The following is a 140,613-nucleotide window of genomic DNA, read 5'->3' as shown; positions in this document are numbered from 1 at the left end:
GAGCATCCTTGTATAGCTTGTATTGGTTTAATATTTTTGGCCCTAGGGCTGCTTTTAGTTTGGATGCTTTCCACCTCTTTCCTAAGTGTGTGCTGGCCATTATCCCCTTGATAGGGGGTGTGCAGGTATGGCAGCCAGCACAGGTTCCTGCGGGGGGGTGGGGGGGCAGAGGCAGTGATTGTCGCCTGCTCCCAAAATATATTCCAATGACAAAAAACTGCAATGAAAATTTGAAGTTTTATGTAAGAAAGGAGAGGAAATAAATATGGATAAATAAACAGTCGATTCTCATTATTCAAGGTGATTACGTTCTAGACAGTCACCACCAGCACTGAATTAGCAAATAATCATTGCTCCTAGGGTAAGGGGTAAGGCTCCTCTGAGCCTCTGGTCACAGCATTTTCATCAACTTATCAACACATAACCTTGCTTTATGTGTGTTTCTGTTTAAAGACATCTTTAATATATATTGTTGATTCATTAACATTGAACTCAAAGTCAGCAGCACTATAATTCATGCCTGAAGGAAGCTTATCTAACACATGTGTTTTCTTCCTAAGGCAAATGACAGCCTTCTTATGCCTTGGAACACTAGAAAGCACTTCATCACTAGGCTTGGAGTCCATTTTAAACAGCAAAATCACCCAAGATTCTCTTGGAGGAAACCAGCTGCCCTCAAGCAGCTCTTGGAAAGGTCCATGTGTTAAGAAATCAAGGCCTCCTGCAACAGCCAGCACCAACTTGCCATCCACATGCCAGCAACTGTGAACAATTTCAGAAGCAGATCTTCCAGCCCTAGTGAAGCCTTCAGATGACTACAACTCTCTCCAGTATCTTGACTGCAACCTCAGAGAGACGAGGCTGAATCACCCAGCCAGGCTGTTCCTAAATTCCCAACCTACAAAAACTGTGTGAGGTGATAAATGTTGGTGTTTTTTTTTGCGGTACGCGGGCCTCTCACTGCTGTGGCCTCTCCCGTTGCGGAGCACAGTCTCCGGACGCGCAGGCTCAGCAGTCATGGTTCACGGGCCCAGCCGCTCCACGGCATGTGGGATCCTCCCAGACCGGGGCACGAACCCACGTCCCCTACATCGGCAGGCGGACTCTCAACCACTGCGCCACCAGGGAAGCCCAGCCCCATGTTTTTTATTTATTCCCAATGAAATTTGGGAATCTTGAATATGGATTGGATATTAAATTATATTAAGTAATAACTGTTAATTACTTAAGTGTGATAATGATATTGTGGTTATATATATGAATGCCCCTATTTTTAAGAAATGAATGCTGAAGTGTAACTTTCAAATAATTCAGCAAAACGAAAAATGTAGACACACACATATAAACAAATATAAAGCTATTATGGAAATAGTAACAATTATTAAACTTAAGTGGAGAGTACACAGGTATTCCTTGAACTATTTTTTTCAACTTTTCTTTATGTTTGATATTTTTCATGTTAAGAAATTGAAGATAAAAGAATCTATCCCAATTTCCCAGCTTCCTCTCATAATCTGACAATGATTCCTTTTTCTCTCATAAATTTTCAATTTCTTTTCCCTATGACTCCTTCACCTGGCCGTAAAGTCCTAATATTTCAATGAAAACTAAATGCTGATGACTCCAAAATCCATATTTTCTCAAGCTTCAAATTCAACTCAATATGTGCCCAAATGAACTTACCATCATCCCTCCAAAATCTGCTCCTCCTCCCAAGTTCACTACCCTGGTGAAGGACACTACCCCTTCCACCCAGTGACTATGCTAGTAAACTAGGCAGCATCCTTGACCCCTCCCTCTCCTTCATTCTCCATAAACCAATCAGCCAAGTCCCTTTGGTTCTACCTTTTAAGTATCTCTCAGACCTGAGCATTTCTTTTTTTTCTTTCTTTCTTTTTTTTATTTAGCACAGGCTCCGGACGCGCAGGCTCAGTGGCCATGGCTCACGGGCCCAGCTGCTCCACGGCATGTGGGATCTTCCCGGACCGGGGCACGAACCCATGTCCCCTGCATCGGCAGGCGGACTCTCAACCACTGCGCCACCAGGGAAGCCCATGACCTGACCATTTCTATCGCTATGGCTAGGGGCCTTACTAGGTTATCAGCCTCTCTAGTAGCAGGGACTGACCTGCCAACGGGTCTCTTTGTCTCCAACCTTGCCATCGGAATAAGCTTTCTAAAACATAATTCTTATTATGTCACCCCCCTACTTAAAACGTTTCCAAATCTCATATTAGGATAAAGTGAACAAGCCATCTCTTTCTTCCTCTCTTGTTCCATCTGCCAGGAACACTCCCCTTCCTCTTCCCCTACATTTGCCTAAACAACTTCCATTCATCCTTCACTTCTTAGCTTAGACTTTACTTTCTCTTGGGAACCTTCCCTGACTCTCCCAGATCTGAGTTAGGGACCCTCTTATGAAGCCCCAAGGTGCCCTGGACTTTTGCTGTCATTACACTTACTGCAGAGCACGGTAGTTGTCTGTTTGCTGGTCTATAGCCCCAAACATACTTTAAGGTCCAGGAGGACAAGTAGGTCGTTTCAAAAATACAGTGCCAGTGTTACTAGTAACAAGCAAATGATACAGTGATAACTTTAAATATATGTATTTTTTTATTGAGGCATAATTTACATTGCACATACATAAAGAATACATATGAGTTTCAATAAATGTATAAACCTACGTAATTACCACCCTAATCATGATATAGGAAATTTCCATCACCCAGAATATATCCTTGTACTCAATTACATAAATCCCCTCTCCCTACCCCAAACAACTACTCTTCTGCTTTCTATTACCATAAATTAATTTTGTATATCTTGAATTTCATATAAATGAAATTATATAGCAGGTATTCTTTTGTGTCTAGTTTCTTTTTCTTTTAATATTTATTTATTTGGTTGTGCTGGGTCTTAGTTTTGGTGGGCGGGCTCCTTAGTTGTGGCAGGGGGACTCCTTAGTTGTAGCATGTGAACTCTTAGTTGTGGCATGCATATGGGATCTAGTTCCCTGACCAGGGATTAAACCCGGGCCCCCTGCATTGGAGTGTGGAGTCTTAACCACTGTGCCACCAGGGAAGTCCCTCACCTGGTTTCTTTTTTTTCCAACATTATGAAGAACGATTGTCAAATAAAAATTGTAAGTATTTAAGGTGCACATGTGATGTTTTGATATATGTTTACATTGTGAAATGATTACCACAATCAAACTAATTAGCATATTCATCACCTCACATAGTTACCATTTTGTGTGTGTGTGGTGAAAACACTTCAGATCTATTCTCTTAGAAATATTCAAGTATACAATACATTATTATTAGCTATAGTCACTTGTAATACATTGCGTCTCTAGTATTTATTCATTCTATTACTGAAAGTTTGTACCCTTGACCAACATCTCCACATTTCTCCCAACCCTCAGCCACTGATAACCACCATTCTACTCTCTGTTTCTATGAATTGGACATTTTTAGATCCCACATTTAAGTCAGATCATGCAGGGACTTCCCTGGTGGTCCAGCAGTTAAGCCTCCACACTTCCACTACAGAGGGTGTGGGTTCAATCCCTGGTTGGGGAACTAAGATCCTACATGCCATGCAGCATGTCCAATAAATAAATAAATAAAATAAGTGAGATCATGCAACATGTGCCTTTCTCTATCTGGCTTATTTCAATTAGCATAATGTCCTTCAGGTTCATTCATGTTGACACAAGTGTCAGGAATTCCTTCTTTTTGAAGGCTGAATAATATTCCATTGTATATGTATACCACATTTTCTTTATCCATCCATCCACTGACAGTTTGTTTCCATGTATTAACTATTGTGAATAATGCTGCAATGAACATGGGAGTACAGATATCTCTTGGAGAGAGTGATTTTTTTCCTTTGGATATATACCCAGAAGTGGGATTGCTAGATTATATGGTAGTTCGATTTTTAATTTTTTAAAGAACATCTATATTGTTTTCCATAGTGGCTGCACCAGTTTACATTCCCACCAACAGTGTACAGTGTTCCCTTTTCTCCACATCCTTGCCAGCACTTATTATATTTTACTTTTTGACAACAGCCATCCTACTAGGTGTGACACAATATCTCATTGTAGTTTTGATTTGCATTTCCCTGATGATTAGTGAGGTACATGTTGGTATTATACATTATGTACCTGTTGGCCATTTGTATGTCTTTTTAGGGAAAATGTCTGTTCAGGTCCTTTGCTCATTTTTTAATCTTTTCTTTTCTCTACTGAGTTTTATGAATTCCTTATATATTTAAGATATTAACCTTCACTGGATATATTATTGGGAAATATTTTCTACCATTCTGTAGGTTGCCTTTTCATTTTGTTGATTGTTTCCTTTGCTGTGCAGAAGCTTTTTAGTTTGAGGTAGTCCCATGTGCTTATTTTTGCTTCTGTGGCCTATGCTTTTGGTGTCATCTCCAAAAAAAAATCACTGCCAAGACCAATGTCAAGGAGCTTTCCCCCTGTTTTCTTCTAGGAGTTTTAGGGCTTCAGGTCTTATGTTTAAGTCTTTAATGCATTTTGAGCTTATTTTTGCATATGTTAAAAGGAATGCTACTCCTGGGGGACAGTCTTGGAGGGGAGAATGTAGAGAGGCGTCAGCAGAATGTCCTGAGGCTACGGCCTAAGGAGAGAAGGCCAGCGGAAAGGTGATCAAGACTCTCTTCTTGACCAAACTCTAGTCAAGCTCCTCTGAGCCCTATTCTCAACTAAGCCTCAACCTTAACTTGTAAAATCTGCAGACTCTTGGCACAAACGATTTCGTCCAGACCCCGCGCCCCTGCCATACTAAGAGACTTGAACAAGCACCAGTATAGTTTCTAACAGCTCAAGGCCACACCCCTAGAATGACTCCAGTGCCCCTTAGAGTGCCTGCCTGCCTGAAAAAGCTCAAGGCTGCCAAGAGAATTTACTGTTTGTTCCGGCCCCAAACCTGGTGATAGGCAGATAGGCCCCTGAACCCTCCCTCCCACGCCCCCTTATAGCAGTTACTTTATTTTGTTTTTGTTTTTGCGGTACGCGGGCTTCTCTCTGCTGTGGCCTCTCCCGTTGCGGAGCACAGGCTCTAGACGCACAGGCTCAGCGGCCATGGCTCACGGGCCCAGCCGCTCCGCGGCATGTGGGATCCTCCCGGACCGGGGCACGAACCCATGTGCCCTGCATCGGCAGGCGGACTCTCAACCACCGCGCCACCAGGGAAGCCCGGCAGTTACTTTAGAAAGCTTGCAATTATACATCATTTCTCTGCCTCTGAGGTGTAAATTTACCAAACAAAACTGTTTCTCCAAGTATCTGAGAGCTCTTTGAAATGCAAACATATAGGGAGATAATTCTTACTCTTGCTCCCCAGCCCTGTGGGAAGATAAAGGCCTAATTTTAGTGGGTGCCTTGCCTTAACTTGCATCACTGCCTCTAGTCATAAAGATAGAAGACGTTTGTTTCTTCTCTGGATATGCTCCAATTAACAAGCCCAAATGGCCTAGCCACAGGGATCAACCCTCTTCAGCGCCCCTCAGTGCCTTCCCTCGGTACACTGAAAGCTTTAAAAAGTCTCCTGCCTTCAATTTCCACAAAGTTCAGTTCAGTTCACAGTGCGTCCTCTTCCCCATGACAATAGTTTGTTACTGAACAAAATCTATCCTTGCTTTTTTAACTAGTGTCCGACCTGGTTTGTCTCTGACAAGGCCAAAATGGTGGCATGGCTGATGAGGTTTTAAGAATGAGGGTAATCGTGTTCTGTTTGAAACTATTTTCTTTCTGTGATATAAACCCCTTCTCTGTCATCTTTTTACTTTTACCTTTTACTTCAGTGAAATTTAGTAGAAATACAAATGACCTTTAAGAGTGGGTTTTGGGGCTTCCCTGGTGGCGCAGTGGTTGAGAGTCTGCCTGCCAATACAGGGGACACGGGTTCGTGCCCCAGTCCAGGAGAATCCCACATGCCACGGAGCAGCTGGGCCCGTGAGCCATGGCCACTGAGCCTGTGCGTCCGGAGCCTGTGCTCCGCAACGGGAGAGGCCGCAACAGTGAGAGGCCCGCGTACCACACACACACACAAAAAGAGTGGGTTTTGAAAGAAAATACAATGTGCTTCTATGTTTTTCATGTCTGGGGTGATGTGAAATAACATGCTCCATGGGGAGAAGATCCATAAGCCTGTAAATGGAATTATTCCAGTAGCAGTAGGAGTTTAAAGCCAGAGGTGACTATGAGATTATAGCCCTAAGAATTCACAGAAGTCTTGGAGAGGGCTTTGGCATTCCACTGCAGGTGGAAAGGGAGTTTCCGGGACAAAGGACCACCAGGTTCCATACGTTAATAACAACAATGAGAGCTGGTCTCAGCACCCCCAGAGCTAACGTGTCATTGCTAGGGACACAGGGTGCCATCTGGAGACGGACCCCACCCCACCCCTGGAAATGGAGGTCAAGGCCAGTGCTCAGGAGGGGTTATTACTACTGCTACTACCATTTATGAGCACCCACGTTACACCAGAGCTGTCCTATGGGCCATCTGCCTTTATGCCTTCAGTCCTGATCGCCTCCACGCCCCCACCGCCAATCCAAAGCAAAAGTTCTAATAATCAAGTTACATTATTTACTCCCCTGCTTAAGACCCTTTGGCCTTACAGTTAAAGTTCAGACTCTTTAACCTGACAAGGCTGCAAGATGGACTATTCCAGCTTTGTCCTTGGCTGCTCCCTGCAAGCATTCTACACTCATAGGGAACCATTCATACAACTTGTATGAAAAACTTGTGTCTCCCTTTGTGCGCCCCCGCCGCCCAATAGATCGTGTATTTCCTTTCCGCTTTTCGGCTGTATTTTGTTCACGTTTCTACTATGCCACTTTTCATCCCACACTGCATGCATTTCTTTACATCTCTTTCCCTCTAACTGGAATTTGAAGTCCCTGTGGTAGAACTACGTCTTATTCATCTTAAAATTCATTTTGTTTATTCATTCAGTCAACAGATATTTATTATCTACATATTTAGTATTTCTTTGGTATCTGCTACTACAAGGCTCTGAGGAATCAATCATACTTGATTCCTTCAGCGTTTGTGTTTAACAGGGCCTCAATACCAACTATCTACAGCAAGCAGGCACTTAATAAATATATACCGAATAAATGAATAAATGAACTTGTTCTGAGTGGTGGGCAGCCACGTTCTCTTCAAAGGGTAACTCTGGACAAGTGCATTTTTAGACGGTGGTATAATTATTTTCTTCCCTCCTGGCCCTAGTTTTACTTCAGTACATCATTTTATAGCAAGGGTTAACCAGCTTTTTCTGGAAGGGGCCAGACAGTAAATATGTTTGGCAGTGGGAGATTTCTGGTCTTTGTTGCAGCTACTCAGCTCTGTCTACTCAACTCTGTGGCTTACATCAGCGGCCATGGACAATACTTAAACGAATGAGGGTGGTTGTGTGGCAATAAAACTTTATGTACAGATGCTGAAATTTGGATTTCTATCATGTTCATGAGTAAAATCATTCTTCTTTGAATTTTTTTCAACCATTCAAAAATGTTGAACTGTTCTTAGCTTGTGGGAGCTACAAAAGCGGGCAGCAGAAAGATTTGGCCTGCAGGGCCGTAGTTTGCTGGCATACGTTTTAGAAATTTCTTAATTGTATATATATATATATATATATATATATATATATATATGTGTGTGTGTGTGTGTGTGTGTGTGTGTGTTATAGTTTCTTATGTCAGGGCTGAAAGTAAGCTCATCACATGAGATGAATTGTGCAGAAACACAACAGTAGAGGGCTGCTGCTCTCTCAGGCAATAACAGCGCCGTCTCGTCCTGCTGTGGTGACTTTTATTTAAGCATTATCTAAGTTTACATCTTAAGACTTGTTTTCTTAATATTCCAGAAATACCAAAGCAGCCAGATATGCTTTTACTGATTATACAATAAACAATGGGCTTTCTTAAGAACATGCCGTGCTTCGTCCTTGAACCGCAAAAGCAGCACAAGGACGTTTCCTTGTGTTCCCATTATTCTGATTATACTGAGGACATTTCATGGATCAGTGCCCAAAGCACTCAGGACTGCTTGCAGTTCTGGCTTTTTCGCACGCACCCAGCTTGCCGGGGGGACTCATGGGTCACGTCTCCTTCCACGTCCTCAGTTATTTCTCTACATTTCCCCCTTTTTGTTTTGCAGCTTGTGCAGCATCAAGGAGAACACGGCAGCTTGTTGCGATGTTACATGGCGGGTGGCTTGCAATCGTCGTCGGACTACAATTAAACATATGATTATTATTATAATAATCATTAACAATCCTGCGGTAGCACCAAATAAAGCATGTAATTTAGACATAGGAGTTAAATTATTAAGTCCTTGAATAATTCCAGTCCATACTTTTTGCGAATTAAGTCGTTGTAATCTCTTCTGAAAAGTTTGTTGAATTTCCCCTTGTAAGTTCACAATTTCTTCTGTCAAATTTTTGTGATGTAATAGATGTTTTTTTATTTTTTCCCAGGGGAATGCAGACTGATTATACGGAACCGAAGTGACACAAAAGGCACTTTGATTCCAGTCACAACGTAGCTTCATTTGTCTTTGTAAATTCACAAGTTGTTCTCCCAACATAACCACAGCTTGTTGTAAGTCTGCTATTTCCGGCTGTATTTCCGAATCAATTTGTCGTTGAGAGGACCAAAGCATTTCAGAATTTTTATGCCAATCAACGGTCTGAATAGATTGTTCTAAAGCAACTCCAGCTACTGCAGCAGTAGCTGTTATGGCTATAATACCTATGACAGCTGCAATCAACATTCCTACGAATCTTTTACTTGTGTTTAATGCATCAGCTAAATATTGCAAAACAGCCATAGGGAGAGATTCTTGCCATTCCCTTCCAAGATTAACAGGAAGCCAAAGACCTGTCCGAGCTCGTAAAATATACAGACTTTCAGTAGATATGTTAAAAGATATACTAGAGTTAATGCAAGTATACAGAGAGCAGTTTTTACATATTATAATACCTAGAGTCTTATTCCATTCAGCTGGTCCTTTTAACAATATATAAGGTAATTTCACACAACCACGAGTATACCGAGTAACATTTTTATGAAAAGTCAAACTATAATGTCCAGATTTGTTAGCCATACGTCCTACCCAAGCATTAATCTTTTCCAAAGCTGCCATAAGCTTCCACAAATCCTTTTGGATAGGAAATCCATTTAAATGAGGACCAGGAGGAGAAAACCCTCCAGCACGCCATACTATGGTATCATTAATAGTATTGCTATTAATAGTGTTATTCTCTCTATGCCAGTGTAAATCCTTCAGACCCCTTTTTCCTCGGGCAGAGCCAAAAGGGTTCCAATCAATGACGCTTCCACCTTTTCTAAAGGCCAATATGAAGGCCATTCAGACTGTTTTATTATAGACACATCAGCTCCCGTATCAAAAAGGCCCGTAAATTTCACATTATTATTAAAGGTAATCGTTAATTGGGAACGTTGATCATTGATAAAGGATTGCCAAAAAACATTTTTTCCCGTGCTGCCGAACCCCCCAGCACGCTTTACCGGGGCGGCTGCTTGTTTTATATATGGTAACAGTAACAATTGAGCAATTCTTTGTCCCTTATTAAATTCTATAGGTTTTGTAACAGAAATCATAAAAGAAATTTCTCCATTATAATCCTCATCAATAACTCCAGTATGAACTGTTATACCCTGCAGAGTCAAACTACTTCGTCCTAATAACAGTCCCACGGTTCCTGCAAGTATAGGCCCATAAACTCCTGTAGCTAATTTATGAACTCCTCCTGCTGGCGTAAGGATACACTCTCGAGGAGCAATTAAGTCAACGGCAGCACTGCCGCTGGTAGCATGCATGAGATCAGTAACTAAGAGCCGATGTTGAGATTGTCCTGTAGTGTCTGATGAAAGCTGCCATTGCTTACTGGATACTGTTGAGAATTTACTGTCGCTTTTCCCGTATTGTTGTTGCGGCCCCGGGTTGGGCCTAACTTCCCGTTTCCTGAGACATTATCTCGTGGAGGCAAAAGATTTCCGAACTTATCCTTTTTGGAACGGCATTCATTAGTCCAGTGTCGTCCTTTACCACACCGGCGACATACCAGGTGGCTGTTCATTCTTAACCTGTTTTGATATTTGGCCTTGCCCTTTTCGATAATCTCGCCTCATATGTCCGTACTTTCCACAATTGTAACATTTAGTACGATTATATTTCAATCCTCCAGTTATGGCAGCTGCAAGTAAATTGGCATGATAAGTAGGAGATCCAATATCATGGCAAGCTTTTATATACTCTTCAAGTGGAGCGTTCACAGCTCGTAAAGGCCGCAATGCCTTCTGGCATTCAGGATTTGCCTTCTCAAAGGCCAAGGATCGTAATAATAAATCTTGCACATCTATTTGTGCTACATCTCTTTGAGTGGCTGCACTCAATCTAGACAAGAAATCAGTGTAAGGCTCACCAGGCCCTTGCAGTAACTTAGTAAAAGATTGTGCTGTTTTTCCAGGGGGTTCCACTCGTAGCCATGCTCGCAGACAACACATACGTATTTGAATGATTCGTAAATCGTCAAATTGAGCTTGAGCTTGTAGATTACTAAATGCGCCTGCTCCTATTAATTCATCTAAAAGTGGCCCTGGAGGATTACGGGCCGCATTAGTCCTTGCCATGTTTTCAGCTTCTTTTTTTCACCAAGTCTTAAACTGCATATATCGTCCAGGTTCAAGAACAGTCTTGGCAAGCGCCTCCCAATCCTGAGGAATTAATATGTTTTCGGAAGCATACCCAGACAAAAGACCTTGAAGATAATTAGAATGCATCCCATATGCATTAATGGCTTCTTTTAGCATTTAAAAAAATTTTAAATCATGAGGGTTATACTCAACGTTCATATATCCATTCGGAAATTGATTATTAGCCGGCATAGCTTGTCTAACAATAGGGAAAGCAAAAAATGGTTCAGAATATTGCTTTTCTTCCTTATTCATCTCTTCTTCCAATAAAAGTTTATTAAATTCAGGTTTTAGAGGAAATCGAAACTGACAAGAGGCTCCAACAGGATAAGCTGCTAATTCTAAAGGAGGAGCCGAAGGAATAGTAGGACATGTCTCCTGATATGAAGGGGTGGTAGCATTGTTTTTATTTTCTTCCAATTTAGTCATCAAATCTTTCAAATTTGAAAGTATATCAGAAATCTCATTCTGTTGAGAAAGTGGCATCTCATTTTGTTTGCTAGCTTTCTCCCGATCTTTATCATCATCAGAAAAAGCCCCTTCATCACTGGAACCCGAAAAATCCTCTCCTGTCTCAGACATAAGAGGAGGAGGCGGAGGAAGGTCCTCTATAGGAGACTCACGGAACAGAGTACGAAAAGGAGCAGAGTGATCGGGAGCAGAATTCGAACGCTGAGGGCGCGCCCCATTTTCACTTTCAGTCTCAGATTGTAATGATTCCAGGGCAAGGGAAATTAGATTACAGAGAGACCAGACACGAACAGATATAGGGTCTCTATACTGATGAGCTCTTCTTAATGCTCGCATAACCTGTTTCCAAACTTTTAAATTCAACTGGTTATGACCAGTAGGTTGAAACCAGTAACAATGTTTACGAATCCCCGCAAAAAATTCATCAAAAGATTCTTGTTTCACTTTCACTCCAGCACTCCGTAATAACTGTTTTAGGAGTCTAATGTATTGACATTCCACCGAGGGAGAATTCCCCATGACTCTACTCTTCCCGGAGGTTTCGCTTTTCTCTTTTAGCGTACAAAAATCCCCTTCGGTCCCGCGTGACCTCGATGCTTACCTTCAGGTCCCTGTTCAGGCGCCAAATGTTGTAGTTTCTTATGTCAGGGCTGAAAGTAAGCTCATAACACGAGATGAATTGTGCAGGAACACAACAGTAGAGGGCTGCTGCTCTCTCAGGCAATAACAGCGCCGTCTCGTCCTGCTGTGGTGACTTTTATTTAAGCATTATCTAAGTTTACATCTTAAGACTTGTTTTCTTAACATTCCAGAAATACCAAAGCAGCCAGATATGCTTTTACTGATTATACAATAAACAATGGGCTTTCTTAAGAACATGCCGTGCTTCGTCCTTTAACCGCAAAAGCAGCACAAGGACATTTCCTTGTGTTCCCATTATTCTGATTATACTGAAGACATTTCATGGATCAGTGCCCAAAGCACTCAGGACTGCTTGCAGTTCTGGCTTTTTCGCATGCACCCAGCTTGCCGGGGGGACTCATGGGTCACGTCTCCTTCCATGTCCTCAGTTATTTCTCTACATGTATATACATGTATATATACATATATATTTAAAGTCCTCTCTCTCTCTCTCTCTCTCTCTCTCTCTCTCTCTCTCTCTGGATAACTATCTCTGCTAGAGGTTGAATGGAAAAGCAAACCCTCACAAAGCATTAATGTATTAACATATTGATTTAAGTCACAGCAGCATCAAGCCCATGGACCAGAAGTCCACTGAGCCACTGGATAAGGTACACAGGTTGTTCCGCCCACACAACACAATCGCAAGTGACACGAAATCAGCGGGTGGCAGGGTTGCGGAGAAGCCAAGGCACCTCCCTGCCCACTCAGACCTCAAGCATCCCTAACTGGCGACGCCGCCCCAGGCTCGGCTTCCCGGGCGGGCTTCGGCACGGCGCAGCCGCACTGGTGCCGCCTTCCCACCAATCTCGACCCTCGACGCGTTCCGTTCGTGCGTGGAGGAGCCGGGCGGGAGGAAAGGCCGCTCCGTGGGCAGGGGGCTGCATCGCGCAGAGCGGCTGGACCCAGCGACGGCGCGGATGGCGGACTCCCAGCTGTTCTGCGTGGCCGAGGAGCGCAGCGGCCACTGCGCAGTGGTGGACGGAAACTTCCTCTACGTGTGGGGGGGCTACGTGGTAAGGGGAAGAGGCGGGACGGGGCGGACTCGCGCCGGGAGCCCGCCCGGCTTCTCGGCCAGAGTGGCCGCCGAGCACCCGCCCACACCCGGCCCCTACGCGGGGGCCGGTCCGCGGACCAGGCCGGCGCGCCCGGTGCCCCCCGCGCCCCGCCCGGCCCTCCGCCATCGGCCGCTCTCCCGCCGCGCCAGGGCTTGACGCCGCGCCGCCGTTGCTTCCACTAGGAAACTAGCCTTCAAACCCCAGTCCGGGGCTCTTCCCACTCTCCAGTTCCCCCGGTCCTCGCAGCTGGCCGATAACCCGGCTTACCTAGCACTCAGTCAGTTACTGCGCGATTGATGATCTTTTTAACTGCTTGCGCAGACTCAAAAAAGCCCACCAAGGATGCCGTGCTATATTATTTTGTAAATATTTACTTATGCCCGCGGCGCGATCCGAAATATCGAAATCACTGAAGCATTTAAGTGTTTCTAAGTAATTTTTAGTGGCATTCCTTTACCAAGGGGTAATTACCAAATTTTTTCGAGTCTCAAAACAGACTTGTATTAGCAACAATATACTTAAGAGTATTATGCTTTAAAATTCTCACTACAGTGGAGGTTTGAATATGTGTATTTGTTTTGTCTCTATAATTGTAGGATAATAGAATCAAGGATTCTAGAGATGGAAAACAACCCCTTTAGTTTACAGATTAAAAAAAAAGAAAAGCGAGCCATCTGGAGTTCTACTGGATGTAGAACCTACATTTTTCTGACTGACTCGATGCTATTATGTGACAGATGTAACATGACTGAATCGCTCACTGAAATAAAGAACATACTGTATATGTTAAATGATTCTCAGATCCAAGTTGGTTTTTGTTGTTGTTTTGTTTGTGTGTTTATTTTTAATTTGATTCAGTATCAGGATGAGAAAATCAGAACTCACATTTGAGTGCCTACTATACGTGGCATGTGCTAGGAAATCTCATATCCCTAATCTTGTATAATCCTTACCGTATCTTGTAAGGTAAGTAATGTCCCCATTTTAAAAATAAGGAAGATGAATCAGTAAGAGTAAATAATTTGAATGACCGTTTGACCTCAAGGGCAGCAGATTCCAACATAGGTATATTGGATTTCCAAAGGCTATTTTTTCTATGATAAACATAAATTAGGTGACTATGCTCTCTTAAGGTCTAATATTTCCACCATTTGTTCTTGATGAAAAAGTAGTCTATACATAATGATGGTTTTTGCAGAAGAAATATTTTGATTGATTTTGAGCTCTGCCACTTGAAGATGTACAGGTGTCAAACTTCATCTGCTATATTGGTTCTTAATATTGTAAAAGTTAAATGAAAAAAAATCTCACTTAAAATAGTAATCTGTAATATCTTATATCTTGTGACAGTATAGATTTCTGTTAAGCCCATAACTGAAATGTCTGAATTTTTTATATCTCATTTTAATCTTGAAAATTGTGTAATTGATAAGATTTCAGGTCTTCAGGTGGAAGTCAGTGAATACAAATACTTCCTACTACTGATTGATCCAATGAGTAAATGCTGTATGAGCCACCCTGGAAAGTACCACACAGATTTAGATCAAGTCTACTACTTTTTAAATTCCAGGGATTGTCAGCGCTTAAAATATGTCTAAGGCATAAGCGGAAGGAAAGGGAGAGTAGGAGGCAGAAAAGAAGACATGGCATATTGTGAGAAAAAATAGAATCCTTCCCATAATTGTTTTATTCAGATCCTTCTGAACAGCGCAAAGACCCTGGAATCTGGAGGTAATCCAGTAGTCAGCAGTTAAGAATAATGGTCAGATGATTCCAGATTGTATGTTCCAAGCACAATTTTCCTCCTCATTAACACAATGTGTGTTAAAATTGACAAATGTATATCCTAAAACTTGAATGGCCAATATATATCTGTCTAAATTACTTATTACTCTATCGTTGAGCATTTTCTAAAGGACTTTGTATCTGAAAACAGCCCTACCTCTAGAGGTAAGAGCAGCAAAGCTGAAAAAAGTAAGTAGTAAATTATAATTGGTGCCAGAATATTCTCTTGCTCCTAGTTCTTCCATATCCTTTCCACATTACTGAAATTCATACAAACTTTAGTATTGCAACTAGGAGCATTTAAAAGTTGTGAGTAGTTTTTTCCAAATTTTGGAGGAGAAGCACAGGGTTTTAGCATCCTTACAGATGATATGCTTTCTTCTTACTGTTTAATCGTATGAACAGTTTTATTTCCCTAACACAATTGATATTAATACATTTTGCCCTAAACTTTTCCTTATAGAAGCTAGCAGCTGAATCTGTTTAACTATATATTTCTGTTTTGAATAGGACTTAAAGGGAAGAAGAATCAATTTAGAAAATGTCTGAAAAGAATGAAGGTTTATACTACCAGATATTAAAACATATTATGATACTTTTAAATCAGTGGTCCTGATGCATGCTGAGAAAGCATGATGGAATGGAGAAGAAATAACATAAACAGCCAAGCATATAAGAGTATTTTGTATATAAAAGGTAGCATTTCAATTCTGGAAAAACAATTGCTTATTCAATAAATGGTCCTGGGACAGCTGGAGGAAAATGATAGTGGAGTTTTAGGATTGACAAATGTAGAGAAGTTAAGCTATATGATACCAAAGAAAATATGTGACTCTTGTAAAATCTTGAGTTGGGAAAAGAAAAACTGAATTGGGAAAAAACTATAAGGGAAAAGGATTGGTAGACCAGAAATTTTTTTAATGTAAGTGAAAATTGTTTAATCATCTTAGAGCAGTCAAGATCAAAGTTTTAAAAAATTAAAATCTGTGCTTTTTAAACACCATAAAGTAAGAAGGCAAATGACAAACTGGGGGAGGTATTTGCAACATTTATGATAGCCAAAGGTCCTGTAAAATTAAAAATGTATATTTCCCTTGAAAAATGAGCAATGGATATGCACAGCAGTTTACAAAAGAAGAAATCAAAATAGAGTATGAATCAAAGAAACCCAGCTGAAAATAATGAATTTTTTCTTTTCCAATTTGCAAATATTAAAAAGAATTTTTGAGAAGAGCATGGGGAAATGAATTACTCATGCACTGGTAACCTTTTCTGAAGAGAAATTTAGCAATGTGTATGAAAATCCTTAAGTGTGTATTTCTTTAACTTAATAGTTCATTTTATATATTCATAGATGGTGACACAGACCATCCATATTATGTGGGAGACATTTATTCTTTTTAGATGCCCAGCATTTGAACCCCCTTCCTCTTGTAGTGTCCCCCACTAAGCGAGTCTTGTTGGAGTATTTATTTTAGTTGTCTGAGTACCTCCTACCTACCTTCATAGAATGTATATTCTATAAAGAAGGGGGTTTTGTTCCCTGTTGTGTCTCCAGTGTCCAGAATTGGGCATAGCTCATGGTAGGTGCCCAATATAAAAGAACCTGAGTGCCAGGTATTTTTCAGCTTCCCTTGCAGCTAGGTTGTGAGCAAGTAACTTGGATGCTGTTTGTTAGATGTATGTGTGCTAGATTTGGGCTCAGGAATAAACCTGTAAAAGTCAGGACCTGAAGAGGATTCTTAGCAAGCAGTAGAAGTTGTAGGAAGATAAGGTCCCTGGCAAAAGGCAGTGCGACAAGCTGCAGTGTGATGCTCACCAGTGGCTGGGGCAGTTCGTGCATCAGACTGGTTCTCTGGAAGGGTTTCAGGCCTTGCTCCTCTCTACATAGATCAGAGGCTGGTTCTCCAGCTTCCCTGATGATTCCGTGAGCTACCTAATATTAATTTCTTAAAGTTTTATTCTTTAATTTAAAAATTTGAAACGTATGTACAAAAGAGTATGTAAAATAACTGTCGTGTTTAACTTCCAGATTAAAAAATCAGCTAGAATCAGTACCTTAGAAGCCTCCTGTTTATCCTTCACTGATTATATTTTTCCTCCCACCCTCACAGGGTACCACTATCTTGATTTCTTATTAATTACTATTTTCTTTATAGTTTTATCACACATGCATCTGTCTCTAAACAATATATTATTTGGTTTTTGAATCAGAGCATGTGTTTTCTTTCATGACTTAATTCTTTTAGTTAACATTATGTTTTTTAGATTCACACATTACTTGTATTCAGCTGGTGTGCACTTGCATGGCTGTACCTGTGTTTACTTGGTGTTTATTCTGTTTGGTTAGTTTCTGTGCTGCCCAGTTATTAAATATTTTGAAAATCATCCCTGGATGCATTCATCTGATGTGTGTCCTGTATAATATTCTATTGTGTGAATCTACGGCAATTTCCGTATCTATTCCACTATGGATGAATACTTGAATGCTTCAGGGTTTTTGGGGGTTGTAAGCAATGCTACATTGAGCATTCTTGGTAACATATCTCCTGTTATACACGCAGCAGAACATGTACACTCCCTAGGGCATATACCAAGGAATGGAATGCTGGGTTGCCTGGTGCACACATCTCCACATTTACTTGGGAATGTCCGTGTTGCCAAAATACTTGTATCAATCTACACTACCACCAGCCCCCTCCTTGCTCCACATCCTTGACAACATTTGATGCCATCTGGCCTTCAAGTTTTTGCCAGTCCAGTGAGTGTGACATGATATTTCATTGTGGTTTTTGTTTACTTTCCATGATTACAGTGGAATGTATTTTCATAGCCTTATGAACTATTTGTGTTTTCTCTTCTGTAAAAATGCTGGTTCCTGTCTTTTGCTCATTTGTCTATTGAGTTGTCTTTTACTGATTTATAGGAATACTTTAATTATATAGTTGTATGAGTTGAATATGCCTTCTTAGTTTGTAGCTTATCTTTGCACTTTCTTGATGATTATCCTTTGTTTAACAGAAGGTTTTAATTTTAATATAATTTCAGTCTTTTCCTTAACGCTTTGTGCTTTCTGCATCTTAAGAGATCTTTCCCATTATGGAGGTCATAAAGTCTCCTGTATTGTCTTCTAAATGATTTTTGGTTTTGCCTTCCATGTTTAAATCTTTTTTTCTTAAATCTGAATTTTTTATTTGGTTGGTTTAAGGTAGGGATCCAATTTCATTATATTTTCAGTGTGGATAACCAGTTGTTCTTGTGTCATCTATTAAATAGTCCCCTCTTTCCCTACTAACATGCAAACTCAGTCTGTTACACATCAAGTTTCCATGTATGTGTGGTCTGTTTCTAAGTTCTTTATTCTGTGCAGTTTGTCTGTTCATTTATTCTTGTGACAGAACCTCAGTATCTAAGTTACAGTGGCTTTACTAGAAGGCTAAATGTTGGGTGGTAAAAGCCCCATCCCCACCCTATCTTGTTCTTGTTCTTCAGGAATAGTTTGGTTATTTAGGGCCTTTTGTTCTTTTGTATGAATTTTCTTTACTCTTTTTTAATAATAGTAAAATATATAAAACATTTAATTTGCCATTTTAACCAGGTGACTGTACAGTTGGGTGGCATTAATTACATTCACAATGTTGTGCAGTGTTACCACTATCTAGTTCCAAAACTCTTCATTACTCCAAACAGAAACTCTCCCTCCTTCCTTACCCCAGTCCCTGCTAACTTCTAATCATTCTGTCTTTATGTATTTGCATTTTCCTAGATATTTCATATAAATGGAATCATACAATATTTGTCTTTTTGAGTCTGGCTTATTTTATTTAGCATAATATTTTCAAGGTTCGCTGTGTTGCAGTATGTACTTCCTTCCTTTTTATGGTGAATACGATTACACTGTATGCATATACCACATTTTGTTTATCCGTTCATCTGTTGTTGGGACACTTGGGTTGTTGCCATCTTTTGTGTATTGTGCATAGTCCTGATATGAATATTGGCATACAAGTATCTGAGCCCCTATTTTTTATTCTTTTGGGTACCTAGGAGTGGAATTCCTGGGTCAAATGGTTATTCTACATTCAACTTTTAGAACTGCTAAATTGTTTTCCACAGTGCTTCCTCATTTGTATAAACTTTAGAATCAGATTGTCAAATAAAGTACCATATTGAGATTTTATGTTACTGTACTCAATCTTAGATCATTTGAGGGTGATAAACATGTTATGAAATTGAGACTTCAAATCCAGGTGTATAGTATGTCTCTCTATGCCGGACTTTTTGATGTCTTTCAATAGAGTTTTATAGTATCTTCATAGGGATCTTGTATATCTTTTGTTGGGTTTATTCTTGGCTTCTTCGTATTTTTTATTGTTTTTTAAAAACTAAATTTCTTTTAAAAAATTAAATTTCTTGATTGTTGCTGGTGTTTTGAAATGCAGTTGACTTGAATATTTTTGATTCTGGCAAGCTTTCTTATATTAATTTTCAAAATTCATCGTTAATTATATTTTTATTTTCTATATAGAGTCATGTAATCTACAGATGATGACAGTTTTGTTTCTTGCATCCCAATCTTTATTCCTTTTTATTTCCTTTTCTTTACTACACTGGTGGACCTGAAGTACAGTGTTAAATAGAAGCCAATTTTTCTTGGTCCTAATCTCAGAGTGATTGTTTTCAACTATTAACCATTAAGTTTGATGATTGCTTTAGGGTTTTGCTTGTTTGTTTGTTTGTAGATGGCCTTTTTCAAATTAATGACATGCCCTTTTACCCGATTTTCAATTTATGAATGTTGAGTTTTCAAGAGTGATTTTTTTGTATCATACTGAGATAATTGTTTTTTCTTCTTTGATCTCTTAATATGATGACTTATACAAAAAATAGGTAATATTTGTAATATTAAACCAATGTTCCATTCCTTGGATTAAGTACAAGTTAGTGTAATATATTACCCTTTTTATACATCACTGGACTCTAGTTACTAATTACTTTTTTTAGCAATTTTACATCTATGTTCAAAAGTGGATTGGGTAGTGTTCCTTCTTTTATATTCTGGAATAGATTTTTTGGCAGATTGAATTACTTGTTCTTTGAGTGTTTGTAAGAACTCATCTTTAAAGCCATCTGGGTTTGGAACTTTGTGGAGGAGGTTTTAAATCTCTGATTCAATCTATTTAAAGCTGTGGGATTATTCACATTTTCCATTTTTTCTTGAGTCAAGTTTCCTCACTCCCACCTCCAGCCCCAGGAGTCTATCCATTTCATTTAGGTTTTAAAATTTATTGGCATAAACTCAAGTTGTTCATAATACTATTTATTCTTTGTAGTAGCTATAGATATGGCCCGTTTTTCATTCCTAGAATTGTCAAGTGGTGCCTTCCTTTCCTCCCCGCCATCCACCTTGAATAGTCTTGCCACATGTTTATCAGCCTTCAGAAACACCAATTTTTGGTCTACTTGATCCTCTCTGTTGTGTTTTTAAATTTTTCATTAATATCTGCTCCTTCTTATTTCTTCCTACTTTCTATGGGTTTATTATGCTGTTATTTCTTGAATTTCTGACATTGGATGCTCAACTCATTCTTTTTGAGCCTTTTTAATTCTTTAATGTAAGTATATAAAGGTATACATTCTCTTCTAAGTACCTCTTTAGCTGTATTCCTCAAGTTTTGATAAGCAGTATTTTGTCATTTTAGTTCTAATATTTTATACTTTTCCATCATTATTTATTATTTGACCCATAAGTTGTTTAGGAAAATAATTTAAATTTCTAACAATATGCTATTTTTATAGTTACCTTTCTGTTATTAATGTCTAACTTAATTGTGTTAATATTCAGAGAGTGTGGTCTCTACTTATCTAATACCAGTCCTTTGGAATATGTTGAGGCTTGCTTTAAGGACTAGCATGTAATCAGTTTTCATAAATATACTCTTTGTTCTCATTAAGAATATATATTCTAATTATATATGTGCATATACATCCATGTATATGTATATATATACACAAACACTTCACGGGAGTGTTTTATATGTGTGCATTTTATTAATCTTGCTAGTTGTGTTCAAATCTCCTGTATCCTTTTTTTATTATTTTACTTCCTGTTCTATCAATTACTGTAACAGGTATTAAAATTTAAAAACTCCCACTCTAACTGTAGATTTGTTAGTTTCCGCTTATGATCCTGTCAGATTTTACTTTATATATATATCTTTAGGCTACCTTTTTGGGTGTATATGAATTCAGAATTGTCATAGCTTTCTGGTTAATAGAACATTTTATAATTTTGTAATGCTCCTCTATCTGTAGTAATGTTATTTGCCTTAAAATCTATTTTGCTGGTGTTAATATGGCTACACTAGTTTTCTTTTGGATAGTATTTGCATGGCATATCTTCTGATGGATATCTTTATATCTTTATATTTTAGATATATTTTATATCTTTATATTTTAGATATGTCTTATAACCTGAAAATAGCTGGATTTTATTTTTATCTAGTCTGACATATCTAGAGAGTTTAGCCTATTTCTACTGAAAGTAATTCTGATACACTTTTTTCATCAGATGTGTTTTATATTTGCCCCCCTTCATTTCTCCTCCTCCTCCTTCTTTAACTTTGTCATTTTGAAAATGTTTTGGGTTTTTTGTTATCTTTCCATTTTTTTCTCTTTGCTTGTGTAGAAATTAGGTGATTTATTTCTAGTCATCTAGTAGATACTCTATTTCAGCACGAATGTTTCACAAAGTTCCAAGTTAATAATTTTACTTCTTTCCACAGGGTTCAAATACTTCACAAGCTTTTAAATCTGAGCACCCTCTTCTCTAGTTAGTCCTATCCTGTTCCCCGCAGCCCCCGCCTTAAATTAGGCATCAGAAAAAGCTTAACGTTTTTTATGTTTAACTCTACCCACACACTTTACCAGTATCTTGTCACACTATTGCTTGTTGCATTTCAGATGTTTAATTTTGATCATTTGTCTTTTGCCAGAAGTACAACATCTATTAGAATTTCTTAAAGTGAGGGTCTGTTATTGGCCAGCTGTCTCAGTTTTTGTTTGAAAATGTCTTTATTTTACCTCGGTTCTTAAAAGATATTTTTACTGAGTATAGAATTCTAGGTGGACCGTTACTTTCATTAAGCACATTGGCTAATATGATTTATTCTTGAGTTGTTGCTAATGAGAAGTCAGTCATTAGTTGCCATTCATTTGGAGATGATCTTTCTTTTCTCTGGCAGCTTTTAAGAGTGTATCTTTTTCTTTGATACACAGTTTTACTATGATGTATCTAGGTATGGATTTCTGTTTATTTACCCTGCTTGGAACTTGTTAGGACTTCCTAGATCTCAGGATTGATGACTTTCAACAATTTTGCAAAACTCTCAGGCTTTGTCTCTTCAAATATTGCCTCTTCCTCATTCTCTCTATTACATCCTAATGTAATTCTGATTAGACTTAGTTCTTCTCTCTCTTCCTCCATATCTCTTCTTTTTTATATATTCCATCTCTCTGGGCTATGTTTCTGGATGAATCAGTTCACTAGTTCTCTTTTTTTAGGGTGACCTTGACAAAAGCAGTTTTAGTGGAATGAGTCTGGATTGATTAGTCTGGACTGATGAAATAATGAGAGGTGAAGCAATGGAGACTTCTACTATAGTTAACTCAGTATGGAAATTTTGTTGTGAAGGGAGCAGAGAAATAAGAGAAAGAGTTATGGGAGAGTTGGGTTTTTTTTTTTTTAAAGATGAGTTATACTAAGGCATGTTTAGGTATTGATAGGAGTGATCTGGTAGAGAAGGAAACTTGATGATGTAGAAGAGAAGGGATAATTTAGGAGTGAAATTGCTGAGAAAGTAAGAAGGAAACTGAAAGAAGACTGGAGCACGATGACTAAAGGCAAGAAGAACTTTGGAGGGATAGCAGGTACCATATAGCACAGAATCATAAGGATTTTAGACTATCCTGAGAGCAACAGGGAAGCATTGAAGGGACTTAAGCAGAATAGTAACAGGATCCATTTTCATACTATTTCTGTTGTAATGGTGTATGCGTGAGACTTCTAGAGCCTGATGCCATTAAACTTTAGAATCAAGCAATTATAATCTCCATTTCTTAACAGTTATTTACTTAGCCATGTAATATGGTTTCCTCAGTCAGACATGAGTGGAAATTTCCTTGGAATTAATATGATGGTTTTCTGCTGTGTGTGTGTGAGAGAGAGAGAGAGTGTGCATGTGAGACAGAGAGTGTGTTTGAGAGAGAGAGAGAGAGACAGAGGCGTAGACAGACCTGGTAGCCAAGATAGTATTTTAAAAATTTAACTAACATAGCAATGAGGAAATTAGCTAACTCTGTTTAGCATGTTAATAATTTATGCATCATATGGTCTTAGAAATTCTTAAACTGACATCTTTTACAACTAGCTATTTTTGAGTTATTTTATAGATTCTAAGTAATCATGATAGATTTATGTAAGGATTTGTTTTAAACCCTAAGTTTTAAAACTTAACATAAAGAAAATTATTATTCTAATTTTTCTTTTCATCATAAATATCAGAATGTACTATTCTGTTTATGTTATCAGCTTCTTTAGAGATTATTCAGATTCTGAGTTGTCATTTTGACTAGCTAAATTTATCTTGATCCTTAGATTCTATATTGAATGAATATCTAACACTATGCTTGCACATAGTAGGCACTCAAAAAATATGTTTAGTGAATCAAGGTATGTGATACAGTGCTCTTAATTATACTTTAAGTTTCCTTTCTTAACTCCTTCCCTTCACCCAAAGTATATTGCCCTTTTTTGATACTCCTTTTCTTCCTGGCTTCACATTCTTCAGTATTCTGCTGTAGTGTTATTGTTTTGCTATTTTCTCTTACTTGAAATTCCTTGTAAGGTTTAACTACCCTGAGTCTTTTCTTGAGACTCACGTACTTGCTATTTTGTATTCTAACCCTTATTGTTTGCCCACTTTCTCTTAGAAAATGTCTCTCTTCCCCTTCTCTCTCTTTTTTTTTTTTTTGCGGTACGCGGGCCTCTCACTGTTGTGGCCTCTCCCGTTGCGGAGCACAGGCTCTGGACGCGCAGGCTCAGTGGCTATGGCTCACGGGCCCAGCCGCTCCGCGGCATGTGGGACCTTCCCGGACCGGGGCACGAACCCGTGTCCCCTGCATCGGCAGGCGGACTCTCAACCACTGCGCCACCAGGGAAGCCCCTCCCCTTCTCTTTTGATCTATCTTTATTTCTGTTGAAAAAGTCATCTTTGAGGCTGTTTATGGTTTTGTGTTTTGTACTATTTCCATTGCAGTTTTCCCATCCTGAGGAACTATTTAGCTGTTACTTTGTAATTAATAAACATAATTTTATGTATTCTGTGTTTTTAGTCTATTGAAGACAATGAAGTATATTTGCCTAATGATGAGATTTGGACCTATGAGATTGATAGTGGGTTGTGGTAAGTAACTTTAAATTGCAGAATGTCCAGTCTTAATATCTGTTATAACTGCTGTCATAGCCCACAGGGAGTCTGAGACCGTACTTAGAACGTGCTGCAACATTATATTGTCTCCCTTTCCTTTTCTTTCAATGCTTTATTCTCTCTGGCTGTTTCTTTCCCCAACTTGCTTCCTCTCTCCATTCTTTGTCCTCTACTATTCCTCTCAAGACTAAGGCTGTTTCTGAAGACTTTGCTTTGTTCTACTAACTAATTCCCAATTCTGGTGACATGTGAAGATTTTGTAACTTTTTTTTCCCCAGTAGGTTGAAAAATCTTTACCATGGATCTTCTTACAGGTTTTACAGTATTGGCTACCATTACATCTTAATTGTAATTGTCAGTGACAGTTTTCATTGAAAAAGTACTCATGGAATTCAAAGGGAATTTTAATTTGCTTTTCTGGAAAGTTATGGAATTACACGTTATTCTTGCTGCAGGACGATGCACCTCATGGAAGGAGAACTCCCTACCTCCATGTCAGGAAGTTGCGGTGCTTGCCTTAATGGAAAGCTATACGTTTTTGGAGGATATGATGACAAAGGATACAGCAATCGAGTAATTTCTTTTTTCAATTCAGGAGCGCAGAAAAATGTAATGTTTAATGTGTCACTTCATCTCACAAGTTTACGAATGTATTTTACAAAGAAGACATATGTAGAAAAGCTTGAGCTTATGATGATAAGGTTTTAAAGACAGGGTGAAAATGCAGCATCGTGCCCCTCTCTTCTGCCATGTCTTTCTGCTTCAGAATTAACTACGTACTTAGTTGATATTCATAGGGCAAGAGCATGATGGGAAAAGATCCATTTCAGTATTTTTCATATTATCATTTTTGCTTCTAAAACATAGTCCCATTTTCATTAATTCTACAATTCAAATTTTTACCTTTTAAAAATCAGAAAGTAATATTATTAATTTTGGATCACATATCCCTGTGACATATGTTTAATTTTCCAATGTCCTGTCTGCTAATGGTGTTCTCCTCTTTTAAAAGCTTTATTTTGTTAATTTGCGAACAAGAGATGGAACCTATGTTTGGGAAAAAATCACCAACTTTGAAGGTCAACCACCCACACCACGTGATAAACTTTCCTGCTGGGTATATAAAGACAGGTAATGCAGCAAGGCCATCTCATTAACTGCACTCAAGTAAGGATTACAGCTTGTGACCAAAATAGAGAAGACTTGAAAGTCTGAAATTTTTTTCAAGATAGTTACAAACTTGTTTTGACACTGATGTTAAAGGCAGTTTTGAACCCTGGATAAGAGCCAGGTCATAAGAGTAAACATGGTGGAAGCAGCTATTTGGTTTTTAAAAATTCGTTACTTTTTAAATTTTCTGAATCGTTAATACAGTTACATGGTTCAAAAACCAAAACCATATTTAAAAGGATACAATGAAAAGTCTGGCTCCCACTCCTGTCCCCATCCATCCTGTTCCCACCCTCCACATGCACAATTAGCTACTTTTATTAATATCTTTTGTATTTTTATAGCAGTGGTTCTCAAACTTGTCTGCCATAGAAATAATCTGGGGATCTTTTAAAAGCTCTGAAGCCCAGATGATACCCCAGAACTAATCAAATTACAATCACTGGGGGTATGATTTTTTTAAGCTCCTCAGGTGATTCCAAGTGCAGGCAAGTTTGGGAACAACTGCGATCCCTGTGACTTTATGCAGATAGAAACAAATACATAGGTACTTGCTCTTCTCTTCCTCCTCCTTACACAAATATCGGTGTACTCCGTACACTATTCTGCACCCTGCTGCTTCCTTTTTTTTTTGAGGGGGCCATGCCACACGGAATGTGGGAATTGTAGTTCCCCGACCAGGGATCTAACCCACACGCCCTGCATTGGAAGTGCGGTGTCTTAACCACTGGACTTCTTTTAGTCAACAGTATACCATGGGGAACTTTTATCTTTCTGTATCTCTAGTTAGAAAGCTTGATTTTGTTTTTGTTTTTACAGCTGCATAGTATTCTCCTGTGTGGATATACCAAGTTTATTTAACCTTTCCCATATAGATGGCACAACACTTAGATTAAATGAATATCTTTGTGTATATATACATATGATTGCAGATCTATTTGTTGGATAAAATTCCAGAATTTGATTTCTGGTCAAAGGGTAATACATTTGTAATTGTGATAAATGTTTATTTTGCTAGGGTTGCTGTAACAGAGTTCTATAAACTGAATAAACAACAGAAATGTATTGTCTCATAGTTCTGGAGGCTAGAAGTCTGAGATCAAGGTGTCAGCAGGGTTGGTTCATTCTCTTGGTTTTGAGAAAGAATCTGGTTTATGCCTGTCCCCAGCTTCTGGTGATTTGTTGGCAACCTTTGGTGTGTTGAAGCAACACTCTGATCTCTGCCTTCATAGTCACATAGCATTCTCTCTGTGTGCTTGTCTGTCTCCAAATTTTCCCTTTTTGTAAGAATACCAGTCATATTGGATTAGGACCTACCCTCATGACTTCATTTTAACTTGATTGCCTCTATAAGGACCCTGTCTCTAAATAAGGTCACATTCTTTTTTAATTATTCTTATGTTTTTATTTCTAGAAAATATAATTGTTTTGCCTTCTTAATTGCAGTAATTCCTACTCTGCTTTATTCAATATTCAGTTTATTTTAAAAAATCTCTTTAAACTGCAGGGGGCACTTATAATAATTAAGATGGAGGGTGTTAAGTTTTAAAAGACAATCAGTTTAAATAATACACATTTATATTTTGAATACAAAAGGCAGACATTAAAATTTGACAAAATATTTTATAATTCTCAAAAAGCATATCAGAATTCCACAGGGTAAGAAATAAGATTATCTTGGTCATGAAAAGGTACATAGATCAAAATACTCTCTAGAATATGAGAATTTGGAAAGGAAAATCTTAAACCTTTGAATTGTGGATTAATCAGATTTAAATAGAAACCAACTGTGATTATGCTGTTGTTGATTTCTCTGACCCTACAAATTGATAACCATTAGTACTCTGCTTTGAGTAGCCAATAATGTCACATTCTAAATACAGGGGATTAGGACTTCTATATATGAATTTTGTGGGGGACACAATTCAATCCATAACACTGGATTTTGCCAGCTTTTTCTCCAATAAAGTTGTGCTGTTTTGTGTTGTCAGTAATGGAGTGCCTCTTTGTCCACAGCCTTGCCAAGAATTTGCAGGCAAACTTAGATGTTTTGGGCCAAATTGATAGGTGAGATGTGATGCCTCAGTCTTATTTTAATTTTCATATGTTTAAGGGCAATTTTTATTTCTTTTTCTCTGAACTGAAAAATAAATCCTTTGCTAATTATTTTTTATTTGATTGTTGGCATTTATAATCTTGACTTCTAGGAGTTATTTATTTATAAAGAGATTAGTGTTTGACTATGACATATGAAAATATTTTTTCCAGGTTGTCATTTATCTTTTGACTTTGCATAAAGTGTGTTTTGCATGTATTAAACAGCTTCTTAAAGCTGTTATTTAGGTAAATTTATCAATAATTTCTTTTCTGGCTTCTTGACTTTGAGTCAATGCAAAGGTTTTTTTCTACTCCAAGATTATAAACTAATTCTCACATATTTTCCTCTAGTACTTTTGTTATTTCTAAAAACATGGGAGGGATTCCCTGGAGGTCCAGTGGTTAGGACTCCACACTTTCACTGCTGAGGGCATGGGTTTGATCCCTGGTCGGGGAACTAAGATCCTGCAACCGTGTGGCACAGCCAAAAAAAAAGAACCAGTAAAAACCTGTGAATGGTATGAGATATGAATCCAAGTTTATCTTTTATTATTTAGTTTTTAAATTTTATAACTGGTGGTTTGTACCTCTTCATCCCTTCACTATTTCACCCATCCCCCACCCTTCCCCTCTAGCAACCACTAGTTCGTTCTCTGTATCTGTTTTTTCATATTTGTTCTTTGTTTTGATTTTTACATTCTACACATAAGTGAAAACATGCAGTATTTGTTTTTCTCTGATTTATTTCACTTAGCATAATATCCTCTGAGTCCATCCATGTTATCACAAATGGCAAAATTTCATTCCTTTTTATGGCTGAGTAATATTTCTTTGTGTGTGTGTGTGTGTGTGTGTTTGTGTGTGTGTGTGTGTGTGTACATACATACACACCACATCTTCTTTATCCATTCATCTGTTGATGGACACAGGTTGCTTCCATATCTTGGCTATTGTAAATAATGCTGCAGTGAACATTGGGTGTATATATCTTTTTGAATAAGTGTTTTCATTTTATTTGGTTAAATAGGAGTGGCATTGCTGGATAGTCTGGTAGTTCTATTTTAATTTTTTGAGGAACCTCCATACTGTTTTCTATAGTGATTGTATCAATTTACATTCCCACCAACAATGCATGAAGGTTTCCTTTTCTCCACATCTGTGCCAACACATGTTATTTCTTGTCCTTTTGATAATAGCCATTCTGACAGGTATAAGGTGACATCTCATTGTGGTTTGGGTTTGCATTTCCCTGACAATTAGTGATACTGAGCATCTTTTCATGTGCCTGTTGGACATCTGTATGTGTTCTTTGGAAAAATGGCTATTTAGGTCTTTTCCCCATTTTTTAACTGGGTTGTTTTTTTTTTTAACTGATGCTGAGTTGTTTGAGTTCTTTATATATTTTATATTTTAGCCCCTAGTGGACATATCATTTGCAAATATCTTCTCCCATTCAGTAGGTTGCCTTTTTGTTTTATTGATGGTTTCTTTTGCTGTGCAAAAGCTTTTTAGTTTGTTGTGGTCCCATTTGCTTATTTTTGCTTTTGTTGCCCTTGCCAGAGGAGACAGATCCAAAAAAATATTGCTAAGGCTGATTTCAAAGAGTGTACTGCCTAAGTTTTCTTCTAAGGGTTTTGTAGTATCAAGTCTTATGCTTAAGTCTTTAATGCATTTTGAGTTTATTTTTGTATATAGTATGAGAAAATGGTCTACTTTCATTCTTTTATAAGTAGCTGTAAGTTTTCCCAACATCACTTATTGAAGAGACTGTCTTTTCTCTGTTGTATATTCTTATATTGTAGATTAACCGAGCATACGTGCGTGGGTTTACTTCTGGGCTCTCTTCTGTTTCATTGATCTATGTGTCTATTTTTGTACCAGTACCTTACTGTTTTTATTACTGTAGCTTTGTAGTATAGTTTGAAACCAGGGACCATGATACATTTAGCTTTGTTCTTCTTTCTCAAGATTATTTTGGCTATTTGGAGTCTTTTGTGGTTCCATAAAAATTTTAGGATTATTTGTTCTAGCTCTGTGAAAAAAATGCCATCAGTATTTTGATAAGGATTGCATTGAATCTGTAGATTGCTTTGGGTAGTATGAACATTTTAACAATATTAATTCTTCCAATCCATGAACATGAAATATCTTTCCACTTATTCATGTCATCGTCAATATCTTTCATCAGTGCCTTATAGTTTTCAGAGTACAGGTCTTTCACCTTTTTGGTTAAATTTATTCCTAGGTATTTTATTCGTTTTGATGCAATTGTAAATGGAATTATTTTCTTGATTTCTGTCTCTGATAGTTCATTATTAGTGTATAGAAATGCAACTGATTTATGTCTATTAATTTTGTGTCCTGTAACTTTATTGAATTCATTTATTAGTTTTTATAGTTTTTTGGTGGACTCTTTAGAGTATGCTATATATACAATCATGTCATCTGCAAATAGTGACAGTTTTATTCCTTCCCTTCCAATTTGGATGCTTTTTATTTCTTTTTCTTCTCTGATTGCTGTGGCTAGGATTTCCAATATTATGTTAAGTAAAAAAGGAGGCATCCTTGTATTGTTCCTGATCTTAGAGGAAATGCTTTCAGCTTTTCACCATTGACTATGATGTTTGCTGTGTGTTTGTCAAAAATGGCCTTTACTGTTGATGTGTGTTCCTTCTCTACCCACTTTGTTGAGAATTTTTGTCATGAATTGATGTTGGATTTTGTCAAATGCTTTTTCTGTAGCTATTGAGTTGATTGCGTGATTTTTATCCTTCATTTTGTTAATGTGGTGTGTCATGTTGATTGATTTGTGGATACTGAACCATTCTTGCATTCCTGGGATAAATCCCACTTGATCATTGTTTATGATCCTTTTAACGTATTGTTGAATTCAGTTTGCTAGTGTTTTGTTGAAGATTTGTGTATCTATGTTCACCAGGGATATTAGCCTGTAAGTTTCTTTTTTTGTAGTATCTTTTTCTGATTTTGGTATCAAGGTAATGCTGGCCTTGTAGAATGGGTTTGGAAACTTTCTCTCCTCTTCAATTTTTTGGAATAGTTTGAGAAGGATAGGTGTTAAATCTTCTTTGAAGGTATGATAGAATTCATTTGTGAAGCTATCTGGTCCTGGACTTTTGTTTCTTGGGAGTATTTTTGATTACTGATCAATTTTATTGCTAGTAGTCAGTCTGTTCAGTTTTTCTATTTCTTCCTCATTCAGTCTTGGGAGATTGTATGTTTGTAGGAGTTTATCCAGTTCTAGGTTGTTCATTTTTTTGGCTTATAATTGTTCATAGTAATCTCTTATGATTTGTATTTCTGTGGTATTGGTTGTAACTTCTCTTTTATTTCTGATTTTATTTATTTGGGTCTTCTCTCTTTCTTTATTGATGAGTCTGACTAAAAATTTTTCAATTTTGTGTATCTTTACAAAGAACCAGCTCTTATTTTCATTGATCTTTTCTATTAGTTTTTTAAATCTCTATTTTATTTATTTCTTCTCTGATCTTTGTTATTTCTTTCCTTCTGCTGACTTTGGGCCTTGTTTGTTCTTCTTTTTCTAATTCTTTTAGGTGGATCATATGGTAATTCTATGGTCAACATTTTTTTTAAGTTAATTTAATTTATTTTTTATTTATTTATTTTTGGCTGTGTTGGGTCTTCATTGCTGCGTGCGGGCTTTCTCTAGTTGTGGCGAGTGGGGGCTACTCTTCGTTGTGGTGCACGGGGTTCTTGTGGTGGCTTCTCTTGTTGTGGAGCACAGGCTCTAGGCACGTGGGCTTCAGTAGTTGTGGCTCATGGGCTCTAAAGCGCAGGCTCAGTAGTTGTGGCGCATGGGCTTAGTTGCTCTGATGCATGTGGGATCTTCCTGGACCAGGGCTTGAGCCTGTGTCCCCGCATTGGCAGGTAGATTCTTAACCACTGCGCCACCAGGGAAGCCCCTACGTTCAACATTTTGAGGAGAACCAAACTGTTTTCCACAGTAACAATGCCATGTTATATTCCCACTATAAAGGTTCCAATTTTCTACATTCTCACCAACTCTTGCTATTTTCTTTTGTTTTTTGTTTGTTTGTTTTATAATTGCCATTGTAATGGGTGTGAAGTGATATCCATTGTGGGTTTTTTTTTTTTTTTTCCCACCACGAGGGAGTCCTTTAATAGAGACGGGCGGACAGGGGACACAGCTCGGCCCTGCACCTGCAGTGCGGCAGCTCCTCCCCCACCTGGCGTGGCCCCAGGGTGGACACGGGAGAGGTGTGGTTTTAAAAAACACAGCGAGACCAATTCTTCACTTTCACAGAGAAGGGGAACTTGGGGGAGCCGAGTCCGAGCCCCGCTTCCAGCAGGAGGGAGCTTGCTGCCCACCCCCCCACCCCCCCCCATCTGCACACGGCCAGGGCAGGAGCCCCCGGCTGCAGAGGCCCAGCCACCCTACATCTGTCAGCGTTTCTACGCTACGTACACTGTTGTGCTGTAGAGGCCCCACCCCCAGCGTCAGCCTGAAGCCTCAGGTGGGAGGAGGGACGCCCCCAGCCCCTGCCACCATTGTGGTTTTGATTTGTGTTTCCCCAGTGACTAATGATGTTGACCATCTTTTCCTGGGCTTGTTGGCCATTTGTATATCTTCTTTGGAGAAATATCTATTCTAGTCCTTTGCCCATTTTTTAAAAATTGGATTGTTTTATCTTTTTGTTATTGAGTTGTAGGAATTCTTTACATATTCTGGATAGTAAACCCTTATCAGATATATGCAGTTTTCTTGTTGTGTTTTTGTCTGGCTTCAGTTTCAGGATAATGCTGGCCTCATTGAATGAGTTAGGAAGTGTTCCCTCCTTCTCAGTATTTTTAAATGTTTGAGAAGGGTTGGTATTAATTCTTCTTGAAATATTTGATAGAATTCACCACTGAAGCCATCTGGTCCTGGGCTTTTCTTTGTTGGGAGGTTTTAGGATTACTGATTCAGTCTCTTTACTTATTATATGTTTATTCAGATTTTTTATTTCTTCATGAGCCCCTTTTGGAAGTGTGTGTCTTTCCAGGAATTTTTCTATTTCATCTAGTTTATACAGTCTGTTGGTATGCAGTTTTTTGGTATTCTCTTATGATACTTTTTATTTCTGTCTGTTATTTTTGGCTGTGTTGGGTCTTCGTTGCTGCATGCGGGCTTTCTCTAGTTGAAACTAGTCTCTAGTTTCAATGTCCCCTCTGTCACTCCTAATTTTAGTAATTTGAGTTTTCTCTACTTTTGTTTTAGTCAACCTAGCTAAAGGTTTGTCAATTTTGTTGATATTTTCAAAGACCCAACTTTTGGTTTTGTTGTTTCTCTCTATTGTTTTTCTATTCACCATTTTGCTTATTTCCCCTTTAATTTTTATTATTTCCTTCTGTTATCTCTGGGTTTAGTTTGCTTCTCTTTCTAGTTCCTTGATGTGTATGGTTATATTATTGATGCGAGATCTTTCTTTTTAAATTTGTGGGCATTTATAGCTATAAGATTCCCTCTGAGCACCACCTTCACAGTATTCCATAAGTTTTGTTTTATTCTGTTTGCATTTTCAGTCATTTCAAGGTAACTTCTAATTTCCCTTGTGATCTTTTTCACTCATTGGGTTGACAGATTTTTTTCTTTCTTTCAGCACTTTAATGACTTTATTACATTGCCTTTTGGCCTCCATTTTTCTGGTGAGAAATTCACTTATTTGTATTTATCCAGCTTGGAGTGTGCTGAGCTTCTGGGGTTGGTGGATATATATCTTTCATCAGTTTTAGGAAGTTCTTATTAATTAACAAATATTTCTTCTACCCATTTATTTGTCTCTTTTCCTTCTGGGACTCCTATTATATGCACATTAGATCATATGATATTGTTATACAGAGCTTGGGCTCCCTTCCCCGCCCCTGACTCTTTCATTCTCTTTGTTTTAATTTGGATACTTTTTTTTTTTTTTTTTTTACGGTACGCGGGCCTCTCACTGTTGTGGCCTCTCCCCTTGTGGAGCACAGGCTCAGCGGCCATGGCTCACGGGCCCAGCTGCTCCGCGGCACGTGGGATCTTCCCGGACCGGGGCACGAACCCGCGTTCCCTGCATCGGCAGGCGGACTCTCAACCACTGCGCCACCAGGGAAGCCCTGGATACTTTTTTTTACCAGTTGACTTATCTTCAAGTTCACTGATCTTTTCCATTTCTATGTCCAGTTTCCTGTTATGACTATGTAATGAATTTCTTTATTTCTGACATCTTATTTTCCAATTTTTTGCATTTTCATTTCACTCTTTTTCATGGTTCCATGTCTCTGCCAAAATTACCTAGTTCTTCCTGCACATTGTCCACCTTTTACAGACTGGTCTGTTACTATTTCTACCATAGTTATTTTAAAGGCCATGTCTAATAATTCTAATATCTGGGCCACCTTGGAGTCAGCTTATATTGACTCTTTCCTCTCCTGATCATGGGTCACTTTTTTTGCCTTTTCTTATACCTTGTAATTTCTTCATCATTTGACAGACATTCTGTATGAAAGAACAGTAAAGTTGGGAATAAACAATATTTCTTTCCAGAAAAGGACATGCCCTTTTTTTCCTTTTTCAGGTTGCTAGAGTGGGATTTAAGTCAGTCTAATCTATAGTTGATCTGTGTCTGGGCTTTGTCGCAGCTTTAGTTTGATTCAGTTTAACCACTGGCTTCAAATGTTCTCATGCAGGACCAAGACTTTCCTTTGCTACAGCCCCATGTTTGAGCACTAGAGATTGTCTAGAGATTTTGAACAGTGCTTCACAGCTGAGTACCTACTTCTCAGAACTGTGGGAGATCTCTCCTTGTTTCATAGCCTACTTGTGTTGCTAGGGAGTTCTCTTTGCTCTCCAATCCCACTTTATACTTTCTCTACCTTGAGAGATCTCTTTCAGCACTGCCCCTCCCCCCCTGGCCTTTTGAGGGCAGCCACCCTGTATGCTATAACGGCTTGGCATGCCTCTGAGGTGTTTCTGTCAGATCTCCTGCCCAGATCCCAAACTTTAGAGTTGATAGCTCAGATTGCCTCAAGGAGAGTTGCTCAGCTCTTCTCCGCTTCCAGCTGTTGGCGACTGACCCTGAGCCCTCCCTGAAGACTATGTGAAAAAGTTGTTCAGTAGGTTCAAGCTCCCTCTGTGGCTGAGTTTCTTAAGATTCTAATTTGCTATGCCAGCCTACATGTGACTGTTAAAATTTTGGGTGGCTTCTTTTACAAACCCAATCTGTGCTGGATTCTTTCTCCTCCTGCTGTTACATCAGGTATGAAAGCAGCCATGGGCCTCTTCTCTCCTACTGCGAGCTTATCACTTTCTGGAATTAGTTCATTTAGGTCTCTTTGCTCCCATAGCTCTTTGATTTTTTTTTTTAAACTATGGTTTTGTAGTTTATATGGCTTGTTTAGGTTGTGACGGAAATGATGTCTTCCAACTTTCTGTGAACAGACTGAAAGTAGAACTCCTAAAGTGTGTGCTTTGTTTTGTTTTTCAGATTAATATATTTTGGTGGCTATGGGTGTAGGAGACACAATGAACTCCAAGATTGTTTTGATGTTCATGATGCATCTTGGGTAAGAGAGTAATCCCTGTTTACATTTTCCTCTAAGTTAGTGTCACGTTACAGTCTTCAGAAATAATGAACGCAGTTTTTCTCATTTTAATTTGCTGTAATTGATATTATGAAAAAAATTGTATTTTCTCTCTTTTGAATTTGGATTCAGTTGCAGGAAGTTCTCTCACCTAATTATATCAGCCTTCATGGCTACTGGCAGAGTAATGTCTTTTCTGATGCCATTAATCACTTATAGCTGCTTCTGTTAGAAAGCTTTAGCACAACTTGGAAAAACTTTGTTCTTAGGTAACCGCAGTGGCTGTTGCTGACATACACCTCCTTTTAGGTACGTCCACCAGAACTATTCATAGCTCAGTCTGGCTTCTGTATGAGAGTGAGTAAGTTGGTAGTCATATTACTTTTTCCATTTATTCTTACTGGTTAGAGAATAAATTATTATTAAGGAAAGAACTCATGACTTATAAAAATGAAATCCTTTAAAAAATAACTTTAAAAACCATTGATCTCACCACCAAGATACACAGTAACTCTTCAGTTTTACCTTCTAGTAAAATGTATTATTATTATACATTACTAATGTAAAGGTATATGTACAGTTCATGTATATCTCTTTGTATATAGGTATTTAAAAATTCTCCATAGTCTTTATTTAGACTATGTGTGAAATTAATACATGCTAATTAATAAAACTGAATGGCTTTTAAGTGTTAAAAATGGTTTACATGGTTTTTGAGTTTTTAAAATGAAATATCTTTAAAGTTTTGCTACTTACAGTATTACTGATAAGTTTTAGTAATATAACTTCCCATTAAATATGTCTACTCATCAGTGAAATCTCTCATTTTTTTCTCCTCTAGTACAGTTAGGCTAATGATCATGTCCTAAAGTTTATGGTGTACAGGTAGCTTTTTTCATTTAGATTCTAAACTAAGTAAATTATGTAGTTTATTTGGCTTGTTTGACAAGTCCTGACAAAAATGAATGATATATTCCTGACATATAACATAAAACTGGTACAGAGGTAAGCTAGAATAGTGGTAGAGGATTTCAGCAATGCAGAAGATGCTAAATACAGTCTAACTGCTAAATCTTTGCCTTGCCAATAGTTTCGTCTTCCTAGAAGACAAGAAAGTGAGCATAAGTTTGATGCATAAGAACAAGGTGCTTGGTTAAGTAGAATTGATTGGAATTTTTTGGAAAAAGGAATCATTGTTCCCTAAAGTTTCTAACAGCAATGATTAGGAATTCTGAACCTGTACTTTAGGAAAAGAGATTTCCAAATGTAAATATCATTCTGTTCTCCACAATTTTAAAAGAGATATTCCTTTGAGAGAAGTGGAAGATTGTCAACAAGCAAAGTTATGACTCATGCAAGCAATACTACGAGAAGGAAAGTTGCCAGGTGATGCTGCTATGGCGTAGGGACCACACTTTGTGAGCCACTGGTATATGCATTAGCTTTACGACAGTGGTTACACTGGTGTATGCGTTAGCTTTATGACTATGGTCACACTTAACTCTATTTCTGTAAAAGTGCCTATTATTTCACCAGTAAATATGCAGTGAAACTATAATACTAATCTAAAAATTATAAAAGCTTTTAAAAATATTTTTAAAATCTCTTTTTTAGGAAGAGCAGATATTCTGGGGATGGCATAATGATGTTCACATATTTGACACAAGGACACAGAGTTGGCTTCAACCAGAAATTAAAGTAAGTATTGTAAAAAGTCGCCTTTATGTTTGTATACTCATTAATACTTTTAAAATCTATTTCTTTTACTGAGTTATTGGATTTCAGTAATTGAGTTTGTTATCATATACAAAGGGGTTCTCTTATGAGAACTGTTATTAGTACTTTTTTTAATCACATATTTTTCTCCAGGCTAAACTAAAGTTTTCTAGAAAAATCTAAAGAGGTGCCATCATCATTCTTTACCCACACGTGTAATGCCCTGATTTAATGAAGTCTCTTTTAAAAAGTCCTTGTGTAACAAAGTCCATGATTTTAAAAAGCCCATGTTTCATAAACCCTCGAAATCTTAATACTCTTTCATCTGCTAGTGAGCAAACACAAATTCACATTAGTTTACGCCACTAAAAAATTCTCACATAGCTGGGAAGTATATTTTGAAGTGGCTCACACAGGGGAAGAGCTACAGGGACCAGGACCTTAGGAACTGGAGCCAGTTATCCAACACCATCACAATATTTGCATCTCTCTGTTGGCTTCCCTCTGCTTCTCTGTGTGCTAGCTTTATTCTGTCTACTGCAGACTGTCCAGCTCATTTAGAAGGGAATATGGCCCTGGCTACACCAGCAGATCTTTCTATTGGTTTTGTATTCTGTCAATGTCTATATCTTTGTCCTAGAAAAGGACTCTGGCTCTACTTAGGCATGTTCCTACTCTATATGAGTCCCTGCTGCCAAGGGGATGACTGGCCAGGTCTGAGTCTCAGGTCTGTCCCTAGGGGAGCAAGGTATTGTGATTGGTCAGCTCAACGGAACTGTGCAGAATAGAATGCTGAACAGGCAAAACCAAATTTCTGTCCACTAACATGCACATATGACTAAATTTCCTTGCAGTTCAGCTTCTGTAGATGGTAGTGAGGGAGGTTCTGTGCAAAATAGCAGGTGTTACAAGGTTTGACCCTTCTCAGCATCCTCTTTTTCCAAGCAGTGCTTTTCAGGTTTTCAGTGCTCTTCTGTTCTCTTCTAATTTTGGAACTGATCAACTATCAGTCGATCATATTTGTTGATTGAATTTTCCTGCAGTCAGCATTTTAATGTTAAGATTTATGTATTAATGAAATAAAAGCATCTTATCTCTGCTAAAATAATTTCGTATCAGCAAGCAGGTGGAGAGAAATATTATTGAGACTGGATCTACTGAAACTCATCCTGGATCTCTTTCAGGCCTCTTAACGCTCTGCTCCCTTAGAGAATAAGCAAGAGTCTGGAGCTACTGCAGGCATATTTTTAGAATGTACTCCTTGGGATAAGTGAACTGAGGTAGCTTCTAATTAGTTCTTTGGACTTCAGGTCTTTCTGTTGTGACTCCTTCTCTCTCTCCTTACCTTAATCCGTACCCCTTCCCCCCTTCTGCACCAACAGCCTAACGGGCACTGACATTCTTTCAGTTAGTGTTTAACAGTATTTTCACTGTGATTTCTCTGATTATTTCTTCAAATAAGTTCTTACATTGTTTATATTATATCTGAAGGTTTTTCTGATGTGGTTGCAGCTAGAATTTGTTCCCTTTATTTTTTAGAGACATTCTTAAATTAGTTAATTGTTCCTAAATATCTGCAGCAAAAGGAAAGGTAACATGGTAGAGTGTTAGAGTTATTGCTGTTGAAGTTGAAGAAACTGGTTGAAAAGAACTGTGTACTTTTAGATAAGCCATATAATGTCATCTGTTAAATGGAAAGTTGAAAGTGTTTTCCTACATGGGACCTATAACCCTATGAGAACAGTAGAATATAATAGTGGTCTTTGGGTTATTTTCAGTATTTCAAATGACCTAATAAGCACTGTGCATTATTTATGCAGTTAGCCACACAGGCTAATGCACCATTACTTTGTTTTTGTTTGGACTGGTATGAACTCAGTTTATTCAGAAGCTTTGGTTGGATATTAAATGTATTTCATAAATAAAAAAGGAGAAAGTCAATATTTATTTCATAATGAATGTGTATATAGTAGAAAAATTTTTCCAGAATTTCAGATCAGGGATGGGACAATAAAACTTTTGTTTTGTTGGAAGTATTGGGAACTGCAACACAAATGGTTCTTTCTCATTTATGGTTCTCTCTCATTTATTTAAGTGTTATATAGGTAATATCTGAATTATTTCTTACCATTTTGACCTCATAATTATTCAAGTAAAAAATTCTAGGAGGTTATGATATTGGATGTAGTGCTTAAATTTCCTGTGCCCACATTTGGTAGCCAATGAGCTGAAAATGTTGGGTTCTTTCAGAACTTGGAATTAAATACATACACAGAAGTACCCACCATGAACACATGGAAATTATGCAGAAAATTCTTCCTTCAAATCTTATTCATTAATCTACCCATTATACCCTCTCTTTTCCCACCAACCCCAAACTTCTCTGAAGAAAAGTTCTGCTATATTTATTCAAAGTAAAGTATAAAGAAGTATTATCAGTTAATGTGAAGAGTTTTAGTAAGAGCTAAACACTGGCTTAAGCCAAGAATGAAGTTCTTACTGTGGAATTTGAAGCATCAGGAGTTTTGGGGGGGCAGATTGATTTTTTTTTAAGTCTCTGAGATCATCACACAGTGTGCTGCTCACTCATATTAATATTAATTCTGTGTGTGTGTGTCTGTGTGTGTGTATGAGTGAGAGAGAGAGAGGGAGAGAAAAGAGAGAGGAAAAGGGAGGAAAAGAGGGGGTGGGATGGGCAAGAGAGAGAAAGAAAATGTTTTTAAATATTTATATATATATATATATATTTTTTTTTTTTCCGGTACGCGGGCCTCTCACTGTTGTGTCCTCTCCCGTTGTGGAGCACAGGCTCCGGAAGCGCAGGCTCAGTGGCCATGGCTCACGGGCCCAGCCGCTCCGCGGCATGTGGGATCTTCCCAGACCGGGGCACGAACCCGTGTCCCCTGCATCGGCAGGCGGACTCTCAACCACTGCGCCACCAGGGAAGCCCTAAATATTTATATTTTAAGCTAAAATTTATGTGAAAATTTTTTTCTTTTTTTTATACATTTATTTATTTATTTTGGCTGCGTTGGGTCTTCCTTGCTGTGTGCGGGTTTTCTCTAGTTGGGGCGAGCGGGGGCTACTCTTCGTTGCAGTGCACGGGCTCCTCACTGTGGTCTTCTCATTGCGGTGGCTTCTCTTGTTGCGGAGCACGGGCTCTAGGCGCCCGGGCTCAGTAGTTGTGGCGCATGGGCTTAGTTGCTCCATGGCATGTGGGATTTTCCCGGACCAGGGCTTGAACCCATGTCCCCTGCACTGGCAGGCAGATTCCCAACCACTGCACCACCAGGGAAGTCCCTATGTGAAATCTTATTTTGCCAAATAGTGTCAGGCATTTAAGAAAAACACTTTAAAAAGTAAAGATCAGGGACTTCCCTGGTGGTCCAGTGGTTAAGAATCTGCCTTCTAATGAAGGGCACGTGGGTTCAATCCCTGGTTTGCTGTGGGGCAGCTAAGCCCTCACACCACAACTACTGAGCCTGCATGCCTCAACTAGAGAGCCCGTGTGCCACAATAAAAGATACTACATGCTGCAAATAAGACCCAACACAGCCAAAAAAAAAAAAAAAAAAAAAAAAATCAGTCAATATTGTAAAAAAAAGTAAAAATCAGGGTGAATAAATGTAATTCCTTAAGAGTAGTATTTGTCTATAATTATTACTATTGAGAACGAACTTTTGCATTAAGGTTTTGAATTAAGTTACATAGGTAATGGTAACTTAGCAGTCAAGTATTTCTCATACTGAGCATAGGAATGTGACTTCATTATAGATGTTTCAAGCCTTTGCTCTCCATTTTCTGATCTCGCTTGCAGGGTGGTGTTCCACCGCAGCCACGAGCCGCGCATACGTGTGCAGTTCTCGGAAATAAGGGCTATATCTTTGGCGGACGAGTTTTGGTTAGTGTTTTTTATGAAAATGGTCTTTAATCTTTGATGCTTCTTACAAAAATTGATCCTTTGATTTTGTGGAATAGCTGAACATTCAGATAGTCTAGAGATTAAAATGTCATTCAATAATAACTTTTTAAAATCTTCTATTCCCTAAACGGACCATACATGAGTAATCACAGGTGATTATAAATCATATTTTAATGGGGGAGAATCCTTCACTTCAGTGATTTATCAGAAAAGTTTAATTTCTTATTATCTAAATCTTGTTAGTTTAAACTCATTTTTTCCCTTCCCCCTTTACACATTAATTTGGTAGCTCTATGCTAATTTTATTAATGCTTAGTATTGTTTCCCAATATATAAACTTCTGATGTTAAGTAAAATAGAGTTAATCCATTTTTAATCTGAATTTATTTTAAAACCAAAATTTTAGCCCATGAAATATGTAAAACACTGACTAATTTCATGCACTTTTATTTTAGCAAACTAGGATGAATGATTTGCACTATCTAAACTTAGATACCTGGACCTGGTCTGGAAGGTAAGTTCGAAATTTAAGTATGTTTTAATCTGTAGGCATTTTTGTGTGTGGGGTGTGTGTGTGTGTGTGTGTGTGTGTGTGTGTGTGTCTGCCTGCACAGACGTGTGCACACATGCATGGTATAACCCAAACTTGGATCTGTAAAACTGAACTGATATTTTCTTCCCCTTCAGATTTTTTGCTTAAGCAAGGAATATATAGATTTCAATATAGAGTTCGTTCTTTAACTAGACTATATAAAACATGAGAACACTAGCAGTTGAAAATTGATTATGTAAAAGTACTGGTTTTATACTACATATTCTTGAGGACTGGTCAGTAGAACAAATGAAGTTTTAATGGGGTCATCACAGGTCAACAGATAACCGAGTGAGTCAAATTCTGATTTTATTGCTCATAATATATATTTAGCAATAGAATAAATATATTTAGGTATCAATTCAGCTGTTCACGTAATGATTTGGAATCAGACCTATATATTATGCCAAAGTATAAATACTATTAAAAATAAAACCTCAAAAGTGCTAGAAGAAAATATAGCAGATTATCTTTAAAATCTTGGCATGGAAAAAGCTTTTATAAAGATGATATAAACCCAAAATTCATAAATTAAAAGACTGATTGATAAGACCATTTAAGAATTAAATATTTCTGTGTAGAAATATATACCACAAAAAGTTAAAAAGCAAATTGGAAAATGCAGACAAAAAACAAACTAGAAGTAATATTTACAGTATTTCTAACCAAAAGGGCTAAGATTCATAAGAACTCAGAAAATCAGTAAGAAAAAGACAAACAGGCCAATAAAAGTGAACAAAGAACATGAAATGAGCAACTCATAGAAGAAATACAAATATGCAGAAATTATTTTTAAAAGATGTCCAGCTTCATAAATTCTTAAAGAAATTGAAATAAAAATAATAGTTTTCACTTACCGGATAAAAATAATTACAAATGATCAGTTTGTGCTAGGTTGTAACACAATTAGTGGGAGTTTAAATTGGTATAATTTTCTGGAAGGTAGTCTGGTAATATGTTTAAAATATAAAATGGAATTTCTACTTTGATCCAGAATTTCTCCTAAGACAAAAATTGGACAAGTGTTTATATGTGTGTGCATATATGTATGTGTGTGTGCACACACAACAAAGATGTTTATTGCAACATTATTTATAAAAGCAAAAACATGACATCAACCCTCATGTCCGTAAGTGGGGGTTGTTTAAATCATGGTGCATTTGCCCAATGAGCTGCCGTACTTCCATTACCAAAGGACAATATGCTTCATGGAAATATTCTGAAATATATTAGTTGAATGAAAAAAATTGAACAGAGTATATGATCCTATTTGTATATATATATATATATTTTTTAATGCGTTACGCGGGCCTCTCACTGTTGTGGCCTCTCCCGTTGTGGAGCACAGGCTCCGGACGCACAGGCTCAGCGGCCATGGCTCACGGGCCCAGCTGCTCCGCGGCATGTGGGATCTTCCCAGACCGGGGCACGAACCCGTGTCCCCTGCATCGGCAGGCGGACTCTCAACCACTGCGCCACCAGGGAAGCCCTTTTTTTTTTTTTTGTATATTTTTAATAAATGTCTTTATATGTGCATTAAAGTTAGGAAAGATATATACCAAATTATTAATGTTTCTTATTGCTGGAGGACAGGATTATAGGAGAACTGTCCCTTTTAAAAACTATTTTTGTGGTTGTTGAATGTGTTGTAACCCAAATGTTTTTTATAGTTAACAAAAACAGTAAAAATATTTCCATTTTGGAAAAAATAAATTACATCTTCTACCAACGGCCCATGTTATTCTGGAGCATTCCGGAATGTTGGAGAATGGTGTGACCTCACCTCCTAAATTAGTTAACGTTTTGTGCTTATGGTTTTGTTTTGTTTTGTTTGGCTGCACCACGTGGCATGTGGGATCTTAGTTCCCCGACCAGGGATCAAACCCATGCCCACTGCAGTGGAAGCATGGAGTCTTAACCACTAGATGGCCAGAGAAGTCCCTGTGCTTATGTTTTTATTTCTGTTTTTATTTTAAGAATATGACAGTATTTGTTTGAAATCTTTAGAGGTTTATCCTGGATCTGGAGTGGCTTGCATACTTTTATTGTGAAGTTAGAGTAGCATTTTCGGGAAATTTTACAATAAATAGACCAAAGTAAACAGCAACAGCAACAACAAAATCCCATAATATCCTTAAGGAAGTCAGCTGAAAATACAAAATTAAATGTGAAACAACAGTAAAAAATGACAGACATGAAAATATTTCTGTTAAAAACCTGAGGAAGTCTTACTGATTAACTAACAGTGAAGCCAAATCCAGCCTCTGACACAAAATTAAATCTCGGAGACAGAGTTTTGGGTGAAGTAATAAAGAATAGCTTTATTGCTTTGCTAGGCAAAGGGAGCCACAGCAAGCTAATGCCCTCAGAACTGTGTGTCCCAACCAGGGGGAGCCTGTGAGGAGTCTTACAGTCCAGGGGCAGGGTTGCTGATAAGGATCAGGGTACGTGCAGGGCCCACATTCTTTCAATCCAGAGGTCATCTGGCGTCAGGTGGTGATGGGCAAACGGTGACCTTCTCTGGAATGAAACATGCTTCATCATGTAGTTAACATCTTGCATTTGGTGGAGGTTTCAGTTCAGCAGAAGAGCTCAAAGATATTATGTGTATCCCTTGAGGCAGAACCAGGACCCTGCCCAAAAGCTGCACTATTGTTTCTTGACTGCTCCTCCCTTCTGTCTGCATCCTCTCCCTTCCCTGATTAGCAGCTGTTTGAACCTACCCTTTGGAACTCAGGGAAGGGGACACGGAAAGGCTCTTGTGCCCAGGAGCCCCACCGGGTCCACCTTGGTTTCAATAGGAATGATGCTCAGTATGCGTTGTGAATAACTAGGAATTGACTTTTTAATTTTCAGTCTGTGTTCTGGCCAAGTGGGATAGACATTAAATGGAAAGAAATTGTGTAAATTCTTCAAGAATTTAAGAATGTTTTAAAAATATTCTTGTAGGTAGGATTAGTAGAATCAAAATTTTTTATACTAGGGAGGGCAGTTTTTTCTTTTGAGATCTGAGATGATCAGAAAAATTTTGTTTTGACTAACACAGTACTTAGATTCTTCTATTTTTTTCCATCACCACAGGATTCCAATTAATGGAGAAAACCCCAAACATCGGTCATGGCATACTTTAACACCAATAGCTGATGATACGCTTTTCCTATTTGGTGGACTAAGTGCAGACAATATTCCATTAAGTAAGTTGATTAAAGTTTAACCTACAGTTAAAATTTTATTCTTTTTTTTACCTGATTGTATTTGATACTTAAGGTATTTTTACTTTTCTGATTTTCTGGTTTACCTTTATCCCCAACTATGTGGTTGCATCATGAATTAGAAGTAGAAGGCCCCTTTCCTTCCGTACCCTTGCTTGTCTAAGTTCTCCTGTTTCCTAGTGTAGGGAAAGGAAAAGTGGTTGAACCTAGAGGAATTAAAGACCCTTTCAACTATAGTATTTCTGATTTTGTGTCTTCCTAATTTTTGATCCAGATGCTTATACTATAGGCTAGAATGGGGATTAGAAGAGGAACGTTTCCCAGGAAGCTCTAGAAATACAAGGTGGGAAGGCCAGTTGCTTCTCTTTTTGTTCCAGAACTATAAAGGAAAGTGCTTAGCTAGAGTTGAAACTCCTGTTACTGCTCATCCCAATGGCTGTGATTTTTGTAATACAGTTTTTCTTTCACTAGTATAATTGTGGCACCAAGAAAGACAAGTGACCAAGAATATCCACTTAGTTTGACAAGTGTCTTGTAATTTAACACAGAAGTTTTCTATAGCTAGAGACATTTTTCTTAAGAAACTTTATATACCATTAAAACCATTTATATAATTTTATATAGGATCGAAAAACAACTATTTGTTTTTCAACAAAAATTTATTGAGCATCAACTGTGTATCTGGCAGTCTTCTGGCCAAGAAATGCCAGATGCTGGCTGGAGGAACAGCAGTTCCTCTAGGGGATGTTAGTTACTGTAGATTATTATACTTCTCTAATTTGTGGGGTATTTATCATTCTAGGAATTTATAGTAGATATATGTTAGTATATTTGCAAAGAAGTATGTACAAGGCTATTTATGAAAGTACTACTTGTAATATCAAATACTGAAAACAAACCTAACATCCCTAAAATGAAGATTGATTATAAATTACAGAGTTCATATGAATGAACAAATGACCGGTAGGTACTAATATGGAATGGCTGGAAAATAAAAATGTATTGTTAAATAAAAGAAGCAAGGTGCAGAAGGGTATGTGCAGCTAGTAATCATTTGAGTACACAAAAAATGGACAGATAGTCACATGTATGCTTGTATATGTATAAGTGACAGGACTTTAATTAATACTGAACTAATTTTAGATTTTCTGTATTTTTGTAAAGATAATGAGCTCTACTGTTTCAAATTCCTATTTGCTTTTTTTTCATCATTGAACTATGGAGACTTAAATGTCCTAGCTCCTAGTCTAGTCAGTTTCCTCCCTCAAAGATTCAGCTGAAGAAATGGTCATATGGGTATCAGATGATACCGAGAAATTACTTTTAGTTTTGTTGACTGTGACGGTGGCATTGTGGTTAAGTGATAATAACATGGTAGCTGTGTAAAAAATGTCCAATTTTTTTTAGTGTTGCTCACTGAAATATGTTTGGAGAAAATGATAAGAGCTAGGATTTGTTTCAGAAGAATTCAGCAACAAGAATAACAAAAAGAGATAAATGGAGCACATATGGTAAAATCTTAGTAGTTGTTGAATCTGGGTTATGTGAAGGTTCGTTGTCATGTTCACTTGACTTTTGTACATGTTTGAGAATTTTTATGATAAAATATGCACATGCACAAAAAATAGTCATATAAATGTAGCATGATAAATTTGGGGAAAAAATTAAAATTTTATCCCAAACACCTAATCTTAATTTCTGAACCGTCATAATATTGCAGGTGATGGTTGGATTCATAATGTCTTAACAAATTGTTGGAAACAGCTTACACATTTACCTAAAACAAAACCCAGGTAAGTCTAGAAGTTGACAAATAAGTAAAATAGTTAAGAATTTTAAAGTATTAAAGGTAGCACTGAATTTATAGTGTTTGCCGTTAAAACCAGAAACCATCAGGAAGGATATCTTTCAAATAAGTGTGATGTTACCCAAATAATTTAACTATAATTCTAATTGTATCTGATTGTAGAAAGGAACTATTCAGTTTCTATCCGTATTTGTATATTTGAAAATTTTATTCTTTTAGGTAAATGTATAATCTTGCCTGATAAATGTGAAAAGGCTAAGAAATTGAAAGTATGATATAATGTTAATATTTTTAATAAGTAGACAAGAATGGGGTTGGCTTTAGTAGTAGTTATTTGGGTTTGGAAGAGATTTAGAGCAATTTAATGAGGAAATTTCTTTCATGTTGATCAAGTAGATGACAGATTATTATTTTTCTTTATTAACTGTACGATGTATTCATTAATGTAAATTTCTTAAAAAAGGAAACAGTTGTTTGTGGTATATTATAGAGTAAAAAACTGTAGAAAAATATACTATTATTAGACTGCAAAGAAAATCACATTCGTACTGTATTTCTTTCTTATTTGATTGAATAGTATGATATATATTCATAGGAGATTCAAATTCAGTACCTTATAATCATTATGATTAGTAATTTAATTTTTTTTCATGCCATGTATTTCAGAATATTTTTTACTATAGATTATTTATATTAATGTGAAGTTAGTCAATGATATATTAATGCATAAGGTGATATGCATTTCAGACATTTAATAACAAGTAACTTACTTGAGAAAAAGGCCTGAAAATATTTATATGTAAATATATATACATATATCATTGTGTATATCTATATTAATATGCACAATACATTTAGAGTTTATCATAACTACATGTGTATCATAACTACATTCTTATATTTTCATGTATAAAAATTCAGTGGAATGTATTATTTTAGCAATTCTGGATCTTTTGAAATATATTGTTTAAAGAGTTTTATATTAAATTCAGGAGCCCAGTGTTCTAGTCCTTGCTCAGCTACCACTTAGCTTTTTGGCTTTGGGAAAGTCACTTAAAGAAACTGAGCATCAATTTCTTCATTGTGAAATGAGGGAGTTGGACTAGATGAGCTCTTAGTTCTCTTCCAGTTGTTTGATTGTGTGAATGAATTAATTATAGACCAAAGTGGTGGTAAGAATATGTTTAATTTTCAATTGCTCCTATTTTCTATTTCAATCCTTAATGAGTAATCAGAGCCATAGAACTATTATCAGTAATATATAGTTAGAACTGAGCTATGTAAAGCGATTTCTTTGAATTCAGCTAATGTGTCATGTAAATCATATGCTTTATTAGAATGTTTAGGTAATAAGTTTAGAGCAGCTGTGAGAGGACATAAGCTGTCTGTAAAAAAGAACATCAGGTTGCAAGCTAGATGTCACCAAAATCAAGGCAGGAAAGGCTTTCCAGTGTTCCTCGATGATGGAAGTCCAGGCCAGAGTTTTCCTAAGGCAGGTAAGACAGAGGCAGATCTATCTTCAGGTATGAGGTGAGGAGGAGAACAGGTGAGATACAGTTTAGTGTAAGGAGAACATATATATGGTATATATACTAATTTTTTATGAAAGTAAGAATTTACTTAACATTTAAATGTATATTGTGAAAACTTTTCCAAGTTATAATTTGAAATGTAAGCTGCCCAATTCTCCTCTTGTAATTCTGTGGAAAGTTTCTTAACTTTGGTACTATTGACATTTTGGACCAAATTATTCTTTGCTGTTAGGGGTATCCTGTGCATGTGTAGAAGCATCTCTGGCCTTTACCCAGTAGATGCCTGTAGTACTGCTCCCACTCCCCCCACCCTCCCCCAACACACACCTGGAATTGTGACAATCAGAAATATCTCCAGATATTGTCAAATGTCCCCCTGGGGGCAAAATCATCCCTGGTTGAGAACCACCGTCCTACAGTGTAACACCCTCTTCTCCAGGTGTCATCTTAGATAAAACTGTGCTTGGGTGAATAGCCATCTATGTAGCCATATCTGATCGCCTATATAGGTGGCTATCAGCAAGGTCCCTTTTTTGTGTGTCTGTAAAAGATGTCCCATAGGTGTTGATATATAGAGACTTAGGCATTGTTGGATTCATGAGTATTTCCAAGGTTACACATGGCTTTCTGTCCTGGAAATTAAGCTATTCCTTCCTATGAGGGAATTTGTTATACTCGATCTCCTTCCCTCAGTCCCTCCTCCAATCCCCATCCCCAACCCCACAGCATAATCTGAGTGTTGCTGAAGATCTGTGTCAATTTATGTTCTAACATACAAGTTGGAGAATTGGGCAGAGTATTTCACAAACAAAATTTCTAATGACTCAGTCCTATTCTGGGTCCAGTGCATTTGTCCTTGAATGTGTCATGATTGTTTGAGAAAACTATTTAAACAAATTGTGCATAAGCCAATTGTTTGCATTTGTGGAAATTAAAAGGATAAATGTACATAAGTTATGTGGTAATAAAAGACATGATAGTATGTAATTATTTGAGGCATCCGATGCTTCAGCAATTTGGTCTGTTAAGAAAAGTGGGGGCTTCCCTGGTGGCGCAGTGGTTGAGGGTCCACCTGCCGGTGCTGGGGACACGGGTTTGTGACCTGGTCCGGGAAGATCCCACATGCCGCGGAGCGGCTGGGCCCGTGAGCCATGGCCGCTGGGCCTGAGCGTCCGGAGCCTGTGCTCCGCAACGGGAGAGGCCACAACAGTGAGAGGCCCGCGTACCAAAAAAAAAAGAAAGAAAGAAAGAAAGAAAAGTGGGACTTCCCTGGTGGTCCAATGGTTAAGACTCCACACTCCCAATGCAGGGGGCACGGGTTTGGGGAACTAAGATCCCACATGCTGCACAGTGCGGCCAAAAAAAAAAAAAAGTAATCAAGTACTCTCAGAGGCAAAGCAATGATTCTGTAAAACTTATCATTTATTTTCTAAAATTGAGAAATTTATGTGTACTTTTTTCTCAGACCCACAGAAACATTAAATTTTATAAAACTGTAACATTATTTTTGGTAAATAATGTGAAATTAGAGATGGATATGAGTTATCAGACCATTTCCAAAACAGCATTAGATGCTCTGCTTCTTTATGAAATAATTTGTTTATTTAATCACTGAGTAAATTATGCTAGTATTTTGTGTTTGCTTTTGTTAATCAGAAGTTTTTGAGCACCTGCTGGATGCAGAACACCCTATTAAGCATTTTTAAGAATATAAAATTAGATTACCCAAATTCCAGTGGTGTGCTGGTAAACAGTTAACAACCGCTCTCCAGGAAAAACAAAACCAAAAAAAAGAAAAGCCCTAGTTTGTAGCATTTGCTGATTTGCACCATGGCCAATGTGATATCACTGAACATGGAGTTGATAGGCACAGTCGGCTTTACACCACTGGGGCCATTTTTGACCTTAAGGACCTTATATATAGTCTTCGTAGGGAGTTAGGAGACAAATTACATCAAACAATTAAAGTAGTATATAGAGCAATTTGTCTTCAAATGTGAGTTAGGAGATTATAAAATAAGCACATAAGTGTTGAAAGGTGCTGAACAGAGAGGGTAACAGAACCAATCTGGGTGGTATTTGGAACACTTCCTGGAGATTTTGAGCCTGTTTTTAAGGCTCTGAGAGAAAGGCTTCTCATTTTAAGCCCAAGAAGCAGGGTGAACTAACAAAAGCCTAGAAAGTGGTACAAGCTTTTCTCTTAGGGAATCAATGGACTTGGCTGAAATAGAGGGTTCATTTGGGGAAAGGCAAGAATTAAAATTTATGGGAAAAAAATAGCTATTGATCATAAATTTTTGGCTGAGAAAAGTGGCAGAGATGCTTCCTGATCAGGAAATGTCCATGGTTAAAAACAATAAATATTTGAAAAATATTATTTATCAGCTATAAGTAGCTGGAAGAGATTAGAGACAGAGAAATAAGGAACGTGTGTGGTATTCTGTACCCAGGGTGATAAGTAGTGTGACAATATTAATGTAAAGAGAATGACCAATTGGATTTGTCCGGTGGTGGGGACCAGAGAACAGGGAAGGAAGTCAAAATGATGAGAACAGCACCATGGCAGATAGCAATAAGAAAACTGTTTCTGCAATAGGCTGATCAGTTCTTTTTAAAATTGTTTTATATCATGATAATATCTGTGAGATAAAGAGGTTAGAAAAAGGTCGGAGGATATAATAAGAAAGAGTTATAGGGAAGCCTCTCTTTCATTGAAACAATGTGATTTAATGAACCCTAGAATCTAATTCTCTAATAATTCTAGAGAAATCTTTAAAATCTAACCCCTTTGAGGTTATGACAAAGGCTCAAGTTCAGTCATACCCCTTTTGAAATAGATTAAATTTTAGAGTGTGCAATTTAAAATTGGTTTATATGTAATGTACAGTTTCTTCCTTGATAGTATTTCACTGTTTATAATTTTCAATCATAGGTTATGGCACACAGCCTGTTTGGGAAAAGAAAATGAAATAATGGTATTTGGTGGGAGCAAAGATGATTTACTTTCCTTGGATACAGTAAGAAAATTTCAATTCTAAATATTTCCTCTGAGTAATTGTGTTATTCAAACTAAATGGCTGTTCAAAAAGATTGTTGATACTCCCACATTGAAAAATACGGAAGGGCATGAAAGGTTACACTGTTGTACGATTAATCTTCAGAATGAGTGGCTTTTGTGAAGCATTGCAGGATATTTGGGGTTTACAAATCAAAATAGGTCTATTAACTTCATTAGTCAAATTATTAAGAAGAGCTTCTAAAGGATGGATCTTCATTCCTCTTTGACCCTCCCCGTAGTCCCGAGTGTTGATAATTTTATTGAATTAAAGTATTTGTACACAATATTTGGTGCATATAAAGAATATATATAAAGTATATGTAAACTACTAAGTATAATAATAAGTACTTGTGAAATTTGCTACCTAACTTTATAACTAGAACATTATCAAGGCTAGCTTCTCCCTTCAAGAGGAAACTACTATAGAATGTTTAAAGTGTATTTTTTTTTTATTTTATGTGCCTTTTGCCACTGCTTCACCCCTGTTTTACATTTGAGTTTAAAGCATTCTCATTTTAAAATCTGATAAAACTAAAGTGAAAGGAATAAACGAGTAGCATTTGGGAAGTATTGTTCTTCCACTCCTTGCACCTTGGGAAATTCAGAGAGATGGCCACACTTACATTCTGTACATGATGGGCCAGGAGCTCAGGATTGATCGCTCTGGTTTGCATAGGACACTTGGGAATGAATGGCAGGCGCTGAGCCGTCAGGGATGGGCTGCAACGAGACAGAGCCCACCAGAGGGCCCCAGTGCCCTTTCACCTCTTCAGGCGTAGTTATCTCCAGAGTTGTTCCTATGGAGTGGTGAACCCTGAGATAAGGTGGCTTTTCTCCAGGGAATTTGGTTTATTTTGAGGTTCTGAGGCCTCCAACTTAAATGTTATGTGTAGTGAAAGTTTTAGAACTTTCTTTGGCCGAGAATTCAGTGCTTCAATAAAAGATTAAAACCACAACTTTACTTAAAAAGCAACTTTTGTGGTTTGTCTTCTTTTTCTTGGCACTAGAAATCTTTATTTAGGATACAAAGTTTATCATTAAAATATGATAGGCACATTAAAATCATACATATTTTATCATTAAAATATGATAGGCACATTAAAATCATGATCATAAATTATGAAATTCTAAAGACCTATTTGAAAGTATTAGAAAAATTTTCTGCTGACTCCTCCACATTAACTTTTAGATGAGAGAGTCATTATTCCAAAAAATCTTCTGGATCTGTGTTTTCAAATTAGGAATTCCCAGAGAATCTTTTCACCTGGAAAAGGGGGACAGAATAAAGAGATTTTAAAATGAGTCATTTGGAAGAAAAAAGTTCTGCTTAAAAACCAAAAAACTTGAAAACCACTACTGTTCTCATTTTGAAACCACTGTCTTAAAGGGAAAACATGTTTCTGATTTTAAAATTTTCATTTATATAGGCTGTGGTTAGGTAGATGTTTGGTCACTGAAAAAATGGTAACCACGTATCTAAAGTTTGTGTAGCTAGCAGGTATGTGTACATGTGTGTGTGTGTGTGTGTGTGTGTGTGTGTGTGTGTGTGTGTGTGAATAGTTAGAGATTTATTTGCTGCTTTACATAATTTCTTTTACATTTATAGAATAAAAATATCCAATTATTAATGTATTTTATTTTTATCAAAAGTCTTGATAACTCCTTTTTTATGTTGATTAGGGTCATTGTAATGATTTATTGATCTTTCAAACACAGCCTTATTCACTACTCAGGTAAGAAAATTCATTACTTTAAAACATATATGTTATTAATGTATGATAATTTCTTTCTTCTTCCTTTTTGGGAAACGTTATAATATTTTTCAGGTAGATTATTACTTGAATTTATATTTATATCTTCCTAAGAGTATAATAAAATTTGTAATGATGAACCGTATACCAATGTGATTTTTAAAAATTAAAATATAGAGTATAGTCACATTTTTGTTTTGTAAAACTGAATTTAGTTCATGTAGGAATGTTAAACATACTGTATTTCCTTGATTCTAGGCCTGACTTTTTTCATATTTTAACTTTTCTGAAATCAGAGTGTGTCTAGTAATAGACACATATATATGAATTTAGTTTAGTAGAATTTCTTTTTTTAACCCCAAAGTTGTTATTAAATTGGTGATATGACTTACAGTGTATTAGCTGATATGCTTTTAATTTAAAAGGAATATATACAAAGTTTAGTGGGTGGATTGTGGAGCAAGCCCCTATTTCTGCCTGTGAGAGTCAGGAGGAGGGATTTGAGTGAAGAAGTTGTCTAGTGAACACGTGTGGGTATTTTATGCAGCAGGGATAACAGGGGTGAAGGCATGGGACAGAGGGAGGGAGGGGAAGAGAGAGAGAGAGGAGCTCACATGCTCTTTGTCAAGGAGTGTGCTATAACTTCTAGACGTTCCACAGCTTAAACCACTTGAAAACCATAGCTCAAACTGGACATTCCTGAAGTCTTTCTTAGCCACTCCTTCTGTAACTGCTGTGGTTTCCAAACTTGTCTGGACATCAGAATCTCATGGGGAACTTCAAGAAATATTGATGCCTGTGTTCCAGCCCCACAGATTGTGATTTGATCGGTCTGGGGTACGGTCTGTACTTTGGGATTTTTGAAAGTACCGAAGGTAATTCCATTTTGCAAAGTTTAGAAATAACTGGTGGAATGATTTATCCTGCTTTGTATTGTTACTTAACTTTTGTTGTGAACATAACCACTTTCCTTAAGTAGATTACAAGTTCTTTATATGCAGGGATCAATAAATATAATATTTGGGTGCCTAGTATGGGAAGGCACTGTGCTGTGAAATGAAAAGCCATGACCTTTCCCTGAAATTGCTAAGAATATAGAAGGCAGGCTTTCAAACAACTATCATAGAAAAATAAAATTGCTTGAAGAGGAACATGTACAAAGTTCATAAGAATACTGGAGAAGAAGGCCCTTGGTTAAGATAGCAAAGGTTAGGGAAGTCTTTGCAGAGGAAGAAGAGTCTGAGACAAGAATTTACTGTGAACAAGCAGTGCAAACGTGTTAGTGCAAGATATATATATCTTGCACTAACATGCTTTTATATATATATATATATATATATATATAGGCATGGTGTGTTCCGAAAACTGAATTCTTGAGTATTCCTGGGACATAAGTATGAGGTGAGGAATTGTAAGAAATGAGGCTGGATAAGAAATCAGGAACTGTATGTCATCTAGCGCCTGTGTCTCTCATGCACAAGAGTTTACATTATCTTGTAGGAGGTCAGGAAGCATTGAAAAATTTGGAGCAGAGGAATAAGATGATCATATTATAAGTTATAAAATTTCTTTGGCAACAGCGTAGATGAGAAATTGGAGGGATAAGTGACTGTGTTAGGAAAGTTAGTAGAGACTGTTGCATTGATCAGGAACAAAGTGAGGGTCTGATTTAGAAAGTGGCAGTGGGGCTGGAGAAGGGAGGGAGGTAGAGATGTTTAGCAGGCTGAATGGACTTGGTAGTTGAATGGATGCTAAGGGAAAGAAGAGGGAAGAATTAGTGATAGAGTATGGAGAAGGCATTGGGTTTGCAGGTGGGATGGGGTAGAAATGATGAACTTGGTTTTGGGCATATTGAGCTTGAAGTGCTTATGGGACTTGCAACAGAGCGTTCCATTAAATAGTTACTAACTGAATCAATGGAGCAAGGTCCAGGCTAGACATAAAGATTTAAGAATCACTGGAGTGTGAATGGGTATGGGTTAGCTCTGCCCAGGAAGAGTTTTGAGAGTAAGGGTGAAGCCAACGGCTGAGCATTAAGAACTCATAACATTTGAAGAGAAGGTAGAGGACAAGGAGGCACAGGAGAGTGACCAGAGTTAGAGGTGAAGCAGGAGATAACGGGAGCACAAAAACTGAGCGAGGAGAGAACTGGAGATGGAGCACCTGCTTACTGTAAGGAGGTCGCGGAACATCTGGATTGACAAGTGCCGTGGAGTTTGGCAGCACTAAGAGGTTGGTAAGGTAAAGGGGGAAGCCAGGATGACTTCTGGGGACGAGCACCACGACCCGGGAAGGAGTGAGCATATTTGCTTCTGTGCTCAGGGAAGCAGCCATCGGGGACTAAGTTGTTGGAAACAGAATAAATGAATGGAGTAGGCTCTTGAGGAGGTCGATTTTAGCAAACAGGTAATAGAATTATCCCTTGACTGGAGGAAGGGATAATAATAATGGCAAAAGAAGGAAGTATAGCTATGAAAATAGATGAATTTCTTGGTTGGGGGCAGGGCACTGAGAAGGTTTTGGCTGATGGTGAGGTCATCGTCTGAGGAGGAGGAGAGGTAAGGATGTGAACTTAAGGAGGGCAATGAAGACGTGACATAGCCGCTGAGGTGACTGGGGGCGGAATGCTGCCAAGGGATGTGTAACATCGTAGTGCCGAGCACTCAGGAGGGCTCAGCGGAGATGGAACAAAATCGATATGCAGTGGGCCACATCTGCAGAAATGTGGTTTTCTCCAGCCGCACTAAGAAGCCAGGTTGCAAGCGCAGAAAGGAGATGGTTGAGTTTATCCGTGGGTGGAGTTTAGCCAGGATGGCATAACAGAGGGACAGTGAAGAAGGAGATGAAAATTGCTGGCAGGAGATTGAAGTGCATGTGGACAGGAACGTGCACATGGATGCACGATGAAGTGCATGTGGACAGGCCGGATAGGAAAGAAAGTCACAACCGGAGGGGTCTTATTATTTGGAGAACGAGGAAGAGTCAAAGGAGTAAAGGGGTGTAAGAGTTAAAAAGATACAGGCTTATGGTCCAAGAGGAGGATATGGAAGTTTAAGATTTCAGAGGTGGAACTGTCCTGAGTAGGGTCATAAGAGTAAAAAGGGTTTTCCACACAGATGCTAAAATCAGTCAAGAGACAAGACTGTGATGAGTCCAGGGCCAGAATCCTCAGCGATGGGGGAGAATGAGCGGAAGGTTAATAGATGGCAACACCCGATGGCAAAATGATCGCAGCCTGGAAGCAGCAGTGAGGGGCGAGGAGAATACATACTAATACTGGCTCCTGACTGTGAAAACAGAGCTGAGGGGAAATTTGTCCTCTTTCCTCCAGAAGGCTGCGCACAAAGCAATTTTCTTAGATTTCACTTAAAGCAAAGACAGAAAGTCACAGGAAGCAGGGGTGTTTGTAGACACAGCTGGTGTTCCAAAAAGCAAAAAGGAGAGGTTTGGAAGGGGAGATAAGCAGTGATAGGGAAGATGAACCAGTATAGAAATGAGAGGAAGAGCAAAGACAGACTGCATGTGCCTGCCTTTGAGGCTGGGACTCAGGGTGGCTGTCAATCAGACCAGTGTAGTCGTTTCTGGAGGGGGTACGGGGAGGGCCGGGTCACAGGGTATAAAATGGACACCAGGTGCTGCATCTTGGGGTGATGGAAGAAGAAGACAGCTCGCAGAGAGGAGTAAATTGTTATTGGGCTGGAAGGATGTGTGAAAAGAGGTCTGCTTCAGACTAACCTGCTTCAGAATTAAGTCTGAATCTTTTTTATTTAAAGAACATTATGCATGGTAAGTTGTACCTGGATTTTGGTCAAATATGGTCCCCATGCTATAAAAATATACAATTACTGTGGTGCTCTGGAAAGAATATATATCCTGTCATGTTCCAAACAATACCAGGGGAGTACATAATCGTGTAAAATTTTTATAGTTTTATTTTGTATATTACTTACCTATAAATATTTTATAAGTTCAGTTTCAAAAACTAATAATTCTGTTATGTTTTGTTTACAGGTCATGCCTTGACTGCATTGGGAAAAATGCTATAATTTTAGAAAGTCAGATATCTTTATTACCTCCTAAACTTCTCCAACAAGTACTCAAAAAAATAACATTTTGGACTGCAGTTAATCACCGAGAAGAACAAAGAGCCCAAAAAGAAGAAACAGAAAATAAGTATCAGTGGATCAGTAGCAATTAAGTTGTTGTATACTCTATGTATTTAATATGTTTAAACATTTTAATCAGACTGTATATTTACCCCCCAGATTGGAGGCTTGATTTAGAAGATAAAATTTGAAACAAAAATTCTATGTTAAACTGATTGTATGGCATGAGATATATAGGAAGAAGATGTTAATGGCAGATTAATTTGTATTTATATTTGTAAATTAACGTAAATTAATTTCCTTATAAGCTGCAGGAAAAAAAATCTACTTTCTGAAAGTAAGTATAATTGTAAGAGACTTTAACTCACTGTGTCTTCTTTACTGGAAAGATTATACAAATTTGAGGAGAATAAGAAATTACCCCAAGGACTTTAGAGATTCCCCAACCTAAAGATAGATAGATATATAAAAACACCTCATATCAACTTTCAGAAAGAATAGATTTTTCTCAAGTCACTTTAAAATTATATAAAGCTTCCCATTAAATGACTCGGTTATTTAAAGAACTTCTCCTTAAATAACTAATACAGCTGGCCAAAATGATAAAATAGGCAAGCACTGCTATGGGATTAAATATTGAACTCCTACCCTTTTAGCACTTATCTAGTAAAGTATTCTTCCTCACCTTTGAGTAGGGGAATAAATGTCTTCAATTGTTTTTCTGTTACCTCTGAGTTGTTAGTTTGTCCCATTTTATATGTATATAAAGACCATGTTTGAAAGTGTCTAAAGTGGAGATTTATTTGTCATACAAGCTTTGAAATATTGAGAGGCAGTATAGTTATTAACTTTAGAGACACCTGAAGATACATTTTGCCTTGGGGGAATACTTCTAAAGTAACTTTCAGTGAATTATGAAATGGGATGATAACCTAGTAATTTGCCTTTCTAGAAACCCCTCGTTTTGGCCCACACCATTCTACAGAGTTGGTGCTCAAGACCCAGGATATTCAAAATATGTTATCTTCCCATTTCTTTTCAGTATTAACTGCCTATAAAGAAATGGAACATGAATATTTATCTTTATGTTCTTTAAATAGTACTTTTGCCATGGTTAAGAAGTTGTTCACATATCACAGTTGTACCCATCCATTGAATTACTAATAACAAGGAATTACTAAGAATTTGGTATATAAAATTACTGTCTACCATACCACCATGCACGTTGACTCTGAAATTTAAAATGTTGAAGTAAATATATTTCTGTATTGAAGTGCATGTATAATTTATAATGAAAATTACAGTAGTTTATAGATCTCACTACATTGTAGAGATATATTTTATATATATGTACTGTCTTTTAGACGTGTAAAGCTTCTATTTATGTATTGAAATATTTTGTGTTTACATTTTATTTATTATACAAACTATATAGAATTACTATTTTCCTAGTTTTGTTAGTGTGAACCAGTCATTAGAATTGATTGTGCAAACAATACTTCAGTGTAAGTTTTCATTTTTTCTTACTATTTTCAGGCTGAATAACAGATTTATAATCTCATAGGTAATATGGGTCTTAGAAGTAATATTTTATTACTATGATCTTCAGTATTTGGCATTCTATAAGGAAAAAATATCAAAACATATTAGACAGTGATAGATGACACTGAGTGGGATGAATACTTTTTAAAATGGCTTCTGGGTTGTGTGAGTGTCTTCTCTAGCCTCTTAGAGAAGCACTTCTGTTTTTAAATGGTTTACCTAAACACTAAAAGTTAGATTAACCCCCCTCAAAACACACACTCTTCGTTTAGGCTTCAAGAGAATGAAAATCTATATATTATTTATGGCACACAAAACTGCTCCTCTTATTTGACTTAATATATTGTACTGCTTCAAAAAGTTATATGTCCTGAGGTAGCCCCATAGTAGGAGTGGCAGGGAATTCTAATCTGATCTTCAATTTCCAAAACTTGGCTTATAGCAGGGCTTCCCTGCTATTAGGAGATGTGGAAACTCTGCGAGCTGGCAAAGCCAGTTTTGAAGATCCCTAGTCAAGCAGTATTCATTCCTCACTTCTTAGCACTTATGGTTTACTATCAACTTATGTGTTGTTGACCTGTGCGGTGTATAGGAACCCAAGGCAACATCAGCCTCATAACTTTCTCTCTTAACTCTCCTTTACGGGTTCTCTGCTTGAAAGATGACTCTAGAGGGTTGACTTTTTTTTTTTTTTTTTTCAGGTGGTTCACAAAATAGGTTTCCAGTCTGATTCTCAAGGAAAAAGAATTTCTGGCCATCTTTATTATGTGTATCAGGATATTCTTCCAGTTGTCAGGAAGGATTCTTTTGAGGTATTACCATTTTTAGAATGATATAGTAAATGGCATATCAGAGTTAGTGTACATTTTTTTACAGATCGTATCTTTGCATAAGCACATTTAAAAAATTATTAGCCTTTTGATAGAAGCTTAAAAATATTCTTTAGAACTTCATACTGTCAGCCCAGGAACAAACTGATGTTTTCACCAATACATTATTTATATGTATGTATGTGTGAGAGAGAAATAAAATAAACTCACTAAGACAGAATAATTTTCAGGGTAGTACATAGGGTCTGAAAAATTAAAATTTTGATTTCAGAACACTTCACAGGAAAAGAAACAGTTTTAAGAAACAAATAGTACCCCATTCCCACTTTTTTTTGGTGCCTGTTTTTTCATTGTATTAATGTGATTCTATTGGAATTTCCAATTTGATGAAGTTATCAAACGGTCCAGCATGTGGGTGCAGCAAGAACATTTTTTAAATCACCCAAGTAATGGACTGAATGTTTGTATCCCCACAAAATTCATATGTTGAAACCCTAATCCCCAATGTGATGGTTTTTGGAGGTGGTGTCTTTGGGAGGTAATTAGGTTTAGGTGAGGTCATGAGGGTGGGGACCCCATGATGGGATTAGTGTACTTATAAGAAGAAGAAGAGACCAGAGCTCTCCTTCTCTGTCCCTATCACATGAAGATGCAATGAGAAGGCAGCCGTCTGCAAGGCAGGAAGAGGGCCCTCATTAAGAACCAAGTCTGTCAGCACCTTGATCTTGGACTTCCCAGCCTCTAGAACTGTGAGAAATAAATGTCTGTTGTTTAAGCCATCCAGTCTATGGTATTTTGTTATAGCTGCCTGATCTAAGACACATCTGAGGTCCACAGTATACATTAGAGTTCAGTCTTGGTGGTGTACATTTTATGGGTTTAAACAAATGTGTAGTAACATGTATCTACCTTTATAGCAGCAGTCCCCAACCTTTTTGGCACCAGGGACCAGTTGGTTTCGTGGAAGCCAATTTTTCCACAGATGTGGGCTGGTGGGGGATGGTTCAGGCAGTAATGTGAGCGATGGGGAGTGATGGGGGACAGCAGATGAAGCTTCGCTCGCTCACCAGCCACTCACCTCCTGCTGTGCGGACTGGTACCGGTCTGTGGCCCGGGGGTTGGGGACCCCTGCTTTATGGTATCATGCAGACTAGTTGCACTGCCTAAAAATCCTATGTGCTCTGCCCATTCATTCCTCCCTCCCCCCCTAAACCTGGCAACCACGGATATTTTATTGTCTTCATAGTTTTGTCTTTTCCATGTTATACAGTTAGAATTACACAGAACGTACCCTTTTCAGATTGGCTTATTTCATTAGTAATATGCATTTAAGTTTCCTCCATGTCTTTTCATGGCTTGAAAAGATGGCTTATTTCTTTTCAGCACTCAATAATATTCTATTGTCTCAATGTACCACAGTAATTTTTTATAATTTTCTATATAGACAATTGTGTGTCTATGATTTGTCATGAACAAAAGCGGTTTTATTTCTTCCTTCCCAACCTTTTGTTTCCTCTTCTTGTCTTACTGCATTAGCTAGGTCATCCAGTAGGATGTTGAAAAGTTGTGGTGAGAGGGGATCCTTTCCTTGTTCCTGATCTTAGTAAGAAAGCCTCTAGTTTCTCATCATTAAGGATAATATATATTTTTTAATTAATTTATTTATTTAATTTATTTTTGGCTGTGTTGTGTCTTCATTGCTGCATGCGGGCTTTTCTGTAGTTGCAGTGAGCGGGGGCCACTCCTTGCCACGGTGCACAGGCTTCTCATTGCGGTGGCTTCTCTTGTTGTGGAGCACAGGCTCTAGGCATGCGAGCTTCAGTAGTTGGGGCACGTGGGCTCAGTAGTTGTGGCTCGTGGGCTCTAGAGCGCAGGCTCAGCAGTTGTGGCGCACAGGCTTAGCTGCTCTGTGACACGTGGGCTCCAACCCGTCTCCCCTGCATTGGCAGGCAGATTCCCAACCACTGTGCCACAAGGGAAGTCCCACACTGGTTGATTTTTGCATGTTGAATCAGCCTTGTATACCTGGGATAAGTCCCACTTGGTTGTGGTATATAATTCTTTTTTAATTTTTTGGATTTGATTTGCTAATATTTTGTTGAGGGTTTTGGCATATATGTTCACGAGAGATATTGGTCTGTTGTTTACTTGTGATGTCTTTGTCTGGTTTTGGTATTAGGGTAATGCTGGTTTCAGAATGGGTTAGGAAGTATTCTCTCTGCTCTGTCTTCTCAAAGAGATTGTAGATAATTTCTTCCTTAAATGTTTGTTAGAATTTATCCATGGACCCATCTGGGCCTGTTGCTTTCTGTTTTGGAAGGCTATTATTGATTCAATTTCTTTAATAGATATAGGCCTGTTCAGATTATCTATTTCTTCTTATATGAGTATTGGCAGATTGTGTCTTTCAAGGAATCGGACCATTTCATCTAGTTTATCAAATATATAGGCATAGAGTTCTTCATAGTATTTCTTTATTATCTTTTTAATGTCCATGGGATCTATAGTGATGTCCCCTGTTTCATTTCTGATATTAGTAATTTGTGTCTTCTTTTTTTCTTAGTTAGCCTGGCTAGAGGTTTATTGATTTCATTATCTGTTCAAAGGACCAGCTTTTGGTTTTATTGCTTTTCTCTATTGATTTCCTGTTTTCAGTTTCATTGGTTTCTTTCTTTTCATCAATTTCATTATTTTTCTTCCTCTTATTTTGGATTTAATTCGTTCCTCTTTTTCTAGTTTCCTAAGATGTAAACTTAGGTGATTGATTTTAGATCTTTCTTCTTCTCTAATATATGCACTCACTGCTATAAATTTCTCAGTACTGTTTTTACCCACCCCGCAAATTTTGATAAGTTGTAAACACAGGGGCAGTGGCTAGGGAAGAAATTACATACTCCGAAAATTTTCGTGAGAAAAGCCTTTTGATGTTGTTGTTTGAAGTATTCCTTCTACATAATGGTCCCAGCGTGAAGATGGGGAAGGGAGAGGATAATGAAGCACACTCCTCTCACCAAATACATCCAAGTATAGAGGCACCATTAGATTAGGGATTTAAGATGCAGTCTAGTCTAACCCCGTTTTACAGGTGAGAAATCAAATTTAGATTACAATGATTCTTAATTTTCTCTTGACCTAAATTGAAAAGTATCATATTAAATGTAAGCTAAAACAGTATCTGTGTGAACAGGATTCATTTTCCTCCCTGAGGGCTTGGGTGGTGAAGGTTTCTGAGGCACTTTTTGAGCACAGTTTTCCAAACTGGGTGGAGGATACAGCAGTAAATTAAGATTTCAGCTGAACCAAAAGACCTTACAGAGAGGAGATGTCGTGAACCGCTCTGCAGGCACAGTCGGGGTGGCACGCAATCCCAGAGATGCCACGCGCACCGAGCGGCACCTCCGCCGGGAAGCCGCCCAGCAATAGGGCTGGGTCCACCTGGGAGAGGAGAGGAGCCACTCCCACCCCTTGTCCTCAGGAAGACAGGGCTCTGACTCTGGAGACCCTGAGACCAGAAACTTACTAGTTAAGCAATTTGCTACCCCTTTCCCGGCTGTGAAACCTTTGAGAACATCCCTCAAACAAGGCCTTCTTGGAAGAAACATTTTTTGCGAGAATCTGGCTAATTCAGCCTATCCTTGTAGTGAAGGGAGGCGCGGAGTGTGCGTGGAAGTGCCTCCAGCTTCTGCGCCCAGACTTCGGCGGAATCCCGGGAGAAGGGGTTGGGATGACCCGGCGCTGGGGAAGCTAAGCGTCGGCCGCGCTTCCGGAACTGGGCGAGCGGCGTCAGCGGAACGGGCGGTTCCTGCCGCGGCGTAAACAAAGGCCGTCTGCGGCGAGAAGCGAGCTGGAGGTGGGGCGGAGGGGCTGGAAGCAGGTACCGGCCCGAGGCGGACCCCTGCCCGCCCTGCTCCCGGCTCTGCGTCCTCGCCGACCCCCGCCCGCGACCCCCGCCAGCCGGCGAGAGGCCGTCCTCGGTGAGGCGGGCCGCGAGGACGCGAGCGCGGGCGGCGGGGAGCGGCCCTAACGCTGTGCTTTTTGCCACCGCCGCCTCGCCTCGCGCCACCGTGCGTCTCCTTCCTTTTCCTTTGTCTTTTCCTCCGTCGCGGGTGCGGGAATTGTCGGTGAGCCGAAGTGCAGCCTCAAGATGGCCGATGGCTACGAGGACCTGCGGGAGGACGAGCTCCCGGGGCCGGCCTATGAGGGCTACGAGTCCGCGGAACTCGCCTGCCCCGCTGAACGCAGCGGGCACGTAGCCGTCAGCGACGGGCGCCACATGTTCGTCTGGGGCGGCTACAAGGTCAGTGGGTGGCCGGGCCGCGGCGGGTGTCGCTCGGCTGTTACTGGGTCGGGGGCGGTGGGAGGACCAGAGCGGGAGGACCAGAGCGGCCGCCCCGATCGCCTCCCGCGCCCCAACGTCGCGACTCCGCCCATTGGTCCCTTGTTCTCCGCGAGTGTGGGAATCTTCCCACGGGTCTCCCTACCGTCCCAAGCCTCCTGGTCTGTTGTCATGCCCGCCTTCTGCTTACAAAGCCCGCTCCCCGTCCCACGCTGCTCGCGGCCGCCCTGCGCGCTGTTTGACATCCGAGTGTTATCTGGGGAGGGCACGGCGGGCGGTGCAGGACCGCGAAATGTGTTTTATTTGAAAGGGTTGGGAGTGTATAAGAGGTAACGGTGTGTGAGATCACTCTTAGCCTTTATCAGGTCTACCTAGGAAGCACCTTACCCTGTGGAGCCGGGCTCAGGTGGCCCACTGATACCGTGGCCCACTTATGGGGAGACGGCAGTGTAGGAAAATGCCTCGGAATTCCCAAAGGCCGCAGGAATCGTCTTATTGAACCTTCCCACCTGTTCAGGCGTCCCAGCTACATCCCATTGTTATTGGAACGCTTCAGGGCTATTTTCCTCTTGGTTTCAGCTGAGAAAGGATGTTTTTCACAAGAAATCCCTATTAAGAAAATTAATGGAAAAGCTCTAGAAATAACCGAAAAAATCAACAGGAACAACTTTAACTACAGAGTGCGGCTCTTTGGCCCCTACTCGTGAACAATCTGATTAGTTACCAGTTTAGAGCATTTACTTGCGTTTCTTCTTTTTACCTCTGTCTGGAAATCCTACCCAAGTGTCTCCTATTTAAACCTTCTCACTAGTTCTGCCCTTTGCTTTTAGAGGTTCCCAGTAGCACTCCACATTCTAGAATCGTCTTATTTTCATTTGCTGGGGTGGTTCTGATCTATTCCTACCGAAAATATTTTTAGTCTCTTTTGGTTTTAAAAATGATCTCCCCCCGTCCCTATTTGCTTGAAATCTAGTCCGCTACACCTGTACCTTCCATGACTTGGAAGCACTTCTTGATTCTGGTAGTAGATTTTAGCTTATGGTACAGTTGATCATAGTTGACCGTCTTTGAGATGACTCTCAAAAGATAGATGGGGGCTTCCCTGGTGGCGCAGTGGTTGTGAGTCCGCCTGCTGATGCAGGGGACACGGGTTCGTGCCCCGGTCCGGGAAGATCCCACATGCTGCGGAGCGGCTGGGCCCGTGAGCCATGGCCGCTGAGCCTGCGCGTCCGGAGCCTGTGCTCCACAACCGGAGAGGCCCGCGTACCACACACAAAAAAGATAGATGGGATAAAGCTTTCCTAATTCCTCATTTGGTTCCTTTTTGCCGATCCTAATTAATCTGGAATGTTTTCCCCAGCCTCCAATGAATGTGTTCAGAGGAGAGTATTTGGTAGGAGGAAGGTGGCCAGTATGTGGTGACCTTAATTAAAACGTAAATAATTCCCTTGGAGAAAAGTAAACCTGTTAGTCTTCAGCCTAAACTACTTTATTTGTAATTCTATTTGTAAAACTCAGCAGTGTTGAAGGAATGGGACTTTTCACAAAGAAGGAAGGTGGGCAGAAGGAGGGTTGTCAGGGTGGAAGATTTCTGAAGCTGAGTTGTGGAGGGCCTGGATGCCTAGGGCTGAGGCCAGTGGAGAAGCATGATCAATGAAGTAAGTTGGTGGTTCCAAAACAGGCCATCCTCCCCATTTTGGTTAGAACCCTAAGAGTACCACAAACAGGAAGCCCTTGGAGATTGTTTTGATGGCAATAAACCTTAGCTTCCTACACAGAAGTCAGTTTTCCTCCTCCCACCAGCCTGATGTATTCCAGGTCAGCCTGCTATCTTTTTTTTTTTTTTTTTTTTTTTGCGGTACGCGCGCCTCTCACTGTTGTGGCCTCTCCCATCACAGAGCACAGGCTCCGGATGCACAGGCTCAGCGGCCATGGCTCACGGGCCCAGCCGCTCCGCGGCATGTAGGATCTTCCCGGACTGGGGCACGAACCCGTGTCCCCTGCATCGGCAGGTGGACTCTCAACCACTGTGCCACCAGGGAAGCCCTCAGCCTGCTGTTTTGCTTCCAGCCTTTCCTTTCCTAAGTGGTGGAGTGGAAAGAGAAATGTTTACATGGCCAGCTGTTCAAGTCTCTTTAATACTCTAACTTGTAAGACTCTGACACCCATTTCAGTGAACTGCAACAGTTTACTGTATATCGACATTGTTCAGAAAGTGGCTCAGGCAGTGGCTGAAGTTGCAAATGCAGGGAATGGAGGTGGGAATCCTGGTTCCACTGTCCCTTGCTAAGCAGCCTTGGGCAAATCACCTTCCTCTTTGAAAAACCTGTGCCAGCTATTTCTTATGGTGGTTGTGAGGATTAAATAAAGCACTCCATGGACAGCACTTAGCTAGTTCTGGCATATGGTAAGCTCAGTCTGTTACCTGAAGGGAACTGGATCAGAACAAGAACAAAATTTTGCATGGGGACTTAATATTTTCAGTTCTGCCCTCTCTGCTTCTTGGTGGAGAATGGATGGGTGAAAGGGGAGAATGGCTAGAAAACTCTACATCACCTGTTAGTGATCAGGTACTTTTTTTTTTTTCTAATTTCTCTATTTTATTTATTTATTTTTGGCTGCGTTGGGTCTTCGTTGCTGCGCGTGGGCTTTCTCTAGTTGCGGCGAGCGGGCACTACTCTTTGTTACGGTGCGCGGGCTTCTCGTTGCGGAGCACGGGCTTTAGGTACGCAGGCTTTAGTTGTGGCTCGCAGGCTCTAGAGCGCAGGCTCAGTAGTTGTGGCGCACGGGCTTAGTTGCTCCACGGCATGTGGGATCTTCCTGGACCAGGGATCGAACCCGTGTCCCCTGCATTGGCAGGAGGACTCTTAAAACCACTGCGCCATGAGGGAAGCCCCAAGGATTAGGTACGTCGAAGGCAGACCTTTCTTTAGCGTGCTGACCATGGCACAGGTAATCTCTCATGAAGTCATGCAAGTGAGATTTGGTGCATGGACTATTCAGGATAAAGTGGCCTTAGAGATTACCTGGAGATCTCGTAACTTCCTGCACCATTACAACTGCTGTATCAAAAATTTGAATTGAGGGCTGTCTATATTAAGCATTACCTTGAGTATGTGGCATGGTGCAGGGAGGATTGTGCATTTGATAGAACTGTTATAACCTATTTAACTTTTCATAACTCTCAGTATCTCAAATAAGATATACAATATATATATACAATATACAATATATATATAAAATACACAATAGTGCCTCTTTAGAATACAAATTATTTTTTATATTTGCAATTTTTTTTGTTTCTTTGTTTTTTCTTAGAGTAATCAAGTCAGAGGATTATATGACTTTTATCTGCCTAGAGAAGAACTCTGGATCTACAACATGGAGACTGGAAGATGGTAACTGGATATTATGAGGGGGACTAAAAAAATCCAAATAAGGTTGCAAACAAAAACATACTCTGTAAAACCCACACTAATGTATAAAAATACTTTAATTAAAGATGCTAAGCTATCTATATATTCTGAAAACAGTGTTCTGCTAGTTTAGCTTAGCTGCTAAGCTTAGAAGCTTTTGCATCTCTTTAGTAGTTCAGTAATTACTAGATGCTTTTATGACCTTGCAGAAATTTCTTTTCAGAGTTGTGTCAAGTATTATAGTAATATTAAAGAGGTAGAGGCTTCAAATCCTGGAATGGAAATATAATAAAAGTTCCATATATTTTTTTTTTCAAGATGTTGTCTTTGTTGTGTGCTATCTTGAATGAGAAAAGAATTTCCAGATTGTATCTGCTAGAAATAAAGGTAGTATTCTATTTCAATGAGCTCTAATATTAAAATTTCTATGCAAATCCCTTTGAAATAGTACATTTTGCCTAAAAAACAAAATTAACTTAAATTTGCATACAAACTATGGATATTCTGAAAGGACCTTTTGCCAGTTTCATACCAGTATTACTGGAGTATGTTCTTAGCAGAATTAATGTGATTCTCAAAATACTGGGTTGGCTGTGTTTAGGGATTTATAAAGTAGTTTTCTCCATGGTTTGCTTTGTGAAAACTTTGTGCATTACATACTTCAGCATATTAGAGATCTCAGGACTAGGAGAATAGTAGTTCCACTTGATTTGAAAGGTCAACTAAAAATAAACCGGATTATTTTTGCACATAGCCAGTCAGTGTTAATCTAGCTGTTTGATGATCTTTTTCTAGAGGATTGGACATTTATAATAGTATTCCTTTAATATGGAAATTCTAATATTTTCTTTTAACAATTCAGCCCCATAAGGAATTTTACAAATTAAGCCTATCAAAACAAAGCTTGGGAATTCCTTGACGGTCCAGTGGTTAGGACTCTACACTTCCACTGCAGGGGGCACGGGTTCGATCCCTGGTTGGGGAATTAAAATCCTGTGTGTCACATGGCACAGCCAAAAACAAATAAAAAACTTTTAAAGCTTAGTTAGCATAGATGAAGTGGTATTCTGAGCAAAAGACCTTGAGTGTTGTATTAATATTCTGAATCTTAGGATTATTAGCTTTTTGATTCAGATTCACTTTTAGATTCAGAACGAGTTAAAACATGTAAAGAGCACTCAGAGGAGGGCCTGGCCTATAGTAGGCACTGCCTGAGTGTTGGGAGTATTACATAAGGTCTGAAACAGATTCGTTTGAATGGCTAAAAGGTAACTGAATTAAAAACACCTATTAATCTGTCAGGACTGACATACTGAAGTTTTTTTTCTTTTGGGTTCTTGGCCCACTCAAAAACAAAAAACCATCAAAAAACCATTAATGGCCAAGTAAGTAGAAAAGCAAACAATTTAGTTTGAGAAATGTAAGATGGTTTGCTCCTAGAATAAAATGACACGTAGGCTTTTAGAACCTCCCATGCTGCCATGTGTAAGTACCTGCTGGCACAGCCTGTGGAATGGATGAAAGGGATGAGTTCATTCTTTTAACTAACTTTAGAGCTAGAAGAGACCCTCGACATAGCTACTCAGCCCGCTTATTTTATTTTTTCTTTTATTGTGGGAATAGAATTAGAAGAATGAATAGATTTTTGCATTTCTTCCTTTTTGGGAAATCTATTTACATTCAGTTTTTTCCCCCTTAGGAAAAAAATTAACACTGAGGGTGATGTTCCTCCTTCTATGTCAGGAAGCTGTGCTGTGTGTGTAGACAGGGTGCTGTACTTGTTTGGAGGACACCATTCAAGAGGCAATACGAATAAGGTTAGTGTTTCTAAGGATTATGGTTTAAGGCAACTTTGTTCTTTTTCAGACAACTTCAGATTTCTAAGGTTAGCCCATACTTATTCTTGTTCCAGTTAAAAAATACATGTACTTGATTATGGTATGAATGTGCATTTTAGTATTTTTGTCTACCAGCCGGTATTTACCTGGGCCTTCTGTAAAATCAGCTTTGGTTGGTAAGGTGTGTGCAGTAACTTCCTAGGTTGTTTTTCTTTGTGTTCTTTGCAGCTACTTATTCTTTCAGAACCCTGGAGTATTAGATGAATATTAGTAAACTAAATGAAAACAAGATGCAGTTAAGGGGGCGGGCAGGGTAAAATTTAACATGCCACAACTCAAAAAGCCATAAGGAGAAATTAACACTGACAGATTTTATATACTAACATTCCTATAACCTGGCACCATAAGATACTGTTGTTCAGACTTAGTCTACATCTTTACCGAATAGGAAAAAGGTATCAGTTTTTCTCTCAGGCCAGTAAGAGACAGATGCAGTCAGAAAGGTGCATGTGATATAGATAGACTCTTAAAAATTCATTTATTTGGCAACTTAGTAAGCACCTTAATGCTGAGCACTTGCTTAGACATTGGAGACAGAGATGAATGACACCGTCCCCGCCTCTAGGAGCTCACATTCTAGAAGGGACACATATAAGTAAACGATTTCAGTAGCATATCATAAAGAGAAACACAGAGTCGGCTCGTAGTAATGGCTCAGTAAAAATTGTTGAATCTGAAAAAGAATCCTTACCATTGTGTTTGGTAGGACAGAGGAACAGAAAAATGAAGAGTCTTCACCGAAGAGGTGATGCTTGAATAGAATCATACAATTGGAAGGGGTAGCCAAGATATAGGTACCAAGATGCAGAGGTATAAGCAAGTATCTTGTTCATGGACATGCCAAGTGATTTGCTGTAGATGAGCATATGGCTGAAGTGGTTTCAAATTTCACACTGCACTTCTAGGAACTCTAGGGATTTCTTTGAGATGCCTTGGGACGTGTGTGAGAGGAGCATATGGTGTTGGGCAGGCTCCAGACTGCCCCTTCCTCCTCCATTTTAACAAGTGTAGCTCCACTTTAATTTAATTTAGTTTATTTATTCATTCACAATTCACCTTGGGGTTCACTTTAATTGAATAGTGTTGCACGTTCTGTGGGTTTGGACAAATATAATGAGATATATCCATCATTATAATGTCATATGAAGTATTTCACTGCTCATAAAAATTTCTGTACTCCGTGTATTCATCTCTCCTCTCCCCCCAAACTCCTGGCAACCATCGATCTTTTTTTTTTTCTTTTTTTTGCGGTACACGGGCCTCTCACTGTTGTGGCCTCTCCCGTTGCGGAGCACAGGCTCCGGATGCGCAGGTTCAGCAGCCATGGCTCACGGGCCCAGCTGCTCCGCGGCATGTGGGATCCTCCCGGACCGGGGCACCCGTGTCCCCTGTGGCAGGCGGACTCTCAACCACTGTGCCACCAGGGAAGCCCCATCGATCTTTTTATTGTCTCCATAGTTTTGCCTTTTCCAGATGACATAATTGGAAGCTATTTTTCTTTTTCCTTGAAAAGAGAGGTTCAAAGCCTTTATGTCTATAAGACCATTCATGGCCAATGCATGAGTGGACCTGACAGGCTCTTGGTGGCAAACTTCCCCACTAAATACTGTAGCTTTTCTTCCAATATTGAGCCCTGTCCCACTGGTCCTGCCTAGCAGCCACGTGGAGGTGCAGGGGGACATGTGTTGGATATTTGCTCATAGGAAGGCCACAAGTTTTGTGCCTCTTGTCACAATGAACCCAGATTCCTGTTGGGTATGTTGTAAACAGAGGAGCCATTTCTTCAGGCCCTTATTATTATTATTATTTGCGTTACGTGGGCCTTTCACTGTTGTGGCCTCTCCCGCTGCGGAGCACAGGGTCCGGACGCGCAGGCTCAGCGGCCGTGGCTCACGGGCCTAGCCGCTCCGCGGCATGTGGGATCTTCCCAGACCGGGGCACGAACACGTGTCCCCTGCATTGGCAGGCGGACTCTCAACCACTGCACCACCAGGGAAGCCCTATTTTTTTTTAATAATTTATTTTATTTTTATTTTTGGCTCTGTTGGGCCTTCATTGCTGCACGCGGGCTCTTTCTAGTTGTGGCGAGCGGGGGCCCACCCTTCGTTGCAGTGTGTGGCCGCTGCGGACCACAGGCTCCAGGTGTACAGGCCTCAGCAGTTACAGCTTGCAGGCTCTAGAGCACAGGTTCAGTAGTTGTGGCGCACGGGCCCAGCCGCTCCGCGGCATGTGGGATCTTCCTGGACCAGGGCCCGAACCCGCATCCCCTGCATTGGCAGGTGGATTCCCAACCACTGTGCCACCAGGGAAGCCCCCTTATTTTTATATTTAGGCTTTTGCTTAAGATTTTGTTTGAAGGGTTCCATGCTTAAAAGGTTTTGTGAGGCCCTACTGTAGGCTGTAGTTGAGCCATGTATTTTTCAGGGCCAAGGGGGAGAATCTAAGTTTGACACAACATGAGGAAGCTTGGGAAAAAGAGAAGCTGTGGCTTTAGGGGAGTGGTCAGAGAAATGATAGTAGTAACTGACTAGAGTTGAGGAAAGGGAGCTTTAGGAGTCTAAGTAAAAAAAAAAAAAAAAAGTCAGATTTATTTAAATACCTGGATGTGAAAGATAGATGAATACTTAATCTTTTAAGATTTATCCTTAGCTCCTAGAGTTAAGTAGGCACTTAAGACATGTTTGTTAAATTGAATTTGAAGATGAATTACTAAGTCTGATTTTTTGGTAATACCATCCTGATACCCGTAAATTAGATCAGTACAACTCAAAGTGCCTATCTAAGGCCAAGAATGTAAATCAACACACGTTCTATTCCTTCATCAAAAAAGTGTGGTATGGGAAAAAAATAAGCTGAACTAAACAGGGTACACAGTGACTTAGGTAATTTACATTCTGGCAAAAATTTCTTATCTAGACTCAGACCAGTTAACACTTTGCAGACAAGCAGCCAGTCTGCAGTACTACTTTTAGTAGTACTGAATTAGATGACAGTCTTATTAGCATGAACGCAGTAAAATTAAATGCCAACGCTGAATTTCTTTTATGTAACCAAATCTAACTGAAATCATTGCTTCTGACAGTTCTACATGCTGGATTCAAGGTCTACAGACCGAGCATTACACTGGGAAAGAATTGACTGCCAAGGAATTCCTCCATCATCAAAGGACAAACTTGGTGTCTGGGTATATAAAAACAAGTGAGTTAGCAGCACTATAGGTTTGGGTTTTTATCTGGAAACTGCTTTGCCATCCAAGTATCATTAACCAATAACCATTGTAACAGTAGAACATGCCTTCGAGTGCCCATGAGGATTAAGTGAATTGATGGTAAAGCACCTAAGACATAAATGTTAGCCATATTAGCCATTATTATTTGAATAAGCAGTTTTATATACTCAAGTGTGCCTTCTCAACTCATGGATAAGACAAAATGTAAAAAATCTCTTGTATCCTGTGGATGTTTGACTTTTTAATGTCTTGGTTTTTTATCAAACAGGTTAATATTTTTTGGAGGGTATGGATATTTACCTGAAGATAAAGTATTGGGAACTTTTGAATTTGATGAAACATCTTTTTGGGTAAATGAAGTTTCTTATTTGCATATGGCCTGCTTAGTCTGTTGAAATAATACACTTTGTTTGCTATTAGCTTTGTTCATTTTGCTCTGTTAATAAACCAGACCAAGGCTATATGATTTTACGAACATTATTTGTAAAATAACTCAGATTCTTATTTTCTGTAGAATTCAAGTCATCCAAGAGGATGGAATGATCATGTACATATTTTAGACACTGAAACATTTGTCTGGAGCCAGCCTATAACTACTGTGAGTTACTGAAGAATAATGAATTATTAAAGCAAGTCTGCTTAGACGAGAAGGGGAGTTGGCAGGTGGTGTAAAATTGGCAGTTTGTTATTGTCCAAGGAGTTTAAAACTCAAAAAAGTTTAATGAATGTATAGACTAGCCCAGCATCTATTATCTAATAGCTGTTAAAGTGGTATTGTTTGTAATAAATGACCTAGTGCTGGATTGGAATTTAAGTTACTCAAATATTAGATTTCTTTTTCCTCTGACACAGATGTCATATAATATGCTAGCTTTTGTTTTAAAAGATAAAAGTAAAGCAAGCAAGCATTCTATTGTATTAACTAGCCCCTTCAGCAATGTATTTCAGAAACTCCCAGTTTGCTAGTCAGCCTGCAGTACTGCTGTCTACTATAAGTTTGCACTTCAGCTTAAAAGCTCAAGTGTCTTGCACATTCTTATCCCACATCCAGAGTAGACTCTTTCTGGTATTTATAAAACGTTCATTTATTTATTAAATTGCTTTTATGACCTTACTAGGGTAAAGCACCTTCACCTCGTGCTGCCCATGCCTGTGCAACTGTTGGAAACAAAGGCTTTGTGTTTGGAGGCAGATATCGAGTGAGTATATAAAACAGTTTCAATGATTTGCTTTTGAATTACTCAAAATGATAACTAGTTAATTATCCTTTTCTAGGATGCTAGAATGAATGATCTTCACTGTCTTAATCTGGATACATGGGAGTGGAATGAATTGTAGGTATCATTTTAGATAATTATTTAGAAAAGTTTTTCAAAGAAATTTCAATGGATTTTTCCGTTACTCTATTATTAGTATATAATGTACTTGCTTACATTTTCTGTAACTATGAATTTAAGTAAACATAATCACTAAATCCTTAAAGAAGGAATTTTAAAATTTTCAGTTCCCATAAACTATGCCTGGCACATAGCATGTGCTCAGTGTTTATTGAAAAGAAAAGATCTAAAGTTGACTCTTCCTTCAAAGAAAGTAGTTCATTCTAAAGCATGTAGTTAATACCAAGAAGACTTTTTAAAGTCTCTTTTCAAAATTCCATATAAATTTTTAAAGAAAACTTCTTTAGTATTTCTCTGCATTAAATACAGTAGCGGCTTTTAAATGTAGATATTGTAACTTAGCTGTTATTTTCAGAATTCCACAAGGCATATGCCCAGTTGGCCGATCTTGGCACTCACTAACACCAGTTTCTTCAGATCATCTCTTTCTCTTTGGAGGATTTACCACTGATAAACAGCCACTAAGTAAGTACTTTAAAAACATTAAAAAGTTATTAAATATAATTCATAAGTAATATATGAATAGCTGAAAAAAATCAGTATTTTAAATTTAACAGAGGGCTATAGGGTTGGTTAGAAGGTTTGCTACTAATTTTGATCCTATAACATACCTATAGTTGTTTTCATGACACATCCATTGGTCCAGTAAAAAAAATGACCTGGAACACTTTGCCCTGCTAAAGGGCTGTAACATGCAAAGGGCTTACTTGGTTAACTGAAGGGAAAAAAAGGAAATATACTTTCTGTATCTACTCAAAATCTGATTTATTACTGTTCTTACTAAAGCTATGCTCTTTATTTATTTATTTATTTTTTTTGCTGTATGCGGGCCTCTCACTGTTGGGGCCTCTCCCGTTGCGGAGCACAGGCTCCAGATGCGCAGGCTCAGCCGCCATGGCTCACGGGCCCGGGGCACGAACCCATGTCCCCTGCATCGGCAGGCGGACTCTCAACCACTGCGCCACCAGGGAAGCCCTAAAGCTATGCTCTTTAAATATCAATGTCACGTTAACAGAATAACATACTTCATAGCTCTTTTTCTTTGCTTCAATCAGGTGATGCCTGGACTTACTGCATCAGTAAAAACGAATGGATACAGTTTAATCATCCCTATACTGAAAAACCAAGGTATGAACTATTTAAAAGCTAATTCTTACGCTGAATGAATGAGGTCCATAGAGATCTACAAGACTGGTAATGATTGAGGAAATCTGACTGGGCTGCATTCAGTTCATCATTCTTATTATAAGAACCCTAGCAGTCACTAAGGTTTAACATTGTAGCTTTTGGAAGAAGAGAAAACCAATGTTATCCTAGTATCAGTGCTTTCTATTTTATCATCTGTGTATGAAAAATAGGGCTGGATTTTGACTTTTGCTTCATCATAAAATTACTGACATTGTTAAAATTTATACTCAAGCTCTTTAGTCAGGTTGAGTTGAACTGTTTCTAGATTTTTCATTAAAAAAAACAAAAAGGAACTGGAAAGGAGAGAATTTCAAAACCCTAAAGAATGTTTATGGCAGTGGGGGGGAGGGGCTGGGAAGGGAGAATCAAGAACTTTCAATCAGATTTGCGGTTGTGCTGTATAACAAAGATCAAGAAGTCAGATCATCCAAAAAGAGCCTATTAAAACACTGATAGTTACTTTTCTTGTTAATCTCGAAAAGAATTGTTACAAAGACTGCTAAAGGAAATGATGCAAAGTTGGTGTTCAAAGCACATTTGGATAATGTCAGCCTGCATTTTTCCCCACACCTCTGACCTAAGTACAGTCATGCCGCTAAGACGTCATTTGGCACAAATATTCTTTCCACAGAATTATCAGGCCTGAAGATACTTTGTTCACTCAGGCAGAGTCAGCATCCCTCAGATGTTTTGTGTAAGGCCAACTGGTCCTGCCTATGAAAAGAGGAGAAGAAGCAGAGGGCATATACCACTAATCCCCCGTAAGACTTTTATTGCTAACAAAAACCTAGAGAACAGTTCAGTTCACATTCCTCATTGCATAAATTAGGAATGGACCAGAAAGATAAAACGGTAACATCCAGATAAAACAGACATTGATTTTTCCAGCTTCTGCTACGTTTCCTTGAGATAACTGCATCTCACCATTATGTTTTGAGCTGCACTAAAGATCTTTAGTCTTTATTTCATCATCTCTATTCTGTAGTATAAATGATCAGTTTGGTGTTCAGGGTGACTTCAAACTCAAGTTTTTGTTTTAAATGTAGATTATGGCATACAGCTTGTGCCAGTGATGAAGGAGAAGTCATTGTGTTTGGTGGGTGTGCCAATAACCTTCTTGTCCATCACAGGGCTGTAAGTACACTACCTTTTATTAAAGGACACTTCATAATATTGCTGAAGCTTTCTTGTGAAGTACTTTTAATATATTCTTCATGTCTGTTTTTTAGGCACACAGTAATGAAATACTTATATTTTCAGTTCAACCAAAATCTCTTGTAAGGTAAGTAACTTTTTACTTGGTACTTACTTTAAATTGTGTTTCTTAAACACTTTAAATTAGTGCTTTTGAAAAAACAGGTTTATGGATAATTTAAGGGCAATAGCAAGCCTTCATTGTTAAAACTATCCAGTTCCTATGAAAATCTTTAAAGTGCTTTTTCTTTTTTGGTAGTTCTTCAAGTGAATGTACTTCTAAACCATAAAGTGAAATTATTTTTCTCTTTCTTTGTCCACTTTCAGGCTAAGCTTAGAAGCAGTCATTTGCTTTAAAGAAATGTTAGCCAGCTCGTGGAACTGCCTTCCAAAACACTTACTTCACAGTGTTAATCAGAGGTTTGGTAGTAACAACACTTCTGGATCTTAAGGCTTCATAGACAGTGCCTCTGATCACTTGCATGGACAGCAATTCTGTAAACATCAGAGTGACATTGTTTATATAATTATGTGCATTGTTGTAGTTTGCAGCTTTTTAGTTTTAGTGTGCATGTGAATGGCCTAGAGAACCTATTTTTGTGTCTAAAGTTTACAATAAATGTATTTAACATCAGTAACTGTCTTCTATTAAAACAAAAGTAAATTAATACTTGGGCTTTTTACCCCAAGGAATGGTTATTATATTTCCTATTTGGTAACATCAGGATATATACCTATAGAAACATTATAGTAATTATCCTTACCACTATCAAAATGGTGAAGTTATTTTTTAAAGAAAGACATGAATATTTCAGATGTTTTTTTAATGGCACGAGTAGTCTATTATGTTGTATTTACAACACTAGGCTACATAAAGGTTTTTGTTTTTAACAAACAGTAACTTCAAAAGGAAAAATATTCTCGATAAGGTTAAGCAGGTACAAGAAACCTTGGAAGGACCAACAGCTGTTTAGTACCCTTTGACCTTAATGCTTTGGAACAGGGGCTGGGGCAAGTGCTCATGTTGACTCTAGGCAGCTATTATCTAATTACTTTAAAAGTAAGAGTTTTGTAGCTCATAAGGAATGGAAGTAATGTATGACTTTATTCTCCATTCTGTTAGGAGACAGAAGAAAAAAGCTGGGTCAGGAGTCTTTAGTGGTAAGCCTAAAAGTGCACTTATGATATTATAGGTTAAGATACTCTGTAACATGCTACTGATAATTACTAGAGATGGAAAATAAAATGGTACAGAGCTGAATGAGTTTACAAGGAGGAAATTAAGATGAAAAGTAAAGTAAAGGTGTATAAATGCATGGACGTTATCAACACCAATTTCTTCTAGGTGTTATCTCTTAAGCTGAGTCATGGAAATGATTGATTAGTATTTAAAATCTGGTCTAATATGGGTAAAGGCAGAAGAAAGTCTACTCTTTCACTGCTTAGGGTTTTCAAGACTTAATCCTAAATGTTTAACCACCCCCAATCCCCACCACCACCAGGAAAAAAACTTGTGATTGGCCTGTAATAGATAGACGTTATATACAGTAAACTACCAAGTCAACAGTCTAAGCAGTTGAGCCACTTCACTATTCCATTTCTTTACAGCATGAAATGAATACTTAATATTAACCTCCCAAATTTCAAGAAAATGTAGGAGGATAACTACAGATGTATACAATTAGCATTTAGCTGTCCACAGGTATTTTAGGAAATCCTATCATAGACACTGTTTCCTCTCTATAAAACTGGAAAAAAAAATGTCCTTTTGGCGAATACAAGGCAACGTTTAGTTTATTTTTAAATGCGGAAGTCTTGTTACATGATGTTTTCATCTCTGAACTTCCAAAAGGCTATAAAATTGACTCTTCTCAAATATTTTAGGATTTCATTTCAGCTATTTTCTTTTTACATTCAGAAGATTGGGTGCAGACACTTTCACTTTGCCAGGAATGTTTCTTGATAAATCCGTGTCCTAAAAAAAAGAATTGCTGAGTATCTTCACAATCGTATTTTCTTTTATGACAATTATATGTCCTCTGCTGTCAAAAGAATGGCATTTCTAAAATTTTCACCCAATATGATTTTACTTATTTTATATTGCTTCTAGTAAGACCGCATTTTCTACCAAAATAATAGCTGCAGGTTCCATCTACTAACAAAGCAATAACTGCTAACATTTTTAATTGCAACACCAGTCTCCAGAAGTTTCTAGAGGAATACTTTACCTTTACACTGCGGAATAAGTCTTTTTCTCTTGCTGTTGCTTCCTTGGAATGCATGAAACTATTCAAGGCTGTTTTTGCAGCTGTAAATAGAAAATAGAAAAATCTACTTCTGTTCAGTCAAGAAATGTTTAAACATAATTCAAAAAAAGATTTTAAATACCTTTTCCCTTTTTCTGAACTCCAGGAGTAAGTTTCACTTTGTATCTTTAAAAAGGAATTGCATGTGTTACTAAATAGAGATTACAAAATGATTCATGAGTCAGTGCTGTGGCAGCAGTTTGAGTAAACGCATGATGACTTACTTATAGTTTGTCATGGTGTTGTATGGGGCACATATTGGAATGGCAAACAGGAGTACATCTTCAGGATGTGGCTGCCCCGTCAAAGAGTCAAACAGATTTTCCTAAAAAGGGAAAACGAAAACGATTATAAAAATAATTTATACCAGTCCTAAAAGAGGAAAACTCTAATAAAACACTGTCAGAATCAATATATTTTATCATTTTCTGATAAACAGTCTTACACCCTTCGGAGCAATAAAGCAGAGCTTAATGATGATTTTTTAAATGGCGCCTATTGAAACATTTAAGAGAAAGGGAGAAAAAACTTGTTGGAGACATTTTTGGTTGTCACAACTGAAGCGATGTTGGGGGAGGAAATAGAGTACGACTGACATCTGCTAGTGGTTAGATGCCAGGGATGGGACAACTCCCTGCAACAAAGAATTACCTCCTCCAAAATGTTAATAGTGCCAAAGCTGGGAAACCCTGGGCTAGAACAGTCTTCTCTCATGCCTGTCCTTAAGGAGAAATTCTATGGCTTCTTAGAGTTCCCATTTTGTGGACTGCGTTCAAGATTACCCATATTTATTTAACAACATGAGTAAATTTAGATTTAGGACAAAACACTTGGTTCAGTTAGTGCTTACTATATGCCATGAACTTTTCTAAACATTTTATGTATATTATCTTAATTCTCAAAACAACTCTCTCAGTAGGGGCAATTATCCCCATTTTTCAGATGAGGAAACTGAGGCATAAAGAATGTTTCCAAGGTTGTAGTCATATGTAGTAAAGTTGGGATTCCAACCCAGAATGTGTGACTCCAGAGCTTGTAGTCTTTTCTTAGTGTTTTAAGTTTTAATTAGTTAGAAGTTGTGTGTCAGGTATTCTGGGAACTGGATTGCTGTTAGTGTTGTAGTAGGAACCCCAATACAAAATCATACCTCATTTCCCTGTTGGTCCAGATCTTGCTCTTCCTGTTCCAAATATATAAAATTTTAAAAGTCAGTTATAACTTAAATTGAAATCCCAAACCATTAAAAACTATGAGGAGAAAGAAAAAGTGATAAATAAGACTGTGAGTAAATTAATATGTGTATCCAGTATAGCAGAAAGCAATGCCATTCAAAGAGAAAAAAGACTGTTTCCCTAAAGTTTCAAAAAAAAGACTTCCACAGAATATATGCTAAAGTAGTGAATGCTATTAGGACAACTTAAAGTGACAAATAAGCTTGATAGGTTTGTCAGGGGGAAAGAAAATGGAGAATTCTGGTGAACAGAACTTTTGCTAGTCTCTGTTCAACAGTTTTAGGATGAATTTTTCACATGTTACGATAAGCTTAATTTTATTTGCTTATTCACATTTAAAAAATCTATCTGAAGATAATCTATTGATGAAAGAACATTCATAATTAACATCTCTGAATATCTGAGTCTAGGATTTACAGAATAGTATAAAAATTTGAGGACAAAAATGAGTTTTAATATTACTAAACAACACTGTTCAGGGAAAATAGAAAACAGTATCACTCAGGATCCCTGTAAGCATTACCTGCACTGAATAGAGCACACAATTACAACCAAAGCTTTAACTGCCATAAATAAAAATACAAAGTGAAACAATTTTTTTTTACAAATTGATAAAACAATAAATCCTTTGTTCAGAATTTCAATAAGATGTATCTATTCATGCAAGAAGATATACGTAAGGGGGGCTTCCCTGGTGGCACAGTGGTTAAGAATCCGCCTGCCGATGCAGGGGACACGGGTTCGAGCCCTGGTCCGGGAAGATTCTGCATGCCGCGGAGTAGCTGGGCCCGTCTGCCACAACTGCTGAGCCTGCGCGCCGCAACTACTGATCCTGTGTGCCACAACTACTGAGGCCTGCGCACCTAGAGCCTGTGCTCTGCAATGGGAGAGGCCACCTCACTGAGGGGGCCGCACACCGCGGCGAAGAGTGGCCCCTGCTCACCGCAGCTGGAGGGGGCCCGCATGCAGCAGCAAAGACCCAACGCAGCCAAAAATAAATAAATAAATAAGAAAAAAATAGCTAATCAGGATTAAAAAAAAAAAAGATACACATAAGGCTGGGCTTTTGTATTCAGTTGATAGACACAAGGCAACTATATTAACTGGAAAAATTGTTAACATCTCACACTGTGTAGCTAGGTTCAACATCATGTAAGATACTATAACATATTCTTATAGAAAAACCTAGAAAAGTGCAAATTCCTTTCCCACTCGTCATCAAGATAATCCTAATTGTCTGTTTTATTTTAACCAAGTTCCCACCAGAATCTAGCCTCTCCATAAAATTTTCTAATGGCTTATGATAAACTTTTTATGAGCTATCAACACTACCAATTTTATGCTTATATACTGCAATTTTAGTCTTTTAGGTTGTATTTCCAAGATGACTTTCCATTAAGAATAGCGTTACCACTCATCCTGGTTTTAGCACTGTAAATCCCATGTCCTGGGAACCATGGGATGGTTGGTCACCCTAATTAAGAAGCAAAAGCCCACATGTGTGGTAGCCTTACCTTGTCATCATGTGGATCATCTACAGCCAAGTCTTGTAACTCATGAGTTGTAACTTCAAGGGATGGAGTTTCTTTCTTTATGCTGTCTGAAACTCTTGGTCCGCCTTTAGGTTTCTGGGGCTGTTTCTTCACTGGTTCATCCTTTATTTTACCTTTCTTCCCCTTCTTCCCTTTTTCTTCTTTGTTTGAACCTGCAGACTTCAATTCATAGAGGGAAAAAAAGTTAATGTTGTCAGTATTTTAACAAAGTATTGAATGTAAAGCATATGATAGGCAGTGGTCTGGATGCTCTTGAAAAACAAAAGAAGAAAATGTTTTTAGATGTTATTTACCCCTAGCAATTTCATGATGAGCTCACGTTCTTCTTCATCTTGGTCCTTGTACTTTTCCTTCATTTTTTTCATTTTACTCTACAAAATAAACAAAATTCAGCAGTAAAAAAATGTCAGCACATGTTTTGAAAGAGAAGGTGCTACTTTATTTGTGTCAAAATTGTTTATTGAGTAAGGCACCATTATAACAAACAATATGAAGTCTATAACGATGGATAAACCATAGTCCTCACCCTCAAACAATTTACCATCTGGTGGAAAAAGAAGATACACAGAAGAGTAAGGACAAATTAATGCAAAATATTCTAAATACAAACAAGTTTACTTTTAAGATAATTTAGAGAAAGGAGACATTTTTTTCACCTTGAGCAAGAATTTCAGGGAAGATATAAAGCAAAACTAAAAGACTCATAGTACCTGGGAACACATGAACAGCAAGATTATAAGGTAAAGACAGCAGAGTAGTAACAGCAAGTCATCGCACTTGGTTGGCATCAGGATACACATATAGAGGAAGAATAGGAAATAAGGCAGCAAAGCTTAGCTGGGTATTTAGAGGCTATCAATACTTCGAATTTTATCAGTTAAACTACCGATTCTTTACTCTGGGTACACATCCAACTCACCCGAGCAGTTTTTAAAACTACAGACATACAGGCTTCACCTTCAAAGACTTTTTATCTTGACTAGTCTTAGCTAGGGCCCAAATAACAAATTTTTAAAATTTTAAAGATTGCTTTAAACAAGACACACAAAACCCCATTAACTATAGAAGACCGATAAATCAGACTTCATTAAAATTAACAAATGATGCTCATCAAAAAACACTACTACAGGGACTTCCCTGGCCGTGCAGTGGTTGGGACTTCGCCTTCCAATGCAGGGAGTGTGGGTTCGATCCCTGGCAGGGAACTGAGATCCCACATGCCTCTGGGCCAAAAAAAAGACCAAAACATAAAACAGGAGCAATACTGTAACAAATTCAATAAAGACAAAAAAAAAAAAAGTCCACATCAAAAAAAACCCCACTACTACAGAAGTGAAAAAGCAAGTCTTGAAACATGAAAAGTAGTTGTAATACATATAACCAAGAAAAGACTTGTATTCAGGGTTTCAAAGAACTCCTATAAATCAATAAAAAAGCTGGACAACCCAACTTTTTAAAGCCAAATTAAGTTTCAGTATACACACACTTGAATGACTTAAAAAACGCTAACAATACCAACTGTTAGTGATGACGTGAAGCAACTGGAACTCTGATACACTGCTTGATGTGAAATTGGTACAAGTACTCTGGAAAACTGTTTGGTAATATCTACTAAAGCCAAACACAATATGTGCACTATAACCCAGCACTTCCACTCCTAGCTATACACAACAGAAATGCACACTTGAGAACCTAAAAGATACATGTCTTCGATTATCAACAATACAGCAGACAGAAATTGTGGCAGATCCATCAGTGGAATGCTATTTAGCAATGCAAATGAACTACTGTTACAACAACATGGATGAGTCATAAGGTTGAGTGAAAGATGCCAGACCAAAGAATATATACAGTATGATTGCTTTTTTACATAAAGTTCAAAAACAGGCAAAATAATCTACAGTGATTAAAGAATAATGTTTTTCTCTGGTGGGGATACTATTTATAGAAAGGGACAAGAGTGAGCCCTCTGGAGTAATATAAACATTCAAGTGTCTTATTCTGAGTGATGGTTTCACAGATATACGTGCATATAAAAACTGAGCTAAAAACAAGATTTGTGCATTTTTCTATGTGTACATTACACCTCAAAAAACAAAAAACCCCAAGAATAAAATAAACACTATTACCAATAAATTGAACCAAGAAATGGAAAACCCAATAAAAAGAACAGTTTCTTGGAAAATATAACTTAGGAAAGCCAACTTTGAAAAAACCAGAAAACCTGAATGATAATCACTAAAAAAATTTAGTTAGAACTTAAAACCCTACCCATATATCCCCAAATATCAGGCCCGGGTTTATAAGCAATTGCTAAAAATATTTCAAGGAACAATCTCCATTTTACACAAAGTACTAAAGAGCAGAGAAAGGGAAAAGTATCAAACTTGCTTTATGAAGCTGGTATCACCTAGATACCAAAAACAGGCAAGGACAGTATTAGGGGCCAGTTTAAGAGATTTTCTTAGGTAATTTACCACACTAACTCATGAAGGGAGAAAAATAATACATGCAGAAAAACCATTCAATAAAATTTAACTCATCATTATTAAAACTAGCCCTTTGTAAAGGGTATTTATCAACAACCCACAAGAAACATCCTACAATGTTAAAGATCACAGAAATAGTCCCTTTAATGTATAACAAAGAAGCACACTATTGTTACTTTTATGTAACACTGTAGTGATGTTTGAGCCAGTACAAGGTGAGAAAAATAACAATAGATGTTAGGATTAGAAGAGAAGAGCCATTATTTGTAGACAGTGACTGCCTGAATTTCATCTGTAGATGAAATATTAAATATTCAGTGAGACTGCCTAATACTAGATCTACACATGAAAACTGTCTTTCCATATACCAGTAACTAATAACCATGAAGTGGAAGTTTTAAAAATACACCATTTACTGGACTTCCTGGTGGCACAGTGGTTAAGAATCCACCTGCCAGTGCAGGGGACACGGGTTCGAGCCCTGGTCCGGGAAGATGCCATGTGCCATGGAGCAACTAAGCCCGTGTGCCACAACTACTGAAGCCCGCGTGCCTAGAGCCCGTGCTCTGCAACAAGAGAAGCCACCACAATGAGAAGCCTGTGCACCACAATGAAGAGCAACCCCCGTTTGCCGCAACTAGAGAAAGCCCGTGCACAGCAACGAAGACCCAACGCAGCCAAAAATAAATAAATAAAAAATGAAAATATACCACTTACAAAAAGTAAGACAATATAAGTAGGAGTAGATAGGATGTACAAGACTCTAAAAGGATATATATCTTTATTGAAGAATATAAAATATTCTTATGTACTTATGGTCCACATTCACGAACAGTTAGACTCAATATGGTAAAGGTGATAGTTCTCCACAAAATAATCTAAAAATTTAATGTATTTTAGTAAATATTCCATCAGGATTTGCCTTGGAACTTATCTGCAGAATATTTCGTTGTATAAATGCACCACGTTATTTTTTGTTATTTTATATTATTAGGCATAAGATTTTCAGATTGTTTGCAATTATAAACTTTGACTTATGAAAATTCCCTGGTGGTCCAATGGTTAGGACTGTGCGCTTTCACTGCCAAGGGCCCAGGTTTGACCCCTGGTGGGGAACAAAGATCCCACCAGCCGTGCGGTGTGGCCAAAAAAAAAAAAAAAAAAAAATCGATGAATATCCTTAGTGCATACATATGATTTTTTTAGGATAAATTTCTAAAAATAAGAATTGCTGAGTGAGTCAGAGGGCAAATGCATTGTTAAGGACTCTTTTTTAAAAAAACATTTATTTATTTACTTATGTGGCTGCTTTGGGTCTTAGTTGTGGCACGCAGGATCTTCACTGTGGTATGCAGGGTCTTTCATTGCGGCACGCGGGCTCAGTAGTTGCAGTGCGCAGGCTTAGTTGCCCCATGGCATGTGGGATTGTAGTTCCCCAACCAGGAATCAAACCCACGTACCATGCACTGGAAGGCAGATTTTTAACCACTGGACCACCAGGGAAGTACTGAATTGTTAGAGGACTCTTGCTGGAAATTCCCATGGTATATATTCAAACTTTTATTGAATGACTGAACACACATTATTAATTTGATGGGTGAAAAAATTCCCCTTGTTGACATAAGCATTTCTCTGATCCCTGCTTCCCCACTCCCCAATCTGTCATTTGTCTTTCAATTTTATTGATGGTTCTTTTCTCCACCTGATATTTACTTCAATATTTTTAAAAACATGACTAGCCACTAATTTTTAATGTTTCATACCCTCCCAATCTTTAATAATACTTTATCAAATACTAAATTTTAAAATACACAGTTTACAGTTCTATGTGTAGATTTTATTCTGCCTCACTTTTCTATCTGGCTGTTCCTGTTAACACATACTGTTTTAATAATTCTAACAGTAAATGTTTTACTACCTAGTAGGGAAATCGTTCCTTGATCTTCTTTTTCAAGATTTTCTGGGACTTCCCTGGTGGTGCAGTGGTTAGGAGTCCGCCTGCCAACGTAGGGGATTCAGGTTCGAGCCCTGGTCCAGGAAGATCCCACATGCCATGGAGCAGCTGAGCCAGTGAGCCACAACTACTGAAGCCCACACGCCTAGAGCCGGTGCTCCGCAACAAAGACAAGCCACTGCAATAAGAAGCCCCCGGACCGCAACGGAGAGTAGCCCCCGCTCACCACAACTAGAGAAAGCCCGCGCATAGCAATGAAGACCCAACAGAGCCGAAAATAAATAAATAAATAATTGTATTTAAAAAAAAAAAAAAGATTTTCTTAGCTATTCTCTGGTATTTACTCTTTCAAATGAACTTCAGAATTACTTTATCAAGTTAATTAAAATCTCGATTCTTTTTTGAATGACTTCATGTTGAATTTACATATTAATATGAATTGATTTCTTCCCTTCCATATGTATAGTATATCCTTTCACTTATATGAAGCCCACTGGAAAAAAACATAGGAAATTCTGACTACTACGGATGGAGGAAAGATAAAACATGATCTTTACTAAGATTTCAAAGGAATTTAATTTTCCTAAAGATATACCTATACATCAGCTCACAATCTCTTTACACTGCTACAACATTTTTTAAAGTACAGTCTATACCCACTACCTCTTCCTTCAGTCCTTACCTTTATAAAATATGTAAGAACTGTAACCAAAATTGCATTAATAACTGAAAAAGAAACCACTGAGTTAAATTATCAATGGAGACCAGCATTGCCAGTTATTAGCTGAGTGTCTCTGGCAAATAAATCACAATCTCCTATTACTCTTCTACATAACATGAAAGCTTCTGTATAGATGATCTTAAAGGAACAGAACAGTGATCTCTATGCTCCCTAAACACTATCTTTTCAACTAATTTTCAAAAGAAGTCACACAGGATTATTCTTTTGTCTACATCTTGTTTCATTTAAACCTCACAACTTCATTTGTGAATCATGTAGTACTAACTTTAACAGCTCACCCCAAAGTTGTATTACCTTTTGTCCTCGTTTCATTGGCTGCACAGCCGGGACATTTTTGCTGGTGTTCTGAGGAGTTTCAATGTGTAGAGCATTTTCTTTTTCTTTGTCCTTTCCTTCTATCATTTCTAAATCCCCTGAGTCACTTGGAAGCTTTTTTTTCTTCATTTCCCTAAATATAAATGAAACGGAAACATCTAAGAATTTCATATTCTTAGTACCCTAAAAAAATTACATGGGGAGGGGAACATGTGCAATATATAAGAGATCAAGGCTTCTGCTTAATTTGTAATCACCAGGCTACAGTATACAAGAAGTGCAAGTCATCATACAATAAAAAGCTGAAAATTTTTCTCTCGTGCATTTATCATTCTTTCTGTCATCCAGGCTCAAAATACTGTCATCCTTGACTTATCCTGATTCAGTAGCCACGTTTAGTCCCTCAACACTTTGATGGCCAGGCACTGGGATTTTGTAGTCTTTGTATCAACATGGCCTTGGCAGACGTTAGGTATTCGATAAAACATTTGTGGATTGGTTAGCAGAATAAATGGATTTAAAAAATAAGCAGATTAAAGAGAAAAGGAAAATTCTATTACTGTGATATTTTTCATGTGCGATCTCTTCTATTCCCAATGCCACTGCCCTAAGGCCAGGTCCTTATCACTTGCCACCCAGGCTTCCTCCATATTTCCCCCATAATCTGTTCTCCATGAACTTCTAGATTATTTTTCTGTAACTGTTTACCTATGTCACACTCCCATTCAAAATCTTCCAAAAGTCCTCCTCACATCACTTTCAGGATAAGTCCAAAACACTTAGCTTGTCATTCTAGGTTCTCCACTTTTGGTCTAATCTCACTTTGCCAATCTTATCTACCAGTTCACAAACATGAATATTCTGTTCCTTTCACCTCAATCTATCATTTCCCCAAAGCACTTTGAATATTATATCCAAATACCCACCACCTCCTTCCCTTTAATCATACTAATTCTCCTTGGAGTCGCCAACCTTCTTAACTTCATTTACCTAAGATCCTACTATATCTTCAAGGTATAAACTTCTGATGGTATTTCCCAAAACAACTGAACTCAAAGTAAATTCTTACTCCTGAATTACTGTATCACTTTCAGATAACACTATTTATAGATTTATGGCTATTTCCTGAATCCAGGACTCAAAAGCTTCTTGATGGCATGAACTTTATATTTTACCTCTTTGTGTACTCAGTATCTAGCATAATAACATGTATTCAGAGAGTTTTCTGTAATTGTTTATAATGATAATCTTTCTCAAAAGAGTTGATTATCCACTTCAATCTAGGGCCTCTTTCTGGAGTGCTTTACTAGTTGTAGTCTTTTTCACCCTACGTAGTTGTCTCAGTTGTCCCTTTCATTCTGCCTCTATCTTTTTCTTTTTCTGTTTGCCTTCGGAGCCCTACTATATTAGAGAAAAAGAAAAGACAAGGAAGAAACCCCAAGTCGTCTTCTTACATAAAAATTTCCTAATTTCAGTACAGGAATGCCTCAGAGATATTGCAGATTCTGTTCCAGACCACTGCAATAAAGTGAATATCGCAGTAAAGCGAGTCATGAATCTTTTGGTTTCCCAGTGCATATAAAGTTATGCCTACACTCTACTGCAGTCTATTAAGTGTGCAAAGCAATATGTCTTAAAAAAAGCAATGTATATACCTTAATTTAAAAACACTTTATTGCTAAAAAATGCTTACCACCCTCTGAGCCTTCAGTGAGTCGTACTCTTTTTATAATAGTAATATCAAAGATCACTGATCACAGATCACCATAACAAATATAATAATAATGAAAAAGTTTGAAATATTGCAAGAATTCCAAAATATGACCCAGAGACATGAAGTGAACAAATGCTGTTGGAAAAATGGTGCCAACAGATTTGCTCCATGTGGTGTTGCCATAAACTTTCAATCTGTAAAAAACACAATATCTGCAAAGCACAATAAAATGAGGTATGCCTGTATTCCTGTTTATTTCTGTCAATATTATCCTAGAATCAGCCTGTCTAATACACTGCAATTATTATTGTACATATTTATGTAATAAAAGGTCTGTCTTCTGTTACTTGACCTATCTCACTGATTACAGTAGCAGACTGGGGCCCTAAAACAGAAAAACCTGCTAGAGCAGAATATGAAAAACTAAACAAAATTTATGCTAAGTCTTGATAATTTTAGTAAGGGAGATCTTTGTAACAGCCAAGTGATCTGTCATGACTGAACTGTTAATTAAAAAAAAAAAGATGCTTTTCAGTTAAATAACACAAGTATATTTACCTTCTTTCCTTGGCTGACAAATGCCTCCGGCTCTGCAATTTACTGTCGCTCTATTAAAATTAAAACAAAAAACAAGCAAATACAAACAATAACATCGCCACTGTTAATTTTTCATAAAGCTAAAATTAAAAAGTAGAAAATTATTTATTGAGAAGGACATGATGTTCTTCATAAAACTGAAAAAAAAAACCTTTACCATATTAGAAGATTCCTCTTTTGAAGCCAATTTCTGGAGAGACCTATGGAAACAAACAGAAAGAGAAGTCCACTACCCTATAAAAGGCATTCATTTACAAAGTCCCAAAACATTCCCATACCATACTCTTAGTTAATTATCAGCAATCCTACAAATTTTCAAATTTGGCAAAATTAGAAAAAATATAATCAAACTGCTCATCTCCTCACTTTAAAATATATTCTTAAATAGCTGACATGTATTGGACACTTACTATGTACCAGACACTGCTAGATGCTTTACATTCATGTAACCTTCAAAACCCTATGAAGGGGGTACCATTCTCTTTTCACCAAGAAGAAAACTGAAGCTTAGACATAGAGTCACTTGCCCAAGGGCATACTCTAAGATTCAATACTGGTCTGACTCCTAAGCCTTTCCTAACTACTCCAATAATAAAGCTTTTATAGCTATGGTATTGTTTACCTGGTGATCAGTAAGACATTAAAGACTAACACTTTTTTTTTTAATGTAACTGCTTTTATTATTAGCATTTATAACCATTTACTTGTTTCTATTTTGACTTGTTTGGCCACTTTTATATATATTGTGTTTTTCTACCCTGGGTCCTGGGAATTTCTTAAGAGAGATCTACCCCCCTATCAAATGGTGAAAAGATAGTAAGCTCGTAGGACAATGGAGGGTAAAAGCACTGAAGTCAATCTTGGTATTATTTGTATAAGGATTAACTCTTCATCACTCCCAACTTACAAAATAAAACTTAAAATTACAGTTTTTAAATTACCTTTGGGATTGAAGGTGGGACAAGTCAATGGAAGTATCAGGATAATGTAATGTCTCTTCCCCTTCATCCTTCATTTCACCAACAGGTTCCTGATGCTTTACCACCTCCTCAGATTCTCCTTCATCTTCAGAGCTTTCTTCCTGAATTAGTTCATTTAGCTCATCACCACCACTCTGAATAGTAATATCCCCTTGGTCAACCTGAGTCACAAGTTCCACTTCCACAGGAGTTTCATGTAATTCCTCTTTATCTTCTTCACTGCTACTGTCACCTCCATCTATTGAATTACCATAAGGAAAGTCAGAGTGCTATCACCACAACAAGGTTAGATGATTTCCTTGAAAACTTCATAAAAATATTCAATTCACTCCCTCTTTCTCCAAAAGATCACCAGAAAAATGCCTGATCTTCCCCAAAGGTTACTCTGACTTAGACAAAAGGATACTCTGTATCAGGAATTGTTTGGAATAAATTATCTCCAAGATCCTTTACTACAATAAATTTCTTAGACATTGCGACCATTTCTACAATGAAAACTATTGCTTGTCTTCGTTAAGTATTTCCAAAAAGGAGGAAAATAGAAGTAGTTATATAAATTCTGCCACTTTTATTATAATTTGCACATGAGAACTGAAATGAGATAAAACAAGTTACATAACTGGCACACAGCAAGTGTTCACACTTTTGCAAAAGGAACACCGTCTAGTAGTAATAATATGGTCTAGTTACCTCACGTATACAATAAGATGCCACCAACCATCTGACAAGGATGGTTGTGAGAATTCAATAAAAAATAATGTAAATAAAGTATACATGTCACGAACATGGTGAAAATTCAAAAAAAACAGAATTATGTACAATAGCAGTTGTAAGTGAAACAATGAACTATTACTCCTAAAAAGGAATGACTCTAGGAGATGTAAAAATAACTTAGAGGGCATACATTCCCTAGTTCCTTTAGGTAGGTAGGTAAATTTATTTCAGCAACCACAGCTGCTCTCTACTTGAAGCAAACACATTATTAAATCAAGCTAAATTCTCATAAGAAATTGTACTTGTTATAAACTCATCTTTGTATTGCTTCTAATTCCTAAACCCAAAAGTAAATGCTCACTTATATATACCCAAGTCTATCTCTGTTAAACACATTTATGTACTACTCACTAAATACTAGGGAAGTTTTATAATATAAACATATATTCAAGTATTAGTTATGGATCCAATTAAACACTTTATAATTCACTAGAATAAGTATATTTAACATTTCCAAAACCAAAATTCAATAAAGTAGACAGCAAGTTGGGGTTTTTTGGGAAATTTTAATTACCCCAAAAGAGACGATCTTCTAAGTAAGAATTTAGAAGCAAAACTAGACAACAGAAAACATTATAAGCTACTTTATTAAAATCTGTAAACTACCTAGTTGTTCCATTTCCTCTGATATGAGTTCACTTGTGCAAATCGCCAGTGTCTCCATGTCTTCATCCTGCACTCTGACTTTTCGTTCACCCCGATGTCTCCAAATACAAGACTCATCTACCTATGGAAACAGTTCTTTTCACTGGTGGAACTTCAGGTTAAGACTAATGAAAATCAGAAAAAAAATAATGAAGAAGCTGAAGAGTACCTTAAAGAGGAAGCTAAACCCCATCATTAGATGTGAGGGAGGAAGGAAATTCTTTTTTCCTACGAAAGATAATGTACATAAATGTTTTAAAAATACTGTTTTCTCCATTTTATGCTTGTAAGATATCTGCCACAATGGTCACGTTTGTTCTGTCTTTTCTCTGTCATGAAGGAACATTTCCCATTTACAGAATCTGGCATTATATATAGGAATTAAGAAAGAAAAAATATGAATGCTTGCTCTCAACATCTGGGTTAGTCAGATCCTAAATAATCTATTTTTAGAAAAAAGGTCATGCTATACTTTCTTACCCTTATAAATGTAAACTATATGAAAGTACACTGTCATCAATAAAAATATATATGGAGATGACATGTCAAATGCTAAATTTGCCACACCACAGCAAAATTTTCCTTATTTAATAACAGACTTCATATATGAAGTTAGAATAATTAGTTTCTGTTCTGAGAATATTAGTAGATGGTCCTCAAACCTGTCTCCATAATCCACTGGCAAGTCATTACCTCTTATCATGAAGCTTCCTGTTGTCAAATATTCTCCAGTTGGTGCTGTTTTAGACACCTGAGGAACACAATAATACATTATACTCTTGTCTTAAGAAATATGTTTTTTAAATTTTCACCTGAGAAAGTAAAGCCATATTGAAGTAAAGAGTACTACATCCTGAAAAGTTTATAATTTAGCAAAAATTCTTAACACTGAAGGGCTATCTCTTCAAAGATAGATATATCTTTGTCCGTAACAAAGAAAAGAAATAATGAAGGATACACTATATCAATCATTTTCAAATGCCATGGACTAGAGCCACAACTGTCCACATTTCCTCTAATGTGAGACATAATAAGAAGAACAAGGATAGTTTAATAAGCTCATCATAAAGGTATAAAACTATATTTACTATATTTATTACATTAAATCCTTTCCTGAGATACTTTTTTTTTTTGGTAATGAAATAACCTTTCATCTTAGTAAATAAAGATAATAGCATATTTTTAAAAATATCTTCTAATTTGGCAAAATAGGAAGTGAGCAATATAACTCCACAATTTAAAAAAATTTTACACATCTGTGAAACACCCAAATCTGAGAGTATCTTTACTAGTAATAGTTATGTAAGGGATTAAAAGCACACTAAAAAAACCTATTCATAAAAGAATTAAAGCCACTTTTATAATAGTACCAAGGCAGAAAATATAATCCCAGAAGTGATATTAATTTCCTAAGGACACAATATCACAATGTAGCAGAAAATAATAAATATAAACAGACATAAAATGAAACTAAATCTAAGGGAGGATAATAGTATTGAACTCTTTTTACCTTGCTGTATAGCTTTAAGACTTTGTAAAAGTTTATCATTATCAATTATAATTCTTGAGAACGTGAAATGAATAGCAGTGTGAAGTCATATATGGAATGAAGTATCATCAAAAAATAGCATTAACCACAAAGAAGGACAATTACTAAAACCAAGTGTATAGAAAAAACCACTGGATATACCTACTTTACAGGAAGGGCCAAAGAGAATTCAGAAAATTTCAACAAAGGCGAACAGGAGAAAGACTTTTTAGGTCAGTAGGCCAGTCATAACGGGAACAGTCTTTATCCCATATAATTACATGGATCACTCTCAAATCTTACCTTTCCAGAAAGGCCTTCCCTGACACTACATTCAAAATGGTAGCCTCTATCACTCTCTATCCCCTTACTCTGCTTTAAAAATAAACTTTGTTACCTGCCACTACACATCTATTTTTCAACACCAAAATGTCAACTCCATCACAAGGTACTCTGTCTGCCTCATTCAATTCTATATCCTCACAATTTGGAACACAGTTGCTCTTACTAAATTAAGAAAAAGGACCACAGCCCTTATTACCTGATGATGGTACACCCACCAAGCACTAGTGATAACTCGTGCATCCCAAGCAGCACTGTAGCAAAGTGCCATCGTGCCAGCTTCAGTCAAGGTCCGAGGGGGAATTGGTTCTCCTGTAATAACAATACTAGAACGCTTCAGTACCGAAGTACAGACTTTCTAGAGCAAGACATGGAAACCACATGCAGCATAACAGGTTCACTCCTCTTATATTTTAAACAATAATACCACACTTTAATTTCAGTATTACAAGAAGTTACTATTTTTATTAAAAATGTATTTAACAGGGCTTCCCTGGTGGTGCAGTGGTTAAGAATCTGCCTGCCAATGCAGGGAACACGGGTTTGATCCCTGGTCTGGGAAGATCCCGCATGCCACGGAGCAACTAAGCCCATGCGCCACAACTAATGAGCCTGCGCTCTAGAGCCTGCAAGCCACAACTACTGAGCCGTGTGCCAGAACTACTGAATCCCACACGCCTAGAGCCCATGCTCCGCAACAAGAGAAGCCACCGCAATGAGAAGCCCGCGCACTGCAATGAAGAGTAGCCCCCGCTCGCTGCAACTAGAGAAAGCCCGCGCACAGCAACAAAGACCCAACGCAGCCAAAAATAAATAAATTTAAAAAAGTTTTTAAAAAATGTATTTACACAGCAGGTTTTTAAATGGTCTAAGTAAATAAAACAAGTCAGAGAAGAAATATCCTCACTTTTATCAGTAATTCTAACTTCATTCCAGAAAGGATAATTTAGAAAAATCTATTCAAAGGTTGAAGACTTCCATAATTACTATATATTGCCTTATCTGTCAAAATGAAGAGCATATTAATATACCCCTACAGTAAGAATTCAAATATTTTAAAATTGGGATATAATTCACATACCATAAAATTCACTCTTTTAAAGTGTACAATTCAGTGGGTTTTAGTATAGTCATAAAGCTATGCAATCATTACCATTAATTTCAGAACATTTTCATCATCCCCAAAAGAAATCCTGTATCTATTAATAGTCACTTCATCTTCCCAGCTGCTGGCAATCACTAATCTACTTTGTCTCTACAGATTTGCCTATTTTGGAATTTCATATACATGGAATCATACATACCTGGCTTCTTTCACTTAGCATGTTTTCAAGGTTCATTCATGTGAGAGCATATGTCAGTACCTCATTTTTTCTTAAGTCTGAATAATATTCTATTATATGGATACACCACATTTTGTTTATTAATCAATGAATCGACATACAGGTTGTTTCCATTTCTTGGCTATTATAATGCTATTATGAATATCTGCAAATAAGTTTGGACATATGTTTTCAATTATCTTGGAATACCTAGGAGTGGAATTGCTGGGTCACATGGTAAAATCTATGTTCACCTTTTTCAGAAACTATGAAACTATTTCCTATAGCAGCTAGATCATTGTCCATTCCCACCTGCAGTGTATAAGGGTTCCAATCTCTCCACAACCTCAGCAACATGTTACTGTTTTTTTGTTTCTTTTGGCCGCCCTGTGTGGCTTGTGGGATTTTAGTTCCCCGACCAGGGATTGAACCCAAGCCCTTGGCAGTGACAGTGTGGAGTCCTAACCACTGGACCGCCAGGGAATTCCCACTGTCTGTTTTTTTATTTCAACTATTCTTGTGGGTGTTAAGTGGTATTTCTCTGTGGTTTTGATTTGCATTTCCCTAACAGGCAAATGATGCTGAGCATCTTGTCATGTGCTTGTTGGCCTTTTGTATCTTTGGAGAAATGTCTATTTCACATTTTAAAAATTTTGTTCATTTTAAAATTGCCTTTCTATTTTAGAGTCAGAAGAGTTCTAGAGTTCTTTGGATATTGGTCCTTTATCACATTAATGACTTGCAAATATTTCCTCCCATTCTGTGGACTGTCTTTTCACTTTCTTGATAGAGTCCCCTGAATTAAAGTTTTAATTTTGCTTAAGTCTGATTTGTTTTTTCTTCGGTTGCTTATGCTTATGGTGTCATATCTAAAAAATGACTTCCTGATCCAAGATTATGAAGTTTTTTTTACACCTTATTTTCTTCTAACAGTCTTATAGTTTTAGCTCTTAAATTTAGGTCTGATGCAATCTTTTTTTTTTTTTTCGGTACGTGGGCCTCTCACTGTTGTGGCCTCTCCCGTTGCGGAGCAGTCTCCAGACGCGCAGGCTCAGCGGCCATGGCTCACGGGCCCAGCCACTCCACGGCACGTGGGATCTTCCCAGACCGGGGCACGAACCTGCGTCCCCTGCATTGGCAAGCGGACTGTCAACCACTGCACCACCAGGGAAGTCCCTGCTTTTAATTTTTATAAATGGTATGAAGCAGGGGTCTAACTTCATTCTTTGGCACATGGATATTAGTTGCATCAGCCCTATTTGTTGAAAAAATTATTCTATCCCCATTGAATGGCCTTGGCACCCTTGCTGAAAATCAACTGACCATAAACAAGGAGTCTCAATTCTCTTCATTAATCTATCAGTCCATCCTCACACCAATATCACACTGTCCTGATACCACACTGACTGTTGTTTTGTAGGAGGTTTTGAAATCAGGTAGTGTGAGTCCTCCAATTTTGTTCTCCGTTTTCAAGAATGATTTGGCTAATCTGGGTACTCTGCATTTCCACATGAATTTCAGTATGAGCTTTGTCCATCTCTGCAAAAACAGGCAGCTGGAATTTTGAGAGGAACTGCACATATCTGTAGATTAATGTGGGAAGTACTGCCATCAGGACAATATAAGACTTCTAATTCATAAACACTGGAAGTGTTCCCCTTTATTTAGGTCTTCTTTAATTTCTTTCAATGATGTTTTGTAGTTCGGTGTGTATGTCTTGCATTTCTTTTTGGTAAATTTATTACTAAATATTTTATTCTTTTGTAATGCTGTTATAAGTGGATGTTTTATTAATTTCCTTTTAATACTGCTTATTGCTAGTATATAAAAATATAACTGACTTTTATATATTGACCTTATATCCTAGACGTTGCTGAACTTATTAACTAATAATTTTTAGTAGATTGCTTAAGGTTTAAATATATAAGATTATGTCATTTGCAAACAGAGATAGTTTTATCTGTCCCTTACCAATTTGGATATTTTAAACTTTTTATTGCCTAATGGCCTACTTAGAACCTCCATACAATGTTGGGTAAAAGTGTGAAAAGAACAGATGTGCTTATCTTGTTCCTGATCTTGGGGGAAAAGCTGTCTTTCACCATTAAGCATGATTTTTAGCTGTGGATTTTTTCATAGATGTTCTTTACCAACTTGAGGAAGTTTCCATCTATTCTTAGTTTGTTGAGTGTTTTTATCACAAATGAGTACTGGATTATTACCAAAGGCTTTTTCTGCATCAATTGAGATCATCATGTGGTTTTTGTCCTTTATTTTATTAATACACTATATTACATTAATTTTCATATGTTAAACCAACTTTGCATTCCTGGGAATAAATCCCACTTTATCATGTGTATAATCCTTGTAATATGCTGCTGGATTCAGTTTCCTAATATTTTGTTGAGGACTTTTGTATCTATATTCATAAATAATATTGGTCTGTAGTTTTCTTTCCTGTGATATCTTCATCTGGTTTTGTTATTAGGGTAATACCAGCCCTATAGAATGAGTTAGAAAGTTCCTCTCTCTTCTACCTTTTGGAAGTTTATGAAGGACTGATGTTCAGTCTTCTTTAAAAGTTCTGTAGACTTTAGGAATTTGCATCTTATTGTTTTGGTTAGTCTAGCTAAAGGTTTATCAGTTTTATCGATCTTTTCAAAGAACTAACTTTGGTTTTGTTGATTTTTCTCCACTGTCTTTCTATTCTGTTTTATTTCCACTCTAATCTTTACCATTTCCCTTCCTTTCCTTACTATGGGTTATCTGCTTTTCTTTTTCTACATCTTAATGTGTACAGTTTTGTTATTGATTTCAAATCATTCCTCTTTTTTATTATAGGTAGTACAGCTATAAATTTCTCTCTGAGCACTGCCTTAGGTGCATCTCATAAGTCTCAATAAATTTGTTTGCATTTCGTTCACCTCAAAGTATTTTCTAATACCCCCTGTGATTTCCTCTTTGATCCACTGGTTATTTTATGAGTGTGTTGTTTATTTCCACACATTTGTGAATTTTCTAAATTTTCTTCTATTAGTGGTTTCTAATTTCACTCCATTATGGTCGGAAAATTTACTTTATATGATTCATTAGTTTTAAATTAACTGAGACTTATTTTATAGACTATCATATGGTCTACCCTGGAGAATGTTCCATGTGCACTTGAGAAGAATGAGTAATCTAGTGTTGTGAGGTAGAGTGTACTACAGATATGTGTAGAATCTAGGTAACTTGAGTGTTGTTCAACTCTTCTGTTTCTCTGTTGATCTTATAGCTAGTTATTCTAGCCATGATTGAAAGTTAGGTATTGATATCTTGAACTACTATTATTAAATTGTTAATTTCTCCCTTCATGTATTCTATGGCTCTATTGTTGGATGCATATGTTTGTTTATTTATTATTTTATAAATTCATTTACTTATTTTTGGCTGTGTTGGGTCTTCGTTGCTGCACGCAGGCCTTCTCTAGTTGTGCAAGCAGGGGCTACTCTTCATCGTGGTGCGTGGGCTTCTCATTCCAGTGGCTTCTCTTGTTGCAGAGCACAGGCTCTAGGCATGCGGGCTTCAGTAGTTGTGGCACATGGACTCAGTAGTTGTGGCTCGCAGGCTCTAGAGCACAGGCTCAGAAGTTGTGGTGCACGGGCTTAGCTGCTCTGCGGCATGTGGGATCTTCCTGGACCAGGGCTTGAACCTGTGTTCCCTGTACTGGCAGGCGGATTCTTAACCACTGCACCACCAGGGAAGTTACAGATGCATATGTGCTTATAACTGTTACACCTTATTGATGGATTGACACTTTTATCATTATAAAGTGTCCTTCTTTATCTGTATTAGTGATTTTTCTCTTATACTAAAAATATTTTAAACAAAAGAATTAAAGTTATGAATCATAGAAAGAAATATATTACCTGTTGGATTCTTAATTACACAGCTAGTTGCTCCATGAAGGTCAGCATGTACATAAATGTCCCCTTTAAAACAAATAATACTTTAAGTCCTGTTCCTTTGTTTTTAAGTTGAAATTGTTTATTTACTTATTTTTTAATGGGTTCAAAATCCAAAAGGTATAAAAAGACATATAAAGGAAAGTCTCTCTCCCACCCCTGGGAGATTTCTCATAGGCCTCCTCAGAGGAAAACAATGCTAATAAGGCAGATTACAAAAATAGTCACAGTTCTTCTCCCTCCCTCTATCCACACCTCTTCGCTCTATGACCTTGAAGCTTCTCCCATCAAGAGGTGGAGTCCACTTCCCCATCCCTCAAATGTGGGCCGACCCCTTGACCTGCCTTGGCCAGCAGAATGTGGCAGATGTGACCAAATGCCAGTTCCCAGCCTAGGCCTTGAGAGGTGCTGTATGCTTCCTCTTTTTCTCTCAGAAATTTGCTGAGTTACCATATAAGCAAGCCCAGGCTAGCCTGACGATGGGTGAGAGACACATAGAGATGAGTCATCCTAGCAAGTGCAAAGGTCCTGAGGACCATAGATGGTTGACAAATGTGACAAACAGCCAGGAAGCCAGACTGAAGGAAAAGTAAGAAATGAGGCTAGAGAAGAAGTCAGGAGCCTTGTAAGCCACAATGAGGAATTCTAGTTTTATTCTGAAGTGTGTGATAGCAACAAATGAACAAATGAGCAAACAGATGAATGCAGGAATGAATGGTCAACTAGGGAAAAGTAAAGTGCATGGTTTCCAACAGAAAAAATGAGCAGCCATTGTTTGCCATGGATAGTTCATCTGAGATTTGAAACTCAAAGAAGAGCAAAGTCCATACAGTTCCATGAAAGGCTCAGCTCACAATGAACAAAGTTAGAGAAGACAGAGACCAAGTCCTGGGTACCATGTAACCTAACCCTGTTGCTTTCTTTCCTGGCTCTGGATCCTCAAAGGACATCAGATTAGCTCTGATACTGATTATTGATTTCTGATACTCACACTGAGGGTTCAGCCACAGTGAAGTGGTGGTTATCAGCAAACAAAAAAAAATGAGAGGGGCTTCCCTGCTGGCGCAGTGGTTGAGAGTCCACCTGCCGATGTAAGGGACGCGGGTTCGTGCCCCGGTCCGCGAAGACCCCACATGCCGCGGAGCGGCTGGGCCCGTGAGCCATGGTCGCTGAGACTGCGCGTCCAGAGCCTTTGCTCCGCAACGGGAGAGGCCACAACAGTGAGAGGCCCACGTACCGCAAAACAAAACAAAACAACAAAAAAAAAAACGAGAGGCCTTACAACACAGCACTTAAGTCCTGCTTCTAAAAGTGAAAAACGGTTACAAACTTCAGCACTGAAAAATTAAGCTTTTAAAAATCTGATCTACAATGACTTTGGAGGATTGAAAGCTATTTTCTTAATGCAGTAGAAAATCAAAAATCTAATACTACAGATTAGCTCGGCATTACTACTTTAGGGATATTCACTTAAAATGTGAATCAAGTGTCAAAGCACATATTCAACAAACCATAAACCATGAAATTCTTTCTACCAATTAAATCTGTCAAACAAAGGAGTACAAGATAAAAATCTACACCTAATATTGAGATAACCAATCCAGTTACTTAAAAGAAAATTCTTCAGAATTTTAATCTTACCTACCTGGTGTCAAGTATCTTTTCACAATTATTTCATTCTGTTGCTGATCTCGTCCACCAATAATTAGATAGTTCTCTGAGCTAATGAACCAGAGGAATTTCTCAAACCTATCAAATTTTAAAGAAAAAAGTTAACATTTCTTTCCCTTCATAGTTGCCTGAATTCACACCCTTTTAACAAACAAAATAAAACAGAAAGCTCTCCTATCTGTGAAGGTTAAGACAACTTGATGGCTTAATTTCTTAAGACATCAAGCTGAATTTTACTGAAAACTTGCAATACAAATTGCCCTAGGATATTCTTAAGACAGTCTCAGTAGAAAACAATTCAATTTTATGCTTAAAAAATATGTTCTCTCTTTATTTCCCTCCCACATAGACAGCCTTCTTAAACTGACGTTATAACAATGAATTACAAAAAGCAAAAGCATAAAATGTCACATGGTCCCTAGGTTTAGCTTTCTTTCAGTGGGGCACTGGATAGGCTTTGGGACCACCGATGAGAAAGAAAAGCTGTTTTCCCATTCTGTCTTCAATTAATCAACTGAATGTTACATGTATGATATTCTTTACAGTTTAAAACCAAAAATTGCTGTCAGAAGTGTAAAATTATAACTTTTCTCAAGAAACAAATTAACTTGGGTTTTCATGATTAATACATACCACTACAATAAAAAGTAAAGAGTGTATATTTGTATGACATTTAGAAAATGAGATGCACATAAATATTTCCTATTTTACATATGACTCACAAGATAATTTTTTTATGATTTAACCTAGACTTTTAAAATTTCTGGTTAAAGATGATAGATTGAGCACAGGCATTAAATGAAACTTCCTCATAGCTCCCAAAATATAATAGCAAAAGGACTCTATTCCTATTTTCTAATCTGATTTTTTATTGAGTAATACATATACATGGTTCAAAAAATGTTTTAATTACATAAAAAAGTATAGTGAGAGATCCTACATCTCTTCAGTCCCCACAGCTACTACTAACCAGTTGGCCATTAGCTTCCTGTACCCTCTCCAGAGTTTCTTTATACATACAAAAGCTAAAATAAAATGCTTATTCTAAACCTTTTCTCTTTTTCAGACACAACACACTGTTCTGCATATTTTTTTCTTTTTTCACTTAAAAATATATTTTCCTCATTGCTGAATGGATGTACTATACTGATTTAACCACTTCCCTATTGATGGTAAAGAGGTTTGCAAAAAGACATAAACCCACAAGGACAAAAAGAATGTGAAAGATAAATCAAGGATGTATTTTGTAATCATCCTAGCAGAGGAATACATAACTAACTAACAGGCCAAAAAAAAAAAAAGCCAACTAATCAAAATAAAGCAACAAGGAAGACAAAAAAGAACACAAAACAAATAAGACACACTGAAAGCTAGCAGTAAGATGGTTAGATTTAAACCCAAATATATCAGAAATTATATTAAATATAAATGTAGTCAATTCTCCAGGTAAAATGCAAAGACTGTCAGACTGGGGAAAAAACAATGATATATACTCCTTTAAAATATAAGGATATAAAAAGGTTGAAATATAATTATGGAAAAAGATAATACCATGCAAATACTAACCAAAAAACAGTTTATACAGTTTTAACATCTCACACAGATGGAAAAAATAGATATAAAAGGACATTTCATTAAAATTAATAAAAGGCTCAATTCACTGAGATGATATAACAGTTCCATATTTGTATCACCTAATTACATAGCCTCACATATATAAAGCAAAAGTTCAGAAGTAAAAGGAAAAACAGATAATCCAAACCGTATGATATTTAACACACTTCTCTCAGTAACTGGGAAAACAAGCATTAAAAAGAGAATTATAAAGGTGCCAAAGATTCGAACAACATGATTGATAAACATGACCTGATATTTAGAGAAATGCACTCAGTAACTGTAGAAAAGACACTATTTTCAACTATATATGAAACATTTATAAATAAAGCTGCCCATAAATAGACTGGGCCATAAAGCAAGTTTCAACAACAAACACCAAATGACTGAGATAATTCAGAATGTCACCTCTTTTATGCAAATAAAGCTAAAAATCAGTAACAAAAAGTAACCAAAAACCCCCATGTGTTTGGACAGTAATACATATACTTCTAAATAATGCATGAGTGAAGAAATCACCATGGAAATTAGAATATATCTTGACATGAAAGATAATGAAAATCCTAAACAACAAAAGTTTTTAGATACAGTTAAAGCCATGCTGAGGGAAATTCACTGCCTTACATATATTAGAAAAGAGGCCGGGGGAAAGGGGAAATCAATGAACTAAGCTTCTGTCTCAAGAAATCAGAAAGGAAAATGCAAATAAATCCCAAAGAAAAGTAGAAGGATGAAAATAATTATTAAAATAGAAGGCACATATATAATACTGGAGATCAATAGTCAAAAACTGGTTCTTTAATGATATTACTACTACTGAAAATCCTCTGGTCAGATTAATCAAGAAAGAGAGAAGGCACAAATAATTCTTGAATGAAAAGGGAGAAGTAATTAATGATTCTAGGGATGTTAAAAACTTAAGTGGAGGGACCTCCCTGGTGGTCTAGTGGTTAAGACACCATGCTTCCACTGCAGAGGGAACGGGTTTGATCCCTGGTCAGGGAACTAAGATCCCACATGCCACGCGGCGTGGCCAAAAAAAAAAAAAAAGTTAAGTGGAATATTATAAACTTTTTGCCAATAAATTTCAAACTTTGGACAAAATAGACAAAGTCTTAGAAAAACATTGCTAACCAAAACTAGAAAATCTGAGTAGTCCTTTTATCTACTAAAGAATTTGAATCTGTAATGAAAAACTTTCCCATAAAGAAAACTCCAGGTGACTTCCATCAACATTTAAGGACAACTGATAAAGGAACACTTTCCAATTTGTTTTATGAGATAATATAACCTTGTACCAACAGTTAACAAAAACATTATGAGAAATGAAAATTACAGGTCAATCATATTCATCAATAGAGATGTTAAGAGAGAAAGAAAAAAGCAACAAAATTTTGAAAGCTGGAAAATAAATGAACAAGTGAGCAGACTCAAGAAGCTGAATCCTGAGCTGACGGTGCAAAAAACCAAGAGACTAATCGACTTACACTGTATGACCCATAAAGAGCACAGGTACTGCTAGAAATAGGGTTTAAGATGAGGTTTAAAAACAGAAGAACTGGCTGAAAATCTTATCAAGAAGTAAGCACTTCCCTAGATCTCTCCAGCTCGGAACATGGTGGTAACTGCCCCTTCAACACTCTAACAGAAAGTCAGAAATTAATTCTTTAAAAGGGTACAAAGAGGATCTCTGGACTAGGGGAAACATATCACAGTTGTAAGTAGGGGTAATATATGTAAAATAGGGCAATTAAGTAAATGTATGAAATACTGGATACTAAGACTCTCCAGCTTATTATTTCCACCGAGCTCCCAAAATGGTGATAGCCAGGTCTTCACTTTACAAATAGAAGAGAAAGAAGCTTTTGTGGGAAATGAGACCAGCCGAAAAGGCAAAAAGCTAAAGACTTCAAGAGTTCCACAGATGGCCCACACAGATCATTTTACAAGTCCAACAACCCACAAAGAACTTCCAATCACCATTTTAATGTTCTGCTATAAAAAGTGAGTAGACAGTCAAGGATCACCAGACGTACACAAGTGAACGCTGGAGACAAAACCAACAAATAGAAAAAAGAAACTTGGAGAAGACAGACCTGCAAGAAAAGGATACTAAATAAAATGTAACACATCAAAACTATTCTCAGTTATAAAGAAACTAGAGCAGTATGTTTTTTTAAAGTAACATTCAAAAAACCAAAAACAGCTTAAAATTAAAACATGATAGGAAGAAATAAAAGATTAAAAAATTCAATGGAAGGATTGAAAGATAGAGTTGAGAAAATCTCAATATAGAACAAAAAGTTGAAAAACAGAAAATGCAATGCAATAGGACTGCTAAGGGGGGGAGGGGTCCCATAAGTAAAACATGAGACTTCTAGAAAGAAAGAAAAAGAAAACAAAACAAAAAAAGACAGAAGGTAGGCAATTTTCTAAGAAATAGTTCAAGAAAATTTCTCCAAACCACGTTTCCAATTTAAAAGGCCCACAAAGTATCCAGCATAATGGATAAAAACATCATCACCAACCTATATTCCTGTGAAATTTTGGAAAACTGAGAGGAAGAAAAAAAAGATCTAGAAGCTTACAGAAAGGCAAAAACAAGTTTCCTATTAAAACAGCAACTATCAAAATGACAGAAAACTCAAGATCAAACCTGGAAGTTAATACAATGGACAATGCCTTTTTAAAAGTCTGAGGGAAACATATTTTCAAATTAGAATTCTATACCTATCCAAACTCTTATGAGTAAAATAATTTTTTTATACATTGGACACCTCAAAAACTTTAACTTCTACATACCCCTTTTCATGAAGCTTCTAGAGCACATAGTCCATAACCAAAGAAAAAGGAAGTCTGAGATTCAGGACAGAAGATACAACACAGAGAGAGGTTACAGAGAAGTTCCAGGATAATAAAAAAAAGGAGATCTTAAAATGCTTACAGTAACCAATCTAGAACAAAGTAGGTCAAAAAGCTCCAGGAAAGACTTCTGCAAGAAGATGATACTGATAAAATTCCAATATGTTTGAACACACTTGGAAGCAAATTTGGACATGGCTAATAACAAGAACAAAAATAAAAAGAAAGCAAATGAAACAATTATTAACTTCAGGGAAGATAAAATACTGAGCAGGAAGGGAAAACAGAATACTATATGATCCAGTTCTGATTACAACTTAAATATTCATAATAATGTTAACACAGAACATCACTCTTGACAAAATTATGCTGTAAGTATACTGAGAAGCCAGGTGATGTGTGTGTATGTAACGGAGCACAAATGGAAAGAATAAAATCTTCACTTTCCAAGGTGGGAAGTTATTAATAGAGTGTAAAACAGAAAAATTAAGAAGCAGCAATATATTACTAAGAGAAATGGAGGTATATATCAAAAGATTCAGCTAAAAGAGCTAAAAGTTTCCTTGGGAGAGGAGGCAATAGGAGTAGGGATAAAAGTTTGCGGGGTTACTGGTTTTTTAACAAGCTTTGTAGAACTGCTTGATTTTCTAAATAATGTGCATGTATAATTTTGATAGAAAGAAAAAATGTATTTTAAAAAGGTAGAATACTTACCAATATATTTTTCTTGCTTTTTGAATAGAGGTAACTGTCTGGACTTCTTTTAAGGTTTGCTTTGTTTTCTTTTCTGCTGATTTGAACGCCTATTCATAAGAAAAGAGTTTTTAAGTAATCTGTTGAAAATTTACTTAAATAACACCAAGTAAATGACAGGGGAAGAAATGGGTTTTTAAATGTCACAAATGGCACTATCTATACACACACACCATACACACATGAAAGTAATAAAATGGGGACTTTCCTAGTGGTGCAGTGGTTAAGAATCCGCCTGCCAATGCAGGGGACACGGGTTCAATCCCTGGTCCAGGAAGATCCCACATGCTGTGGAACCACTAAGCCTGTGCACCACAACTACTGAGCCTGTGCTCTAGAGTCCGCAAGCCACAACTACTGAGCCCACACAACAACTACTGAGGCCCGTGCGCCTAGAGCCCATGCTCCACAACAAGAGAAGCCACCACGATGAGAAGCCCACGCACCGCAATGAAGAGTAGCCCCCACTCGCCACAACTAGAGAAAGCACATCAATGACGACCCAACACAGCCATAAATAAATAAATTTATTTTTTAAAAAGTAATAAAATAAAGAAATTTTGGCCTTAAATATTAAAATGATTTGTATACAAGTATCTGCTCAAGACCTACAATGAAAAAGAGTTCATCTGTTTACCATATACTCAGTGCAACCATATAATAGGCTTTGGGCTAGATGTCAGAGACACACAATGAACAAGACAAAGTTTCTACTTCCTACCCCACTGGGGTCTAGGAGAAGAGACATATATAAAACACATAATTATTCAAATAAACATGGTAAATGTTTCAAAGGATGCTATGAGAGTATAACAAGGGAACCTAATTTATAACTGATTATGGTCAAAGAAGGTATTTCTGAGGAAATGGCATTTAGGCTGAAGCCTGAAGGATTAATGGAATTATCAAGGCAAAGAATACAAAGAGCACTGTAAGCAGAAGGAAAAGGCCAGCTTGACCAGCAAGTATGATCATAGGGTAAATGAGGTTGGAGAGGCAGATAGAGAGCTAAGTCATGAAGACCACTCAGTTAACAGATATTAATGTGACTATGTTTCAGGCAATATTCTAGGGACTCGGACACAGCAATGAATAAAACAGATAAAGATCCTACTTTCATGCAATCTACATTCTAGAGGGAAGACAGATAAACATATGTTGGGATGGGTGTTTTTAAAAAAGAAAAACAAGAGTGAAAAGGGAGTGATTGAGGTAGTTTTATTTTCACTACGAGTGGTCAAGAAAGGCCGCTCTGATAGTCTTAAGTAGACACATGAATGATGAGGGGGGATCAAACCATGAAAAATCTGAGGGGAGAACATTCTTGGCAGAAAGAGCAAGTGCAAAGGCCCTGAGAAGGCAGTATGGGCCACTGATGTAGGAACAGCTTAAGATCCCACTGTGGCTGGAAACAGTGTGTAACAAGGGGAGTGTGGGTGATGTGATCAGAGGGAAGCAGATAGGCCTCCCTACCTGATCCAGGCTTTAAGGTGTCTTGAGTAAGATGGGAAGAAACTGGAAGATGTTGAACAGAGAGAAATGACTTCATTTTTTATTTAAAATGATTGACTAGATATGAGAAGAGTCCAGGATGACTCCAACATTTTTAACTTGAGCAAAAAAGGGATAATTACTGAGATAGAGACCTGGGGAAGAGAGGGTTGGGGACAAAATAAATACTGGAAATGCACACATTTAAAGCAAAATTAAGTTTGAAAGGTATTTCTGAATTTGAAAACCTCATTTAAAGAGAAGAAATAATTAAGTCCATTAAATTAATAAAGCAGAGAAAAACAACATTCATTCTAAGAAATATTAAGTACCTTCTCAGCAGCTTCAACAGTCTTCTGTGTTTTCTTAGCAGCATATCTCTTGTGATCATAATACCTAGAAAAATATATCTTTTAATTTTAGATAAAATCTTTATTCTTTAGTTTCCTATTTATGTTATTTCTAATTTTACAGACTCACAAATCATCAAGAACAACCTTAAATACTTTTAAAAAAGTATTTCACCTCAAAGAATATACAGTCAAAATAATGATAGTTCTTATCCTTAATACCCTAACAGATTTATTGCAGATAATATTATACCTAAAATTTATACTTATGGGAATTCCCTGGTGGTCCAGTGGTTAGGAGTCTGTGCTTCCAATGCAGGGGGCACGGGTTCAAACGCTGCTCAGGGAACTAAGACCCCACATGCCATGCAGCATGGCAAATAAATAAAATAAAATAAATACTTAAATTTATGACTTACTTTTTGGCATTGGCATATGCTGACAAGCTGAGATCAACATCAACAAGCAATGGCCTATTTTTCTGAGGCTTCTGCAGTTGTTTATTCTTTTGCTTTTTCTTTTTTCCTTTTGGTGGTTCGGTTTCATTTTTCTCAGTACTGACGTCACCATCAACATCATCATCTTCCTCCTCTGATAACAAGTATGGATTTCTATTAAAAATATTCAATAGTATTTCACTAATGTCAATGACATCCCTTTTTTATTTTCGATTTTTTTCTCAAGGAAATTATAAATGGTTTACAGTACTTAAATAGTTGCATTATTTTAATGTAAATTAATTTTTTTCTGTATTTTCAAAGATAAATTTCCAAATAAAAAAAACTTCAACGAATACAGTGAAAAATTAAATAGCAAAATAAAGACAAACACTAACTGCTTAACTAAGAATCAAACTTACCTTAGCAGCATTGTAACATGATTTGTTTGTAGTTTTAATTCTTTGATTGCATTTGCAACAGGGTCTCCTTGAGCTTGGGCTTCTTTCACAATTAACCCAATTTCTGTCCAGTCTATCTGGTTGGCTAAAGCACTTCGAACAACCTGAATGGCTCTGTCAACTATTTGTAGGTTCATTTCTATAAGCTCTCCTTTAAGTTTGTCTATTTCCTTATGAAATAAACCAAAAACGTGTTACAATGCCAAAGTTACCATTTTTGAAAAAGTATCTGAAAAAGCTAAACATAATACCTGAGCCTGCTGAAGAGCTTCTAATCTGTTTTCATGATCCTTTCGGACATTATCTAATTTCTTCAATGCTTGTTTTTCCTTTTGTTAACAAAAGAGAGTTTTTAAAAATTAGATTTCTTCTACCTTCTGTACCTTCTCTCTTTTACCTCCTGAAACTCACTATCCCACCCCTACTTCTGCCCCCTCAATGTTGTTACCTAACTAGCTAAAGTTCCCCATAGTCCATCTCCCCAGGTCTATCCTACCCCAAAGTGTTTCATGCTCCAAAATTACCTCTCCTGACCATCTACATCCCATTCCCCTATACAGGAAGGTATTTTGATTACAGGTTACATTGTATGTAATATATGCCCTACTGCCCTTGCATTATTCAAGCAGGCAGAATTCAAGACATTTTTCCCTATGACATTAAAGTTTGGGCGAGTGCATTTTTAGCATTAATTCCTAAAATAGCTTCCTTTTATTTTATTGCTGCTTTTAATTTTCTCAGCCTTATTTCTAGTATTTTACAGAGTATTCTTCTTCCTAAATTAACAGCACAAAGGCTCATGGTAGTTATGTGAACTTTTATACAGTCAGCCCTCCGTACGTGCAGATACAAAACCTGCAGATATGGGAGGCTAACTATATTCCCTGTACTACACCATTTTATATAAGGGACTTGAATATCCTTGGATTTTGGTACCCACAGGGGCTCCTGGAACAATCCACTGCAGACACCGAGGGATGGCTGTATAGCATTCTATCACACGGAACTTACATATTAAGGTTACTGATGTGGGGCTAATTTTGTAACACTAGTAATAGCATCACCAATTAGTGAATGTTTGCATGCTGGATGTAATATTAAAAATATTTAAGTTATAAGAATGGTGACTATTAAAAGAACACACAGTGATTACTAAAATAATTCATGGGTATTTTGATGTACATGGGGTTCAATGTTACTCTTAAATATCTGTTTACTTACTAAAGTGCTGCCACCATGTGGCAATCACACTATGTAACTCATGTGACCCACTTGCTTTGAAATTCCGCTCTTGTTAATTTTTTTACAACCAAGGTGGGGAGGATACAGAGATTCACATAATTTCAAGTTTTTGCACACATATTTTAAGATTCGATGAGTATTTCTGAAAAATCGAATCAAGCGTGACTTTGGCCATTTTCTAAAACTGTTCTGCAGTAAAAGCTCCCCAAACATGGTCAAATGAGCTGGGAAAACAAAATACAGCCTATTAAACCCTCCTTGTGGAGTCATGATACATGCAAAGCATATTAAAGACCTAGTTCAAAAGCCCACTTTAAAAAAGAAAACAGTTTAATGATAAACAAATATATACTTATTTGTATAGAGAAAACTATTCCCTCTCCTTTGGCCTATTTAAAAATCTCCTCTTTGAAACACTATTCCCTTTACAGCAAAGTTTGAGAAGCTCTGGGTTGTTGTAATAAAGCAAATTATACCAGGGAATAAATAACAGGCCTCCTTCCCACTGTATTTTCTGGTTTAGAGAATATTTGATATTCTAATGGAGCAAATGAGCGTATTTTTTTTTAAACACTGATAGTTCCCCTGGACCTTTATTAATATACCAAGAGATCAGGGCATTCCCAAACTACTTCTAAAAGGCTGCCCATTCCTGTATGAGAGCATCATCTACCCAGCAAACCACACTCAAGGCTAGCTGATTTATATAAATGTTTTTAATAACACCATACCTGTTGTAAAGCTTTTAAATCTATTTTCTGACCTTCTATCTTGGAATAAAATTCATCTACGGCCTTATCAAAAGAAGAAAAAGACAATCAACTAGCTGGAAAAAAACCACACAAACACGGTCTCTGCTTCAACTTGCATACACAGAATTTTAGGGTCCATTTTGTTTCATAACACCACTCAAAGAACTTGAGTAGATTTCCAGTAAATGTATTATATAGCTAAGCAGTCAGGAATCAAATTAAGTTCAAATCTTTGGTCCTTCATCTTGAAATAAAGAAACAACAAACATTTCCACTAGTTTGTATCTGTGACTGCACTGGTTTTTAATGTCCAGATTCATAATGATTGTAAAGCAGAAATATTTTCAATTTCTCAATCAAAGCAAGTTGATATTAATTTAACAACTCACATCATGCTAAATGGTCAAAAAAAGAATCAGAAAACCCACCTTGTCAAATGATTCAAATTCTATATATGGACATTGTGAATGTTGAGAAAACAAGAAAGGATGAAATTCCTCATACCTGTAAAACATATTTACCAAGAACGTTAATAGGGACTTCCCTGGTGGTGCAGTGGTTAAGAATCCGCCTGCCAATGCAGGGGACACGGGTTCGATCCCTGGTCCAGGAAGATCCCACATGCCACATAACAACTAAGCCTGTGCACCACAACTACTGAGCCTGCGCTCTGGAGCCTGCGAGACACAACTAATGAGCCCGTGTGCCACAACTACTGAAGCCCGCACGCCTAGAGCCCATGCTCCGCAACAAGAGAAGCCACCGGAATGAGTAGCCCCCGCACTGCCACAAAGAGCAGCCCCCACTTGCCGCAACTAGAGAAAGCCCACGCACAGCAACAAAGACCCAATGCAGCCAAAAATAAATAAATCTATTTAAAAAAAAAGAAAAAGAAAAATAAAGGAACATTAATAAACACCCAAAGCAAATCGACCCATGCCTACATACTTACGTGAGTATGTCTTCGGTTGGTTTATCTACTTCCAGGCTTGGTTTTATTTCTCTTTTCTGAATGATATACCCCTACAAAAATCCAACATTAAAACTAATTTCCATTCATAATTAGCAGATTTACTTTCCTTGAATGATATTAATTTTATTAACTTACAAAATTATTCTAGTTATAAACAATCAGCATTTGTCTACTGATTGTATTTCTCAAAGTGATGTTTTTAAGACTCAGTAAGTACCATCAGAAAATACTGACTTATTCATATGAACAAGAAAAAAACAGGGAAGAAAGAAAATGAAAACTAATGATTTGATAAAGTGGTGAGATTATACATGTGCATTTTGCTTTTTTCTTTCCATTTTTCAGATGTTCTGCAACTTAAAAAAGCCAAAAGCACTTTACTTCCAGCAGAAAAATCTTTGGTTCACTTTGCCAGTAGGAAATTTTAATTCATTTTAGTAACTGGATGCAGGGTATATTTGGAGTGAATTTAGCTGTAATTAATCAGAACTTTTCCTGAACGTTTTTTGTAAGTAAAGTTATATACTTTGAATAGGGAAGAAAAACAAGATATGAGGTAACCCAGAGAATATTTAATAATTAAAAAGATGTTAATCAGTAAATTTTTGGAAAGTGCTGGCAAATTAAGATGTGCTTCTCTATCTTAAATCAACCTAAGAGGAAATATTTTCAAATTCCTCAACTTTTCAGGAGTGCCCATATTGTCTTGACCCAGTACTTTACAGAAGATTTAAGGAACAGAAAAATCAGAAACCAACAGCAATTAAAAAAAACTACCCTAGAATAAGCATATTACAGGTGTTAAATTTCCAAATTACAACAAAAAATTTACATATACTGATCCTTCAATGAACATTTAAATTCTAAAAATCTAAATAAGTAAAACATCAACAATATACAATAAGTATTTGTGGTGCTACCTTTCCACTGAAGTTGGATGTTGTTTTCATATACTCTTCTGCTTTCTGAAGACAAACAAGTACTTTTTCAATATCTAATAGGGGAATAAAAAAGGAAAAAAGGAGTGCCAATCAACTGTCCATAACTATTATTAAACATCTATGTAGAAAACAGAAAGTGCTTATGAAATAATACAAGTTGTTCAAGAAAATTAAATATAGTTATTTCATGTTTATAATCAGTTTATTAAATAAGAATATATTTTGGCCAGCTTGTTGTCCCAATAGCTTTTATTGAATCCATCTTTCCCCTCATGATATGAAAGCCACTTTGTTCATAGGCTAAATTGCCACATATATTTGGGCTTGTTTCTGAATTCTTTATTCTGTGTATTCCTTCTCCCAAAACTTAACTTTTAATTACTATAGCTTCATAATACATTTTAATTTATGAAAAGATTATACTCCATCATTACTATTATTTTCCAGAGTTTTCCTGAACATTTTTGTATGCTTTTCATTGCACATATCAGATTCATTTAAAAAAGGAAGTGCAATAGCAAAAATAACAATACCACCTGTCGGCATTTCGAACAGGATTGCACTAAATTCATGTATTTCAGAAACTAAATCATTCACTTAAAACATTCAATTTGTATTTTTAAATGCACAAAAAAATTTTACATTTGTGCATCATAAAAATGATCCCTAAACCTTAAGAAGTGATATAAATCCCAAAATATAAATATCAAGAATGATTTTTTTTCATTTTACATGAGAATCTGCAGATAAAAATTTGTCAAAGACCAAAGCTTCCATTTTCCTTATATTTCCTCTAATTTTTTATTATCCTAATCTAGAAGTTAATTTAGGTTCCCTTAAGTAGTTACAAAAGCCTAATTCATTATAAAGTCACACCACAGCACTTACAGAATTAAAATGCATAAATAATGCTACTTCTAGAAGCCCCTCAGGTTCTGAGTCTGAAGGTGAATAATTCAACTCCTTCAAGCCTTGTACCAGAGACTGTCTCAAGTGCAGTAACCCCTTCCAAAATTTAGGGGGGGGAGGGAGGGAGAATATTCTAAAATCAGAAGGTAATAACGTAGGTCAAGAGATTAAACTGCATGTTACTACGGATAAAGCCATCACATTAGAGTAGGAAGTCAGGAATACCATATGGATAGAACACTAACAGGTCAAATGTTTTTAAGTCTAGAACTACCCACTCACTTATTACTTTTTCCAGAAATAATTTTCATAGGTTTAAAAAAATGAAATAAAAATGGGCAAAACTTGTAGCATGCACACATACCCTTACTTTCAAATTTTTCATCCACTTTGACATTGCCAGAGAATCCATTTTCTATAAGACAGTGTTCAATGAGAGCTGGTCCACAGGCTATAAAAGCAGAGGATATTATTTGTAGTATTTTCCTATAAAATTTCACGTTCAAAATACTAATGTATATCCCAATATAAATGATCTACTCAATAACAGTAGCCAGTGAAAATAACAATTAGTTTACCTATTTTGAAATGTTATTAGAAATGACAGTTCAAGTATTTATAAAAATTTGAGACTACAATAAAATTGTAGAAGTCAATGCAAGTTATAGGAATTTAATGGAATTTAGCCACGTATAAAAAGGATTATAAACCAGGAACGAAAGGTTGGTTTAGCATCCAAAAACTGGTTGATGTAATACACCATATCAACAGAATAAAGAAATAGAAAAATCCAAACTTACAAATTTTACACATGCTATACTAACAGATGGAAAGTTTTAAAGATAACTTTTTTAATGCATTCTAAACAGTAACTCCTGTAGTAATCAATGGTACCTGCCTTCTCATATGTCCTCCCCAGATTCCTTAGTATAGGGATAAGTGATGATTTTCTCAAGTGTAAAAGTTGATTAGATTATCTTTACCCTGGTTATCAGCGGCACCTGGCAGACCTTGGAATGCCCTGAGACTCACCGATAAAAAACAAAAAGCAAAACAAAGAAAGCCCAACCAAGCTAAGTGACTATTAAATCAAAAAGACGGACACTGAAAAAAACAAAAAAAAAGATTTCTTAGAAAACTATAGCTGGCGCTCAAGTGCTAGATAACATAGTTTGTTTACATAACTGTATTGCTTTTAAATAAGACGTAACATAAAGGTCAAAGTTCATATGGTATAACAAATTTCTCTTTCCTTGAAAATAAACACTTATTTACTCAAAAGATCATTTTAAACTCCTTTCTACATTTATCAAGTTGTTCTAATTTTCTACTAGAACTAGATTTCAATGTGTTACATATATTTCTAAGAAACCATATTATCTTACAAACACTTCATTGCTCTATATAGGATTACTCACGAAGTAATGGGTTAAGAACTCTCTTCAGTAGTTCACCCTTAGGTGCACTGGCTATTATTTCAGTCAATCTGTGAAACAAAATTGACACACCCCTTACTATCTTATATTTAATAAACCCTACAGCCATATTCATGTTCACAGTACTTTCATATGCATCAGTTTGCCTGATCTTCAAAATATCCTAAAATATAAGAGGAGTTAGTTCACTTTATAGGTTAAAAAAAAAAAAAGGATCATAAAAGTAATTTATCTAAGTTTAGTAGGTTCCTGAACACCAGACTGGGACTTGAAACCAAGTTTTCCAAGGAACATCAATACTTTTTCAACGAAGTCATACTGCTTATCGTCAGCATGCCCATATCTGACATGAAAGACACATTTTTATGCAACAGTTAAATGTAGTTTGTGGAGACTGGTGATATATGGGTTTTTTAAAAAAATTTTATTGTAGTTGATTCACAATGTTGTGTTAGTTTCAGGTGTACAGCAAAGAGAATCAGTTATACATATATCAATACATATATCCACTCTTCTTTTTTTTTAGATTCTTTTCCCATATAGGCCATTACAGAGTATTGAGTAGAGTTCCCTGTGCTATATAGCATGTTCTTACTAGTTATCTATTTTATATACAGTAGTGTGTATATGTCAATCCCAATCTCCCAAGTTATCCCTCCCTGGTGATATATCTTAACACCTGAAATGGCTTTACCTAATTAAACATCTAGAAAGAACTCAAGGATGCTGTGGGCCACAGTATTCCCCCCCAAATCAGCATCAACCTCACCTGCAAACTTGTTAGAAATGTAAATTCCTGGGATCTACACCAGATCTACTTAAAACCTGGTGGAGGCAGGGGGATCTATATTTTACCAAGCCCTCTAGGTGATTCTGATGCATTCTAAACTTTGAAAACCACTGCTGTAGCCTATTAGCAAAGCCTTCCAGCCAGAAGAGTGCTGTTATAGTCAGCACCTTATCCCATCATATTCCTATTTTTTAGCTAAACCAGAATTCCTATCTCCTTTTGCGCTCTGCCAAGATATACATTTGTCTTCTCACAGAACAGCTAATAAATTCCCCCACTTTACCAAGAAATCATAAACATCTGAAGGAACACCAAACTTAGATTAAAAAAACGTACATTTGCTACTCCCAAATAAGGCTTAATTGCTTACGTTTAAGCACACACTTACATAGTTCAAGCAGCCCAAATTTATTTTATGCAAGTAAACAAAATATTTTCTTACGTGACAGTTCTTTCATATTCTGACATATGATCTATTTTACTATGTAATACAATATGAAATGAGTTAATAAACAAACATGTTACCTTTCCAAGGTAAGCAAAGGTTCGGCAGCTCTAGCATGATCAACGGGATAGTGTTCACGGACAGCAAATTTAACATCATCTGACTCATCAGTTCGAAATCTTAGGATATTTAAAATTAGGTACTCATAATCTGTAAGAACAATGTTCCCCTGTAATAGAATAAAATATAATTTAATGCTTTTCCCAAATCATTCTTAAATCTTAAAAATTGAGAAAGAAAATGTAGTCTCTTAAAAACCCAATCAAGGCTATAGAAATGAGTTACAAACACAAAGCATTTGAGTTGCATCTAAACAGTGCTCCTTGCACTTGCCCAGCACAGACTATGAAATAAAATAAATCTAAACACCCCAAGTTTGAAACATAATGAAGGAATCAAGAGTAACTTTAAACTCACTGTCTGGTGGTTCTGCAGAGGTCACTATTAGAAGCAGAATAATCAATTAACACCTTGATGACCACCAACTGAACTTAATGTTGCACTTGGTTGAGGCAAATCTACAAACACTGTGGCTTATTAAGAAAAACAACATATATTTCAGAAGCCAAACACAGAGCTATTTATACTTTCACCTGCAATTTGTCTTTGAATAGCAATTAGTTATATGGAAAAATCAATAAAGGCCGTTATACCCTTTGACCAAGGAATTCCACACTTGGTTATGTGGCCTAGTGTAATACCTCAATAAAACCAGAAGCTACATGCTTAAACTGCATCTTACTTACAATAGAAAAAAACTGCAAACAGCCTAAATGTAAAAATTGGAGATATTGATAAATAAATTATACCAATATGACAAAATATTTAAAAGCTGTTAACTTAAGAAGATTATGTAGGACTTACCTGGTGGTGCAGTGGTTAAGAATCTGCCTGCCAATGCAGGGGACACAGGTTCGAGCCCTGGTCCGGGAAGATCCCACATGCCGCGAAGCAACTAAGCCCATGTGCCACAACTACACAACTAGAGCCCGCGCGCCTAGAGCCTGTGCTCCGCAACAAGAAAAGCCACCAGAATTGAGAAGCCCGCATACCGCAATGAAGAGTAGCCCCCGCTCGATGCAACTAGAGAAAGCCTGTGCACAGCAACGAAGACCCAACACAACCAAAAATAAATAAATAAATAAAATTGATTCTTTGAAAAAAGACTAGGTAAAAAAAGTAGGAAAATGTTTATAATGTTAAGTAAAAAACAGGAAGACCAAAAAATCCTGTATTCTGGGAAGTATAAGGCAAATGTATCCTGGGAAGTGGAAGGCAAACACAGGAAAAATTAAAATACTTCTTAAAGAGTGAGGATTAAAAAGTCTTTTTAAAACTTAATATTGTTACATAATCTTTTCAATAAAAACCAGGGGAGAAACCTAATGAAAATAAAACTGCCCAAAAAACACAAACTTCCAAATTTATTATAGACAGTGAAGGTTGTTGTATAATTAAAATACAAAGAAGCATCCATGAAAATAAATGGTCACACATGCCTTAGCAAGTACTTAGAAGGTGGTCCCAGAAGACGGTGGGAACAGCCCCAATCTCATGAGGAATAACAGGTTGCAAGATAATGGTCACTAGATGGGGCCACCATTCACCTTGATCACAAATATACAGGCATACCTTGACGTTATTGCAGGTTTGGTTCCAGACCACCGAAATAAAGCATATATTTCAATAAAGCAAGTCACACGAATTTTTTGGTTTCCCAGTGTATATAAAAGTTATGCTTACACTATATTGTAATGTTTAATAATATAATGTAAAATATAATGTATCATAACACAATGTATGATACAGTGTATAAAGATAATAATATACTTTAAAAAACAAAAAAATAATATACTTTAAAAAATACCTTAAAAAACAAGGTATGTAATTAATTTAAAAATACTTTATTGTTAAGAACTGCTAACCATCATCTGAGCTTTCAGTGAGTTGTTCGTAGTAACATTAAAGATCACTGATCACAGATAACCATAAAAATATAATAGTAATGAAAAAGTTTCAAATATTGTGAGAATTTTAAAAATGTGACAGAGACATAAAGTGAGCAAATGCTGTTGGAAAAATGGCACTGACAGCAAAAAATTACTTGATGCAGGACTGCCACAAACCTTCAATTTGTAAAAAACGCAGTATATGAGAAGCATAAAGCAAAGCTCAGTAAAATGAGGAATGCCTGTAGATAACCTGAAGTTACTAGGTGTTGAAAGAGTAGGACCTACTGCTAAAGGTTCTAACTTCAAAGAAATCATGCATTTAGAAATTTAAACATTTAACTTAAAGAACAGAAATGTTAACTGGAGAAGGAAAGTAGGAGACTTGGATAGAAGTCCATATAGTGTCTGATTGGTTCATAAAGGTGTGACTTGAAAAACAGACCTGGCCATAGGACCTGGCACATAGAAAGTGCTCAATAAATGTTTGTTGAATCAAACTGTTCAGTTATCAAGAACATCTGGAAGATTCCAGTAACGCAGTTACTTCCCTCAGAGGGCTTTCTTTAAACCAAGGTTTCCCAAGTATTCTGTTAAGATGGTTTCCACTACTCCCATTAAAAAGAAAAAAATTCTGTGATCTAATAAGTTTTGGAAATTCTATGTAACATATCCTTCCCTAGGGGATGTACACATCACACGATCATATTAAAGGCACTGGTAAGTCCTAGAGTTAAAAAAAAATATTTACCTTATTTATTCTCAAGGTTCTTCAAATTTTTATGACTAGGGGAACCATTTTTCTAGGCTATTATCATATGGAAGTGGTGTCGAGGAACTTACTTGGGGAAATACTGCACTTGTCTCTGATGTACTCAATAATCCATTTTCTAATCTTACTTTCTCCAGAGTCTTTCTTACTGGAACCTGCTTTTCACAAATTAATAAACTGACTTTCTTAAGTGAGTCTGAATAGTAACAGCCTCTTTACCCAAGGTCTGATCAACTCTAGATAAACCATACATCAAAATTCCAGACATGAAGGCTAGAAGCTCAGACCCTGGTATAGAGGAGAGAGCAATCTTCAAGATCTACTGTAAGAATCAACTAACATACTTCTCTTAAATACCACAGTGAGTACTGAAAATTCCTAAGCACATACTCTCATATATAAATCCTGAATATCTATTCCAAACTCATCACTAAGTGGACCTCTGGAACCTAGACAGTACACATGCCAATTGAGCAGAGCCTTCAAAACAGAAATACACTAAATGCAAGGGGGTATCCTGGATTGAATCCTGGAACAGAAAAAAGAACATGAGTAGAAAAACTGGTGAAACCCAAATAAAGTCTGTAGTTTGATTAGCAGTAATGTACCAATGTGAATTTCTCAGTTTTGACAAATGTACCATGGTTATATAAGATGTTAACATTAAGAGAAACTAAGTGAAGGGTATACCAGAATTTTCTTTATTATCTTTGCAACTTTTCTACAAATCTAGTATTACTATAAAATAAAAAAATTATTTAAATTTTTAAATGATAATAAAGACTTTTTTATTCTGTGGAAAGAAATTTTACATCATTAAGTGCTAAGTTTAAATTGAAAAAGGAAAAAAAGAAAAAAAAGGAAAGGCCTATGTCTGATATATAACTTAAACTTCACATTGAGTTAAACCTAAGGCAGCCTGCAATTAGTTACATTCTAGAGATTTCTCCCCCCCCAATGAAAAAAACCTTCTCTTGTTTTTTAATTGGGGTGGGCGGGAGTGGGGGAAAGGGATCATAAATAGGACACCAAACATAACAGTGGTTACTTTGGGATGAGGAACTGGTTAGGCCAGGGGTGATAAGACCTTCAATTTTAATTCTACAAACTTTTCTATATACTGAGAATGCATTTGTGTACTACTTGTATAAACATTTTTAATTTAAATGGTAGTCTAGATAATTCTAACTATTGTCCTACTGAGAAAAAGAAAAACTGGACAAGATACAAAGCAAGTCTCTTATGAAACAAAAAATGCAAACAGGCAGTAAACATTTATAGGATCAAAATCTAGGAGAGGAAAACTCAGAAAGGTGAGCTCCACACTTAGAGCTCCTTCTTCCCTAGGATCATTTATCTAACAGTTAAGAATCAGCTGACAGGCTGAGAAGCTGAGCGTGAATTTTGATAGGCTCACAGGACAACTAAGGAGAATAAAAATTTGAGTTCAGGGTCCAAGTGAAAGGGGTAGGGGCTAAGGGGATTTATCCCTGATAAGTTCAGCTATGAATACTGACCCCAAAAGGCTGCATCCCAGGAGGAGTGAACCGGAAATTTTCCAGCTTTCCCACACCCAGCTCCTAATCAATTCAATTCTTGATTGGAGTAACGTAATATGGGATTACTTGTGTCCTTAGCAACCTGTCTAAAGCAAATATCCTCTCTAAAGGAAGATAACATCATTCCAGGTCTCACGATTTATCTATTACTTTTCCTACTCAATGCCTGGCACACAATAAAGTAACCAGGCATGGGAGGAGACAAGACAATGTAATTATAGTTAAAAGAATAACAGACTATAAAACAGACATCAGAGGAATCAGATAATAGAGCAATTACAAATGATTCCAAATGATTCTTGTCTGATAGCAATAAAATTAGTGGAAGATAGATCAAAAGAAAATATGACTGAATTTTCCCATACTGATGAAAAACACCAACTCACAGATTCTAGAAGCACTGTGAACCCCAGAAGGTAATTACAAAGGAAAATCAACTAGACATATCATAGCAAACCACTGAAAATCAAAGACAAAGAGAAAAAAATTTAAAGCACCCAGATAAAAAGGAGAGATTACCTTCAAAGGAGCAACAGTATGACTGACACTGGTTTCAACAGAAACAGTGGTCACCAGAAAACAATATACTATTTTTATAACTGCCAAAAAGTTATTCAACTAATTAATGAGAGAACTAGATGACAAAACTGGTTCTAAGAGAAATGAAGTAAGTGGACTACTTAGAGTGGGTGAGAAAAGAATGATTGTGTAAGACTGCCAATTTAGGGCAATAAAACTGCAACCTCTGGGGTTATCTTTTCTCTGGACAGAGATAATTTGAATCTCTACTAGATGAAATTAATTTTCATTGCTATCAGGCAAGAATTATTTGCATTGCTATCAGTTTTCTATAAGTTAAAGTCCACCCTTAACGAGTTGTAAAAGAGCCTAATCAAGAGTAAATAGCAGGGTCTTCCCTGGTGGCACAGTGGTTAAGAATCCGCCTGCCAATTCAGGGGACATGGATTCGATCCCTGGTCCGGGAAGATTCAACATGCCGTGGAGCAACTAAGCCTGTGAGCCACAACTACTGAGCCCGCGTGCTGCAACTACTGAAGCCCTCACGCCTAGAGCCCGCGCTCCGCAACAAGAGAAGCCATCACAATGAGAAGCCCGCCCACCGCAAGGAACAGCAGTCCCCACTTGCCGCAACTAGAGAAAAAAAAAAAAAACCACATCCCTAGAATCCCCAGGAGTGTCGGCTAGACAACGCTAGACAACACCTGGCAGGATACTAAAATGACATTTTGTCCTTTTTGTCTCTTTTCAAATTTTGGATAATTTTTAACAGTCTCCTCTCATGATTACAACATCTCAAATTATTTTTGATTACACATATACACAGAAAAAGCTACTTTGTTTCTTGGACTGATTTATTTACACAAGTGCTGCAAGAAATGTTAACTAACATATGTATAAATTATAGACAGCAAATCTAGAGCCACATGGTATCAAGCAGTTACTGAAGCCTTCATAATCACTGCTGCCTGAAGAAGATATTTAGAATTATATCTTCAATAGCCTATATTATTCCAGAGACTTAAAAATTATTTGCTTCTAACTCAAAGCTATGGAAACCAAAAAAAGAAAAGAAAATATCACTACTGGTTTTGTCTGTGGTGCACCTATAAATGTGAGTAAATTCTTCTCTACGAGAAGTCACGCAAATCTACAAGAAGTGACCTTCCTTACTTCCTGCAGGCTAGGATCCTATATGCCACAGATAAGGTATAAGACTAGGTTCTCAGGAGGGCTTTGTGGACACTGGCTTTACATTTGAAGTATAACCTTTTTTCCTTAATGGTGAGCTTTTCACACCTAACTGAATGAGATTTATTCTCAGATGTGACACTCTAGGTTTGACCTTGGCTACACAATCAATTTGCCTAATTGTAACCTGGTAAAAAGGACACATTCTTATTGAACCTGTGTAAATAGACACATTGTCTTGAGCAGTAAAACAATCTCAGTAAAAGGCAAGTGTTCCTAAATTCTAAGAGACCAAAGAGAGCAAACTACCATTTAAAGAATGTATCACTCCAACTAGCACTAGTATAGTTACTAAGTTACACGTCAGAAGGGCTTTATCATATAACTATCATAAAAATATCAACAACATTCTGAAAAAAATAACCACAATCAGATTCTCCCCAGTTTATTCAGTCCTGTGTAATCAATTCTGATTGTCCTAGATCATAGGTTAACACTCTATTTTCATGAAGGCATCTGCTTCTAGACTAAAAAGAATCTTAAAAATCCTAACTTGGCATCCCTGATACAGTCTAGCATCTGTCCAAGCAATATTAGCTCAGACAATATGAGTCTATTATTTAAGAGCAGGGATCAGCAAACTTTTCCCATAAAAGGCAAGATAATAAATATTTTAGGGTTTGTGGGCCACATATGGTTTCTGTTGCATATTCTTCTTTCTTTTTAAAGAGCTCTTTTAAAATGTATTGTAAAAACCATTCTTAAACTCACAGGCTTTACAAAAAGGGGCCACAGGCTGTAGTTTATCAACTCCTATTAAAGACTATCTGGTATGTCCTTTTCACCAAGGTTCTGAGACTGCCTTCTTTGTTAAAGACCCGATTTATAATGACAAAATTATGGAGATGGAACAAATTAGTAGTTGCCAGCGTGCAGGGATGGGAGGAAGAGGGGTGCGTGTTATTACAAAGGGGTACCACAAGCAAGGAAGATCTCTGTGGTAATGGAAGAATTCTGTATCTTGATTGCAGTGGTGGTTACTTGAATCTACAAACATGGTGAAATGCATTGAATTATATGCATACATTGTACCAATACTGATTTCTTGATTTTGTTATTGTAATATAATTATGTAACATGTAACAACTGAGGGGAACTGGGTGAAGGGTACACCAGACCTCTCTGTTCTATCTTTGCAACTTCCTGTGAATCTATAATCATTTCAAAACAAAAAAGGTTTTAAAAAGGTTATCATACAAATTTTTTTTTTAATTGACCACTACCTGAGACCACATACAAAAATCAATTGCAGGAGAGCAGCCACTGCAGCTGTAGCTGCTGCTGCCTGCAGGGGAGCGGGGGCAGAAAGATGGGTAAAGGAATTAGCGGCAAAGAGAAGTGCATAGACAATTAAAGACAAGTGCAAGGATCAGCAGGTGGTCTCGCTGTCCTGGTCCCACATCCAGGTAAATAACTAATACAAGTATGTCCACTTCTGATAGTTCACTAAAGTGCACGCTTATAATGTATGTGCCACATATCTAACAAAAACCTTAAAATGATTAAAAGCATGTGGTAAAAAACATTGATAAGAAAGAAGAAAAAACAAACAGCTCAATATTATTTTTAAAAATTACACATTCTATTATTCGGGTCTCCCTTAATTATTTAACCAATCTCTTATTCATAGAAATTTAGCTTTGAATAATGGAGTCGCTTGGAGTCTAGCTAGAATTGAAAAATTCCACACATGAGGAACAACTAGGGACCGATTTCCACTTAAAAGCTGTGGTAAGTCCAGCCCAAGTGACTCATGCAAGCAATAAATGGGAACATTTAAGAGATGACAGTCACAGAGAAATGGAGAAAAAGCAAAAAACAACAAACAACAAAAAAACAAAGACATTTAGCTTCTTTCCAAGTTTTAACTATTATAAACACTATAAAGACTATCCTTGGTATGGTCCTTCCTGAGCACTTGCCTCAAACGTTTCTTATGATAAATTGCTAGAAGTGGAATTCCTGCGTCAAAGGTTATGCACATAAACTTTAAAAATCATGTTATATACTGTCAAACAATATTCCAAAAATAATGTTCTAATCTACGCTTGCGGGCTTCCCTGGTGGCGCAGTGGTTGAGAGTCCGCCTGCCGATGCAGGGGACACGGGTTCGTGCCCTGGTCCGGGAAGATCTCACATGCTGCGGAGCGGCTGGGCCCGTGAGCCATGGCCGCTAAGCCTGCGCATCCGGAGTCTGTGCTCCGCAACGGGAGAGGCCACAACAGTGAGAGGTCCACGTACCGCAAAAAAGAAAAAGTAATAGCTACCCTTGCTCCCGTACATCCTTTTTCAAATTCTCTCCCTTATTATTTTTTTTTTTTTGGCCACGCTGCACAGCTTGCAGTATCTCGGTTCCCTGACCGAGGACTGAACCCAGGTCACGGCAGTGAAAGCCCAGAATCCTAACCACTAGGTCACCAGGGAACTCCCTGTACATTCTTTTTTTTCTTTTCTTTTCTTTTCTTTTGTGATACGCGGGCCTCTCACTGCTGTGGCCTCTCCCTTTGCGGAACACAGGCTCTGGACGCGCAGGCTCAGCGGCCATGGCTCACGGGCCCAGCCGCTCTGCGGCATGTGGGATCTTCCCGGACCGGGGCATGAACCTGTGTCCCCTGCATTGGCAGGCGGACTCTCAACCACTGCGCCCCCAGGGAAGCCCTCCCTGTACATTCTTGATAATACTGGTTATTGTCAAACTTTCCAATCATTTATATATTGACAGAGAAAGAAAAAAAGGGGAGGAAGAAAACTATCATTTTTATCTTTCAGTAATCTGTTAATTTATACAGTATTCATGCTTTCATAAGCCATTTGTATTATTTTTTGAATTGTGTAATCAAGCACTTTACCCATTTTTCCACTTGAATGGTTTGTGAAAACTACGTATTAGGATTATGAGCATTTTATTTACCACACAAGTTAAAATATTTTTCCCCAGTTTTTCACTTTTGATATATGTATCAACAGTTCATGGTGTTTTCTGCCTTACACAGTTAAATTGCCTTACACAGCTTTAAAATTAAGCAGTCATATCTATCAATATTTGTTTTCACTGTTAGGTTTAAAAGTCTTTTTCATCCCAAATTCATGTATCTTAATCCATATTTTCACCTAGTACTTCTATGGTTTCACTCTTTATATTTAAATTTTTGATGCAAATGGAATTTATTTTGCTGTAGGTAGCTCATGAAACATTTCCAAGATAGAACAGGTAACTAAATGGAAGGATTAAGAGGCAAGAAGCAAGAATGGTGAGGCCATCAGTAGTCTTCCTCTTACGACTGATGACACTGAAAACATGGCAATGTCCCTGAGTCTCAACTGCGGTCTTATTTATGACAAAACTATTTGACAATTTGCTGGTTGTACCACTCTAGTCCTGAAATATAAAGTAGTAGATAATTTCTTCAGTTCTCGGATCTTCGTCTCCTACATTCAAATGCTATTTTATTATTGTTTTTGTTTTTGTTTTTTTTTCTGGCCATGCCACATGGCATACAGGATCTTAGTTCCCAGACCAGGGATTAAACCTGCCCCCCCTGCAGTGGAAGCACAGAATCTTAACCACTGGACCACCAGGGAAGTCCCTCAAATGCTATTTTAAATGGCTACAGTCTGCCTAAATTCTGGCCTCCAGATAAAAAGGAAGATTAATGGAAAATTACATTTTACTCCTGTTGCACTTTATTATCCTAGTGTATCAATGGCCTTTGAGAAGAAAAAAATGTTCCCTGCCCATGTCTGACAGCACTATTACATGAATAATTAACAATATAATAATTCTCCTCACCCCATCCCCCAAATTTAACTTACCCTGTCATAGAGCTCAATGATTAAGTGATAAGCAGCTTCGTCACTTCCAAATTGAAAATCCACAATTCTATCCACACCAAGCTGTTTTGCACTGACTAATCTCCGACTCTTCAAATGTTTTCGGCACTAGCAAGAAAGAGAAGAAAAAAGGCATTTATATAGTAAAAGTGAATTCCTAATCATTCAGTATTGGTTTATAATTAAGTTTCTTCTTTTCATTTCCATCAAGAATAACATCTTAAGACTAACAGATAAAACAGTATAGTCAAAATTAAAACTTACAGAGTCATAATCAGAGGAAACACATTTTATTTCAGACAACTCTGACTGCTAACTCTGAAACAGTATTTTATATCCAATTTTTAAGTAGACAATAAGAGACCTATAGCGAAGTTTACGTTGTTGCTTTATACCACTGCTAAATAAATCCGTTCTTATTCTGAGGACCTCACACAAAGCTGTAACTTTTTTTTAAGCCTCTTTCTACTGAAATTTTTTAAGTATCCCAAATTTCCTTTCGTGTGTTTGTGTTCAAGATTAACTAGTGGTTTCCACTAATCTTTCACTTCAAATACAAATTCTGAACCAGGAGCTCAATGGAATTCTATAAATTAGTCCTCCAACTTACAACCAATTACCCTCTATTCCCACAAACTTTATTAATAAAACCCAAACAGAATTTTTCTGGTACTATCTCCAGGCTTTTGAACAACCTAGGTCAAATCCAAATGTAGTAACTCCTATCCTTTATCAAATCCCATTCTTCTTATCCCTAGTCATAATGTTCTTGTTCTTATAAACAATTAAAATAAAATTAACATGTTAAACCCAAAGACAATTTACTTGGTAAATATCTACTGTTTTATATTACATGTACAAATATTTAAGTATGACATGGACCAAAAACAAGACTACTCTGTAGCTCCTAAAAAAAATTTTTACAATTGTTTCTAAATTTGAATTTGAAAGATCCCTTAGTCAAGACCAGAAAGAAAGAATGCTTTCTTTTCTTCAAGCCTCAAATCCAAAACAAATTTTACAGAGAATTTAAACTAAAACCATCTTAAAAAAAAGGAGAAGAAGAATATACAGGGTCATTCTTCAAATTAATGCCAATTTTTTCATAACTAAGAAGAGTTCTTCTCCAGATCTACAGTTCAAATTGACTAAAATTCTCATTTTATATATTCAGGCAGAATTATATACTCACATATATTCAGGCAGATGTAAGACTTTTCAACCTTCATAGAATAATCTCTCCCTCCTAAATTCAATAGTTCTCATTTAAAAGTGGCCTATTTTAATTTTGATTTAAACAGTGACCTACATTCAGGGCTGTCTTTAAATCTCCAGGTGAAAATCATAATCAATTCCCCCAGTAATATTTTGAGAAAAATAAAGTTAAAATGAAGATAAAAGGCATCCTTGAATGGAACAGAAGTCCACACCACAAAATGGTGAAAAAGGGAAAATTATCATGAGTATAGATGGACATATAATACATATGTAAAACTTGTTTTTTCTTTATTTCCCTACTAGCAGCTTGGTGAAAACAAGCTTCTGTCAGTGCCACAAAGCTACAGCTGGCATCCCCAAATGTGAGAATTAGGAACAATCACTGTGATTTACCACATACTAAACATGACCCTGCCTGTGACATACAACAGTAGCAGCTCTTTTAGTTATTTATAAAGTACTTAACATTGTCTGCTCCACTGAAGAGAATTTTTATACACATTTAGATTTACATGCACACATAACTCATTAAATTCTAAGTTTTTTTTTTTTTTTTTTTGAGTGTCTGACCTCCTATTGATGTAGCCTCGTTTAGGGATGTTTATACAGTCCCAGTATCATATATCTTATTATCTGTTATATCATATGTAAAACTGAAACAATATTAGTTCTTCATATCCAAGTTATTAAACAACTTAAATGAAGTATGCATTATTCTTTGAAAAGTACTATACAAATATAAAGTGTCATTATTATTAAGGACAATCCCCAAAATAGAACCATTTGGGGTTACTATTAAGTAAATTAAACTTTTAAGAATTTGATAATTTTGTGACAGGCCTTGTGATTTGGGAAACACTTACCTAACGTGTAATCCAAAACAGATTCTAAGTTGCTGGGGATAAGGATCTTCTCTGTAAAGCCTCTAATGAAATAACACAATGCCAAAACAAATAAATTTCTGAAGGAAAGTGAGGAGGAGAGGAAGAAGGAAATTAATACATATGGAGCCCTATTATGTGTCAGGCATTGTGTTAGATGCTTTACATGTAACTTCAATTAATCCTCACCAATAACCCCATGAGGGAGGCATTATCTACATTTCACATTTAAAGAAACAAGTTCCAAGAGATTAAGTAAAATTTCCAGGTTATAAAATTATTCAGCAGCAATACCATTAATTCAAAGTTAGGTATATCTGACTCTAATGTCTTTCCTCTGCATCATGAGCTTTTCAGTATATCTCGTGTCAATAAGCGAAAGGGTAATACATCCACAAATGTGGGATCTCCGTTTTAATAGTAAAAACAAAAAGAAAAGTGAAAAGTAAAAAGATATGGTTGGTAGCATACTAATGTCACTGAGTATTCCAACAAAATACAGATTGGTAGCTGAAAAGTGAGCTGTGGAAGACAAGGCTAGGGAAGGAGGGAGGAGGGCAGATTACAGAAAGCCAAGAATGCTGGGGTATAGGATATGGATTCAGCAATTAGAGAATCATAAAAGGTGGGAAAACTAATGAAAATGATGCTTTAGAAAAACCAATGTCGGTCTAACACAGAATTGTTTTGATAGTGAGAAGAGTATTAGAGTTAAATGGCTATAATGTCCAGCACTATAAAAGCTTGAGTAAGAACGGTAACTGTGGGAACATAAAGATGTGGCGCACAAAGTGGCATGAAGGGTACAAGGGAGAAGTTAAACATCTCCTTTATTCAACCAGTATCTATCAACTACTCTATTTTATCTCTATTTTATTTATAACAGTGAAGAAAAACCCATTTATAATTTCAATTGTTAGTGACCAATCTCAGGGCCGTAAAATTTAGCTTCAAGTATAACTTAAAACTTACCTTCATGGCAAAACTAGACGGCATCATATTCTTAGGCCATTCAAATTCTGTCGTGTGAATTCGTATGCCAGATTCAAGTAAAAGTGTAGCTTTAAAGTCTGGTCTGTAAAAGAAAAAAGTCAAAAAATTTTTAGGGGAGCATTAACTCAGGTTAAAAAAACCAAACAAGCTCATATTTAATTATACAAAAGATAAAACAAGCCTATAAAATGCTCTTACTTTTGAAGACGAATAAGATACGTCTTATTATCCACATCGTAAACATTGTTTACTCTCATTCCTAGCAAGCTGCAAAGAGAAAGGAAACATGTAACAAATCATACTACCATTTGAAACATAAAACTTCACACAATTTAAAGCTGTAGGCGAAAGCAGAGATGGCGAAAGGGGGGATCTTTGACTCTAAAGATAGGGAGTCAACCAGTGTGCAGTCTGAAGGCCATCAGACATTGAGCCCAAACCTTGAGTGTAACTATTTAAGAACGAAAGTGGTCTATCAGCTCTAGAACACTATACTATGCCTTGAGTCTTTTAAGTGATCCAATATATATTTTAGGAAATACAATAAAATCTAACCCACTTAATTATAAAAGAAAATATGTAAACGAGGCCCTGAGAAATATGACAAAGCTCACACAGCTGAATGATAGAAAGCAGATTAGAATGCAGACCTCAGGCCAAATCTGTTACCTCCGGCTAAAAAGGCGATGCTGCCTTTCTCTGTGGTGAGGAGGAGCGTCTAACAAACCAAGCCTCTGGTCTGGAAACCTCTGAAGCAAATGACTACACTGGCGACCTCCACCTGGCGTCTCGTCTTTTACTAAACGTTTGCTGCCAGACCCGGGCGACTCAGGCCGACAGGCCGAGAGCCCCGCCAAAGCCGGACGCAAGACCTGGCGAGACTAGCAGCCCACGAGAGCGGGGAGTGGGGCACGCGACCGCCGGGGTCCCCCCGGTATCCTGAGAGCCACGGAAAGATGTCACGCGCTCGCCCACTCAGGCCTAGCCAGGTCCACAGAAGAACAGGACCGGGGGGGACCCAGGGGAAACATAAGGCCGTTCTTGTTTCCACGGTGGAGCCATGGCCTCTGCCTCCTGCACCACCCGCACGAGCCTGGTCACCCGTCATACAGTACCGGGCATTCAGCTCCGCGAGTACCGCGCGGAGGTCAACGGTGCTAAAACGGGTTTTCATGGCGAGGCTTGAGGGTCTCTACCGCAGTTTCCTCCACCGCCGGCCTGACTCAACGCTGCTACTCTTATGCGCAGGCGCACTTGGCGGTTCTACGGCTGCGCAGAAGACCCAATATTCCTTGAAGCGAACTGCTTTTCGTCACTTTTGTGCAGCGTTCGGCTGTCAAGTCCGTCGTCAGCTCCCTTTTCGTTGTGCCAAAACAATTCGGAATAGATCCAAACTATTTTCTTGAAACTTCATTCCTTCCTGGAAAGCTTATGGACTAGGCCGGTTACTTTGCTCCCTTGCGTTTCGGGACTCAAGCCAGCCTCCACAGTGACCCCTGCGGGTCAAGACAATTTACAAGAAGCGCACTGGGAGGATTTCCCCAGGTGGGACTCTGCGTACAGGAGCAACGACTCCTTTCCCTGACGTGCACAGTGTTGAAATTTAACGAAGTGGACTATTTCATACACCCTACAGTTACCCTCAATGATCAAAGCAAATGAACCCTCAAAAAGGAGTTCCTATTCTGATGTCTTGCTCTCCGAAGAGCATTTTGTGGTGTATTGTGGGATTCTCATCCAATCTAGGTACTGGGATCCCCTGGGCTCAGCATAGTACCTGGCATACAGTAGGGGCTCCATTAATGCTTGGCAACCTGAATATTCAATTGTTTCGCTAGGTAATGGTGAAGTAAGATTAAAAATAAAAATAAGACAATATTGCCCCGCCAAAGGAATTCACGATGCAGTGGGAAATCAGTCGTGCAAGAATGTAAACATGGTACTTTTTGTTGTGATATATACGTGGGAAGAAAGCCTATTTTAAGATAAGAACTCAAAAGAGACGGGGTCTCGCTATGTTGCCCAGGCTGGAGTGCAGTGGCTATTCACAGGCGCGATCCCACTACTGATCAGCACGGGAGTTTTGACCTGCTCCGTTTCCGACCTGGGCCGGTTCACCCCTCCTTAGGCAACCTGGTGGTCCCCCACTCCCGGGAGGTCACCATATTGATGCCGAACTTAGTGCGGACACCCGATCGGCATAGCGCACTACAGCCCAGAACTCCTGGACTCAAGCGATCCTCCTGCCTCAGCCTCCCGAGTAGCTGGGACTACAGGCGCGCGCCACCGCGCCCGGCAAGGAATGTGGACGTAGGAGGATTCTAGAGCCTATGGGCTACAAGTAGTGGCAAGCAGAATTCCCACCAGCAGATGGCGACTCTAAGTAAAAAGAGCTCGGTTGACATTTCAGAAGAAACAGAATTGTAAACGCTAAGGGGACTACTGTAGCAGGTACAGCGCAGAATTAATGCGACATATGGCACAGAAAGTCATGCAGAATAGCTCAAAATATGGAATAAACCATTTGGAGAGTTTAGGGAAGACTGATAACCAAGTCGACTGTAGTGCAAACAGTAAAAGCGAGAGGTTTAACTGTACATAAACAATGCTAAGGTTCTTATGTTGGCTCTGAAGGCATTACCCAAATAATGCCTAAATATTTTGCATAAAAGCAACCCATGTATAAACTCCACATTGAAAGGGACAACACTCAGATGCTTCTTTATAAACAAAAACTGAAATACTTCATATCAAAACTCCCACTTTAGGGCCCTAAACCCATGAGATAGGAGCAGGATACTAATTTAAGGTATACTGGAGACAGTCAGCCACTTGACTAACCCATACATTGCTTCTGCTCTGTCAAGGAAAATGAGCATCATAAGTAAAATGCAAGAAAATACATAAGGGGGAGAAGGAGATGAAGATAAGTGTAAAAATGATAAAGAAACTGTATCATTTACTATTGAATTCTATCATTTCTGGGTTTTGGAATAATTTCTCTACTTTGAAAAAATTCTGAACCAGGGATACTTAAGGACTTGTGGGAAAAATAAGAGGCAACAGGAAATGGGAAAATCATCTTCCAATTTTCAAAGAGAGGATAAAGGTGAATATCTGAAATCCAAACAGGTGCCATTGGCATTTGTCCCAACCAAAAAGTTAGAGGTAATTATTAATGGATGCCTTATGGGCATCTAGGGCTGTGATTCTCAAGTCTTAGTGTGATTCACTGATTACTATGGAGATAATCAAAGCAAATTCCTGGACACCACACCAGGAGATTTTGAATCATTCCTTAACTTTGGCTCAAGGTATCTGCATTTGTAAGTGCCAAGATGAAAGGGACCTGGAGCACATACTTGGAAGTTTACTGATCTCTAGAAGATGAAGTGGTCAATGATGAAGGGTCAGTCATTAGGAACCAATATAGTTTCATTCAGAATAAGATATAATTTATTAATTTTACTTTCCACTCGTAGAAATATTCGATGCGTAGCGTCGGGGGGGAAATCTCCCCTTCTATCCATTTTGAGTTCTTGTGGCTGGACTAATAATAAAATTGACGCTAGACAAATTAACAGGGGAAAAAAAACCCCAAATTTTAATTAATGCACATGGAGGTCTCTTAGAAATGGGACCTAAGAAGTGGCCAAAGCAGGCAGCTTTTATACTTTTTAGACAAATAAATTTGTAAGGAATTGACAGGACAAGGAAACTTAGGTTTTGGGCACTAATTAGTGAAGAATCTAAACAGAATATGGGAAGTAACAAGGTTCATTTATACAGACTTCTCAGCCTGAATTACCTATCTCTGGTGATAAAGGTATCCTTCTACTTTCAGATGCAGGGAATGTACCTTTCACATGAGAGATTATTTCCTGCTTTCAGGGAAAAGGAGGTTGAGAGTATCTCTCTTGTGTTGGCCATTTCTTAAGTAACTGTAATTCAAAATAATCAATATGCCTTTGGGGCACATTTTGGGGCGGCCTACCCTGGCCCAGAGGACACTCCTTTCCCCACAACGGTGAGAAATAAATCTGTGAGGGGATCCTCAGCGCCCTTGAAGAGCTCTGTGACCACGTTTCTCTGCAGGCCAGAACTTAGAGTGGGAACTGCTGCCACTGAATTGGGAAGCCTGAATGCAAGGAGAGCAATTGGAGCCTGAGTGGCAGAGTCCAGTGGCAGCACCCCATGTCCAGAGGCAAGCTGGGTGTGATTATCATAGTGGCCAGCAGAGTCAAAGCAGCAGTCAGGGTAGTCTGACGCATGGAGACCGATAGTGCTGTCTATTTGATCACGGTGCTCCTAGAAGTGAAATGTACGGGCAGCTTACTAAATTCTTACTTGGTCTGTATAAGCAAAAGAGTAGTAGCTCAAGGGAACAAAAATGATAAAAACAGAGTCATAGTCTTTCCCTCAGTTCCCAGACTTGAGCCAGTTTACAGAACCAGGACCCCTTGTATGAAAGGAAATCTGGCTCCCCTTGAGGAAGGACACTGCCAAAAATGCATACTGTTAATCTTTCTCCCAGACTTCCCCAAAGGGATCTATGGCCTTTTACCAGGATAACTGTGCACTGGGGAAAAGGAAATGATCAGGCTTTGGGGGGATTACTGGACACTGGCTCTGAACTGACACTAATTCCAGGAGACTCAAAACATCACTGTGGTCCAGTCAAGAGTAGGGGCTTATGGAGGTCAGGAGGTGGTCAGTGGAGTTTCAGCTCTGATCTGTCTCACAGTGGGCCCAGTGGGTCCTCAAATGCATCATGTGGGTATTTCCCCAGTGCTGGAACTCATAAGTGGAATCCCCATACTCAGCAACTAGCAGAATCCCCACGCAGGTTTCCTGACCTGTAGAATGAGGGCAATTATGGGCGAAAGGCCAAGTGGAAGCCACTAAAACTGTCTTTATGTAGGGAAATAGTAAACCAAAAGCAATACTGCATTCCTGGAAGGATTGAAGAGATTACTGCCATCAAGGACTTGAAAGATGCAGGGGTGGTGATCCCCACCACATACCATTCAACTCACCTATTTGGCCTGTGTAGAAGACAGATGGATCTTGGAGAATAACAGTGCATTGTTGTAAGGTTAACCTGGTGGTGACTCCAATAGGAGTTGCTATACCAGATGTGGTTTCATTGTTTGAGCAAATTAACACATCCCCTGGTCCCTGCTATGCAGCTGTTGATCTGACAATGTCTTTTTCTCCATCTCTATTAGAAAGACCACCAGAAGCAGTTTACTTTCAGCTGGCAAGGCCAGAAACACACCTTCACTGTCCTACTTCAGGAGTATCAGCTCTCCATCCCTATATCATAATTCAGTTCACAGGGACCTTGATCATCTTTCCCTTCTGCAAGATATCACACTGGTCCATTACACTGATGACACCATGCTGATTGGACCTAAGGAAAAGAAGTAGCAACTACTCTATACTTATTGGTAAGGTATTTGTGTGTCAGAAGGAGGAAATAAATCTGACAAAAATTCAGAGAACTGGCTCAGAGAAATTTCTAGGGACCCAGTGGTGTGGTATATGTCAAGATATCCCTTTTAACATGAAGTTTAAGTTGTTGGATCTGGCCCCTTTACAACGAAAAAAGTGGCACAACACCTAGCGGGCCTCTTTGGATTTTGGAGACAACATATTCCTCATTTGGGTGTATTACTTTGGCCCATTTACTGAGGGACACAAAGAGCTGCTAATTTTGAGTAGGGTCCATACCAGGAGAAGGCTCTGTAGCAGGTCCAGGCTGCCATGCCAGCTGCTCTGCCACTTGGACCATATGATCCAGCAGATCCAATGGAGCTTGCAGTGGCAGTGGCAGACAGGGATACAGTCTGTAGCGTTTGGCCGGCTCCTACAGGTGAAGCACAGTGTAGGCCCTTAGAATTTTGGAACAAAGCCCTGCCATCCTCTGTGGATAACTGCTCTCCTTTTAAGAAACAGCGTTTGGCCTGCTACAGGGCCTTAGGAGAGACTGAATGCTTAACCACAGGCCACCAAAGTTATCATGCAACCTGAGCTGCCCACCATGAACTAAGTGTTACCTGACCACCACGCCATAAAGTTGAGGATGTACAATAGCCCTCCATCATCAAATGGAAGAGGTAGATATGAGATCAGACCCAAGCAGGTCCTGAAGGTACAAATAAGTTATATGAAGAAGTGGTCCAAATGCCCATGTTCCCCGCTTCTTCTATACCACCTTCTCTCTCCCAGCCTGCACCTATGGCCTCATGCGGAGTTCCCTACAATCAGTTGACAGAGGAAGAGAAGACTTGCGCCGGGTGTATGATATGCAGGCACCATCCTAAAGTGGACAGCTGCAGCACTATTGCCACTTTCTGGGACATCCTTGAAGGGATGTGGTGAAGGAAATCCTCCCAGTGGGGAGAACTTTGGGCAGTGTACCTGGTTGTTCATTTTGCTTGGAAGGAGAAATGACCAGCTATGCAATTATATACCAATTCATGGGCTGTGGCCAATTGTTTGGCTAGATGGTCAGGGACCTGGAAGGAACATAATTTGAAAATTGGTGATGATCAAGTCTGGGAGAGGTATGTGGATAGACTTATCAGAATGGGTGAAGAATGTGAAGGTATTTGTGTCCCATATGAATGCTCACCAAAGAGTGGTCTAAGCAGAGGAGGATTTTAATAATCAAGTGGATCAGATGACCAACTTATTCTGTGGATACTAACCAGCCTCCTTCCCCAGCCACCTCTGTCATCATCCAAAGGGCTCATGAACAAAGTGGCCACGGTGGCAGATGGAGCTTATGCATGGGCTCAGCAACATGGACGTCCACTCACCAAGGCAGACCTGGCTGCAGCCAACAGCAGAGACCAACACTGAGTCCTGGACGTGGCACCCTTCCCCAGGGCGGCAGGTTGATGACATTGGACCTCTTCCATCATGGAAGGGGCAAAGTTTTCCTGTTATTGGATTAGACATATATTTTGGGTGCAGATCTGCCTACCCTACATGCAATGCTTCTGCCAAAACTACCATCCATGGGCTTACAGAATGCCTTTTCCACTATCATGGTATTTCACACAGCATTGCTTCTAATCAAGGAACTCACTTCACAGCAAATGAAGTGTAGCAATGGGCCCGTGCTCATGGATTTCACTGGTTTTACCATTTTCTCCACCATCCTGAAGCAGCTGACTTGATAGAACGATAGCATGACCTTTCAAAGATTCAGTTACAACACAGCTGGGTGCCAATACTTTGCAGGGCTGAGGCAAGGTTCTCCAGGAGGTTGTATATGCTCTGACTCAGTGTCCAATATACGGTGCTGTTTCGGCCATAGCCAATATTCATGAATCCAGGAAGAAAGGGTTGGAAATGGGAGTGGCACCACTCACTATCACCCCTAGTAACTCTCTAGCCAAAAATTTGCTTCCTGTTCCTCATGGTCTTGAAATCTGCTGGCCTAGAGGTCTCAGTTCTAAGGGGAGAAATGCTTCCTCCAGGAGACACAATGATCATTCCATTGAACTAAAAGTTTAGACTTCCTCCTAGTCACTTTGGGCTCTTCATGCCTCTGAATCAAAGGCAGAGAAGGGAGTTACTACATGGGCTGCAGTGATTTGTCCTGACTACTAAGGAGAAATCTGATTGCTACTCCACAATGAAGGAAGGAAGAGTGAACCAAGAATATGAAATCCCTTAGGGCATCTCTTACTGCTGAACTGAGGAGTGGGGAACGGTAACAGAAAATGAAAATGCCACAGAGCTCTGGTACTGAAATTCTGCCGTTTTTGGTCTTCATTAAACATTTCCCTGCTTGCTATAGGTTTTTAAACCTAGATTCTAAAGTTCTGAAAAAGATGATTCTGACAGTTTTTGCCAGCTTATTCATTGCTTCTGAGAGGGACAGACATAGCCTGGGAGTTCCCTACCGCACAGTATTCCAGTCTGGCAAATTTTTACAGGTTTTTTTTTATTCACCCATTTATTTATTCACTAGCCATAAATTAAGCTCCTGGCATTGTTTTATATTACGTATTTTAGTCTCATAAAGTCAGCATTAGGCATCAGTGTTATTTGGCTTTCTCAATAGAAGTTTGAGATCTAGAATAAGAGATGAGATATTCCAGTCCTATGCTTAGATGATAAACCAGAGATAGAATATTATGCTCTGTATTGGGGATCATACTTTCCAAGAAAGATACACAAACTGGACAAGCAGAAAGGTGAAATGAGATTGAAACCATGCAGTGTAAGAAATGGTTGAGGTGTTGATGGATAGAAATGTTTGATTTGTTATCTGTAACCCCTAGGGTTATAGTTACTCCTAATGAGAGAAGATTTCAGGGAAGTAAATTGTCTTAATACAATGAAGAACTTCCTAGAAGTCAACACTGTTCAAAGAAGGAATAGCTATTTAGAGATGCATACACAGGTGGTAAAACCATAAAGTATAACAAGATAATGTCACAAAGTTAGAATAGTGGTTATTCCAAGAGGGAAGGGTATTTGGGTATGGGCTTCTAGGATGCTAGCAAGTTCTATTTCTGAATACCAGTTATATAGTTGGTCACTTTATAAACACTTTAAACTTTACATTACATTTGTGTCTTTATGTATGACATATCTCACAAAAGTTAAGGAAAAATAAAAAGGTAATGGATACATGTGACGGGTTTTAAAATGGTCACAAATTCTTTTTTTTCTTTGGCCACGCAGCACTGCATCTTAGTTCCCCAACCAGGAATTGAACCCATGCCCCCTGCAATGGAAGCACAGAGTCTTAACCACTGGACCACCAGGGAAGCCCTGGCCACAAATTCTTTCACACTCATAGAGTAGGTTCTGTTTTCTCCACACTTTTGAATCTAGGCTGGCCTGTGACTGCTTTAAGTAATAAAGCACAGCAGACAGAAGTGATACTATGCTATTTCTGTCTCTAGCCTTTAAGAGGACTGGTAGCTTCCAACTTCATCTCTTGAAGCCCGAATCGCTATGTAAGAAATCTCACAACCTGCCACAGAGAGGCCTTCCGACTACTTGGAGAGGCAGATGGGCCTGACTGAATGCAGTTTTACAGACAAGCCTGCCAAGGTACCAGGCATGTGAATTAAGGCATCTTGGACCCTCCAGATTAGATCAGCCATTAGCTGAATACCACCAAGTGACCACAATCAATATCACCTGGAGCAGAAGAATAGTCCAGCAGAGCTTTGCCCAAATTCCTGACACTCAAAATAATGAGATATAAAATAGTTGTTATTTCAAGCAAGTAAGCTTTGGAGTAGTTTGTTGTTCACTGTCTTAGTTCCTTCAGCCTGCTATAACAAAAATACCATAGTCTGGGTGGCTTAAACGAGGAACACTTTATTCTTACAATCCTGGAGACTCGGAAGTCCACGATCAGGATGCCCACAGATGTGTGTCTGGTGAAGACCTGCTTCCTGGTTCATAGACAGCTGTCTTCTTGCTGTGACCTCACGTGGTGGAAGGGGCAAAGGTGCTCTCTAGGGTTTCTTTTATAAGGGCACTTAATCCCACTCATGAGGACTCCACCTTCATGACCTAATCACCTCCCAAAGACACCACATCCAAATACTATCACATTGAGGATTGGTTTCAACATATGGAATTTTGAGGGGGCACAAATATTTGATCTACAGTATACCCTATAGATAACACAAACAATAGGCAAATTTAAGCAAAAAAAAAATGTTTTAAAAGAAAGTGTTCTAATATTAATAGTAAAGCAAAGTAAAGGACAAAAATGCATTGTTTTGGAGAGACCAAGCATTATTTTTTAATCAGGGATGTGTGTATGCCAAAGATAAAAGAGTCCTAAACAGTAATGTCATTATTTATGTCTTTGGAATGGGTGAGATCCTTCAAAGCAAAACACCAAAAGCAGAAACCATAAAGGATAAGGTTTAGTAAGTTTGAAAACATAAAACTTTAAAGTTGCTGTAAGTCTAAAATATCCCACCATTAACAAAATTAAAGGCTTAAAAAAAAAGTATGGTCAGCTGCATGATATATTGAACTTCTTTCATGGATGTTGTAGGAAATTGTAAAGTATAACCAAGTATTGGGTGGATGGTTAAATTATGTATTCAGTAATGGTGTCGAGTAAATGCCAAACAAAGTGCATTTGTAACAGTGGCCTTCTGAAAACCATGCTTTAACCCAGGAGAGAGTTTTTGGTGTTGGCTATTTCAGGCATTCAGGCAGGCTAATGAATTAGATATACTCTTCAGGGATCATGAGAACTTAAGTCACCTTAGGTGGTCCATTTTAAAATGACTGTTACCCCTCCCTCCCACTAGACCTGAAGCTCTACAAAGGCAATGGCTTGGACTATATTATTTCTGATTATCTAGTATCAACATAGGATCTCGTAAATATTTGGCACGTAACTTTTTAAAAATGGATAGATGAATAAATGAATGGATGGATGGATAGATGAATAGATGATGAATTGCTAAAATATTATGCTTTAAAGAAACACACACACACACATGAAAAAGATTGAGCCTGAAAACTTGCTGAACATGAAAAGTTCAAAAAAAAAAAGTACAAGCATTTTAAAGAAGACAGTTACTGGAATGATTCCTTTCTGATCTCACAAGTTTTTTCAGGTACAGACTAACCTTGTAGATGTTTTCTATTGCTGCTGTAACAAATTACCACAAATTGAGTGGCTTAAGCGACACAAATGTATGATCTTACAACTCTGAAGGTCAGAAGTCCCAAATAGGTCAGCATGGATGCAGTGGTTCTGGAAGCTCTAGGGGAGAATCTGTTTCCTTGCCTTTTCCAGGTTGCAGAGGCTGTTCACATTCCTTGATTGGCAACCCTGCATGGCTCCAATCTCTGCTTCCAGGCCACATCTCCTTCTCTGACCCTCCTGCCTCCCTCTTATAAGGATCCTTGTAATTACATTGGGCCCAATGGGATAATCCAGGATAATCTCCCCATCTCAAGATTCTTAATTTACTCACATTTGTAAAATCCCTCTCACCTCCTAAGGTAACCTATCAACAGGTGCTAGGTATTAGGAAGTTCACTTCTTTGTAGGGGGGGGGGGATTATCCTGCCTACCACACCTCAGTTCTGCAAAGCTGAGAAGTTCTCCCAGAGGGTGGAATACACCAAAGGTGGGTAGGAACCCCAGGGCTAACAAAGGTGGCTACTCAAATGCAGTCCTTACATCCACAGCTAAGTCATTCTGGGTCAAATTCAGGGATCTATTTAGTGAAAAACAAATGAGACATGTCAGAAGTATTTTGCTTCCCATTTTTTGGGTGCAGTTGGGTAAAGATTAAAAAAGTTAAAAAGCATCTCTATATATTAATATTTGGTGAAAATGCACTCATTTGGAGGTGACTTTTACATTCTTGAAAAATTTTCCTGAATAATTGGAAAAAGATTTATTCCACATAGTTGTAGAGGGCAGACCCAGAAGCAATCGGGGGGAAGAAGTCTGTGCAACTCAAGAAGGGCCTTTTCTAACGGTTATGTTTGTTCAAATGGAATGAGGCACCTAAAAAAAATTGAATACAATTAGTTTTTCTGAAAAGCTTACGACATTGTCCCCTTTCCTCTTCATTTTAGAAGTTGTGAAAGTCTGTGTTCAGAGCCTTTAAATGCCCAGTAGATTATCAGATTAATTTTAAGACTGATGTGAATGCTTGATCAATTTCCACTGCCCCTAAAATGCCTAAATTTAAAAAGGAATCCTCTAAGACAGCGGTCCCCAACCTTTCTGGCACCAGGGACTGGTTTCGAGGAAGATAATTTTTCCACGGACCGGGGTGAGGGGGGCGAGTGTGTGGTGGGATGGCTCAGGCGTTAATGCGAGTGATGGGGGGCGATGGGGGGCGGCAGATGAAGCTTCGCTCGCTCACCCGCCGCTCACCTCCTGCTGTGCGGCCGGGTTCCTAACAGGCTGCGGACCGCGGTCCGGGGGTTCCGGACCCCTGCTCTAAGACAGTTCTTTCATAAAGATGAAATTACTACCGCAGATCACCAAAAACTTCAGGCAATTTTAAAGATTCTCTTCGTTCATACCTTATTTACTTATTTCTTTTAAAAGCGAGATAAAGATAACACTTGCCTTACATAGCTCAGTGGAGGGCTCTCAGGCGTTGCTCTCATCAACTGAGTTCCAGACCCAAGCCCACCCAATGCTCG

General features: G+C 37.8%; 3 protein-coding genes across 5 annotated transcripts; 2 read left to right on the top strand and 1 right to left on the bottom strand.

The window, feature by feature from the left end:
- Positions 1-24,157: 24,157 nt before the first annotated feature.
- On the top strand, positions 24,158-57,209 carry KLHDC1 (kelch domain containing 1). Its single transcript, XM_082858176.1, has 12 exons — positions 24,158-24,223; positions 24,703-24,820; positions 25,260-25,378; positions 35,017-35,095; positions 36,728-36,811; positions 40,647-40,730; positions 41,207-41,265; positions 44,425-44,537; positions 46,276-46,348; positions 50,827-50,911; positions 52,633-52,685; positions 56,715-57,209. Exons 2-12 carry the CDS (start codon positions 24,707-24,709, stop codon positions 56,899-56,901), a joined length of 1,050 nt encoding a protein of 349 aa, XP_082714302.1. The 5' UTR covers positions 24,158-24,223; positions 24,703-24,706; the 3' UTR covers positions 56,902-57,209.
- A 1,616-nt stretch (positions 57,210-58,825) lies between these two features.
- KLHDC2 (kelch domain containing 2) lies at positions 58,826-77,607 on the top strand. 2 transcript variants are annotated; one of them, XM_082845419.1, is made up of 13 exons: positions 58,826-59,163; positions 66,836-66,915; positions 68,633-68,750; positions 71,914-72,029; positions 72,329-72,410; positions 72,575-72,658; positions 73,179-73,259; positions 73,336-73,394; positions 73,813-73,922; positions 74,513-74,585; positions 75,692-75,779; positions 75,875-75,927; positions 76,167-77,607. In XM_082845419.1, exons 2-13 carry the CDS (start codon positions 66,899-66,901, stop codon positions 76,288-76,290), a joined length of 1,005 nt encoding a protein of 334 aa, XP_082701545.1. In that variant the 5' UTR covers positions 58,826-59,163; positions 66,836-66,898; the 3' UTR covers positions 76,291-77,607. The 2 variants fall into 2 exon arrangements, with proteins under 2 accessions (XP_082701545.1, XP_082701544.1); XM_082845418.1 differs by lacking the exon at positions 58,826-59,163 and adding an exon at positions 63,007-63,478.
- A 14-nt stretch (positions 77,608-77,621) lies between these two features.
- On the bottom strand, positions 77,622-129,665 carry NEMF (nuclear export mediator factor). Of its 2 annotated transcripts, none has more exons than XM_082845355.1 (33): positions 129,552-129,665; positions 128,635-128,703; positions 128,416-128,518; positions 125,327-125,452; positions 115,484-115,632; positions 114,151-114,218; positions 113,097-113,183; positions 111,803-111,876; positions 110,862-110,932; positions 110,338-110,413; positions 109,889-109,951; positions 108,167-108,244; positions 107,877-108,085; positions 107,437-107,628; positions 107,000-107,063; positions 105,138-105,226; positions 99,922-100,025; positions 98,241-98,303; positions 93,210-93,322; positions 91,834-91,891; positions 91,310-91,368; positions 91,102-91,222; positions 89,683-89,959; positions 88,899-88,941; positions 88,703-88,752; positions 86,410-86,563; positions 81,224-81,301; positions 80,892-81,089; positions 79,293-79,325; positions 78,370-78,470; positions 78,228-78,271; positions 78,068-78,147; positions 77,622-77,814 (listed from the first exon to the last, which is right to left on the bottom strand). In XM_082845355.1, exons 1-33 carry the CDS (start codon positions 129,608-129,610, stop codon positions 77,737-77,739), a joined length of 3,231 nt encoding a protein of 1,076 aa, XP_082701481.1. In that variant the 5' UTR covers positions 129,611-129,665; the 3' UTR covers positions 77,622-77,736. The 2 variants fall into 2 exon arrangements, with proteins under 2 accessions (XP_082701481.1, XP_082701482.1); XM_082845356.1 differs by having other exon boundaries at positions 113,103-113,183.
- Positions 129,666-140,613: the final 10,948 nt, after the last annotated feature.

Source organism: Leucopleurus acutus (genome assembly GCF_964270905.1).
Source record: "Leucopleurus acutus genome assembly, chromosome: 1".
Classification (NCBI taxonomy): Eukaryota; Metazoa; Chordata; class Mammalia; order Artiodactyla; family Delphinidae; genus Leucopleurus; species Leucopleurus acutus.
The sequence above is the reverse complement of the archived record's forward strand: the minus strand, read 5'-3'. Positions and strand labels throughout refer to the sequence as shown.

Coding starts and splice junctions, on each gene's coding strand:
- KLHDC2 (XM_082845418.1), top strand. CDS start 63,326: ATGGCCGATGGCTACGAGGACCTGCGGGAGGACGAGCTCCCGGGGCCG. Junction 66,916..68,632: donor AACATGGAGACTGGAAGATG/GTAACTGGATAT, acceptor TTTCCCCCTTAG/GAAAAAAATTAACACTGAGG. Junction 72,411..72,574: donor TTGATGAAACATCTTTTTGG/GTAAATGAAGTT, acceptor TATTTTCTGTAG/AATTCAAGTCATCCAAGAGG.
- NEMF (XM_082845355.1), bottom strand. CDS start 129,610: ATGAAAACCCGTTTTAGCACCGTTGACCTCCGCGCGGTACTCGCGGAG. Junction 110,414..110,861: donor CCAACCGAAGACATACTCAC/GTAAGTATGTAG, acceptor TATGTTTTACAG/GTATGAGGAATTTCATCCTT. Junction 77,815..78,067: donor ACTTATTCCGCAGTGTAAAG/GTAAAGTATTCC, acceptor TCTTTTTTTTAG/GACACGGATTTATCAAGAAA.
- KLHDC1 (XM_082858176.1), top strand. CDS start 24,707: ATGCACCTCATGGAAGGAGAACTCCCTACCTCCATGTCAGGAAGTTGC. Junction 44,538..46,275: donor TGCAGACAATATTCCATTAA/GTAAGTTGATTA, acceptor ATAATATTGCAG/GTGATGGTTGGATTCATAAT. Junction 46,349..50,826: donor TTACCTAAAACAAAACCCAG/GTAAGTCTAGAA, acceptor TTTCAATCATAG/GTTATGGCACACAGCCTGTT.